This window comes from Mauremys mutica, chromosome 2 (genome assembly GCF_020497125.1).
Source record: "Mauremys mutica isolate MM-2020 ecotype Southern chromosome 2, ASM2049712v1, whole genome shotgun sequence".
In the NCBI taxonomy this organism is placed as follows: Eukaryota; Metazoa; Chordata; order Testudines; family Geoemydidae; genus Mauremys; species Mauremys mutica.
This window is the reverse complement of record NC_059073.1, coordinates 135,466,350-135,610,528: the sequence shown is the minus strand read 5'-3', so window position 1 is coordinate 135,610,528 and position 144,179 is coordinate 135,466,350. Positions and strand designations below refer to the sequence as shown.

Sequence of the window (144,179 nt, the reverse complement as noted above, 5' to 3'; positions counted from 1 at the left end):
ATTCCCAATAAATATGTTTCTTTCAATAACCAGCTGGTTTTAATTTAACAAACAAATAGCTGTCTGGTGAAATCTGAATTAACTGGGTGTTTGGAAATCTTAATGGAACATAGCAGTCTCACTCCAGCCCCCACACCCACACACCCTCCCGACAGCCTGAGGATCCTTCCGACACAGCATGGGGATGGGAAAGGCCAACGTGGCTCTACAATCTTTCCTTCTGGCCAATATATAAGCAGGGCTGAATGGCTCTTCAGGACCCATTCCAAGCCAACCCCCCCCCCCACACACACACCCCTTAATTACTTAGTACTGTGGTCTGCACAGCGCTTGCTGGTGGTGTGCAGAAAGCTGGCTGGCCACATAGTGCTGGTTCCCCCTCCTTTCCAGTGGTTAAATTACATTAAAGGAAGCGAATACATCCCTAATACGATTTTTGCACATGCAATTGCAGTAGTTGGCACAGAGACATTATTTGATTGCTCTGGGCAAAGGAATAGGGGCAGAGCAATGGTGAATGGGAGGGGCCAGGTGATGAGTGAATGTCTCCTGGATGCCTTCCCAGTGTATCAAGATGCGATGCCCAGTATGAAAAGTCTGACCAATGTTAAGCATCACTCCCCTGGCCATGGAAGCAGGAAGCACTGCTGCTGGGGATACAAACTGTGCTTTACTCCTTAGTCTTTGTTTTCCAATAATAATCATAAGGATCGTTACACTTTTCCCTTCTCTAACCCCTCCCTTGTGAGCCTCTCAAAGTGCTTTACAAACAATCAATTCCACCTCACGGCCATCCCCTTCCCCCTATAAAGTCAGTCAGTATCATTATCCTCCTTATACAAATGGGGGAAACTGAGGCACAATAAGGAGGCCATGTCTGTGGCCGATCTAGGGATTAAACTGAGGATCCTTGACTCCCTGGGCCCTTCCTCCCCTCTCCTTTTGTTTTTGGGGAGGAGAAAAAAAAACAGACTAGTCCCTTTCACGGAAGCAGCAGTAACTCCATAGACTGCCTCGGCTCTGTAGTCCCATTGTTTGCGGCTGTTCATTTATTTTTCTTTTCATTTAGCTCCCGGCTTTGCAGCACAGGCCTTATCACAGTGCGAGAGGCCGAAGAAATTTACTTCCAGTCATGAGGAGAGTGCAGCAATAAAGACAATAAAGTGTCTCCATCAGCTGAACAGCTCTCTGCAGGGAAGGGGGAAAGTGGTCCAAATTATGCCTGATAGGAAACTTAGCACTCCACAGTCTCCATCTAGAGTGCAATCACATTGCTACTGAATCAAGGCCTTTGTTTCCCATTAATGACCCTGTTGCATACAGTAGGTATTCTTGGCTGGTGCCGTTATGCCTCCAGGTTATTGTTTTAAATTTGAGTCATTACAACAAATTACTGTACTTAGCGCCCTTCACGACGTTCTATGGATGTGTGTTGTCACTCAGGCATCTCCATTAGAGTTTATATTTGGAGCTGGTGAAAAAACACAGGCTACACCCCCATACACATGTACACTCCACCACACAGACACATGCAATGCAGTCATGGTACATTCATCATGGTTTGCAAGAGTATGCTGGGGACATGATATTCCGCCCACCCAAAACACAAGCAACCAACCAACAGCTCCTGCCCTTGTGCTGTGTCTGTCTGACCTCGTTTGTCAGGTTGTGGCAAGGGCCGGAGCCAGCAGAAAGGGATGGGTAAATCATTAGTAATTTGCATTTCATTCAAGGATCTCAAAGCACTTTCCAAATTATACTTTATCCCTTCTTAGGATCTACCTGCCCACTTCTGTAACAGGAATATCAGGCTTTCATATTACAATTTTCATCCTTGTTATTTGTACAGCAGCAGCATGTAGGAGCCACAAGAGCCTATTATGCTAGGTGCTGTACAAACAGAACATTAGCCTCTCAAGGTGCTTCACAAAGGAGATCAGTATCCTTATCCCCATTTAACAGATGGGGACACTGAGGCAGAGCAACTTGCCGGACCTGCCACAACAGGGTCAGGAATAGAAACTAGGTCTCCTGAGTCTCAGTGCAGTGCTCTATCCATGAGGCAATGCTGCCTTGGAGATAATGGGGTGTCTGAGCATTAAAACATTAAACATTAAAACATTAAAAGACTTCACAGCACCCCCTTGCCAAAGGGCAGTGTTAATCCCTGTTTTAGAAAGGAGAATTTAGGCACAGAGAGATTAAATGACTTACCCAAGATCACAGGGGGAGTCAGTGGCAGAGCTTGGAAGAGAGCCCAGGCATCTTGACTCCCTGTCCCATGCGGAGTCTTCTAGACCAAAATTGCCAAAGCCAATTTCCATGTCTAATTCACTAGTTGATGGGCTGCTTGATTCTTTGAAGCTTAAGCAAAATAAACATGCATAAGGTTAGACCTGGAAGATACAGTTGCTGTCAAACTGGGCACAGCCAGGCTCCTGTAGCCTGCACCCTCTCTGCCTCCCCAGTCCACTTCTGCTCAGAGAATGTCAGCAGATTAAATGAATACACAAGACCTTGCCAAACATCATGCAAACCTGTTTAATCAGAAAATTGCCTCTTGACCAGTCTGGGCCTTCCCAGCTGTCAGGAGGATCCCTGCCTTTGTGAAAGGGTCACAGCAGCGCGTTGTTAAATATTTCTTTACTAAATCCGAGTGTCACAGATACAGTCTCAGCCTGTTTGCTTGTTGCAGAGCACAAGCCGTGACCTGCAAGGTCCTGGAGCTGTGACACCTAAGTGAGAATGAATTGCAGGCACTGCAAAGAGAAGTGATGATCAGATGCAAGGTTACACATCCTCCCGCAGACCCTCCTCCCCCGCTGGCGTAAACTCTCCACACTTTCCTCTCTCGCTAGGCCTCTGTGGGCAGGATTCCCTTGCGTGCAAATGAACCAAGTCAAAGTCAAGCAACCTCGCCACTGCTAAGCTGCCCAAATAACAGTACAGTCACGTGCATTTAGTAACAATTGTGAATATTGTGTTGTATGTCCCCATTAATGAAAATATATATGTTACCTAATAAGAGCAATGGGAGCTGCCCCGTTGAGAACAGGGTGGGAGCCCAGTGCATGAGAGCTACTATTGGGGCTAGAGTTTGCTGAGTAAGTTATGCTGGCCTCTAGCTAGGTACTGAGGAGATCTCTGCCTGCGAGAAGCTCCTAAAGCAGAGGGTTAGACTTTCCAGAATAAACAATGTTCTCTTTGGAAAACTGAGTCTTGTGATTAAGGGTGTAACACTAGCAACTAGAAACTGCACCAGGGCAGGTTGGCAGAATGGCCCAACTGGGGCCTTTACAGCTCTAGATTCTAACAGCCTCACTGGGACCTGATATTTGGCTGGTTTGTTCCTGGACACACATAACACCCTCCTCATTGGTGGAAGACCAAGTCCCCCTTCTCCTGGCTCTACAGGAGGCCAGAGTTCCCTTCCTGCTCCTCCACTAGGTAGAATCTGCCTGACACACTCTGCCAGCTCTGGGCAACCTTGCTGGGCAGGCTGGGGAGCAAGAAGAGCAACCTACATAATGCTGGGAGCCTGAGACTTCCAGAGTGATGGTGGGCGACACGGGCAGCGGCAGGAGGCTGTTTGGTGTGGATAACGTGCCTGGGGATGCCGTGTGAACTGAGGGCAGAGGGTGGCTGGATCTTGAGCAGAAGCTCAGAGCAGAGGGGCAGTTTGTAATATCTACAGTAAGATTAATGGAAACACAATGTGAAGTGTGAGAGATCCTTCAAACAGATAAGAGCCCTGGCAAACAAAGGATGTAGCAGCCCACCCTTAGAGTCAGCCTAATATATTGCGCACACGGAGAAGCCCTCATTATTATCATCATCATCTTCATCTCTGGGTACATGTGACTCAGGCTTGGTTTCTGTATGTAACCCATGCTAATACAATGTAGTGCTTTGTCCCCCTCCAGCCTACTTCTAAAGACAGACAGGTCTGCTGCTGCCTGGGAGAGAGGCTTTTCAGATGGTGGAAGCTTCTGCTTTTAGACCCAGAGATCCCAGGTTCAATCCCATCCAACAACCCCCACGGCCCCTGTCACCCAAGGGGCATTGCTAGCTGTGGGCAGCAGGATGCCTTTAGAACCCCTCAAGAGGAGTTACACATTACTGTTCACATTTGCTTACAGCAGTTTAGTCTAGCATCTAGCACATGGCACTCTGAACTCTTGGGTTCTTCTCTTGCTAGCTCTGGCACCGATTCAGTGTGTGAGCCCACCCCCATGACTGGACCCTCTGTGCACTTCATTTTACTCCTCTGGAAAAAACATGTAAAGGAGTTTTTACTCTACATCTCCTCAGACATTGAAGGAGATACATTATTGGCCAGATCCTCAGCTGGTGCAAATAAGAGTTGCTCCAATGCCTGGTCCTACATAAGTGCAAACCAATGTATACATCCCAGTGGTATGTGCACACCAACACCCTACGCAAAACACACCATTGGAAATGTTCCCAATTGACAGATTGTGCTGCCTGGCCACAATAATTCATGTATCTACAGCATAGCAAATTTTCAAAACCTGGTATCTGGTGGAGGGCCCCAGACTTTAATTATATCTTATTTCACAGCTGCAGTCAATTCCTGCTACAGCTTAATAACCAGGTTGCATGAGCCATGAACATTTTTTTGTTAATTTTCCTCAGGAAAATTGAGTTACTACCACCATTTTGGCAGAAATGCTTATCATAACAATTATGACAAAGTGGTGAGAAATTGAAAACATCTGCAACAACAAACTTTGGGACAGAGTGATCGTCAGTCAGTCTAGGAGAGGCTTGAAATGTGCTTTTCAGGGCAGGTAGGTGCCTTTGGATTTTCTTTTCTCATTGAACAATGGAAAATGTATTTCAGATGAAACATCATTTGAGATGAGTTTGACCTGCAGATAAATGAGGGCATTCTCTCCTCGATGCTTTTGCATAAATCTGACTTATGTTTATTGAAAGTCATGCAACACTGTGAGATAGTTTAGGACAGAAAGAGAAGCCAACCATAGGTAGGGATGGTGGATTTGTGGTTAAGGCAATTGACTGAGCCTCAGGAGATTTGAACTCAATTCCTGGCTCACTTCGGGCAAAATTTTCCAAAAGGGCTCAAGTGATATAGTACTCTAAGATACATTATTTTCCAAAGTGACTTAGAAACTTAATTTCCAATGAGATTTTGGCTCCTAATAGGACTTAAGCACCTAAATCAATTAGGCACTTTTGAAAGTTTTATCCTTCATCTCTGTGCTTCTGTTCCCTCACACTTTGCCTGTTATGTCTATTTAGATTGCAAAGTCTTTAGGGACAGGGGCTCTCTTATAGGTATATCCAGCACGGTATAATGAGGTGCCAATTTTGGTTGGGGCTTCTAAGCCCCTTATTTATAGCAATACAGCATGGAGGCATTGGAACACAGTAATGGCTTTATTGTAAAACAATAAATAAATAAGAAGCCATTTGAACCATGCTAGAGCACTGATTCTGCACTAAGTCAGAGGCAGAGTCCTACTGAATCCGACATTTTTTCAACTTCTTTCATCAAAATTCTGATGGGCCAAAAATTTCAACCAACTCTATTGGGCTGAAAAAAATAAGTAGGGAAAGTAAAATTCACAGAAATGTTGAAAACAGAAAATATTTTTATATTGACTTTTCATCCAAATTTGGAGCTTAAATGAATATTTGTAAAAATTTGAAGAATTTTCACCACCTCTAGATCCAACTGCCTGTGGAGGCTAGCCATTAACCCTAAAGTTAAAGTCTTGGGGGTGGAACTGGCTTTTATTGTTGTTGTTTCCTGTGTGTTTGCACAGTTCCTAGCACAATCAGGCTTTGATCCCTGTCTGGGTACTACTTTAAGGCATTCTTCAGAATATTTGGCAATGGCAGATCACATTTCCAAAAGGCTAGCTTTCCAAAGACTGGCTACAGTTTGGTAAGGAAGATAATGAGGTATCATTGACATATCATTTCTGCTACTACTTTCAGTATAAACTTCTCAGTTAGATACTTATTTAATGACTTCAGCACTCCCTTTCAGCTTTCTGAGCCAGACCCAGCAGGACTAACTTGCAGGAAAATCTTAAATCACAATAACTGCATCCTCACAAACTGCACATATATAAACCTGTCTGGGCCTCTTATCACTGCTGGTCTCTCATTGCGAGTCGGAGTGCTGTGAGGTGCAGGGCTGAACCGCACCTTCATACCACCATCTGAGTTCTGCAAGGTGCCAACAGTTGTAAAACTCATTAATAGATTGTTATTTTAATGAATTCACTGCAAATGGGATTCAAATGAACTTAAATAGCAAAGACTCCGATTGATCAAAACAAATCACCCAAGACAAAAAAGAAAACAGGATGAGGCAGAGGTGTGATTTTGAAGACGTGATTTTCATAATTTATTTCCCCCACTCTCGTTGTGAGATGATTCAGTGAAAAGTCACATTTTGATTTTGTTGGTTAAGAGACCTGAGGTGTTTAACCACCATGAGATGTTCTGCATCTAGCATCCTTAAGTTGCAGGCACCATGACATGAAGCCGCTTCACACACAGCCTCCCAGAAACAGCTACTAAATGCTCGTCAAACAAAAGAGGAGTGTGCTTTTGTCAGTTTCAAACTCAGGCTTTGGCTACACTTACACTTCAAAGCGCTGCCGTGGCAGCGCTTTGAAGCGCTAAGTGTAGTCAAAGCGCCAGCGCTGGGAGAAAACTCTCCCAGCGCTGTCCGTACTCCACCTCCCTGTGGGGAATAACGGACAACGCTGGGAGTGCGGCTCCCAGCGCTGGGGCTTTGACTACACTGGCGCTTTGTAGCGCCGCAATTTGCAGCGCTGCAGAGGGTGTGTTTTCACACCCTGCTGCAGCGCTGCAAATTTGTAAGTGTAGCCAAGCCCTCAGATATGAGAGAGACAAGGAGGGGGAAGTGATACTTTTTATTGGACCAACTTCTGTTGGTAAGAGACAAGCTTTCGAGCTAAAACACAGCTCATCTTCAGATCAGATGTGAGGCAGCCCACGGGGCAGAGATGGAGGGCTGAGAGTAAGGTCTTGTCTGCTTGGGAAAGTGAATTTAAACCCATATACTTATACCAGTATAACCACCCCCACTCCTTGTAGATGTTCTTGTTCTGGTTTAAGTGTAAACCCCTCCCCAGGCAGGCATGCTCAGTCCAAGCACAAGCACATACGATATACAGCTGTATCTACACCTGTATAACCAGATCAGTATAGCTACAGTGGTAGAACAGGTAAAATATTCCCATGTAGGAAAGGCCTAAGATGGTCCCTGTCCTGAAGAGTAGACAATCTCATATTCTATGTACAATAGGGCCCAGATCTCAGGATCATTAGGCATTACCATAATACAAATAGAAATGAATAGATAAATACATAGAACCCAGGTGTCCTGACTCATCTATTCTCACCTCTGTCACTGGCTCACTATGTAACCTTGGGAAAGTCACTGTACCTCTCTCTCTATTCCACTTGTAAAATGGAGTTAACAAGGATTTGATTATTATGCTTGGTCAATGGATTCTTTGAGATCCTTGGGTAAAAGATAACAGGTAAATTCAGAGCATTTTTAAAAGACTAAGTCAAGAAATTTTCAGCAACTAGCTTCCCATTCCCGCTCCCAAAAAAGCTTGTGAAAAATGCTTATTTTGTTTGATTTTTTTTCTATTAATTTTGTTAGCTTTCCTTTTGCATGAAAACTGGAAGTTTTCTGGGAAAAGAATCTTTTTTTAAAAAAATCATAAAAAAAATACTATTTCTTGACTGTCTCTAATAACTAACACTCCCTTCCTTGTGGGGAAGGGAGGTTTACTTCCTACTGAAGCCCCTACATATATCTTGCCTTTGATGCAGCATGTTTAGGGGGGGTGGGGGTTAAACCACTATTAAATTGGGACATTTGGTCATTGGGCCTGTGCTTTAGTTACACTGTGCCACACCTTGCAGTCTTTGTTCATGTGAACTTCCATGGATCTCAGAGGGGATAGATCTACTTCCCATATGGAGATGGGAGCCAGATGAGCCTCTAGCACCATTCCTCAGACCTATGGATCTTCTATGAACATAAGGGATCAAATTCTGACCTCTGCTCAGCCCCATGCCAGCAGTGGATCCAGCCCTCTGTGGGAATCCTTGGGTGGTGTGGTGCTACCATAGAGGCTTCTGTGCCACCCCATTGGTGCCAACAATGTAGGAACATGTTGGGAGAACAGGTGTGGAAGGCAGGATGTCCCATCAACTAAGTGATCACCCTGCCAGCGGAACCCTTGGCACTGGCAGAAGCTGACAAAGTTGAGTATCCCACAGGCTAGTCTACTTTATGCCAGGGCCCAGCCCCAGAATCAAGGGGGCATAATGCCCCCTCTCCCACCCCATTCCCAAGCTATGCCAAGTGCAGGTGGACAGAGTCCAGGATTGAGACCAGGAAGAGGAGTGACAGTGCAAGGGGATGCACATTTCCTTTTCATTCTGCCAAATATCTGTCCAGCCTCACCAAATCTCCCTGCAAGAGGACACAGTGGCAAGAGGTCACAGTGGGGACTCAGTGCATCATAACTAAGTAAACTGGTGGGTGTGACCAGTTCATGGGCTCTCTATTATAATGTTTTAAAGCTGCCTCTGAGGAAAAATTCAAAGCCAGACTTCCTGGGCAGAGAGGCAGAAATGAAGAAAAGCAAAACTGAAGAAGAGAGAAAGATTCTCTCTACGCTTTGCACCCAGTGGCCTAACAAGAGCTAGTCAAGGATGGGAACTCTCCAGGGTGCTGAAACACAGCAAAGGATTCTATAGTCTGGAGTATTTATTAGTCTCAGAAAAGAGCAATTCTATAACTTGGCCCAGGATCAGTGAAGCTGGTGATCACAGAGGGATTTCAAAGGGATTCACTGAGAACAGAAGAGCCTGTGTCCTCTCTGCTCCACTGACATTTGTATTAAAACTCAATGCCTAAAGTTATCTGCATTTCATTATTATGGGGCTTTATTTTGACAAGTGCTGAACACACTCTGATTTCCTGCTGTGATCAGTGCTCACAGCCTCCTGGCATTCGCTGATAGTAATAAAATGAATAAATAATTACCTTAAATGTAAACAAAGCCTTTTTCATCCCAAGATCCCCTAAGAACCACAGACCGGATCCAAAGCCCATTACAGTTAATGGGAGTCTTTCCACTCATTCCAGTGGGGTGTGGCTCAAGTGACCCTCAGCTGGTGTAAATTGACATCATTCCATTGAAGTCAATAGTGCTATAGCAATTTACACCAGTTGATTATCTGGCCCCATATGCATATAAGAATCATTTTGCCCCTGCTATGGAAGACCATTGCGCAGCACCTAGTACTAGAGTGTAGGAGTTGCAGGAAGGGATATTTTGTCCAAGCCCCTACCCTTTCAAAAAAATTCCATCAGGCCTATTCTATGAAGGTTGCTGTACTGAACCATCATCAATCATCATCATCATCATCATGAGATGACTTGCACTCACAATCCCTGGCCTAGGAGAGCAATGCCTGAGCCATCCAACCACCACCCACTTTTCTATTCATAGCAGACAGGCCTTACTTGAAAGACCAACATGGAACTTCATACAACAGCCTCTAACTAATATGGGGGCAAGCAAGAATTTTTTCTTGAAGACAGATTATTTCAGAATTGCCTTTGGCAGATTTTCCTATACCTTTTTTCTGAAGTGGCTGGTACTGGCCAATGTCAGACAGGATACTGCACTAGATGGATCTCTGCTCCAATCTAATGTGGCAATTCCTATTTAGCGACCTTGGGGAAACGGAGGCAGAACTGACCTTGCTTGGATTTGAATTCATGATTGCAAAGAAGCCTAAGTGTTTCATAACTTTTGCTTTGGACACTCAAGCCATATCCCCCAGCATCGTATAATTTCCAGACAGCCTTGAGGAAGAGGATAAAATTCACAAATCACATCCAGAACAACTACACAATGCAAGGGAGCCCTGACAAAAATAGCTGACAAAAGGCACAGCTAGAGTGGAATGTGCTTGACTACGTCACCTGTTTTTACCATACTTCCAGTCTGAGACCTAGGCATAGATTTTTGAAGGTATTTAGCTGCCTAATTTCCATTTACTTCAGGGGGAGTTAGGCACCTAAATACTTTAAAAATCTGGGCCCTAGTCTCCACTAGAAAAGGATTGGCTGGTATAACTATACTAATAGAGCTGTACTGGCAAATGCTCCTAGTGTAGACGCAGCTTTATACTACAAAGTGCTCTTGTCATTATAGCTTATACCAGCGCCAGGAATGAAAGAAAGAGCAAGAGCATTTTTTTGCTGCTATAACTGTGACTTCCCTAGGACACTTGCTTGTGTAAAAATATTGTTAGAAAAATAATCTCACACCTGACAAACATTGTTATACCAGCAAAAGTTTTAAGTATAAAACTGGCTGGATGTTCCTTAGGTCTTCTAGGAACCTGAGCAGAAGACACTGATATATCTTCTCCTCGTAGTTCAGGGGCTGAAAGGATCCCACTCAGCGGGTGCTAGCATCTAACAGCGGCAAGGATAAACTTTATAGCCCCATCATCTTCAAATGTAATTCAGTTTATTGCCACAATTGTCTCCACTGCTTTGTTCAAACTAATATTTTGCTACTTAACACGGCAGGAGTCAAATGAGTGTTTGAAATCTATGTCGGATCCAAGCTACTGCCTTGAAGTAGGCAGGAGGGCCATTGAAACTACGTATCTAGCACCTGTAATTTAACATAATTGGCCAATGGACTTCATTGTTCCACAACGCAAATGAAAGATCATTAATGTGGCAGTAAAAGAAAGGATAGGAAGGGGAAAAAGACTTAGCAGAAGATGGCTTAATGCTTTCAGGGGAGATTGGCATTTCAGCTTGTGCTCCAACATGCACTTGGCTCACTTCACTGAGATATTGAGAGAATGAAGGATAGTGGTAGTTATGAGCACCATGACAGCAATAATGAAGATTATACTTGCCAGTGTAAGACCTGTTCTCCTGCCTCCCATTCAGAGAAATCTCCTTGCCTGCCTTGTTCTTCTAATGACACTTCTCATGCTAACATGAGAGCCAGCACCAATGCAGAATGACATTGCACCTTTTGGCAGTAGTCTTTGGTTTGGGAAGTGCAGGGCTAGGAAATCAATATTTAAAGCCTGGTTCCTATGCCTTTTGAAACATCTCAAAGCTATTGACCTGCCACAAGGCAACAGTGTTTCATCAGAACAGAACAGAACTTCATCACATCTGGCTGGACAGCTGTTTGTGTTATTTAACTGATTGTCACCATTGGAGCACATCCATGCTGGAAGTCAGCCAGCACGGATGCCCACCTTGCCAGGATGTTGAACTCTAAAGCTTGGATGGATGGTGAGGTGAGTGGTTCCGTGCTAGGGGGCTATCATGGAAAGGAACTAGAGTTATCAGAGAGACAAGCAGCAGCCTGCATGGGGCTTAAGTTGTAAGGGGGCAGACTTGTAAAAACTGAGGCTAGCATCATGTGGTTATGCTGGAATAGCAGGGGCACTGCAGGGTAGCCCAAATAGCAGGAGATGCTGCATTTGAGGGCATTGGCAGAGCAGTGTAAGGGCCCAGAACTGAAATGGGAGAGGATGTGTAAAAGTTCACATTTGAGAGGCATCAGCAGATGGCTGCATGTAGTGCCAGGGCAGCCCAGGGAACCTAGAACTGGAGAAGCTGGGGAAGGTTCTGTTCAGGACAGGGGCCCAGGCCTTGGTATGAAGGAGCAGATGACAGGAGCAGCATGTTGAGGTGCCATTCAGGACTGAGGGGCATTGGCAGAGCAGTGAGAGGAAGATAAAGCTATAATAGCAGGGAAAGATGCCATTGCGAATTTAAAGGTATTGGCAGAATAGCACAGGAGAAGTTTGCTCAATGCCTGCCTTCCTTACGCCTGACTCTTTAGCAGTTCAGTACATCTTTCAAACGTGATTCAGGCTGTCCCTGATCAGGAATAAAAAACCTGAATGTCAAGACACTCTAGACAAAAAACAACAATAATGCATCTCAACCTTGTTACCTTGGCTCCGGTTCACTTTCTGTGCCTTTTGAAGAAGGCTCTATGACTCCATCTTTCAGTCCAATCTGGCATTAAAAATAAACTGTTATTCTGCTACAGGTTTCTCAGGTACAAAAGCAGCGAGGAAGTGCTTTGTAATTTATTTGAAAGAAAAGTTATTTTATTTTTAATCCTCTAAGAAACACATTTTTCCCCTCTGCATCGTGCCAATATCTCTGGGATTTTATTTAATTTAAAAAAATTAATGCACAGAACAGAACATTGCCATAGAACAAAGTAAAGGATTTGTTTTTCTCCCAGTGAACAAAGTAAGCTGACAGACAGACAGACATTCTTCCACCTGAAGTATGTACCAGATATTTTTTCCTCACTCCCTCTTTGAGGCTTTACTTAAAAAAGTGTTGTGAGGGTGCCATTAAAAAACCAAGACCCTGCATATGTCTTTGCATACCTCTGATGCCTCAGCCAACCTGAGCTCTGTTTGGAGATTAACCCTTCAAACACTGGAGTTTTTCAGGCCAAGTTAGCAATTCATGTCGGGGAGTACTCAGCCTTAGCAGAAGTGTTGGCAGAAACCACAGTATTGGGATTCAAAGGAGGGGGGGGGGAATATGGAGGAGCATTGTATCCAAGCCATTGTAGATGCATTGACATCAATAGAGCTATGCCAATTGTCCAAGGCCTTCGCACCTTAAAATCTCAAAACAGAGTTTAAGTGGGGTTAAGGGCCTATTTTGAGGGTGCACTAGCCCTCTGAACAGGGGAGAATTTCACCCTTAGACTGACAGTATCTTGGGTTAGAAATAGGGTTAGATATTTAGCTACAGTCATTCTTATCTGCAGGTGGAACTGAACACCAACCTTTGGGTCAACATGCCTGAAGTTTCCCCTCGAGGAAAGCACATTGGCCATATCCTAGATGTGGGGATACCATTCAATATAATGCAAGAGAACAGTCCCTGAGGAGTCTGTGGCCGGTTTTGTTCAACATCTTCATTAATGATCTGGAGGATGGGATGGATTGCACCCTCAGCAAGTTTGCAGATGACACTAAGCTGGGGGGAGAGGTAGATATGCTGGAGGGTAGGGATAGGGTCCAGAGTGACAGACAAATTGGAGGACTGAGCCAAAAGAAAGCTGATGAGGTTTAAAAAGGACAAGTGCAGAGTCCTGCCTTAGGACGGAAGAATCCCATGTACTGCTACAGGCTGGGGACCGACTGGCTAAGTAGCAGTTCTGTAGAAAAGGACCTGGGAATTACAGTGGGTGAGAAGCTGGATATGAGTCAATAGTGTGCCCTTGTTGCCAAGAAGGCTAGCGGCATATTGGGCTGCATTAGTAGGAGCATTGCCAGCAGATCGAAGGAAGTGATTATTCCCCTCTATTCAGCACTGGTGAGGCCACATCTGGAGTATTGCATTCAGTTTTGGGGCCCCCAATACAGAAGGGATGTGGACAAGTTGGAGAGAGTCCAGCGGAGGGCAACGAAAATGATTAGGGGCTGGAACACATGACTTATGAGGAGAGGCTGAGGGAACTGGGTTTGTTTAGTCTGCAGAAGAGAAGAGTGAGGAGGGATTTGATAGCTGCTTTCAACTACCTGAAAGGGGGGTTCCAAAGAGGATGGAGCTAGGCTGTTCTTAGTGGTGGAAGATGACAGAACAAGGAGCAATGGTCTTAAGTTGCAGTGGGGGAGATTTAGGTTGGATATTAGGAAAAACTATTTCATTAGGAGGGTGGTGAAGCACTGAAATGGGTTATATAGGGAAGTGGTGGAATCTCCATCCTTAGAGGTTTTTAAGGCCTGGCTTGACAAAGCCTTGGCTGAGATGATTTAGTTGGTGTTGGTCCTGCTTTAAGCAGGGGGTTGGACTAGATACCTCCTGAGGTCTCTTCCAACCCTAATCTTCTATGATTTTATGTCTACAGTGTTTGATTTCCATGTGATTGGAAAGGTAGACCAGGCAACCTTCATTAAACATTTCTGAGTGATATTTAATACTATGACACTATGCACATTTCAGACACTAACTGGTTGCTGAAAGTAAAGACTGCAAGCATCACATTGATCAGAAATAATATATCCCAGAAGCACAAAGAGGTCCTAGCTGAGACTGTACTAGGTTCTGTACAGAGACACAGAGAAAAGAATCCCTGTGAAGAGCTTACAATCTTAGTGGATAATGCAGAGACACAGTGAGGGGGGAAGTGATTTGCCCAACATTACCTGGCAGTATCAGAAATAGAAACCAGGAGCCATGTTTTCAGCTAAAGTAAGTTGTTATAGCTCTGTTGACTTCCCATTTTTGAGCAAACAGGATTAGTCCTTCTCCATCTAATGTATTTATATGGCCCTCATTACTAGAATATCTGAGCATCTCACAAGACCCCTGCGAGGTAGGGCAATGCTGCTACCTGCATTTTACAGCTGGAGAACTGAAGCACTGAGAGACTAAGCAGCTTCCCCCAGCTCACAGAGGAAGTCTGTGGAAAAATAAGACCTGAACCAAGGTCTCCCAAAGCTTAGGGTAGCACTCTAACCATTGGACCATCTTTCCTCTCTCAATCATGCCTGACTTGCTTGAGAGTGCTAGGCCATGCATAGAAGCCCTCTCATTTACCCAACAGTACATTTCCTATTCTCCTCATTTATTAAGTCCACAGATACTTTACCCTTCCCTCTGCCAGGGGAGGCACAGATCCTGGGAATGTGAGGCATTTCAGGGTTCTACTTGTGGCTCTAAAATGATGGAGTGACCCTGAGAAAACCCCTTCCTTTTACATACAAGGAAAATTCTGTTCTCATGTATGCTGCTGCAAATGCAAGCTCCGTCAGCCTGACTGGACTGACTCCAGGTTTATGCTGTTATAAAGGAGAGGAAAATGTGGCCCCCTTCCTCAGTTTCACCACTCAGTTAAGTGTGACATATATTGTTTTGAAACACTGAAAGTCATTGTGTGACTACAGGATGTTAATATTAGTGTAGTTACCATAATGGGAACAGTGATTAGGTGCTATTTGTGCCAGAGAACTCATGTGTGCAGAAATGATATGGTTACCATAATGAAGGGGAGGAGGGGACATTATCAGCAATACATTTGTAGAGAAGGATGGCGAAGTGCCCTCCCAAACTACCTCTTGCTTTACCCTTTTTTTAATCCATTACAGTAGCACTTAGAGGTACCAGTTGAGAACAGAGCCCCCTGGTGCTAGGTGCTGTCCATATATACACCCAGTCCCTGCTACAGAGAGCTTACTGCCTGAATAGACAAGGAAGAGGAAACGCAAGGAGAGGGGAAGTGACTTGCCTGAAGTCACATGGAAGGTCAGCAGCAGAGCAGAGACTAGGGGTACGTCTACACTACGGGACTATTCCGAATTTGCATAAACCGGTTTTGTAAAACAGATTTTATAAAATCGAGTGCGCGCGGCCACACTAAGCACATTAATTCGGTGGTGTGCGTCCGCGGTCCGAGGCTAGCGTCGGTTTCTGGAGCGTTGCACTGTGGGTAGCTATTCCCTAGCTATCCCATAGTTCCCGCAGCCTCCCCCGCCCCTTGGAACTTCCGGGTTCTGTCTGGAGAATTTTTAAAAATGATTCTGAATGTCATCTTCTATAACGGAGCGCTGATAGAACGGATTTGCCTGCCCTTACAGCGATCACGTCCGCATGGTCCATGCTGGAGCTCTTTTTTTATTTTGATTTCGGACTGCATCGCCACCCGTGCTGATCGGAGCTCCACGCTAGGCAAACAGGAAATATTCAAAAGTTCGCGGGGCTTTTCCTGTCTACCTGACCACTGCATCCGAGTTCAGATTGCAGTCCAGAGCGGTCAGTGGTGCACTGTGGGATAGCTCCCGGAGGCCAATACCGTCGATCAGCGGCCACACTAACCCTAATCCGATATGTTAATACCGATATTGGCGCTACTCCTCTCGTTAGGGAGGAGTACAGAAACTGGTTTAAAGAGCCCTTTATATCGATATTAAGGGCCTCTTGGTGTGGACGGGTTGGGCGTTAAATCGGTTTTACGCTCCTAAAACCGATTTAAACGCCTAGTGTAGACCAGGCTTAGGATGCAGCTTTCCTGATTCTCTCTCCAACTAGTTCAAGCTGTCTCCTGTGTGTGTCTCCCCTGATTCTGAAGGCAAGACATGTATTTTCCCCCATCCTATATCTCGCCCCCCCCAACAGATGTTTCAACACCATTCATTGCTAAATACACTCAGACAATTTACCTAGATCTGCAGCATGGATATGGCTGCAATCCTTTCCACTCCACCCATTCCCAGACACGGAAGTTTCACCAACTGCCCATCACCACCACCACACAAACAAACAAACAGGAATACTGAGCCCAACTCCCCCCTGTATTTTATATTAGTTTATATCATTGACTGCAGTGGAGTTCCACTGGTGTAATGGGGTGGAACACATGGCCCTCTGCTGAGGGCCTGAGACTTCTTGTGCTGGGTTAGAGCTCAGCATGCATTTGTATGGGTTACAGCATCAGAAAGCTTCAAAAAAGGCTTCTACAAACAGCAAGACTCTAATTAAGATACCTCGCAGCACACAGCTCATGAGAGCTTTTGGAAAAGCTTACTCCTCGCAGAAGAATCAACCCTGCTTGGAAAAGTAGTCTGCTCTGAGACCACAAAACCCTAACAGCTTGTTGAAATCACAGGCCATCCTGGATGAATTGGCTGGGGAGGGCTTGCCCATCAATAACAGATAGCAAAAGAAAATTAACCCAGCAGAGCCATCTCCTGTTAGCCAAATGTTTCAACCCCTGGCCTGGGGAATGTATAGCAATGAGAGGGAGGAAACACAAACACAAATCACATCACAGGGGAGCAGCATGCCATTACTTATCCAACCGGAGTGAACAAACACATTTGCATCCATGAATAGCTCCATGATCAATTACTGATAAGAATGAACTGCTCCATCCTTCTTGATCAACAAATGCACAGGGCTAATTTGGTGTATGGCATATTTCAGCTAACGAAGCCAAGTGAATATGAATCAGTCTACCAAGGGAAATAACAACGCCTTCTCCCCTAAACCTAAACAGGAAAAGAAATAACCCTCCTCTCTGGCTATGTTAAAACTGATGATCTGTCAGATTTGAGAATGCTTGCTGGAGGTAAGGGGACATGGCAGCATCTTCTGGTACCTAATGGTAGCTCGGAAACCACCTCTTTTTTAATTATCTCCCGTGGGAAAGCAGGAGAAAACAGTGCTGTAGTAAACACTTAAAAACTACACACATTAATTTATGCCGGCTGCTGCCTTTGTATTTTGGAACAAGTTGGGCTCTTTTTTTCTAATTGCTTGATGAAATGTCCCCATCAATCCTGTCAACACAAATAATGCCACTAAATAATGGATGCCCACCTGCCACCCAAATGAAAAGCCTGGCAATTAGTGCTTGCAAACAGATGCAAAAGTGCATTGGGGGGGGGGTGACGAAGCAGAAAAGGACAGGGAATGATCTCACCTCTCCACCCACTGCCTCCTCCTCAGCTCCGGCTGCCACGCTGGTTTGTCAGGAGAAGACAGGCTTGGCAGGCAGTGAGAAGTCATGCCAAGCTACATTGGTCATTGGAGCACCCCGTGCCAGACAAAAGCTGGCTGGGTGTTTTCAACCCCCCGCTCTCCATCCCCGTTTTAGGCTAAATATGGGGCTGGGTAACCTGCCAACTGGATGTCCTGGTGATGCTTTCTCCTCCTTTAGACATCAGAAGGAAGAACAGGCTTTCACTTTCTCTTGCCCATTGTGATGGCAGCCTCATGTGGGAGGAGCCATGTTTGCTCAGATGCTAATATGCATACCACAAATCGCATCTACATGGTAATATATGGAAAACTGGCCTGATTTCAGTCCAGGCAAGAGAGTCAGCATTCCAACAGCCCTGTGATGGGAATCATGGAGAAGCCTTCTAAAAAACGAAGATCTTCTAAGGATGACATCCCATTGGCCACTAACATAACACTGCTGTCGTCTTCTGCTCACAGTTCATTCATTCTGTGCACCAGAGTTCACCAGGAAGGCATAGTCAGGCCTCAAGGGTGGGGTGCAAACAGGATTGCTAAATAGGTGAGGGAAGGGTCCACCAGCTATATCCCAGCTAGCTATGGGGAGCTCCTAAGAGAGTCCTGACACAGGAAAGATCGAGAACTGTTGCTTTTTATCATACAGTCCACCTCTCCTATATAGGCGTCAGGTAAAGAAAGCACTGACTTCCTCGAACAGTTCAAGGCTCCTGGAGCATCTGAATGCCAGAAGAAAGAAGCTTGAGGTAGGAGAGGGTCTCATTGCTTTATGTCCATCACAACCTGGTCTAGTCCCGCTCTCTGAACAAAGACCAGTCTGTTGTGACAATGGTGCCTACGCGTCCCAATCATGGACCAGGACCCCACTGTGCCAGGTGCTGTACAAACACAGAACAAAGAAAATCCTGGCCCCAGTCAATATGATGGGATCCAAACATTGAATCCCACATGCTTCTGTTCTCCTTGGGTTTGATCACTACTTCTAGCTGTGAGTCATTCAGGTGCACTCTCTAGGTACAAACCCTGTATCTGACCCTACTCTTGACGGGGGTACTCCACAATAAGGCTACCTAGACCTTGGAACCAGTCCTGAGCCCCTCGGGTGCTTACACATTCCCCCCAGAGGCCTCCTGGCTAGCGGACTTGTGTTTCCTACTTACACCCTTCAAAGGGGCAACATGTCTATGCAAGGGAGCATACAACTAGCCAGGGAATTTTAGGACACTTTACTCTTAAAAAGAACAAGACAGTTGCAGACCTATGGAAAACTCTCGCCCCCCCCACACACACACCATTTGAATCTTTGGGTTTGGTCCCAAAGGAGGTCCCTCCTGCCTCCACATCTCCTTCTGGGCTGTCCATTTATCACTGTAGTTTGGAGAAGCATGATTTTTTAAAAACAGGCCCTGTCCCCCTTTGGTCAACTGAAGAAAACTGCAGCTGTCCCCTACCATGTGCACACACCAGGGGGAATTCCAGTCTCTCTTCTGATCCCCAAGCTGTGGAAGCAAAGGTCATACAGGTCTCAGCCCTGTTGTTTCACCCAGCAAGGGATATTATATGCTGATGGTCTTTGATTTCCTCAGCAGTTTTCCAAACATAGCTTCCCACTCCTTGTCAGATTCCTACCCAAAATGAATGATCTAATTCACAACTGTTCCAGGTACATCTGGTGTTCATAAAACCAAATGGAACTCATAACTGGACACAGACATTCCCACATGGTGTCAATATCCCTCAGAAGGAAGCTCGGGCCAGTGCAGGCCCTACACCTTGCAGGTCTAGAATCCCCAAATCCTGGACACTGGAGAGAGGAGAGAAGGGAGCTGAGCTGTTTGAAGTTACGGGCATCTGCCAGGGCCAGCTGCCTGAACTCAGCTCTTAGACACAGCCCATGTGGAAAAGAGATGCTTCCTACCTGCAGGCTGATGGTATGGGGAAGGCCATCTAGTGCTGAAGGCAGCTGAGACAGCAAGAGTGAGGAACATATATCTCCCTCCCTGCTTCTTCACAGGTTTTGGCTTCTCTATCAGAGGGCTTTTTGAACCTCAGCCTGGATAGCCTGTCCTGCCCCTAACCCCACCAATAATCCTTTCCCAGAATATTATTGTTATTATTAAACCTTTCCAGCGCTGCCTCTTCACAGAGTGGCAGTCTCAAGGATAGCTGCAGGAGGAACAAACTGTACTCACAAGCACCCCAGCAAGCTCACCCTGGAGATGAAGTCTGGTGTTAGCTGCTCTGTCGATTGCCTTCTACGGAAGGATTTTGTTCCATTCTCTCAGGTACTATGCCATAGAGGAACCTTGTTTTAGAATTGTACAGACACTGACTCTTTTCCTGATGAAACCAAACAGAAATACTAGGGTGAGTGGCAATCGGCAATTGCATGAGGAGAGACACACCTGACAAAAAGGAAGAGGGAAGGAATGACAAGTAACGCATAGTGAGCTATGGCGCATTTTCCATTTCAAAGTGCTTTATAAACATTAGCTAAGCCAGCCTCATAACCCCCACTGGGCGGGAGATATTATAATGACCCTTTCTGCAAAGGGGAGGAACAAGTCTCAAAGAGACTAAGATTTCAGTTGCAACAGCTCCCACATGTGAAAGGGTTTTCAAGATAAAGCCCTAAGTAATTTGTTCAAGACCATGGAAAAGAACTAGTTTCAGATCAGGATTCAAACTAGTGGCTCTTGCCTCCAAGGAGGCCATGAAAACTTTGCTGTGCAGCAAGACCTCAGTGTATTATTCTCAAGACTCCCCCTCCAGGCTATCTTAGTCTAAGCTTCAAAGCAGCTCTTACCTATTTCACTAGCTCATCCCCGCCTTTAGTACAGTAAGGAACAATGCTGGGAATCAGAAAACCTGGGTTCCATTCCCAGCTCTGCAGCTGTTATGTGATCTTGAGCAAGTCACTTCTGTTCTGTGCCTCAATTTCCCCATCTGTGAAATGGAGCAAATATGTATCCTCATTTGTAAAGCACTTTGAGATCTAGGATGAAAAATGCCATATAAGAGCTAAGTATTATTAACCCAGGGTAAATATTGTTACCCTCAATTGTTTCACAGGAACTTTTTTTTGGTGGGGGGGCGGGTGGGGAGGGACAAAAGAGGTAAAGGGAAGAGGACTAACTTTTTGTAATCCACTAAGATCTCTGTGGCCATTACATTTCTGCCCCAATTTCAAAAACCCAGTTACCCCCATAGAGGATAATTCTTTAACCTGCTAGTCGTGTGGCTAGACTGATTATTATTCTTTTGGCTTCATACCAGCAGCTAATTCTTATTCTTGGTAGCAGTAAAAGGATGCAGGTTTACTGTTTGTTTTAAAAGATAAACCACAGTATTCTCCTTGAAAGCAGCACTGGTAATTGATTTGTAGTTAAGGAGATAATTTACTTAAATTCAATAGCAGGCCCCTGCTGAGCACAGAACAAGCTAATTCCATTCGTCAGATTAACAAAACCTGATTAACAAGAAGGCTTTGTGAGTCCAAACTCATATGAGGTGAAAGGGCTGATCCTGATTCCAGATGCTCACTGGGAAGCTTGCTATAACTTCCATGGAATAAGGAACCAGCCTCAAACTAGAGATGGGGAAGAAGGAGAATTGTAAATACTATGCTAAAATACAGACTTTCCCTTAAATATGAAGAAAACTGGACTATAGAATGCGGCTGTTCATTTAGTCACGAGTAGGGCTTTGTGGGAACTGGAATTTGTTTTGTGGGAAATTCCTCACTTTCAAAATTTCCCATGAAATATTTTCAAAGCAAAAGTTTCAGGTCAAACAGCTCTTCATTTCAATTTCATACTTGTTAAAAAAGTATAATATACTATAAAAATAAGATTTCTAAGTGAAAAGTATCAAAACAAAATAAAAAAAATCAAAACATTCTGATGCTTGCAAACATTTTAAAGTGGATTTGGTTGAAACAGGAACATTCCTGCAGAATGTTTGTTTTGCTAAAGCAGCATTTCCCCAACAGAAAAACATGGTCAGAAAATTGTTGGCCAGCTCTGGCTATAAGACCCTACTGAATCCACCTCCTCTCCTCTGGGAGAGAGCCAGTGTGTCTTGAGATTGTAACAAGCAACTCCTGGGTTCCAGACTCAGCTCTGGGAGGGAGCACTGTCCAGGGGTAGAACAAGGGACTGGGCTTTAGGACACCTGGGCTCTATTTCCAGATTTGGAAAAGACTGCAGTGAGGTAGATAGAGCAGAAGCCAGGCCTCCTGGGTGCCATTCCCAGCTTTGCTTCTGAGTCTCTGTGATGAAGTCACTTCTCCTTCCTGTGCCTCATTTTCCCCTTTGTAAAGTAGGAGGTGGGGGAGAGCCATTAACCTGCTCCCCAGAACAAGCAAGCTTTAGTCACCCTTAATGCTGCTTTGAGATCCTCAGTGAAAAGCATGAGAGACAAGCAAAGCAACCAACCTAGAAGCATTTTACATCGTGTCACTGCTGTTGCTGTTGAATATCACTCCAAGCAGAGAGAAGTAATTCTGATGAATGAATTGATCTCAGCATCTAGGGCCAGAGTTACTGCAGTGCTGGTGTTTGACCCAAAATGGCTTCATACCCACATGGCCCTGGAGCACATATGCAAACTGTATGAGTTTATATTATATCTTCTCTGGAGTCCTTCTGAGATTTTGCATGCTTCTGGCTAGCACTCAATCAGCTCAAAATCTCTCCCACCTAAACACATCAGGGGCTGCCTGAGCTTCCTAAGCAGTTGTGATTATGAGCAAGGGACAGAGCAGTCATTGCACTGCCCACACTTTTACCATCCTCATTCTTTCAGCTCTCAGGGAAGAGCTCTGCACATCAGACAGCACATCCTACTGATCAGATTAAGAATTCCCTTCTGCCATGGGCTTCCTTTGCAGCCTTGTAAAACATATCTGTGGGTGTAAACAGGGTCAGCCCCATCCCAATCACACCCCCCCATTGCAAGGCAGGATTCTGGAGTTTACTTCAGTTTATCATCTTCAGGACTCTTTAAATAAAGACCACATTCCCCTCTGGGTCAAATTCATTTATAGATCAGTCACAACAGCTCTCAGTCCTAGGCCTTCTCCTCTTCGCCTGGAAAAAATCCAAGCCTGCCAGCTTCATTCTGGCCTGCTCTGTTTTTGGCAGGCTACTCCCAGCCCTACTTAGCTGGAGTCTTTTGGTACCTGAAACCTCAGACTCACCTACAGCCTTCTACTCACAGCAACTTCCTCTTCCTATTGTCCCTCTAGCTATTTGTACAGACCAGCTGCCCTCAGTCAGCCCTCCCTCATCAAAAGGCTTTTAATGAGGCATAGGTGGACCTGTTCCCTCTTAAAGGGCCCAGAGCATCCTGTGACATACATATACACACACACACATATATATTTTATATATATGTGAAAAACTGGCCCCACTGAAATCAATGGCAGAAATGGGGCCAGGATTTCACCTTCTATTGTTTGTCAGTCCTTCTTAGAAGCTTACGGATCACCTTCCCCCAAGTGACTCTTGTGCTTTTCTGTTTGACAAATCAGCCCGCAGCATAATGACTGGGATTGATTTGCAGACCCTAGTGTTGAGGCTCTGATCCCTAATTGGGACTCCAAGGTGCTTCAGCAATGCAATTATTATTCATTGTTTACATGAGAACTGCCATAGTGGGTCAGACCAATGGTCCATCTGGCCTAGTATCCTGTCATCCAACTGTAGCCAACGCCAAGGGCTTCAGAGGGAATGAACAGAACAGGGCAGTTATTGAGTGATCTGTCCATTGTCATCAGCTTCTGGCAATCAGAGGCTAAGGACACCCAGAGCATGAGGGTGCATCCCTGACCACCTTGGCTAATAGCCATTGATGGACCTATCCTCCATATGTTACAGTAGCACCTACACCCACACGAACATGGGTCCCATTGCCCTAGGTAGTGTGAACAGAGTAAAAAACAGGTCCCTGCTCTCTAGTTCCCCGTAAGCTGAACAAACAAGACAGGGAAGTTATTACCCTGATTTTACAGATGGGGCACTATAATACAGAGAGATCAAGGGCCAGATTTATAAAGGTACTTAGACATCCAGCTGCATTTTTAGGTGCCTAAGTGGGATTTTCAAAAGCACCTAGGTAGGTAGGTTCCTAGGTGTTTTTGAACATGCCATTAGGCATCTAGCTGCATCATTAGGTGCCTAAAATAACTTAAAAAATCTGGCCCTAAGTGACTTGCCTAAGGTCAAAAAGGAAGTCTATATCAGGAATTGACTGCAGGTCTTCTGAGTCCCATTCCAGGGCCTGAAACATAAGACAACTCTTCCTTAGCCACAAGGCCGCTTAATTATTAATTATTATTATTCTACATAGGCCCTGATCTTGTAACTGGATCTCCTAACCTTGCACTCCCACACACTAGCAGATCCAGCTATAAGACTAAGGCTATAGACTGGAATTTGAAACCAATATGGTTGTGTTTTGTTTACTTCTTCATTTGTAGCAGCTGCATTAATGTGGACACTGGCAAATGTGGGGACAGTGTTTGCCATTTGGTAGATCACCATTAAGACAAAGCAAAGCTTGGTCATGAAGGGATTGCAGACTTAGCAGTAGAAGAAGGTCTCATCTGAGATTTGTTTCTCCAAGTGCTCTTCTGCTTGCTTGATACTGCCCCCTAGAAGGTGCTTTTGTGCCAGATAAGGTTTGCCAACTTGTCATGATTTGTGTTTTTCTTTGGCACAATGCACCAGCATGATAGGACAGGAGATGCATTTATGAATTATTGGGATGCTAAGGATTTGCCTAACTGCTTGGCAAATCCATGATTCTAGAAAGAAAAAAAATTAGACTTGATTAAAACTAAAACCCAGAATCTGAATGCTGCTGAAATTTAAGAACTGCATGTTGTAACCCTAACCCAAATCTGGTTCTGAATGGTGTTTCTGGCTATCATGTGTATAATTCACTAAACTAAATTCAAATGTTCAGGGATGTTTGCAAACTGGATTCAGGTGCAAGCTTTGCGGCCCAAGAGCATATATATAGATACGTCTGTTCTATGCACCACTTGCAGCAGCATGTAGCGTTCATGTAGCCACGCACTACATATGTCAGTGAAAGCCTCTGGCAGAGGTCCAGATTTTCTCCACTGCCTTTCTCCCCTACCTCAGCCTTTACCCACTGCCTCTCCGGCCAAAGATTTTCCCTGCTGCTACAGACTTTTCTTGGAAAGACTCCAGCACTGGGGAGCCAGCAGAACACTACACTGCTACAAATAACATGTACACAAAGAGGCATGTATGCACGCACACATATTCAGAGTCTTTTTAGACAGTAAGATCTTCAGGGCATGGACTGACATTTACTACAGATTGTGTTGTACACTGCCACAAATAGGGCCCTAACCTACCATAAGCATTTAAGGGAGTTGTGGCACTAGAACTCAATGGAATTACACCTGCCTACTCTTGGGATGACTTTGGCCCCTTGGCCCTCATCCATAGGCCATTGAAGTCAGTGTGAAGATTTAAATGGGCTTTGGATCAGGCCTTGAAGGAATTAATCCAGGGTTTGCTGGTGGCCAGGGGTAAACTGGGCTTGTTAGGAATGGTGGGAATGCCTGCATGCCTTTCCTCTGCATCATATTGTCACCCTGACACAAGCCCACAGACTCTCTCTCTCTCTCTCTCTCTCTCTCTCTCTCACACACGCACACACACGCACGCCAAGGCGACAAAGATGTTGTCTAGCAGCTTGTCAGCACCTGTAAATTGGACGAGAAGCAGCACTGTTTGCATTCACAGCCTGGCCTTAAGCTAAAAATTAAAAGATGAAGGTTGTTGCTACTGCCTCCTGGAGCAAATCAATTCCCACCCTCACCCCTTCTCCAACTCAATCCCCTCCGCCATTCAACACCAGATCAGTTACAATGTTAGCCAGACAACATCCTATAAACCCAGCAGGAGCAAGGGAGCAAGCTGCCAGGACAATTAACCTTGAAGAGGCTCCAGAGATGGGAAAAAATTAGGGAGGTGGAGGGGAATTCAGGATCTGTGCCATCCATCTCTTTGTGGTCAGCTTTAATTGATCTTGGAGACTGTGCAGCAAGGAGAGACTTTTGCTCAACTAATCTGAAATAATCTGAAAGACAGCAAACCACAGGGCAAAGGGGCAGCTCTGGCTCCTCCAGCACCTTGGCTTCTCAGAGCTAGAGGGATAGGGCTGCAAAAGACTAATGATAATTCAGTCCAATGAGATGAGTGTAGGGGAAGGGGATGGAGGGAAGGAAGATATGGGGTAGGCAGACCAGGGTTGCAGGATGTCCCACTCTATCAGAGCCAGCTGCTTTTGGGCCATTTGGGCCAGATTTACAAAGGTATTTAAGCAGCTAAAAATGCAAATAGGTGCCAAGTGGGATTTCACAAACACCTAAGCAAGTTAAGTGCTAACTCCCACCTCTCCTTTGTTAGGGTAGGAATTATAGCTTCTCATGGCCTGCGGTCTCCCATGGCATAGTCTCTATCGTCCTGCCTGCCCTCTAGGATCATGCCCCTGCAGCTTGGGAGGGAGGGGGAGTGTTTTCTGGCTAGCTTGCTTTCTCTTGCCATGGGATCTGTTCCAGAATGGAGACACCTGTTGAAATGTGGTCCCTTCGATCTCAGCCTCCAGCTGCCTGAGTCCTCATTAGAGCATGCTCTGCTCTTGGACCGATGAGCAGTGCTCCCCATCCTCCTCGTGTCTCTCTTTTGTGTGTGCCAGCGTAAGGGGGAGTCAGGCTCCATGCAGCCTCTTGTATAGGGGAGCTCTCCCACCACGCTGCCACCACCAGCATTGACAGCTATTTCCCAGGTCGAAACATAATTAGAAGGAACTTTTTTTTTAAAAGCAGGGCCATCAATAATCCACCTTAAAACAGTGACATGTGTGAACCAGGCAGTCCATCAGATGCCAGTGATTGATCACATGGCCAGCAGACCACAGCAGCAAGGAATCCTGGGGCACATTAATCATCTCCAATCCTGGGATAACCCCTCAGACCTTACAGAGCATTAGCAACACTTTCCTTCATCTCTGCTAGTGCTTCTTCTCTTCCTCATCCTCCTCCCAGCATTTCCCCCCTTTTCTTTATTCTCTTCTTCCACCCATCAGAATCATCGTCTTCTCCTCTCTCTAGGTCTCCCTTTCTCTCCCTTGCCCCTTTACTTTCTCTTTGGTGGTCAAGAAGAATAGAGGATAGAAATGGCTTGACCTGCAGCCCTTGTCCTTGCTGTCCCAGTTCTGTGCTCATCACTCCCAGAGCTGATCTGAAGGCCCCCACCCCAGGCTATTCCAGTCTTGAGCTGGTCACACACAGCTCTGCCAATGCATCTCCATCCCGACCTGCAGCCTGTCCCTCACAATTGACCCCTCACAATACCAGGGAGATCACAGAGCCTTCAAAACCATTGCACATGTGAACAACAGTGGCTTTGAATGTCTTCTGCTGAGTGACACGTGTTGTACAAGACCGGATGAAAAGAGGAATTAAGTTGAAAGTTTCTTGATTTTAAAAACCAAAAACTTGCAGTGTCCTTTCGAAACCCCTCTGGCTTTCTGGCCTCTCCTCTGAAAGCAGCTCTCTGTTGTTCCAGCCAGCTGCAGGGAGGTGTTTTGTCCTTGTGAATGGCACACTGAGAAAGCATGCAGATAAAATGAAGAGCCCTTATGCACACAGAGATTCTCTGTCAATGCCCAGCCTGGGTGATTAACCCCAGACTTTGACTCCCCCATTCAATTCAAGATGCACTGCAGAGGCGGCTGCTTCTCTTTGCTTCAGGGAATGGAGAGAGAGAGAGAGAGATACATCCCCTCCCATTCCATTCTTCTCTTTAAAGAAAGGTCAGCTCCAGCATTGCAAGGCTGCCAGGAGACGGTTGAACCCAGCTTCTCTCCTCCAAGAAGACATGGGGTTGGAGGCATGAGCTAACAGGAGTCCTTTATAGAAGCAGGTCACAGTCATGCCACATACTTCTGTCTCATTATGCCAGAAAAAAAATAAATCTAGACAATTATCTGCAAAATATGTCTCTGAAGGATTGCACATTCCCACTGCTGTCACAGACTTCCTGTGTGACCCTGGGCAAGTCACTTCGGGCTTGTCTACATGATCTGAAAGCGGACGGCGAGCCGGGGTGTACTTCTACAGAACCCTCACCTGCCAGGCATTAACAGGCCCTGTGGTCCCTGCTACTAGGTGGTTTGAAACATGCACATCCCAGCTTGCCAGGCATTAACAGGCTATGTAGACAAGCCCTTCGCTTCTCTGTGTCTCCGCTCTTTGTCTGTACAATGGGGATAATGACACTTCCCCGCTTCAAACAGGTGTTGTGAGGGTAAATACATTAAAGACTGAGGTGCTCAGATACTATGGGAATGGATGCCATAAAAATACCATAGAGTGGTAGATACCACTTCAGCTGTGCCTGTCTAGTTAAAGCAGTACAACATCGGTGCATAGACAAGGCCTAAGTACATTCACTGCTAGCAAGAGGCATGAGCTAGGGCTGGTCAAGTGACTGCAAAAGGTGCAAGGTAGTGGAGAATCAGGCCCAGATGTCTGTGGCACAGAGCAGGGTCTTCCCAGGAAATGTGATGCAACTGAGCTGCACATCAGGGCTTCATATGCCATTCGTAAAAATGTTGAATATATTTTGTTCCATAAGTGCTTGGGCTCAATAGAGGAATTACTAGGTGCAATTTTCTGACCTGTGTTCTGCAGGAGGTCAGGCGAGATGATCACAATGGTCCCTTCTGGCCTTAGAATCTATGAATCTTTGAATACTAAGGGCCTGATGTATTCATTAGTTTTAATAGGGGAGCTCTCTCTCTTGTATAAAAATCATTGTTTTTACCAGAACAATCAGCAGAGCCTTTGACCCAGTGGGAAGTCAGGTTAAGGATCAAGAGATTGTGTTTGGACTAATTTCTTCTAGGAGGAAATTTGAGCCTTAGTAAAAATAAATATCCCCATCAGCACCAGATATAGGAGTGTAGGGAAGCTTGACTCACTGGTGCGGCACCTCCTGCTGGTCATCCTGGGAATTAGCTCTTCACCAGCTTCGGAGCATCCCTACTGGCCGGTGTCTCACCTGCCGCTGGCCCCCTATCCCTCCTGGACCCTAGTGCCCTTTACCTTGGGGTTCTGCCCCAGCAGTAACCCGCCGTATGGGCTGAGGGTGTGTAATTCCGCAATGGGGTAATAACCCATTGAGGTCAGTGCAGCAGGGGCACAAGTTAGGGCTTCTCTAACGAACCCCCTTGCAGGTCCAGAGTAGGGGAGGTGCAAATTCCTTTTCCTCTTACACCAGGCTCTGTACTGCTGCAGGGATGAATGTGTAAGGCAGACAATTCATGCAAGAAATTGGGCTTCTTTGTTGATACTATAACATTTGATGTCACTCATTTCCCTTTCAAGTGTTCCATCGATGATTGACTTAGCATCTTCTCTCTTTCTCTCTCTCGGGTTTCTTGTCCGATAACATCACAGCACAAACTACATGGAGGCTACAGCAGCCCTGACTCGTTATGAAAAGGAAACACCGCTAGTGAGTGGGATGTGAGATAGCTGCCACCTTCCGCAAGCTGGCAAGAGCATCTTCAAAAGCAAAACCTGGGGAGATAAAAGTGATAACAAGCCTGGGGAAAATATTGCTGACTTCTGAGTGCCTCTCACTGAAACAGTTGTCATTTCACTGAGCCAAATCTGCAATTATTGGCTACCAGCCCCATCTCCCAGAGCGACACGCTGGCAGGAACTAAATGGGAGAGGCGGAAATGTTCTTAAACACAGCACGGGGCGCTCTCTTTTTCACTGCCCCATCCCTGCCTTGAAAACCACACGGCTGAGCAGAACCAGGGAGGTGGCACCGCTCAGGAAGAAGACTGGAGCCCTGCCACCATAGGTCCTTATGGGTATGCCTACACTGCAGCTGGGAGCAAGTTTCCCAGCCCAGGGAGACAGACTCACACTGGCGGGGCTCGAGCTAGCAGGGTTGATGTTGCAGGTTGGGCTCCAAGCCCATCCGACCCCTTAGACTAGAGACCCGAGCTGCAATGTCCATCCTGCTAGCCCAAGCCCCACTTACACAAGTCTGTCTAGATGATCAGTCTACTTCCAGCTGCAGTTATGGCCCCCATCGCTGTAGTACCTTGCAATCTTTAATGTATTTATCCCCACAACACCCTCGTGACATAGGGCAGGGCTAGGATCCCCATTGTACAGGTGGGAATTTAGGCACAGAGAGACTGAGGCTATGTCTACATGGCGGAAAAAAACCCCAAACTCTGCATCAGCGAATCTCAGAGCCAGGCTCGTGGGCCTTGTGCTATGGAGCTAAAAATAGCCATGCAGACAGTCTGGCTGGCCTGGAGCTCAGGCTCTGAAACCCGGCAAGGGAGGCCAGCAGTTCCCTTGGCCCGCACCGCTTCACGCAGCCCCCACTGGCATGGAGCAGTGAACCGCAACCAGTGGGAGCTGCGATCAGCCGAACCTGTGGACGCTGCAGGTAAACAAACCGTCCCGGCCCACCAGCGGATTTCCCTGACAGGTTGCATGCCAAAGGTTGCCAATCCCTGGCCTACACTGCTATATTTGGCCGTGTAGCATGAGTCCTGCGATCTAGGCTTTGAGATGTGCTGTTACAGGGAGGGGTATGGGGTTTTTGCCATGTAGACATACCCTAAGCCTAGGGGTTTGGCTACACTTGCAGGTGTGCAGCGCTGGGAGTTAAAACTGTCTTCGTACAGCTGTGTAGGGAAAGCGCTGCAGTGTGGCCACATTTGCAGCATTTGCAGCGGTGTTGGGAGTGGTGCATTATGGGCAGCTATCCCAGCGTTCAAGTGGCTGCAATGTGCTTTTCAAAAGAGGGGGGTGGGGTGGAGTGTGACAGGGAGTGTGGGGGAGACAGAGAGAGTGGATTTTTGGAGCCGACACTGTGTGTCAGCTCCCTGCCTTGCAAATTCCGACTCCTTCCCCCACACCCTTAAATGCAAATAGTCTTCATACCAGATAAGCTGCTGCTCCAACGGACTCCCTTCCTCCCCCTCCGCCCCCCCCCCCGCTGTTTCTCTCCTCAAGCAAACACTAGCTGTGGACATTCATCCCCCTGCCTGCCTCATTCACAGCAAACAAGAGCTGTGTTTGTTTTTTAGATAAGCAGCTCCGGGAGCCCCGAGTTCACAACAAAACAAAGAGAGGCATCATAACAAAACAAAGAGAGTAATTTAGTTAAAAGCATTATGGGAAAATTCTGGAGGTCAGTTACAGCGTAGTAAGATTAATCACTGTTTACACTGGCACTCCAGCGCTGCAGCACCAGCGCTGCAGTCGTTATTCCCCAGGCAGAGCAGGAGTACAGCCAGTGGTGTAGCCAGGGAGATACAGCGCTGTATGTGCCTTGCAAGTGTGGACGGTGAGTGAGTTGCAGCACTGTAAAGCCACCACCAGCGCTGCAACTCTTCAGTGTAGCCAAGCCCTAAGTGACTTACCCAATGCATTATGCAGGAGAACAGAAAATTGAAGCCAGGGTCTCACAAGTCCCAGGTTAGCACCCTAATTCCTTTCCGTTCTTAGGGCCGGAATGAGGCGAAAATGTCATCCTCTAAATCAGGATTGGACTCCATGGATGGTAAAGCACAGAGGCTTTCAATGGCTCCGTAGCCAAATCCCTCCATTTCTCCCTGGCTGAAGGTGCTAAAGAACTGACCAAATCCAAGTCATCCCAGCACCAAAGTAGCAGGTGATCTTGAAACACCACTCAGTGAATGTCCCCTTTCGAGACAACACTCAACTGAAGCCACAGATCCAAACACCCCAAACTTTGAAGGTGTTCAAAATATAAGCCTGGATCCATTTTGCAAGTGGTCCCCATCTTTATAATGAGCTGGATCAAAACCTCCAGATCCACACACTCCTGACATATTGGGGGAGTCCAAACGTGGAGGCAGATCTTAACTTTGTGACTTAATCTCATCTCTAGTCACCCCACACCTTGAGCAAATTGGTGGAATTCCATCTCACCAGCTTTTGCATGACTGACTCCTACCATCTAGTGGCCTCTTGAAAGCATATCAGCTTCCCAGTCAATCCTGAAAACGGTGTGTTCTGTTTAGCATAAATTGTTCTTACTCTATAAAAGGGGCACCCAGAGAGATTCTAATGTAATTTAGGGTATATGCCAGGCATGAAATCTCTCTGGAGATCTTGGAGAAGATGATCTTCCCAGTAATATGTGATATGTTTCCTGATTCCTAAAAATGTCTGAGAATGCCCCTACTGCAATCAGAGGGTGCGACTACTGCTTGAGTAGCTAGCTTTAATCTAACTAACTCGGTACTGGAGCAGTGAAGCCGAGGCAATGCATACTTCAGCACAGGCTAACTACTTGAGTAATTATCCAGGTTTCCAGGCAGGCTTGTACAGCCTGCATTGAAGCACATTCTGCTGCAGCTTCACTTTTCTGAGACTTGAGCTAGATAGCTGAAAGTTAGCTCCAGTATGTCTGCATGAGCTCCAATCACACCCAAAGAGGAGTCCAAAGGGATAAACAGAAAGGTCGGAGGTTAGATTAGAGAGGTTATTACTCAAATCTGAGACTTTAGGATAAATTTCGGGGTAATTAACAAGGATCTTTCTCCAGCTGCCTGCTGCCTGGAAGGAGTTCATGTCTAACCATTCACTCAAAAGGGTGGATCATATGGCTGTGTGAAATCCAATCTAGAGCTCCGAGATGTCCCTGTGGTAGCCTTTGATGTAGTGACTGCAGCAACACCCTGAAAGCAGATGCTGTGAGTCAAACGCTGGAGAAGATCAGATACAACTTGCTGTCTGTCCTCTTCTTCAGCCATGAAGGTCTCCCAGACTGCCCCTGTGTAGACTCCCCAGGGGTGTGAAACCAAAGGTGCAGGGACCTTTATTATTCTTTTGTATTATTTGTCTTGTGTTTGCACCTAGGAGTCCCAGTCATGGACCAGAACCCCGCTGTGCTAGGTGCTGTACAGACACTGAACTGGCCTTTTTGCTTTTGGAAAATTGCTCATTGTTGCTCAAACACACAAGCATTTTGTCAGCCAGAGCAGGACTGGGACAGAACCTAGATTCGGAATCCAGCTGTTAGGAATGAGTTGCCCCAGGCAAATCGCTTCATGACGAGGCTCCTTCAGCCGACTGTGCAAGGAATTGGTAGAGACCTGCCATGTAATCCCAACACACTCACCTCCTATGCCACCTCCCCTGCTTCTATTGGAATACTACTCCCACGCTCCCATTCATGCCCTCTGTCACACACCTCTTGCACATATACACACCTGCACACACTCATGCCACTCAAACATTCACAAGTACACACCGATGCTCATTTGCACACACTCACATGCCTTTCACCCTCACACATACTCATGCTCACATGCACCGGCACTCAAATAACACACACACACATGCTCACACACACTCCCACAGCTCAAACACATGCACACACTCATGCACATCTCTCTCCCATATACACTCACACAGGTACACGCACATCTCACATGCCCCTGTGCACCTTGCACTATGTTTTGCCCCCACATACATGTGACCCCTCAAACACCTGCAGATTTCACACTCTCCTACACTTACCCGGCGCACTCTGATGTGGCTGCACACCAACAGATTTCCACACACATGCTCACAAAGCCACTAATTCACATTCACAAACAGAGATACGCATGTCTACATATCCTTCCATGCAAGCACCAACCCAGTTCTACATGGGACAGGGGTGTCAGGCTCTGGTTCCGGGCCGTCAGGCCTGGTGGGGGGAGTGGTGGTCTAAGCCAGATGTAGATCTGGAACTGTGCCAAGGGCGGTGCTGAAAGCAGCATCTGGGGACAGGCCATGGGTCTCCACAGGCAAGCCAAATCCGGATCAGTGTTGAAGTCCAGATGCAGGCCAAGGGAAGAAGCTGGGTTGGAGTCAGTCCAAGGGTCTGGGGGTCAGGAGGTGGATGCAGGGCTGGAGCAGGTCAGTAACAAGGTTGGAGCAAGATCAGAGTAGGTCATGGACAAGGCTGGAACAAGCCTGGGGCAGGAACCAGAACCAGATCAAGGGCAGGCTGGAGCCCTAGGGAGTCTTCTTATGCTGCAAGGCAGCAGGAGCATTCCTGGCTTCGTGGTGTGTTACATGAACTAACATGCAGCTCTGGTGGGCTCAGTGAAATACCTGTGCCTGGGGGTGCCCAAGGATAAGCTATGGCAGCATGCCCTAGGGCTGAGTCACTGCAGACTCTGTTGAAAAGGTGAGTCATGGCACCTGAGTGAGCAGTCCTGCTCTGGCTGCTGGTTTGCCACACACAGGGCTCCCTTTTAGCCGGCCGTGCTTTCTGCAGGCCTCATGGGTGCTGTGCATTCCCTCCTTGGCTTGCCACCCACCAACCTGCAGGCGGGTCCTTCCACTGAGTGCTTTTCCTGTGATAAGCAGAGCTATTAGGCAAATTCATTATTGACTGTTGCATATTAGATTCTATTTTTTTTCTTTGATGCCAACACAACTAATAAAAATGCACTTTATCTTTCTGGATTTATGGGTTCATAAAGCCACTTTCATGTACCTCGGGGAATCAGGGGATTAGAGGAGTATTAAACATCTCCAGTGAAAATGCCACTCAGGTGAAAAGGAGCAGGGGGGCGGGGGGAGTGATTCAAGGGCAAGGAACAAGCTGAAGCAAACCTGGCAAAAATATGGCTTTAATTTATTGTCAAAGAACAAAAACCTTGTAAAAAGTTATCACCAGATATGAGGAGTTTGTAAGGCAGCTGATTGTGAATTCTGCCCAGGGACTTCTCCCATAGCTGAGAGCCATTAAGTAAAACTCGGGCTTATCCAGATGCCAAGGTGTAACCTAACTGGGAGGAGAGGGGAGGATGTGGAGGGAGAATAATTTTATCAACACCTATGATGCCTCTTGCTGCAAACCGGTTCCCAACGTGGTGATGCTTCTTCTGCACATTGCAATAAGAACACTCGGCTTATAAAATAATGCGCTCTAAAAGGCATAAATCCTCAAGGAAACGGGAGAGACGGAAAAGGGGCAGGGAGCAAAGGAGAAGAGGGTATGAGAGAGGGAGGGCGAGTGCAATAGAGGGAGGCAAGGAGTGGGGAAGAGAAGGATATAGGAGGATTCCCAGATTCAGCCAACTGGATGTCCCATTAAAACTCTCTTTTAAAAAGTCCACTTCTAATGATGTCTCTCTTCTCTTCAGGCTGCGATTCTGCTCCCACTGGGATTTTTACCTGAGCCTTCAATGGGAGCAGGATGGGGTCCCCTGCTATCTAGCCTAGCCAACAATACAGCATTTCCTCTCTTCTCTCTGATCTCCTCTTTCATAACCAAGGCAGTAAACGATGAGGGCGGGGAGGGTGCTCAGCTTCCAGTGCACAGAGAGCTTGTGTGAAGCATTGAGAATTGCCATGAGGAACCCCCTGGGAAATGCAGGTGTGCTGTACATAACTGTTGTGAAGAAGGAGGCAGAAATTTGAAAGGCAAAATGACTGTGGCTGTTACTCAGAAGCTATTGGGATTGATGTCTCTGATTTCTTTTTATGTCTATATGGTTTCATATATTGGATGCTGTCTGTCCATTCCATCTATCTATCTATCCATTCACCTAGGGCCAGAATCTAATAGTACCTTACTATGCAAGCAGTTTAATTTATTTCAGTGGAATTACTTGAAGGGTAAGGTATTACTCGGTATAAGTACAGGCCCAGAAATAGCAGCCAAAAAATTCTCCAGGGAGCTGTACTTTCTTTTTCTTACCATGCCAAGCAACAGGGTTGGCTCTGGGCTTGGACAGAAGATCTTAGTATCATAGAATCATAGAATATCAGGGTTGGAAGGGACCTCAGGAGGTCATCTAGCCCAACCCCCTGCTCAAAGCAGGACCAATCCCCAACTAAATCATCCCAGCCAGGGCTTTGTCAAGCCTGACCTTCATTCAGTATGTAGAAGCTTCAAGTGGTGCTGGTAAATCAGAAAGTGTCCTTCCCTTTGAGTCAAAACTGGGTCCTATGCCCCAGTGGGGCACTGATAAAGACGATCAGTTACTATAGTAATGGCGGCGGCATGGACGCATAGACAAGATCAAATAAGCATTCTGCTACTGGCGGCAGTGTCTTTCAGATGAGTCACAAAACTGAGATCTTGACCACACATGGCCATTAATGAACTTGTGCCTCAAGAGCTCTGTGAGCCTCAGCCCCTGCTCGTCCACAAATGATTCAGTGTGTGGACTCAGGAAGATGGGCTGGTGAATGGTGGATAATAATTCTCTTAAATATTTCCTTCCCTTTGGCAAAGGGCCTTGCCAACCTGAAGGAAATTCCCTGCAATAAGCACATGCTTGATTTATGAGTTTACAGCTCTTTAAGGGATCTGAATGCTGGGGTATATATCTTGGCAATTAATCCTCTGAGCTCTGCAATGACAAAGGCAGCTCTGTTGGGCATAAGTCAGTTAATACCGAACAGCTTGTGTTATCTTACTAATGAACACTTTATACACCCAACAATAGAAATCACCTTTTATAAGTGCCACTAAACAAATTGTAAGTATTGCTCCCCATGCCATGCACAAGTGTGTATACACAGATACAAATACATGTCACCGCTGTAACACTCCTGCTTGCTTTGCAGGTCATACAACATCATCTAGCACTTATCTGCATGAATACTACCAATGTGGTTACTAGACCTGGAAGTTAAGGCCGCAGGCTAGGATTCAGGAAGCCTGGATTCTTTTCCCATTAGGACTGTGCAGGAACCGGAATTTCTATTCTGGGGGAAATCTTACAGGTTTGACATTTGTTTTTGTTCTGAATCGGAATGGAAACAAAGAATTCCAAAATTTCCTATAAAATGAAGTTTTTGAAAAATTGTTTCAGGGCAGTCAAAATGTTTCATTTTGCTAAAATCAAAACATTTTGTTTCCATTTATATTTTTTAAAAATATTTTATTTTGTTACCATATAAATTTTGAAACAAAAAGTCATTTCTCAATTAAAAACTGAAACGTTCTATCCCAGAATATGTTGAAACATACATCTCCACCTTAGCAAAACACCTTTTTTTCAATATTTTTTCAAAACAAAATGTCATTGAAATCAACATGTTCCCAAGGAAATTTTCAGAAAAATTGTCCGTTGAAAAAATTTCAGTCAGCTCTAGTTCCTTTGCTACAGACTTATCCTGTAACTTTAGACAAGTCTCTCAGTTCCCTGTTTATAAAATGGGGATAATAATTCTACCATGTCTATTTATACTGTAAACTCTTTGAGGCAAGAGCCTCAATATATATTTTACAAAAACCAGCACAGTGGGGCCACGAGCTTGTTAGCCAGGGTTTTCTGAACCCCCAACAGGGGTAACTTAACTATTTCTCTTCAGGTAGTGTCAGGAATAAATCAATAGGAACACAGCAATTCTGTCTGATCAAGGATTAAATGCAAGTCAGCGTGCTCTTGTCTAACACTGCAGTTTATTAGATTTAAGCACACACAGATATAAGCAATAGGTTTAGAACATCCCAGATATTTACCTAACATCTGGAATGGTATTGAATAATTAACAGCAGGTTCGCAGTGGCCAGTTGCTCACCCGCCGGGGACAAAAGGTGTCAGGAAAAATGTTTCTTAAGATGGTTTCAGAGGACTGCCCCAGAGTACACTCTATTAGCTAATCTTTTATAACTAACTTCTACAAAACACATAGGTCATAGAATCATAGAATATCAGGGTTGAAAGGGACCTCAGATCATCTAGTCCAACCCCCTGCTGAAAGCAGGACCAATCCCCAACTAAATCATCCCAGCCAGGGCTTTGTCAAGCCTGACCTTAAAAACCTCTAAGGAAGGAGATTCCACCACCTCCCTAGGTAACCCATTCCATAATGACCCCTACTGGATCATCACTTTTCCTACTGTCAATAAACTTTCTAATATCTGAGGCATCTACATTCAAGGTTTTCCAACCACTAAGGTTTTCAGTCTCAGTTGTTTAGTTGTCTGTCCCCTCCTCCCATTCTAGCAAAAACTGCCAGCTAGACATGAACTTGCTTCTAAAAGCCTGTTTCCAAATTAACCCTTAACTATGTGGTGTTCTATTTCATTAATTCATAGTGGCTGAGTGCACATAATATGGTTGCAATTAGCTCGATCACATTCTGGGGTATATACACCCCTCAAATCCAGGGCAGCAAGCTCAGTTAGGACCTCCAGTTACTGCAGCAAAACCAATAATTAACAATCATAATGTGGCTCCTCTGGCAATGGTGAGATTTTCCTACAGCTGCAGCAGTCTTGTTTGCCATGTGCAGCATATTTGCTCCCTGAATATGTGATATCTCTGTACTGGCACTAACAAAAACAAGCATCCCTTCCTTTCAGCATCTTCTGATCAGGACCCCTGAGGCTACAATTGCTGCTACTTTGTTGCTGGGATATTTTCACTACCAGTAAATGCCTTGATGGTGATTTGAAAGCAGATTCCAATTGAGCATCTCTCAACAACACTATTTTGAAATGCCTGCCTGCACAGATGGCTTTACACAGAGTGACTTCCAGCTGAGGTGAGCTCAGCAGGACACCATCAGTCTCAACCAGAGAGATCCTTATTTGGCTTTACCTGATAGAATTCCTGCCCATGGACCATGAGACTTTCCTGTCTCCACTAATGTATAGGATGTACCAGGGTTGCCAGCTCTTGTGATATTAGTTGCTAAAGCCCCAGCTCCTGGAGTCATGTGATTATATGAGAATTTCAGCTTTAATTTAAAAAGTTTTTTGCCCTCATTGTTGCAGAAAAAGCTTGGAAACGTGACTCCCTAAGGACTCAAAAAACAGACATCAGAGAAAAAAGTGCATATTTTTAAAAGTTTCATGATTTGGGAGAGTCTGACTGATGATTTTTGAACAGCAATGTGGATATAGATCAAGCCCAACATTTTCTCCCAGCCTAGTTAATATTTATTATTAATATTGTGGACCAAGGCCCTGTGTGTTAGGTGCTGTACAAACACAGAACAAAAACACTATCCCTGCCCCAAAGAGTTTACAAAGAAAATCACTAAGAATTTAATCCCAGGAGTATGAACGCACTCAAATCCGCCTGCTCTTGTATTTCGCAGACAGTTGCACTCAGTAAGATTGTAATGGATTCTTTATTCAAGCTAACTCAGCCAATTCATAAATTATAAGGCCACACCTCTCGGCACTTTTCTTCCTTCCTTCCACCCTATAGTGTCCCCAGCTGTGTATTGCATCTACTCACTCCTTCGCAATTTGATTAGCATTAGCTGATGTTTGAAAAAAAATACATATATATGCTTTGAGCCAATTAATCCTCACGACTCCCCCATGATGAGATAGGTAAATATTATCCCCATTTTACAGATGGAGAAAAATGAGGTTTAGTGGCTTGTCACAGGTAAAAGACAATGTCTGAGACAGGATAAGAGCTCAGGAGTTCCTAGATCCCACTTGTGTGCTCAGATCAGTGGCATGTTGGAGAGGAAAGACTGGGTTAGGGTCAAAGCACTGCATAAGACACAAGAAATGTGGGCTCTAGTCTTGGCTCTGTAATGCATTTCTTGTGTGACCTTTGGCAAGTCAATTCGTTTCTCTGTGCATCAGTTCCCTACCTGTACAACGGGAATTGAATGACTCCATCCTTTGTCTGTCTGGTCTATTAGACTGTAAGCTCTTTCTTACTATGTGTATGTACATTTGTGCCTCACCGGGTTAGTATGAGGATACATTCAAAAAGGGTGTGATGCTCTTAGATACCAAGGTTATGATAAACACCATAAGTATCTATATGAATAATGCCTGTTTCTGATGAGACAAATCACTGTGTGTGTTTCAAACATGCATGTGAAATGTATGGGACCAGGAATAGTGCATATGGACTGATGGCTTTTACATTAATGGGCAGATCCTCAACTGGTTTAAATTGGAATTACTCTATTGACTTCAATGGAGCTATGGTGATTTATAGCAGCTGAGGATCTGGCCAAAATCTATATAAGCTGCATCAAAAATCACAAGGGCTATTGATTTTCATGCTTCAGGTCACCATCTTGGATGGGGAATAATTTCTGCCCTTGCTATAGTACTGCAGTCAGGTGTGTTATGATGCTGAGAGTATGGGTGGGGCATACACCTTCTTTGGATACCCCCCCTCACTGGTTAGTGCTGGAGACACAATACTAGACATTAGGGATGACTGTTCCAAAAGTGGCAAAGTGATTCGAACATCTTCAAGTTAATTTGCAAAGTCCTCAGCACGTTTCAAGCTCATTTGCATGGGGTGATTTTGAGGCCGTCAAGGTTTATTCATTCTCTCTTTGCCTTGGTAGAGGACTGGGGCATTATTTTTTGGTCTGCCAGTCTCCCTCGGAGAGGAATAGCCTCATTATTGATGGGGATATTTTTTATCTTCTGCAGAAAGGAAGGCGTAACAAACTAGCTTTGCTTCCAGAATAACAACAAAGGCATTTGCTAGCACTCGGTTCAGGAAGGCGAGGGATTCATCGTGTAATTGACGCTTCAAAGAATTGCAAGGACAGCCTAAGCCATCAATGGTGTAAATTAGCTTCATCTTCAAGTTTATATATATTACTAGAGTTAGTCAGCCCCTTCCTTCCAAAGAAACTCAGGAGCCAGCCTGGCCTTTGAGAGAGGAAAGCTTGTCCAGTGATAAGGGTGCTAGCCTGAAGCACAGCTGGGTTCAGTTCTCTGCCTCAGCAACAGACCACTGTATGACTCTGGGCAAGTCCCTTACCCTCTCTGAGCCTCGGTTCCCACCTGTGCAATGGGGGTAACAGCACTTTCCTACCTCCCAGGAGCATTGTGTGGTGCTCAGATATTACACTAATAGGGGGTAAGTACCTGACATAGCTTGGTTTGTGGTTGGGGAATTTCTATAGCTACGTAAATAGATTGCATGAGCTGGGAGGAGAAAGGTCCCAGCAATCCCTGCCTGCCAATCACAGCAATTTAACTGCATATGTAGGGCAGTGGCCATCCCTCCACGGAAAGAGTTCGTAGGGCCTGACACTTAACCCATGGGAAGGACTTATGCAGTTGCCATTCTAGGTGAGGCATTTCACAGGAAGATGCTCAAATGCCTTTCACAAGTAGGGCTCAAATGCCTTAGACTTAAACAATGCAAGGAGCACTTGGCAAGGGCCTGGCCGTCTCCGTTGAGCTTAGCTCATGGGCTTGTTCAATTACCCCTTCAGCTCCCTCTGCCAGAGTAGGAGGAGACTCCTAGCCCCACCGCTCCAGATCCCTCTTCTCCAGAAATGGGGTGCCATGGGGGAGCAATTGCTGGGGCCTGATGCTCCCCCTGCAGGAAGCAAGGAACTCCTTTTGACTTCAACACATGGTGGAGAAAGGCGAGAACTTGACCTCTTCCCTGTCAGCCACATAAATCAGCCAGGCAGCCAATGTCCTGATGGTGCTCTTGGAAAACACACTGACATAGATTTTCTGCAGCCTCTTAGTTGCTGACAGGGAAGCTGCTTCCCTGGCAGCTCTTTGACTGCAGGGCAACATGCATTTGAACAGCTGTGGTGCAGGGCTGCAAGCCTCATTAGAACTTGGGAACCACCTGCCAGGAGCTGAACATATGAAGGGGCAGTATTATGATTTCTATTGCAGTAGCCCCTCAAGGCCACACCTGAGACCAGGGCCCCATTGTGCTAAGTGCTGTACATGCACATAATGGGAGCCAGTCCTTTCCCCAAAGAGATCACAGTCTAAATAGACGGAGGGTGGGAGAGGAAACAGACACAGAGAGAGGGGGTGACTTACCCAAGAGCACATAGCAGGTCAGTGTCAGAACTGGGGGATAGGTTGCTTGACTCCCAGTCCAATGCTCCAGGACCATACTGACTCCAGGAGAAGATATTACTTTTCTAGGAGGTTCCTCTGGAATCCGCACCCTCTTACCAGAGGTGGCTCCAGGCACCAGCGCAGCAAGCGGGAGGTGGTGTTCCAGTCGCCACGAGGGTGGCAGTCAGGCAGCCTTTGGCAGCATGCCTGCAGGAGGTCCACCGGTCCTGTGGCTTTGGCAGCAATTCGGTGGCAGGTGCGTCGAAGGCACGGGATCACCCACAGAGCCTCCGCCGAATCCGCGTGACCAGCGGACCGCCCGCAGGCATGCCGCCGAAGACCACCTGCCTGCCGTGCTTGGGGTGGCAAAAAACATAGAGCAGCCCCTGCCTCTTACACCCCCTCATACTTTCTCCCTATGACACACCCCACATTGCAGCCTGCCTCCCTCCCTCTCTACAGCTATGGAGGACTGGATGTGGTTCCCCTGACAATCCATCCATGTTGCTACAGTGCTGACAAGTGAGAATCTCTCTCTCCCAGGCCCTGGTAGCAAACATGCTGCCTTCACAACTTTCTCAGCCCCTGTCCACCTCAGGAACTTGGGATCTAGATAGTTCCTTTTATCCAATCTGTAAGGTTGTAGTGTGAGTGGTTCACCTAATTGGTCTCTCCAGGCAGGGACTGTAGCCCTGACCAGTGGCATGAAAAATTTTTAACACTGCCTGGGGCCATAAACTGTTGATGATGATGATGGAAAAGCCGACTCAACCCTAACCATAGATCAGTGGTCCCCAACCTTTTTGTGACCAGTAGCACATTCGTGTTTTCAGAAGAGCGTGGCAGGCGCCAACAATTTTTCAAGGCTTACTTTGTATTTGTACCTTAAATAATACAAAAAAACATATTTAATATTACATAATATATGAATCCAGAGAGAAGAGAGAAGCTGGAGAAAAGCCACACGGACAGAGAACACCGTTGCCCGCAGCCCTGGAGTACTCTGTCCCCAGCAGGCGCGGGGCCCCAGATTCTCTTCTCTGCTGGGCACTAGGTGGGCCCCGCACCTGCTGGGGACCGAGAACACCAGCGCCTGCAGCCCCAGAGTTCTCTGTCCCTGGCAGGCGCGGGGATGTGGCTTCTCTCCGGCTTAAGCCGCGGCCCTGCACCTGCCAGGGACCTAGAACACCGGTGCCCGCAGCCTGCAGCCCCAGAGTTCTCTGTCCCTGGCAGGCGCGGGGCCACAGCTTCTCTTCCCTGCTGGGAACTAGGCAGGCCCTGCGCCTGCCGGAAACAGAGAACATTGCGCCCGCAGCCTGAGTTCTCTGTCCCCGGCAGATCCCCTGCTGGGCACTAGGCGGGCGCACATAAATGCCCTGGCGGGCGCCATGGCACCCACAGGCACCACGTTGGAGACCACTGCCATAGATTCTATGGGCACTGCTGCCAGCAGCATGGGCGGCAGGTTATATATGTGTGCGGTGCCCGGGCTCCAGGAATATTCAGGGCTGGGGGCCCTGCTCCAGCAATATTTGGAGCTGGGTCTCTCCCCCGGCCCTGCCTGGATCGGGCCCTGGCCCCTGTGGGTCTCCCCCTGCCCCGCCGCGTCCCTGCCTGGAGCAGGTCCCAGCTCCCGCCTGCCACCCCCCCTCATGTATCCCCCCCCGCCTCGCCGCGTCCCTGCCTGACAAAAAGCAGCGCGCGCCTCTCCCCTGCCTGCTCTGTGCTGTCGGAGATCGGCTCCCGGCAGAACTGCTGTCTGCTGCCACAGGGTCCTAGCGCCTGCCATTCACTAATGGCAAGGCAGGCTCCCCTTACCCTGTGCTTCTGCCCTCGCCCTGAGCCTCCCCAATGCCCCAAACCCTCAGCCCCAGCTAGAGCCCTCATCCCCCCGCACCCTAATCCTCAGCCCCAGCCAGAGCCCTCATCCCCCCGCACCCTAATCCTCAGCCCCAGCCCTGAGTCCCCCCACATCATGAGCCCCACAGCCCTCACCCCACACCCCAAACCTCTGCCCTAGCCCTGAGCCCCCTCCTGCATCATGAACCCCTCATCCCCAGCCCCAACCCTCATCCCCCTGCACCCTGATCCTCTGCCCCAGCCCTGAGCCCCCCCACAGCATGAACCCCTCATCCTCAGCCCCACAGCCCTCACCCCACCCCTCTGCCCTAGCCCTGAGCCCCCCCACAGCATGAACCCCTCATCCTCAGCCCCACAGCCCTCACCCTGCACTCCCTCCTATTCCCAAACTCCCTCCCAGAGCGTGCACCACCTCCCCCTTCCCACGCCCCCACCCGCAGCCCAGAGCCTGCACCAAAACTCCATCCCAAAGCCTGCACCCCTCCTGCACCCTAATCCCCAGCCCAGGACCTGCACCCCATACCTGCCCCCAAAACCCCGCCCAGAGCCTTAGGCAGGTGAGGCAGAGTTTGGGGGGGGCAGAGTTGGGGGGGCAGGTTCTGGGCACCACCAAAATTTCTACAAACTTGCCACCCATGGCTAGCAGAGAAGTGCATTTGTGAACAACTCAGACACAGAAGAAACACCCGAGTGAAAATATTTATGGCCACTTGGGTCTGATGCAGTATCCTTTTCCCTCTCCTCTCCTTCTCCCAATGTTCATTTCTTCTCTCTCTTTCTCTCTCTCCTCAGAGCACATGGGACGTCCTCAACTTGTGAATGAGACACTGTTTATTTTTCTAAACCAGACCTGAATTGTGGCATGGGACAAGACCACCATGTGCTGGGACTGATTCAGGTTGTTGTTTTTCAGATGGGACACTTACACTCTGCCAGCCTAAATTTCCCCTGCAGCATCAGCTGGACACAGCATTCTTTTTTACTTCCTGTCCTTACCTATTGAATTGTATTGCGCTATGTCCAACAGCCATTCCAATCCAACATCTACAGTCTTTTAGCCAATGGTATTGTAACATACAGTAATTTAAGACAACCTTCTGCAAGTGGCTGTGTTTCATCTGATGTCACACTCCTGCCTTGCTTCCAAAATTGTCTTCTTTAATCTTTCATATATTTCTCCTCTTTATGCTTTCCTTCTAGCAATCAGGTTCTTACAAAGAATTCCTCTTCCTGAGGGCTCAGGCCCAGGGCACAGCTATGCTTTATGCAGGATTGGAATGGAAACCCCCCCTCAACACACACACACACACCATTTTCATATTAAAATATTTGTGACACCTTTGTATACAACACAACAGAGTAAATTGTGGATGCAGCAATTCAGACATTCCAGGATTATGGGGAATCAAATTTTGGTCTCTGGATTACCAGAGTATGATCAGAAAGAATTCCTTTAATGCTTTCACAACTTTACAGCCTAATTGCCTGTGTAATATTTTGTCTCTGGACATGTACATGTAACTGTTTCATATGCCTTAAAATTGTATACAGTTGCAGAAGAATGATCAGATAGACAGATAATTAGCCATCACTATAATTCTACTTAGGGATTCTGCCAGCAAGATGCATTCTGAGCACAGTTTTAAGTGTTCTCACCCCATGGGATTTCCTTGTGTTCTGGTTTCATGTGTGCTATTTTAACAAACATCAACTTTGAACATTTCTATTTGAAACACTGGGTTGGATCCTCAGCCGCTGTAAATCGGCATAGCTCCATTGATCCCCGACGTCATCATCATTTGCTTCAGTGCAGCTCTGCTGATATCCCCTAGATGGGAATCTGATCAACTGTCTGTTTACACGAAATCCCATATAATCCTAAAAGGTCTATTAGCATTGATGTGGTGTGGGGATAATATGATGGTGAGACAGCCACACCGGCAACTTGCAACCCAAAGCTAGAGACCCTGAGTCAGATCCTTAGCTGGATACAAACTAGCAGAGAACCATTAGAAGACTCAGCTTCCCTCCTTCCTTAGCAACCCAACCAAGGCATTTCTACGTTTGACACTTAAACACAAGATGTAATTGTTGGACATGGAAGTCCTTATTCTGTTTGTCAAGTCTCTGTGTGTGCTGATAAAACCATGGAGTGCAATGAAAACTGCCCTGGGGCTTGCTACGTAGAGAAAGAGGGAGGGAGGGCAAGGAAGGAACAAAGAACAAAGCACTGAAGAGAAGATAAAAAAAATGAAAACTGTGAAATATTTTTACCAACAGAGAGCTTGGCTGCTGTCCTCTGAAGGGAAGGGAGACAGAACTCCTTGTCTCCAGGGTTTCCTTTAGCAAACCCAAAGTCAAAAGTAGGAGCTCTGTTGGGATCTTCAGTATTAAAGAGGCTCTTGGAAACAGTCGTGCTTCTGTATCACATGGTTTTGGTATTTCTCTTCTACTAAAAAAAAAAATTGCTAATGATGCTTGCACTGAGACAGGAATATTTCTCTTCTTTCAGAGTCTGACTACCCCTGCTGCTCGTTCCCCACCGGATGCCGCAACGAATAATTCTGGCCTTCAGTTACACTTAATGAATTCTGGCAGGTATCGATGTTTGTTTCCAAACATGCTTGTATGTTTCTTAGAAGGATAATGCTTCTGCGCTTCTATGACAACTCCCGCCCTGAGATCTCAATGTGCTTTACAAATGTTGGATGAATGCCACCCCTGTGCAGAGGGCAGCGCAAGGGTTATACACCATTTGCAGCCACTAAGAGTGTTTCTCAAAGTATAGCTGGAATTAGAATAATGCCTACAAGAGATCAGGGCTCCATTGTGTATAAATGGCACTATATAGATACACAGTGAAAGACAGTTCCTGCACCACAGAACTTGCAGTCTAAACAGACAAGGGTAGGAGGGAAAAGAAAATCAGAGAGGTGATGTGACTTGCCAAAGGTCACACACCAGGTTAGTGGCTGTAATGGGATTATCACTCTCATCTTCTGACTCTTAGTCCAATGTCCTTGCCTCTTGACTATCCCTTGAACAAGTAATTAGTCCAATACAGATCTGTTCCTTTGGATCCTACATACTTTGATCAAGTGTAACCCTAGTCTAGGGTTTTTGCAACACCAAAACCGCAAAACCATGCGTTCATCAGACACTAACATTTACTGCCTTTCATTGAGAGAACTTGGAGCTACTCGACAAAATCAAAAGGCAGGGGTGAAATCCTGGCCCTGTTGATGTCAGTGGGAGTTTTGCCATTGGTTTCATCCAATAAATATCAATGACAGGCAAAAAGGGCTGGAAGAAGCTCATGGTTAAGGGTTTCTGTGTTGCAAAATTTAGACCACAGATGGCTGGGATCTGGGTTTCATTGGAGTAAAGCATGTCAGATCCATATAAATGGTTTTGGTTTTGAGTAATTCCTGGTAAACTATGAAGGAATACACTCAACTTTCAGTCAACTCTGGAATTCACTGCTGCAGGGAGACTGCTGAGATAAATAAATAATGTAGGGGGACTTTTTAAAGGACCGGATGATGATATGACCATTAAATATTTGGAGTTAAACAGCCTAAGTGGTGTTACAGGACTAACAAACCCAAATGCATTAGGGAGTAAACCGATTGCCTGTGGGAGAGTGGGTGGGGAATAGGAAAGAAATGGCCAGCCACTAAAGTTGGAGGGCCAGATCTTCAGCTGGTATAAATTGACATAGCAGATTCAAGTCACTGGAGCTGTGCTGAGTTACAGCTGCTGAGGATCTGGTCCTATACTAGGGTGACCAGATGTCCCTATTGTACAGGGACAGTCCCTATATATGGGGCTTTTTCTTATATAGGGTCCTATTACTGCCCCCCCTCCCTGATTTTTCTTGCTGTCTGGCCACCCTATCCTATACAGTGATGCACTCTGGGCATTGAGAGGGATTTTCACTTTGTTCTGGACCATCTGGCATTAAACTGCTACCCAAGATGGGGTTTCCAGACTCCATCTAGCAGCTCATTTGATATGGTGTGACAAATTTTATCATCCTATGAATTAGAGGACTCTGTATCCAGTGAAAATAGCAAGGGGATGGAGTGTGACCAGGACACACGAGCTAACAATATCCTCCACTCTTGCAAAGATGTGCCATGGGATTTTTCATTACTACAGGTAGTCAGAAGGACTTTGCTTTTAGATAGAGAAAGACAGAGCAGGTGATGTTCAGATTCAGATCCAGATCAGGAATGAATTTGAGGTTCAAGGCCAGGGTTTGAGAACCACAGAAATACTGTCATTGTAATGAACTGGCCTGTATGTTTATCCACCACTGCCTTCTCTTGGATGAAATCAGTACTGCTTAGCTATGTCATAGTCCCTATAGTGCTACTGGGAGATTCTCCTTTAGTTCTAGCGGGGGTGGCCTGTGCTTTTAGCTGAATTCTATCCCTGCTATTGCCATGAAGTTGTGTGTGTGCAGCATAGTGACTACACTACCCGATGTCCACAACATTGTGTTGTGCTATTTAACTATGCACCATACCCACGTGTTTATAGCATATCAGAACTGAGAGGGCTAGGAGCTCCTGGCTTACAACATTTAGATATTAATATGAAAAGGTCTTACTGATAACTTTTTCTCATTATTTCTGTGTTAATGTAATTTCATGCAAACTTCCCCTTTCCGACACCGCTCCTGACTGCCTCTACACTTGTTCTATGCTGGATCAGCCCCCCCAGCAATGCTAATAACAGCTTCTGGATCATTTTTATTCATTTTGTGCATTTCACTCACAGTACTTCATGTGACTTATGTATCCCCTGAAGCTCATATTTCTATTTGAATTGCAGGGCAAGTAGTGGGTTTTAACATTCCGACTGCACACACATTCTTCTTTCTCTCGAAATGAAAGATCATTTGAACTTTGAATTGCATTAGCATGACATTTTTCTACTAAATTACCCTGGCTGCACTCAACAGCCTGAAAAGAAACAAACCACTTTTAACTCTGTGTAGGTTAGGTAAATTTATAAATATCAGGAGTAATGCATGAGAGATGGAAGGGGAGGGGAAGGTCTGGAGAAGTATTTGGCGTTCTCCACAGTGGAGGCAAAGCCCATCTGTGATCCTTCCAGATCTAAGCCAGGATGTACACCGTCCTTTTCCAGGACACATTTGAACCATTGAGGTCTGAGCGTTAGTCACTGACTAATCAGGAGTCAGTTAAGCCAGCAGAGCTTGCAGCTGGAATGACTTCACGTTCATTGTCTATTTAGACACAAGCCAACAGTATTGATGTCCCTCTAACTTTCACAATCTATCTGCCTACCTACCTATTCAGATCACTATAGTGTACAAGAGCAGGGGGGAAAGAATTAAGGTTGTCAAGGACTGTACAATTTACTTTTTGGTTTAACTGCTGCTTTCTTTGCTCTCTCTTCCACTCTAAATAGGTAAAACAGGCATGAATAACTATCCTCATTTCAGAGATGTGTAACTGAGAGATTAAGTAACTTGCCCAAGTCCACACAAAGTCTGGGGTTTGATTCCTAGCTTTACCCATCTCTCCAGCAAGCCCCTTAGTCACAAATGACATCCCTCCCCTCTAAACCATAAGCCGCCTTCTTCCCATCACCATCCGTAGGCACTGCCAATTTAACTGTTTCAAAACCCTGTCTCAGAAAAACCTTGAACTTCAGGGGATTCAGAATCCTGATCTATATCTGAATTTTGTATCTTGAGCTCTACCTCTAGCTGAGACATTTTTAAGAGTAACAGCTTTCATTCGCAGTGATGCTATCTAGGATAAGAGTTCAAGGAGTATTGATCCTCATGCTCCAGGGGATGAACTGCTCTATGCTGGGGTCAGAAAGGAAATATTGGGAAATATTGGACAGCTTAAAGCATTATGGGTGTTTTGTGTCATTCTCTAAACCAACTAGGCTACTGGATTGGATGACCAATTGTCCTGTTCCAGTATGCCCAGCAGTTCCTGTGTGAGGTCTGTGCATTGCTATTGCACTGTTTTGAGAAATGACAGGCATCTTGTTTAAAATGGAGAAGAAGGATGCTCTCAGGGTTAAAGCACTGGACTCCACTCAGGACCACGTTTAACTCCAAGCTCTGCCATAGCCTCATAATGTGACCTTGGCAAAGTTATTTAATCTCTCATGCCTCAGTTCTCCATCTGTAAAATGGAGGGATAATAATACTCTGTCTATTTAGATTGCAAGGTCTTTGGGGCAGATACTGTCCTTTATATGTCTGTGCAGCACCCCGCCCAGCGGGGCCCCAATCTCCGTTGGCGTCTCTAAGTGCAGACGTATCATAGAATATCAGGGTTGGAAGGGACCTCAGGAGGTCATGTAGTCCAACCCCCTGCTCAAAGCAGGACCAACACCAACTAAATCATCCCAGCCAGGATTTTGTGAAGCCTGAACTTAAAAACCTCTAAGGAAGGAGATTCCATCACCTTCCTAGGTAACCCATTCCAGTGCTTCACCACCCTCCTAGTGAAAAAGTTTTTCCTAATATCCAGCCTAAACCTCCCACACTGCAACTTGAGACCATTACTCCTTGTTCTGTCATCTGCTACCACTGAGAACAGTCTAGATCCATCCTCTTTGGAACCCCCTTTCAGGTAGTTGAAAGCAGCTATCAAATCCCCCCTTATTCTTCTCTTCTGCAGACTAAACAATCCCAGTTCCCTCAGCCTTTCCTCATAAGTCATGTGCTCCAGCCCCCTAATCATTTTTGTTGCCCTCCGCTGGACTCTTTCCAATTTTTCCACATCCTTCTTCTAGTGTGGGGCCCAAAACTGGACACAGTACTCCAGATGAGGCCTCACCAATGGAGAATAGAGAGGAATGATCACGTCCCTCGATCTGCTGGCAATGTCCCTACTTATACAGCCCAAAATGCCGTTAGCCTTCTTGGCAACAAGGGCACACTGTTGACTCATATCCAGCTTCTCATCCACTGTAACCCCTAGGTCCTTTTCTGCAGAACTGCTGCCTAGCCATTTGGTCCCTAGTCTGTAACAGTGCATGGGATTCGTCGGTCCTAAGTGCAGAACTCTGCACTTGTCCTTGTTGAACCTCATCAGATTTCTTTTGGCCCAATCCTCTAATTTGTCTAGGTCCCTCTATATCCTATCTACCACTCTTCCCAGTTTAGTGTCATCTGCAAACTTGCTGAGGGTGCAATCCACGCCTCCTCCAAATCATTAATGAAGATATTGAACAAAACGAGCCCCAGGACCAACCCGCGGGGCACTCTGCTTGATACCGACTGCCAACTAGACATGGAGCCATTGATCACTACCCATTGAGCCTGATGATTTAGCCAGCTCTCTATCCATCCATACTTCTTTAACTTGCTGGCAAGAACAACAACATTTCTCTCTCTCCCCAGGCACTCAGAAAATGATCACACTTGAACAGAACATCTCCATTCCTCCATGTCTCCCCACTCCAGACAGTGCCCAACTATCTCCAAAGCAGTCATCATGTGATGTTAATGGGTGGCAAGGACTGGAAAAACCTGGCTGTGCCACTGTCTGCACTTTAACCCTGAGAGCAGTTCCACAGCAATTCATACAAACCAGAATTGTTTTCCTTCTCCCCCCATCTGAGCAGTGGTTTGTTCTAAGTGGCTCCTACCCTTTTCCATGCCCAGGCTGGCATCTTCCAGGATGAATCTACAGGTTTTTTAGACCTCTGCCTTCTGCATTTACAGACAATGCATTTCCATCTGAAAAGGGAACTTAAAAGCTATTAGTCAGGGAACACAGCAGATAGTAACTATAGCAATGCATCAATCACTGTGCGGTAATTACACACCGCTGGGCTGCCTGTAAAGGCCAGTCTACCTGGCAGAAAATGGCAGTAATCAGCCTATTGGCAGCAGACAATACGGCATCATTTGTAATTCTTATGGCTGCATGTTCCTCGTTTCACAGGGGCTGGATGCTAATCAATGAGTTGCCATAGTTACCTGGCATCGCACAGCTATCAATACATGATGAGATGCAAGAAAATTAGAGGGGGCTTTCAGCTGTGACTGCTGGGAGGAGCTCGGAGGAGCTGGGCAGGATTGCCCCCCCATATACCGCAACAGGCAGAAGCTCTTGGAGCTTGTACTCAACTCTCACTCTGTGATCCCAGTGCTGAGTTCAAAGAACCCCGCTCTCTGCTCAACACAGCAAGTCCCTTGCCCTTCTCAAGCACCATGTAAATGGAAAAGTCCTATCGAGTTCAATAGGAATTACATTATGAGTAGAATTACAGCATCACCAAGAGGACTCAGCCAAAATCAGGGGCCCCAATCATGCCGGTCCCTGTATAAACACATAACAAGAGACAGTCCCTGCCCCAAAGACCTTGCAATCTAAGTAGACAAGATAGGCAAACACTGGGAGGAGAAACAGAAGGTAAAGTGACTTGACCAAGGTCACACAAGAAGAATGTGGGGGATTGGGGAACTGAACCCACATCCAGAGGGACCTAGCTCAGGATCAACCCTTCTCTGAATGCAATAGGGTTTTGGAGGAATAGAATAGACTAGAATACCCTGGTGGTTTTAATGAGGAAGTTTAGCCCTACAAACTCAGTCAGCCACATCAAAAACAGAAGAACTTCAAAATCTGCCCCCAAAGTCAGGGACTTTCCTCTTAATCTTAGTCAAATGTGCTAAGGGGAGCAGGAAGATTTCTGCTAACGACCTAATTACTTTAATATGCAGCAGTATTAAAAAAGAAAGTGACACTTGATATTCAAGAAATTTAAGCCTAGTTACAAATCAATTAACTTCCTAAATTGTTCTTATTAAAGTAATTAAATTACCTACCTCAAGCTAGAATTTGAAGAGAAACCTTGAGTCTTTTTTATTTTTCCTCCACTGCTGCATGCAAACACTATTCTGTTTGGGGGGCTGTGGTTCTCTTGTGAGACTGAGTTGTGCTGATATATTAAACGTCACACCAGGGAGGCAGTTTTGTCTGTTGGGAAGAACAGGGAGACCGGGAGTCAGGACTCCTGGGTTCTAAACCCAGCACTAAGAAGGAGTGTGGTCAAGTGGTTAAAGCAAGTTGTAGGGACTCCTGGGTTCTAGACCCAACACTGGAAGGATGTATGGTCCAGTGTTTAGAGCAGGGGAGTTGGCGTGAGGATATCAGGTATTGTTCCTCCAGTAGGCACTCAATGACCCTGGTTCCCAATAGGTTATCTAATATCAGACTCATTACACCCATTCTCAGCTTATCTTCTCGGTTACATCAGCTGATACCAGGCTCTTTCCGCTTGTTCTCAGTCCCACTTTGGTGTGCAGCTAATGGGCCACTGTCCTGCAAGCTCCATGCAGATGGACCCCTGAATGGGTGCAGGGGTCTGCCAGCATGTATGAGTTTACAGGATCTTGGTGTCAGCTCAGGATGGCTTTTCTATCCATCACAGCCACTTGCCAGAAGCCGGTAGACTGTTCCCTTAATGCTCTTTGGATGTATCTGGGTATGGTTGATACATGAGGTCAGGTTTATCTGTGGGGCTGCCTTTTATGAAGATGATGATTGTCTGAGCTCACTGGCTTCTGCAACTACGTATGCGGAATGTTCAGACTCTACCAAGATGAATGAGATCTTGGGTCTTTTGATGGTCACTAAACCTTGCCACTTTTCAACTAGTCTGCAGCTGCTGTCCTCATAAAAACAGGCTTTATTTCCACAGATGTTCCCAGCCACCACTGCTGGGCATTTAGTGACACAACACCTTGACCTCCGATTCCCCACTGCCTGGTGCATTGTGTCCTCATATTTACCTGTGCAAAGGGAATGCAAAACTCTATCACTAGATTCTGATATGGGACAGGGTTTGCACTCGCTTGGCCCAGAGGTAAATGCCTACACAAGATGCAGGGCAGTGGAGAATCAAGCCTTTTGTGTGTGTTTGTCTGGAGGTTTAGGGAGGACAATTCATTTTTTTAAACACTGGAGATAAAAAAGGAATGCCAGATCTGATGATACTGGCTAAGCTGTTAAATAGTCATAGCAGCCTCTTGTGGCCATGGAGAGTGGTACAGGTATGAGCTGTTTGAATCTTAGGGCCTGACCCTGCAAGACTTTGTTTGTGTGAGTTTCAGAGTAGCAGCCGTGTTTAGGGTGACCAGATCACCCAGGTCAAATATCGGGACGCGGGGGGGGGGGGGCGGGGGCAGAGGGGGAAAAAATGGCGGCAGAGCAAAAAATAAATAAATCCCCCACCCCCGATTCCTCCTCCCTCCACAAGTGCTGGAGGGAGGCCCGGGAGACTCAGGGGAGCGCGGGGCCACGGTGAGTGTGAGTCCGGCCTGGCCCCGAGCAGGCAGGACTCGGGCGCGGTACCTGTAGGGAGAGTAGGGAGTGGCCTGCGGGGCCAGGCGGCGGCGGCTGTTCTCCCCACCTGTTCTCCCCACCTGAGAGCAGCCGCTGCTGCAGCTCCCACTGCCGCGGGGGGAGGAAGCGGCCGCTGGCCAAGCTTGGCAGCTGCGGCTCTTGTGCCCACGAACCCCCCGAGCCCGGGCCTGCTGCGGGGACCCAGCACGCACACAGTGCGCGCCCAGCCCCTGGCCACTCGTGTCTGGGCTGGCTGCCCAGCTGGTGCAATCCCGCGGGCGGCCCTGGAGTGGGGGCAGCAGGCCCCAGCCCCCCCATCCCGCTCGGGTCCCACAGGGGAACGAACGGGGCTGGGCTGCCGATGCCTCCGCCGCGGGATTGCACCCAGCTGGGCAGCCAGCCCAGACGCGACTGGCCAGCGGCTGGGCGCAGCGTGTGTGCTGCTGGGTCCCCGCAGCAGGCCCGGGCTCGGGGGGTTCGGGCCCGGGCACCACATGCTTGGGCGCTTCCTCCCCCCGCGGCAGTGGGAGCTGCAGCAGCAGTTGCTCCCATGTCCCGCTGCCCAGGTGGGGAGAACAGCCACCGCCTGGCCCCGCAGGCCACCCCCTAATCTCCCTCCAGGTACCGCGCCCGAGTCCTGCCTGCTCGGGGCCAGGCCGGACTCACACTCACCCCGGCCCCGCGTTCCCCTGTGTCTCCTGGGCATGGTTTGCTTGGCAAGAGGCGGGGATTTGGGGAGGGATCCAATTGGAGAAGGAGGGGGCGGAGTCGGGGCGGGGAAGGGCGCGAGCCCTTCCAGGCTCCGGAGCCTTTGCTTGTTTGTCCAGTGTCCCGACCTAACATTGGTCGGGACGCGGGACAAACAAGCAAATATCGGGACAGTCCCGATAAAATCGGGACGTCTGGTCACCCTAGCCGTGTTAGTCTGTATCCGCAAAAAGAACAGGAGTACTTGTGGCACCTTAAAGACTAACAAATTTATTTTAGCATGAGCTTTCGTGAGCTGCAGCTCACTTCTTCGGATGCATAGAATGGAACACATAGACAGGGGATATTTATACATACAGAGAACATGAAAAGGTGGAAGTATGCATACCAACAGGCAGAGTCTAATCAATTGAGATGAGCTATCGTCAGCAGGAGGAAAAAAAACTTTTTGAAGTGATAATTAAGATGGCCCATAGAAGGTGTGAGGAGAACTTAACATAGGGAAATAGATTCAATTGGTGTAATGACCCAACCATTCCCAGTCTTTGTTTAGGCCACAGTTAATAGTATCTAGTTTGCATATTAATTCAAGTTCAGCAGTTTCTCTTTGGAGTCTGTTTTTGAAGTTTTTTTGTTGCAAAATTGCCACCTTCAAGTCTGTCACTGAGTGGTTAGAGAGGTTGAAGTGTTCTCCCACTGGTTTTTGAATGTTATGATTCCTGATGTCAGATTTGTGTCCATTTATTCTTTTGCGTAGAGACTGTCCGGTTTGGCCAATGTACATGGCAGAGGGGCATTGCTGGCACATGATGGCATATATCACGTTGGTAGATGTGCAGGTGTACGAGCCCCTGATGGTGTGTCTGATGTGATTAGGTCCTATGATGGTGTCACTTGAATGGATATGTGGACAGAGCTGGCATCGGGCTTTGTTGCAAGGATAGGTTCCTGGGTTAGTGTTTATGTTGTATGGTGTGCGGTTGCTGGTGAGTATTTGCTTCAGGTTGGGAGGCTGTCTATAAGCGAGGACTGGCCTGTCTCCCAAGATCTGTGAGAGTGAGGGATCATCTTTAAGGATAGGTTGTAAATCTTTGATGATGTGCTGGAGAGGTTTTAGTTGGGGGCTGTAGGTGATGTCTCATTTCCTCACAGGAGTGAGGACCACTGCGGTGAGTAAGGGCTGGCAAGGTCAGGCCATCAGTCTGCATATTTTACTAAGAGAAGGAAAAACTTTCAGAATTAAAGTGAAAGTAACAAGAAATCACTGGCCAGATGCTGAAGTCCTGCCTGAGTAAAGACGTCAGGATTTAGACCCATCACAACATGATTTAATGATGTCTCCACTCGGTGAGCAGATTCAAAAATGAAACTGACCAGGAACTCAAACTAAGATACTCTTTGTGCTGGAGCTGGCTCTACCGAATAAAACAGCCTTGCAGCTTAGTGACTAGCTACTTTAAATCAGCTTCTATCCTAGTGGTTCAACTAGGCCAGAGGTTCTCAACCTTTTTCTTTTTGAGCTCTCCCCCACCCCCAACATGCTATAAAAACCCCATAGCCCGGTTGGGCCACAACAATGGTTTTTCTCCATCTAAAGCCATGGGCCAGCATTAAGGGGTAACAAGCAGGGTAACTGCTCCGGGGTCCTACAATGCTAAGTTGCTCAGGCTTCGATTTCACTCCCTGGTGTTGAGGCTTGAGGTTCCAGGCTGCAGTCCTGCGCGGCAGGCCTCTAACTTTATTCCCTGGGCCCTATGACTCTAACACCGGCCATACTTGGCAGACCCCTTGAAACCTGCGTGCAGCCACCCATGGGGCCCAGAACCCCTTGTTGAGAACCACTGGACTAGGCTATCTCAGAGGAGTGAATGTAGCTTTAAGCCATACTCTGCTGGAGTAACTCCCTCTCTCAGCTGACACCCTCTTTTCTCTCCCTGTTTTCTGGAGTTCTGCCACTAGGTTGCAGTCATGACCAGCGCTGTGAGAATAACTGGATTTGTTGGTTTGCTGGTAGTTCCAAAAAAAGTTGGGGGGGGGGAAATTGCTTCAAGCTGACCCAGGAGGAAAATTATCCAAAATTTTCAGCAAACTGAAAAGTTGAAAAAAAAATTAAACAAAAAGTCATTTCAAATAAAAACATTGAAACATTTCATTTCAAAAATGCCAAAACAAAATATTTAGGGTTTTTAAGAATTTGGGCTTTGAGGGGAGGGTGTTTGACCAAAACAGTTTGAAAAAAATGAAACACATTCGCAAAATGTTTCAATCAACCCAAATCTGCATTTTTCTCCCCCCCCCCCCCCCCCGCAAAAAAAAGTTTGAGTCAAACAATTGCCCCCAGCTCTAGTGATGACTACGTTACACCACAAGTCAAGGACAATTTAAACCTCATGTAGTTATGATGCATGTTCCTTCATGCACAATTATTTTCTATTCCAGAAGCAACTAGAAGCCCCTGCTGAGATCAGGGCCCCATTGTGTTAGATGCTGTATGGCCACATAGTGAGAGACAGTCCCTGGCCCAAGAGTTTACTCTCTGAGTAGACAAGATAGAGAGGTGGAGCAAAGACACAGAGAGGGGAAGTGATTTGCCTGAGGTCACATAGCAGAAGTAGGAACAGAACCCAAATCTCCTGCCTCTTCCTAGCCCAGTACCCCAATCCACTAGACCCCCTTGACTTTCTCACTCTCCAGAACAATTCTCCACATGTGTCCCCAAAAGGGAAGGCATTCTGTTGTTATACGTCCCCTTCTCTGGGAGAGGTCGATACCAGGCTGCACACATGCTTCTGCCATGCAAAGTGCCCTGGCTTTTTTCCAGTGTGCCTGTTTAGCAAGGATGTGGCCAGCAGAGAGCAGCACAAGCTAAGGACAAAGGCCCTTCCACCAGATGGCTGAACACATTGTAGTAAACCAGATGCGGCATGCCTCGGGTAGTCCCGTAATCAGGGCCGGCTTTAGGCTGATTCCCCCGAATTGGGCCCGGCGCCTAAGAGGGCCCCGCTCCCCCGGACGGAGCACGGCAAGTCCTGCAACCCCGGCCCAGAGCACGGGCCGTAATAGTCTGATCTTTGCAGTCCCAGATGAATGGGAGAGCCCCCTGCATCCATACCACCCTCCCCACATGGCCTTAGCCCCAAGAGCTATAGCCAATGTCTCTCAGGAATTAGCAATTCCTTACGCGTTCTCTCTTTCCTGATTTGGTCTCCTCACCTCAAAAAAGATATTCTAGCACTAGAAAAGGTTCAGAAAAGAGCAACTAAAATGATTAGGGGTTTAGAGAGGGTCCCATATGAGGAAAGATTAAAGAGGCTAGGACTCTTCAGTTTGGAAAAGAGAAGACTAAGGGGGGACATGATAGAGGTATGTAAAATCATGAGTGATGTTGAGAAAGTGGATAAGGAAAAGTTATTTACTTATTCCCATAATACAAGAACTAGGGGTCACCAAATGAAATTAATAGGCAGCAGGTTTAAAACAAATAAAAGGAAGTTCTTCTTCACGCAGCGCACAGTCAACTTGTGGAACTCCTTACCTGAGGAGGTTGTGAAGGCTAGGACTATAACAATGTTTAAAAGGGGACTGGATAAATTCATGGTGGCTAAGTCCATAAATGGCTATTAGCCAGGATGGGTAAGAATGGTGTCCCTAGCCTCTGTTCATCAGAGGATGGAGATGGATGGCAGGAGAGAGATCACTTGATCATTGCCTGTTAGGTTCACTCCCTCAGGGGCACCTGGCATTGGCCACTGTCGGTAGACAGATACTGGGCTAGATGGACCTTTGGTCTGACCCGTTACTGCCTTTCTTATGTTCTTATGTTATTTCATCTGCCCTCTTCTGGCATTTCCCTCTTAACACCATTAACCTCAGGGACCCTTCTGTTCACTTTTCCCCCAGGCATTAGTTGGCCAGTGGCCCTGGGTGCAAGATGTTCCCATTTCAGACAACATCTGAGGATCTGGCCCCAGCAGAAGAAGTGGATCGGAACATCCTCCTTACTTCCAAACTCTTAGGAATGGAATCTCCACTCAGGGGGAAAAAATGACTCTTGTGCATCCGTCTCCCCAGCTGCCTTGTTCTGCAGATGTGACGTCCGTGACCCTTGTTCTCTGTTCACCCCGTTTGGTCACTATTAGTGGCTGAACTCCCTGAGTGCACTGCTGACTGAAAGCTCCAGGATTTTTACTTGATTCCTTGCACTGTGGTCGAGTGACACTGATTGACAGCCCCCCAGTGACTGGTCTGTCACTGAACCCTTCCCCACAGTGACAGCTCTCCCATTCCAGGGAGAGGCGAGGTGCCCTGGGCAAGAGCCAGCTGTCAGTTTAGCATCTGCTCTGAGATAGGATTGCTTTGCCCTTTCACAGCTCCAGAGTGGCAGCTGACCAGTTCCCTGCTTCTGCTTCTCACCCGAGGGAGGCTGGGAGAATGCAGCAGAGATATATTAGCCAAAGTTCATCTCCTGTATGAGCCACCTGTGATGTGGCCAGGAGTGGGTCATACATCCCCTGCCCATTGCGTTTGTCAGATGCTTTCAAAAACAGCCAGGGAAAGTGTTTGCATCTATCTAATTTTTTATCTGGGTTGTGTATTCCCAAATTGCAGAACAACTTCGGGTCTGTGTTTATATCATCCCCTTGCTCGCTGGCACCTTGTTTATTGCACCTCTCTACGTGCATCATCATTTCTGCCTGAGCTACACAACGTGCCTGCATTGCACCCACAAAAATATTCATGGATAGGCAAACAGGTAACCACACCTATAACACAGGTCACTGCATGTACTACTACGTCTTATATACCCATGGCATCTTTCAGCCCAATGGATCCCAAGGCACTCTGCCAGCTGTTTACTTGCAAGGCTGATGAAATGCAGCTGCCTCTGGGGTGAAAGGAGGGTGATAGCCACTCACACAGCACACTGCACAAAAGTCATACTCTCTTGTGATTATGTTTCAAATACAAACCTTCCAGTTGCCTCTCCTAAAATATAAAATAAACCACAATCAACTGGACACAAAGAAATTGCATCTTGGAGGATCTCAGTGGCTCAGGGTTTATGGTGTCCCTAGCACCCCTGGATTTACATTTCAGCATTCCAGGACTGCTGAAACTTACTACAGACAGAGAGACTACAGTGGACATATATCCCAAGGCTCCAAACCTATTAACTGCAAGGCAGTTAGAGAATCGTTTTTTCTGAGTGTTTGATGGGTTTATTTATCCTCACCGAGTAATTGCACACCATGCGGTTAGGCAGCACGCTAATGACACGCAAGGAGATGCCGACTTAGAGCTAGAAGCTGGGAGGTTGGGTGTGTTCTGAATATGCACACGCCATCCCCATGGGATTCCAGGTACATGCCAAGATCAAGCAACAGATCTGCCTTTTCATTTTAAATAACAGCACTTGAGTTTGGCACCCGGAGGTCACACGTGCTCTTTCCTCTCCAGGGTGTGCATGTCCAGGACGCTGACTTAGGATCCCCCTGATGCCAGCTGGGCACTGTTTACTCTCTGTCAAGGACATTTCCAGCTTCTTGTGCCAGCTCAGCTCTTCCTACTCTCCTGGCCAAAAGGGGAAGTAGGCTTAACTGAAGGGAACAGAACGCTGGAGAGAAATGGGAGGCTCAACGGGCTAATGCAAAAACCTGTCCCTGTTGCAGTGAGAAGTTGTTACTGGGAGGAGGGAGAGGGCTAAACATAAGGGAGTGTGAGGAAGACAGAAAGAAAGAGGAGGGAGGAAGAGAAGAAAGAGGAATGAAAGCCTCTCAGGTGACTTTGGCCCAGGCCCAGGAGTGTGGGTGTTTTAAGACAGGAGGAAGGAAAAGATACTGGAGACAGGGAGAAGGAGAAATGGAGAGAGAGGAGGTGTCTCTTAACTGAATCACCACAATGAAATCTCTCTCTTTGCCCAGAAACCAGCTGAAGCAAAACAAAATTCCATTTTCCTAGAACCCTAGTGGGTTCGACCTTACCTTGGGCTGTTGCAAAAACAAAGGGAGCTCTTGATGCAAGCAAAACCATCCTTGCTCTGAAAACAAAGCCCCTCCAGCTCCCCACCTGAGCCAGCTCCTGCCTCAGCCCCAGCCATGATTCTTCCCCCTGGATTCTTCCCCCTTTAAATATAGGGCAGGCTGGGTCAGCACTTCCAGGGATTCAGAAAAGAGCCAACTAACTGATCACTTGGCTTTTTGCAGCAAAGGCAACCTATCCTAGCATACGTGCGCAGAGGGGTTTATGATATGGAGCAAACGAGGAATTACCCATGCAAGGCAGAACATTAAAGAATCCAGCAGACACGGCATCTGTATAACTGAGCCATGAACGCTCCCTCTGGGCTGCAAATGGTGCTAGCCCATGAGTCAGCTGGCGTTTGGATCCTTTCCCATGTTTCTCAGTACTCCTGCCTCCAGACTGCACTCTAACTCATAGACTAGGCTCCCACTACAAAACAAAAAGCCAGAGGCGTGCCGGGTTAAAGACGACGCTGTGTAGCTGCCATGACTCCATCGAGTGGCTCTGATGTGAGGGAACCCAGCCATTGATTGAGCTTTTCCCTTTAGAAAACTTACCACAAAAACGGTTCTAGGCAGTAGAGCTACATGCACCCTGGTGCAGAGCCCATGTAACCCACTGGTCAGGGTGTGTGTTACGGGTCCCTCTCTGTGCCCGACCCACAGATAATATGCATCTGTTACAGCCCCACATAAGGGAGTTCGGCTCTTTAGCTCAAGCTGCATCAGCATATGCCTTTAATTCTCCAGGTCCCTGGTTTAATCCCCTGTAGGATGGCAGCACAAGTTCTATGCACCACTTAGGCTCCATTTCTGAGGGTGAAGTTCTTTTAGGGCTATTAGAGTCAATGAGAGTCTTTAAACTGACTTCAAAGGGCTTTGGATCAAGCTGTTAGGGTTTAAATCAAAATTAAGTGATGCATAAACCCTATTCACTTCCAAAGTGGATTAAGAGAAATCAGAAAAAATGACCCTTACTCCAGAATAAGAGTGTCCACATGGGGAGCTATTCCGGACTCTCTGTTCTGGTCAATTTCCCCATGTATATATGCCCTAAGTGAAACAGGGAGGATTCCTTTCTTTGTTTCATTAACTGAGCTAAGCTGTACTTAGTCCCCGAAGCCATTCCAGCAGGGCCTTTTAACCCAGTTTAAACACCATGTATTTGTGTTGGGATAAGAGCTTGTTATATAAGCTGATCCTGAGTGGTTCTGAAAGGTGCAGCTCAGAAGTGGGTGAGTTTGCATTTTACTTGGGTTGTCTTTTTTTTTTTTTTTTTTTTGGTGCATGCACGTGTGGTGGTTTAGCTGAACGAACAATGAATGTTCCATTTTGCACCAGGGATTTTGGGAGGCTTTTTAATTGATGTCTGCAAAGTGCTTGGAAATCCTCACAGGAGCAGTGCTGGAGAACTGCAAAATATTAGACCATGTCTATGTTACAGCAGCTGCAGAGCTATGGGGCGGAAGCGGTACCACTGCTGCACTGCGGGGTAGACATTTCTTACATCCAGGAAGAGATTTTTCTATCGATGTAATTAATCCACCTCTCCGAGATGCAGTAGCGAGGTGGATGGAAAACCTAACCACATCCATACCAGCATTACGTCAGCCTAACTCCAGTGCTCAGGGCACACATTTTTTCACAGCCCTGAAGGATGTAGCTAGATGGATCTAACTTTTAAGTATAGAACAGGCCTTAGGGCTTGTCTACACTACCGTGCAGGGTCGATCCAAGATACACAACTTCAGCTACATGAATAACGTAGCTGAAGTCGATGTACTTAGATCTACTTACCACAATGTCTTCACTGCGGTAAGTCTATAGCTGACGCTCTCCTGTCAACTCCGCTTGTGCTCCTCGTTCTGGTGGAGTACTGGAGTCGACAGGAGAGCACTAAGCGGTCGATTTATCATGTCTAGTATAGGCACGATAAATCGACCCCTGCTGGACCGATCGCTGCCTGCCAATCCGGCGGGTAGTGTAGACAAGCCCTCAGTGTTACTAGGCCTTGTCCTCCTGGGGAGGAGCCCCAATTGCTGAATCTGGTGTAGCTGTGTTGTTGATGACCCCTGCGCGCAAACGAGGGTAAGCCACATCATGCATTTACCTCCTTTATTATCGCAGTTGGTGCAGATCCCCATTTGCCCGTGTTCGTACTGAAGGTCCAGCCAGGCAGCTGCATTGAATGCTGAATTCCTGTGTGTAGACAAGGCTTTCGCTGTCAATTCTGCCTTTAAAATGCTTCCTGGAGAACCCTCCTTTCTCTCCCCCAACCAAAGACCCACTAGTGTTCTTCACAGCATGAGCAAATGAGATGAAATAACCACATGCCCCAGACCTTCCCTCAGCACTCAACACAGGGGTCTCCTTCTGCTGTAAGGGGGAGAGGCTCCATGAGTAGGTTTGACAGACATACATCTGCTCAGGATTAGAAACAAAAACGGGAATTTCCATGGGGTGGAAAGAAGTTAGGTGCCCAACTTCTATGGAATTTTGATGACATTTGGATGTGTAAGGCCCAGATCTGGACCTAATTCCCTTAGACTCTTGAAATCCCAGGCAGCCGTTTATTTTTAAAAAACTTATAGACTGATTAACAAAACAAAGCACAGCAAGGCATTGATGGCCCAAGCTTTTCCCTGCCAATGGGTTGTGGAACATTTCTCTATAGAGAGAAAGACCTTATCATCAGGGCTCGAAGCAGACATATCAAAATACTGTGACGTGAGATACTTTGGTTGGGTACTTTGCACAGGGGCCTTGTGTTTTTAATTTGCTCTCAGTGACTAGCATGCTTTCAATTGCTGTGTGAATAAATAAGGAGAAAAAAAGTGAGAAACAGAGGCAGGGATGAAGCTGTCCAGAATCTCATTCCTCTGCTGCATGCCCAGCTGGCAATTTTATTTTAAGAATAGAAAATAGGCTTGAGATGGATTGAAATTTTACTGGTGTGACCCACTGTTCAGTGTGTGCTCCATGTCTCCTTCAAATGGCTGAGCCACAAAGGTTTCTTGAGTCAGCTGTCAGGTTTTCCCAGTGCTCAGTTCCCAGAATGGGGGCCACAATTTTGAAAGTGCAGAGTAACTGACATGCTGAGCACTTTTGAAAATCTGGTCACTGATTTTGGTGCCAAGTGGACAGATTTTCACAGGAGCTCAGCACATACATTTGGGGCCAGGTTTTCAAAACTACACAGCTCCCTTTTACTGCTGACAGGTCCCATGGCTGCCCAGAGTGGGCTCAACTGCACTTGCTTTTGGGCTGGAGATGCAGCACGTACTGACATCTCACTGGCTGGCCATTCCATTCAGCCAAAGGTGATCAAGCCTCAGCAGAATGCTCCTGCGGTGCTAATTGCATATCAGTGAGGTGGAACGTTCCTGTAACCACAGACCTGGAATGCTGTAAAAGTGCATAAAGAGATGTATGCATTCAATTATGCAAAAAAACTCATTCTTTATGGGCTTTGGCTTCTAGTTTATAATACATTAAGCTAAACTGCACAGCACGTTCAGTTTTCATGGATGTCCATAAATGAGAATGGCAGCACATTTGGGAAAGGGCTTGCAGAGCAGGCTGCCTAGTTGGAATGGATCATTTACCTCTCCCATTGCACTAGCTGTGCACTAGCAGCATTCCCCAGGAGTAGGGGTGTGGGTAGGGTGACCAGACGTCCCTATTTCATAGGGACAGTCCTGATTTGGGGGATTTGTCTTATATAGGTGCCTATTACCTCCCATCCCCTGTCCAGATATTTCACCCTAAGTGTGGGAGAAAAGCCAATCAGGTGTGTGAGCCCAAAAATGGACCAAAAAGGACTTGTGGGCTGGGAAGAAACGGATTCTGCAGAATGATGCCAGAAGTAGTGTGATAGGGGTATAAGGATGAGCTACTAAGCAAGATATGAATCCTTGGAGTCTGGAGTTACAAAGGGCTCGGCTCTGTGATGGGTAAGCCAGAGTCTCAAACAGTCATGGAGACACTCGCTTCCTGAAGAGCTCCAGTTTCAGTAAATGCACCAAACTCAGAGCTCGTTTCTGCCCACTCTGGCTCGTGGTGAACAGTGCCTTGCTCTGCGAGTACCTCCATTGAAACCAATGGGGCTACCTGTGGAACCAGGCACTGGTCAATGTAAGGGAGGCCAAATCAGACCCCAAGCATTGAAGCTAAATCTAATAGGATCATTATTCTATGCCTAATATAGACCAACTACATATTTAATGAGGGTTAACTACTATGCAATAGAAATACAACTAGAGCAGCCAGAGTGTATCTCTGTGGGGGAAGTAGCTACCTAGATAGCGTTGCAGATTGTCAGTCTGTGCATCTAATGCACACATTTATTATGTGCACAATGGGTTAGGGGGGTTACCTAACTGTACGATGTTTAGCTAGCTCTAGGGAGATACATCTTTCTGCAATTAAATGTGTTAATTAATTGATTCATATTACTGAGAGCAGATATGTAAAACAATGCATTCATGCAAAAATATGTTAAAAAAATGGCAATTGCGACTGAGGTGTTGATGATGTTTGGATGCCTGTCCCTCTGTGCCCTGGACTCAGGTGGTTCTTTTCACCCCTCCTATGCTAGCACCCCTGGATGCTGATTTCCTCCCAGCCCCATGTTAATTTCGTTCAATTGGCCCTGGTAGCTAGAGTCTTCCTGCCCTTCCCCTTATTCCTCGATTTGTTTTGTTCTTTTCTTTGCTTTCTAATTTTGAGAACAAAGGAGAAGCGAGGGGGAGGTGGAATTGAAGTGGCTTCCTTTTTAATTGGAAACACTTTCTTTCCCCCCTCCCACCACAGCCCCCTCCCCACATTCCCAAGAGGGGCACCACTTATCATTAATGTAATGCATGAGTTATGAAACAAGTCAACTGTGGTGTCAGTCCAGCAGCCCCCCCCCCCCCACTCTCAGTTTGGGCAATGGGAGCGGCTGCAAATCTCCTCTTTTATTACAGTAATTACCAATGCCTCTATCACCATAAAAATCAAATTAGTCTGCGGCAAGATAAGGCCCCAGCCCAAGGCTGCAGTGGGAGAACAGATGTGGGGGCTTGTTATCGCGGAGACACAGCTCAGGAGGAAATGAAGAACAAAAGGAGACCAATCAGGAATTTGGCTCCTCTCTGCTGAGATGACTGCATGGGGGACTGGAGATGAGGAGAACGAAGGGGAATGAGTAAAGGGACCTGAGTCTTAGTGTTTTCCCTGCCTCTGCCCGGTGCTGTTTTTTCAAACTGCTCTCCAGGAGAGGCCAGTCGCTTCAGCCTGCATCAGCTTGGGGCAGAGCTCCCGGCTGGATATCCTACCAGGGAGGTCTGGCTGGCAGATAGGTCTTGAAAGCAAAGGGTTGACTGAGGTGGCTTGGTTCACGGGGAATGTGCAATCTTCCCGTGAAAACAGCTATACTAGCGCACCTCAGCCCTGACCAGTCCTCAGGCCCTTTCGTTCTTCCTGCTCTGCTGATGCAGCCAGGACTGCAGCCTCCTGGCTATTCCATCCTGTTCGCCACACTGTGACCTACCAACGCTCCTCAGTCCTACTCTGGAGCCCCACTGCAGTCCCAGTCCCAGACTCCAGACATGCCCAGCTCTTAGGGTGACCAGACAGCAAGTGTGAAAAATCGGGACGGGAGTGGGGGGTAATTGGCACCTATATTAGAAAAAACCCCAAATATCAGGACTGTCCCTATAAAATCAGGACATCTGGTCACCCTAACAGCTCTACCACTGCCCTTCAGTTCCATTCTCAAGCCCACCCTGCTGTTCCACTCCCTAGCCCCACATGCAGCTTTTCTGGTTTTTAGTATTCTTCATCTGCATCCCATAAAGGAGAAAGGAGACGAGGTTGCAGATCCCGCAGCAGACAAATTCCATGAGGTGAAATTACAAGAATGAGGTAAATCATTAACTGCAGCTGGGTCCCCCTGCCATCTTAATGGACTGGTGTAATGAACACATCACACAGGATTTATGAGCACCGGATGCCAGGCATTGCAGTAACATGACAAATTCACTTTGACTGACTGACATCGACAAGATCACACTGCCTGGCTCCCCTTGAAGTCACTGGCTCCCTTCAGTCTCTCGTCTTTACATTTGCCTGCAAAGTGCTATGCTACTCTGTTGCTAACACCAGTAACCCTGGAAGTTCATTGCATGGCATCGCAGTTCAGTAGATACCCTGCCAAGGCCTTGGCTATGAGCATCCTGGCCATGTCGAGCAATAGATATATCAACCTACCGGTTATTGCGTTACCAATCTGAGTCACTGTGACTGCTAGTGCAGCAAGAAGAGAGGGAAAGGGGGTGGCGTCTAGGGGAGGTTCTGCACACACAAGGCAAAACAAGGGGGAACCCTGTCCTTTGTTGCGGGGGGGGGATGTCCTTTGTTGGTGGGTATCATCCTTGTAATTATTTATATTGCAGTAGCACCTCCATGCTCCCCATTGTGCTAGGTGCTGTACACACACATAGTGAGGGACAGTCCCTGCCCCAAAGAGCTCATTGTCTGAACAGACAAGAGAGCGGGTGGGGGAAAGGAAAGATTACTATTCCCGTATTAGAGATAGGAACCCTGAGGCCCAGACAGTTCCAGAGACTCGCCCAAGGTCATCTGTTAAGTAAGGAGAGGTGCTCTGACATTACAGTGCAAAGGGCCATAAGAAGCACTGGGACAGACAGTCACACAGGGAGTCTGTAGCAGAACTGGGAAATGAATGCAGTTCTCCTGACTCTTTCTCCAGACCCTTAACCACAAAACCATCCTTCCTTCATGTTACCCAATATTGTCTAATAATGTCATCCCAAACAGGGGGAGGGGAGGTATGCGGGAGTGGAATGGTTTGATTAGGATGGCAGTGGATTCACCTTATAGGAAGTACCAGCTCTATGGTTTTTTCTGTCCTGAGCTAACAGGAAATCTGTGTCTGCCCCTCTGCTAATGCCATGTCTACACTAGAAGCACTTTACGGGTATAGGAATACTGGTATACTGGCAAAACACTCCTGGCATGGACACAGATATACCATCAAAGCTGTGCTTTGTACTAGTATCATAAAACCAACCCTCAGACAGAAACTATCTACACCCATAAAGCAAAGCATAGCTACATCTACACCAGGACCTTCCACTGACACAGCTCTGTTGGTCGGGGATCACACCTCTTCACACCCCGACACACACAGTATGCTGGCTGAAGGCTGTAGCGTAGACCAGGACAGAGAAGGACTGGGTATTCCCCTGGTCTGGGAAGCAAAAATGAGCCTGTGCTGTCTTTAAAGTGATGATTTCTCTCCCTCTTTTTGTTTTTAAACAGCCCTGCCAGCACTCACACATTGAGCAGTTGCTAAGCATTTTGCTGCCCTAGGAGATGTTCTGCCTGGATGGTAGAACTGAGAGACAGCCCTCAGATCACCTTTTTTAAAGGGAATATGAGATGCAAAATTAGTCCAGGCCAATTGTGGAAATTAATGATCTCCTTGGAACTTTTCACAAGGATGGGGAGGGTTAGCCTATGTCCTGCCTCACTATACTTCCCGCCCCCAGCCGCCCCACCCCTGCAGTTCTAGGTGGATAGAGGATTCGCCTTGCCTTTTGGCACTAATTTATTTTATGATATCATTTTGCAGTTAAACACCTGCCACATTCCTCCCCAGAGCTGACTGCATTTCAGTGACGGGGTGAAGGAATTCTGATATACTTTATAAATACCTTGTGATGTACATTGGGGTCTTTCAGGATGAAAGGCACTATGTAAATGCAGGATACTCTGTTTTATTAGTTATAGAGAACTGAAATATGTGTATAAAGCGAGAGAGTCCATATATATATGGGCCCTGTTCTTAGGGTGACCAGATGTCCCGATTTTATAGGGACAGTCCTGATTTGGGGGGCTTTTTCTTATATAGGCACCTATTATCCCCCACCCCCAGTCCCGATTTTTTACACTTGCTGTCTGGTCACCCTACCTATTCTGCGGGGGCAGGGCCGCTGAGAGCAGGTTCGGGCCCCGGTGAAAAAAAATGTTCTCCCCCCCCCCAGCAAGGGCAGATCGGCTAAACAGGCCGACAAAGTCGGGGAAGCCGGGCCCTGGGCCCCCTTCTGGACCGCCGGTCCCCAGTAATTTGTACCCGCTTCCCCCTCCTCTCGTCAGCCCTGGGCAGGGGGCTGCAGGTAAGAAGTGTGGCAGGGACAGTAGGGTGGCCAGACAGCAAGTGTGAAAAATCAGGACTGCGGGTGAGGGGTAATAGGCACCTATACAAGACAAAGCCCCAAATATCGGGACTGTCCCTATAAAATCAGGATATCTGGTCACCTTAACTACCAGAGTGGTATGAGGGTCCCCACTGGAAGAATGGGCGAGGCTGCAGGTCAAGACTGAGGTGAGTTGGCAGAGCTGTTTGTGGGGAGCCTACGGCTGGAATAGCAGGGGTGGCTAATGAACAGAAAAAGAGACATCAGCAGAGCTGTCTCCAGAAACCTCCCCAACAGCCCCTATCCACAGTGTTGCTAGCCTTTATCCAGTCCTGCCAGAACCCTGTTTTTCAGTCCAGCAACACAGTATAATTTTTTAATTAAACAGCCCCTTGGAAAGGAAGGCACATATGTCTTTTAATCTTGAAAGCAGCCGGCTGCTGGCACTAGCCACTGAGCGATTCCCCGTGGGAGAGTCATCTCCGGCAAGAGGGATTTAGAAATGGGTTTCTCACATGCAGCAGAAGCAGGCGGCTTCCTCCGCTTCACAGCTACAATCTCACCACTGCTGCGTTCTGTTTTCCACTTGGAGGGAGAGGGGGGCAACATTTCCCTTTCTTTCCTCCCCCTCCTAAACAGAATCAGAAAGGATTTTCTCCAGCAGACCCCTGTAGGATTCTGTATTGAACAACAGCATCTAATTACGCCTTTGGTAAAGGAACAGCCACAGCTTGAATGAGCTGAGGAGCTCTCTGCACAGCCCACTGCTCCAATCTGGCTTTCCCCATCATCCCCCTGGAGTCCTGGGCCTGCCCAGCGTATGTCGGAAACACCATATGATCTATAAGGGGCTTTACATCTGGAGCTCTCTCACTGTTCTCCGAATCCAGGATTTATTAGCATCACATACATGAAGGATGTGAATAGCGAGGAGGTTTCCAACAATTCCCTCTACTGACAGATCCCCAGCCATCTGTGTTCCCTCGGCGGATTCTCGTCTCCCCCTACCCCCACACACTTTTAATACCCTGTGTTGTGTGCGTTGTTTTTAACACTTGAGCCAAGTAGAAATAATAACCCTGTTGGTTAAAGCAGGGAGTGATTGTTCTCAGCTCAAGATCCTGCTAACAGCTGCTTTTACAGGAGCGGATAGTGCAGCCTTTGTTCAGAATAAAATGGGCACAAAGAGCCAGGCAGCAGCTCTGCAGCTGTTAACAGCTGGAAGGGGACACAGGGCTATTTGGGACTGGGGCTCGCTGATGATTCCATTGATAAATGATTTCTTCTTCTTTTGCTCTTGAAAGGAAAACGCCGGGAGCTGTGGTATTTGTTCACCACCTTGTTACCTACCCCACTGGGTAATGAAAAGCACTTATGGGCTGATTGCTGAAGACTCCAGTAGTGCTTTTTCTTTAGCCATTGCTGAAACGCAGCCACCTCTGGGGTGGAATGTGACAGCCTTTATCAGGCACACAGCAACTGTGTGCTGTAACTTTAAGACAGTAAGTGAAACAAAATACTGGAAGAAACGTCTGTTAGTCTATAAGGTGCCACAGGACTCTGTCGCTAAAATACTGAAAGAGATTCTATGCTGCCCCTCGTGTAAGGAGCAACCCCGAAAGTGCAGCCCAAGCACAAGGGGAAATTTGGCCTTAAGCCCAAATTCTAGGTCAGATGCTGGTGGTGGTGTCAATGAAGAGCCTAGAGTAAATGAGAGCAGTCTCAGGATTTATTGCAGCCTTACTTGGGGTGCCCATGAGCTGCTCCACAAGCCAGAGTCCCTGTAGCCCCATGTGCCATAGAGTCACCCTGTCCCTCCTCTGATCCATCCCCTCCCATTCCTAGTAGACAATGAGTCCTACTATGTTGCTTTGGATTTGTACAGCACCAAGCATAACGAGGCCCTGCTCCTAGATGCTCTCACATTCCAAATAATAATAGCCAGAGGCAACTACAGGATGGTTCTGCTCATGAGCAGCCCGTCAAAAGGGAAGTCCCGGCGGTGGGGTTGTACTCAAAGGCCGTCCTCGAGTCCCCCTCACTACCCCACCCGTTAGTGCTAACGGCGCTCCTGCTGGAGGGAACTTGGAGGAACGGAACTTGCACTTTGCCCTCCCTGCCCAGCTACTTCAGGAGGGAGGGTCTCCATTGTGCAGCCTCTTCTCCCTCTGGCTCCAGCGGGTGTTACATGCACATCGCCATGGAAGGGTTGCATCTGGCAAAGTCTAGGGTTGAGACAAATCCTTGGTGGCTGCTGAACAGCCACTTCTCCTCATTGCTCCCTTCCATATGGAGGAACGGCCTTCTCTGGGTGCGTCAGCCATGCCTTTTCCTTTCCTCCTAAGTTACCTATTCCCATTACCTATCCCGCTGAGTGACGCTGCATTTCCCAGCTGCCGTGCAATGTCAGCTGCAATCACAGGCTCTCAGAATCAAACGTCAAACTCATTTAAGCCTCTGAGGTTTCATTTCAGGGCTCTGAGCCTCTGCTAGGAGGGTTGACTTATCCTCAGGGGGAAGGGACATCAGCTGGCAATTTCAGGTGGGCTGCAAATGTCACCCTGACTATTTGGCAAAGTAGAGAGCATGCACTTCTCTGACTGCTCAGTAGGAGGATAGAAGGGAAGCCCAGTGGAGTTTGGGAGCTTTGCGTTTCCTCCACCTATTAAGGACAGAAGTTCCACCCAAGAGCTCATCTGGCACAAGTGGATGCACTACATACTGGGCTGAATTCTCTCTTGGTGTCAATTAGCATCGCTCCATTGGCCCCAAATGTGCTGATCTCTCAGTTTATACGAGCAGAGAATAGGCCCTCTGTCAATATTTTATCCGATTTTTCCTTTTCCTCACTCTGTTTCCTATTCAGTCCATGCTCTCTGCTCCACTTCTCACCATTTTGTTTTCATTGGATTTTTATTTCCTGCTCCTCACTTTCACTCTGGTTAACAGAACATGTCAACAATACTGGCCTCCATCCAGGTAGAACTTCTGAACCTGCAGCATTTGAGTGGGCTTGAAATTAGGCCAAAGAAGTGAGCGCGTTCCTAGTTTCAAAGCTATTCTGGGTACAGAGGTGAAGATGGGCCATATTTTTTTCCCCTCTTTAACAGATCTCTTTGGCAAGCAGTGTTGCAGTGCATTAATCCGCTAGCCTGTCACCTCTGTGCAGCAAAAATTTAGATCACAAGTGACTCTCAGCAATGCCTTAGTGGAGGTTTATACCCCTGGAGAGAATGTTTTGTGGCCATCAGAACGAGACCAAAAAAATTTTTTTGAGCTGTTTTTGTGCCCTGGGTTCCCAAAAGGAATGAGTTTTAGTTTTACTCAAAATTTTTCAAACATTTGTATTGATTTTTTTTTTAAATATTCCCTCTTTTTGCAAGGAAGTTTCCTCCCACCACCTTTTTATTATGATTTTCATTATTATTTTCCTTTTTGCCACCGTAAAGAGGCAGATAGAGAATAAAATAAAGCCTATAAAACTGAAAGAAACAATTGTCCCCTCCCAAAAAGGGGGGGCACGCTTGATTTTTCATATACTCATTTCTTTAAAAAACTGGAAATTTGGGGAAGAGACGAATATTTTCATTAACATGCTCACTTTTTAAAAAAAAAATATATATATATTTGTTTGAAAAAGCTTGACCATGTGACAGAATTTAGACAGACACTATACGGTATGGGACATCCAAGGCTCCAACTTTCTAAGGGGATCTCAGGACCTGATCCAGCTCCAGATGAGTCAATAGGAAGTTTACCATTGATTTTAGTGGATCAGGCCCTTGCTACACAGCTTCCATTAGTTTCAGTGGGGATTGTGAATCAAAACCCCCTAGGCATCTTGGAAGAATTTCAGCTAGAGTATCTGCTCAGAAGTGATTCAGGACAAGAGTAGCAAGGTGCCCTGGCAAAGTAGGGGGAGGACAGGACTGGGGTGTGCAGGCAGAACAGCGTGTGGGCTAAGGACTCAGCTCGCAGGTGGGGCTGGAGGTCATGACTGGGGTGCATTGGCAGAGTTGGTGTGTAGGGCTGATTCAGCAGGGGCTGCTGCAGCTCAGGATTGAGATGCACAAGCAGACCTGGGTGAAGAGACCCAGGACTAGAGTAGCAGGAAGGGCAGGAGAGCTGAGTGGAGATCACAATTAAGGTGCATTAGCAGAATAGTGTGGTGAGAGCTCTGGCCTGCAACAGCAGGGATACTGGAGGTCAGGATTGAGGGGCATTGGCAGAGCTGTAGGGGGGGTCAGATCTAGAATAGCAGTGGGAACCGCATGTCAAGACTGAGGTGTGCTTATCACAGTTGTGTGTGGGAAGCTTGCAAGTCCCCTGCTAGAACAATCCTAGGATCAAGCTGCTGCAGTGATTCACATTCAGGAACAACAAGATCATATATTTAAAGAATGAAGGGGGGAAAAGAGAAGCAGGCAGAGAAGCCATTTCCTTTGCTTCCCCATTCAGTTTTCTGCCTCTCTTTAAATTCCCCCCAAATTATCATAATCTCAAAGTAGAATGGGTATTATTTACTAATAATCTACAGCCCCAGAGATCAGCCTTTTGTGCTGATCATAGTGTTTGCAGCTGGTTGGGGCTGTATGATGCCTTTCCCCTGTGGCTAAGGGACTGACACTAAGTCACTAACCAGCCCAGCTGCTCCAAGTCTGTGGTTTCGCTGTTCCCAGCAGGGGTACTGCAACTTCCTTCATGCAGGCTGATCAAAGGAAGATTCCTTGCACTGCCCATTTCAGCAGGCTGTCGTTGGGGACCTACCAACTGAGGTCAAGCCTTGCTGAGTCCCTGGCCTACAAAGATCACCGACTACCTGGCTGTTTTTTCTGGCCTTCTTATTTTTTATTCATTAAAAGAATTGATCCTCTGCTGCTTTGTCATCCTCAGGCCTCAGTTTGCCACAATCAAGCCAGCCAGCTCTCTGCCTGCTGCCCTCCCGGTATCGCAGAGGAGATTAGGGTGACTAGATGTCCCTATTTTATAGGGACAGTCCTAATTTTTGGATCTTTTTTTTATATAGGCTCCTATTATCCCCCACCCCCCGTCCCTATTTTTCACATTTGCTGTCTGGTCACCCTAGAGGGGATTAGGGAAGAGAGTTCTGGTTAGCGCTGCATGATGGAGTGGTTCTTAACAGACTTCTCTCCGGTGACAGCCTAGGCTTACACTGAATGGACACCCAGTTGCAGTGTCTTGAGACTTCCGACCAGACCCTCCTGCACTTCACCCAACGCCTTCCAGGAAGAGGTAAGTCAGGAGGCGAGGCACTTGGATACCATAGATAGGAGGTCATGTCTGAGGCTGCTCCCACTCCCAGCAAAGGGAGAGACTGGTGGATACCTGGTGCCAAGTAATCAGCTCTGTCCATGTCATCCATGAAAAAGGAAATGAAATGTGGCCCGTTTGGAGAGGGGTCCCAGGATTGTAACAGGAGGGGTGGCTCCAAGCCAGAATTAAGGTGCATTGGCAGAGCTAGGCTGGAAGCAGGGGCTGCTGCATATTTGAGTTGGGTGTACTGGTCAAGCTTGGTGGGGGGAGCCCCGGGGGGTCGGGAGGAGGCAGGAAAGAGGTGCATCAGCAGAGCTGTGAAGCAGGGGGTGTGGACTGGAACAGCAATCCGGGGAAGCGACTTGCCCAGAATTGCAGTGCTGGGAGTACAGCCCAGAAAGTGTCCTAACCTTCAGTCACCTTGTTGCACAACCACTAATAAAATACTGTGGGAGTGCTTTTGAGGTGAGCCTAAAACACTTGTTGACTCACCCCAGGTGCCAGCAATGTGCCTTTCCTTCTAGCATATTACAATGGCATTGCTGAAGGAAGAGGATCACAGCAGTTCATCCATGCATCATCCAAGATTGAGCAGACAGATGAGACCAGTGATTCCACTTGCCCAATTCCCAGGGTCACTGTTGCTGAGGCTGTTCTGAGAGTCTCCTGGAAGACTGTGTTCCCTTAATGAGCAGCTGGGTTTCCCCTGGCACATGCTGGATTTGAGAGCAGAGTCAGCTGCTCTTTCCAGATGGGACAGTTTCATGGCTTTAGCTGGAAGGACTTTGCCATGGCAATGAAAGGACAGGTTGGAAGAGGAAGGAGTCATCAGATTAATCTGGGGTGTTTGGAGGAGTGTATGGTGTCTTTCAGGATCTTGTTCATAGGAGGATTAGAGGGATATTTTAGCAGAGCATTTGGGAAAGGGCCAGAGATAGGAATGCCTAGCCCCAGAGTGCCCACCATACAATTGTCTGTGGTGTTCCTATTGGGTGAGGCTTTGCAAGTCATTTACTTATGAGGTTTCTGTGTGGGGTAAGACACACACACACACACACCCCTACCCCTCCAGCTGAGGTCTTGTCTACACACAAATTTGCATCTGTTTATAATTAACAGTGTTTTTAAACCAATTAGTTGCAAACCACTCTGTGGACATACTTAAATTGGTTTTAAGATGGCTTATATCGATTTAGGCTAATTCAGTAAGGACTTAAACAGAATTAACATACACCAGGTTTACATCGATTTAAACCTATGTAACTTTGTGTGAACAGGAATTTAGTTAAACCAGTGCAAATGTGTGTGTAGACAAGGCCTGGTGCCATACAAGCAGCCATGGCCATAAAGCAGAGCGGGTCCCCTTTGGAATTATGACATGAGCAGAGAGATGTTGCTGTTTGCATTGTTTCTTTCTAGCCCAGCACAGCCTCCTTTGTTCCTCAGGGGCATCTCCCTCCCCTAATCAGAAGGAAACTCCACCCTGAACTGGAGTTTAGGAGTCTGTCAACTTGGGAAAAGCCTGGCTCTGACAGGTGATGCAACTGCCTCTCCCTCCACCCCTTCTCCAAAGAGCTGGGATGAATTATTTAGACAAATAGTGCAGCGCCTCCACTGAATTATTCAGAGGGATTCAGGTTTGTTGACCAATGAAGCAGAAGGAAACAGAGCCAAGCAGTAAGTTGAATAGTCCCTGGAGAAAGCCAGGGCAATTTTTCCCCTAAGTGGTGGAAAAGCAGCCTGTGCAATAGTCATTGTGAGCTGTGGGATGAAGGCAGGCAGACAGAGTGAGACAAACTGCCCTCACAACCTTCTTTAACATCATATTTTTGCTGCCCAGCTGGTTATTCACATGCGTGTATGTGAGAGAGAGATTCCCAGATCAGTTATTACGTAACTCAGTGAATAATGCAGAAGAATTGTGGGGAGAAGGGTGAAAGCTAGAGCCCTGCAAATCCACAGATACCTGTTTTAAATCTGCATCCGCAGATGCGGATATCCATAGACCATTTTTGCAGATCGGATGTGGATACAAATTTTGTATCTGCTCAGGGCTGTACTGAAAGCAGAAGACCCTCTGGTACTGACTACATAGAGAAACCCCACCCAAGACCCTAGATCTGAACCAATTTGGAGTTTTAAATTGTACAGTTGGCCCCTGGTTCTATAACAAACCAGATTTTGAGTCTTCTCTAAGCCAATCTCATGATGTTTGGATGGTTGAAGACCAGGAGATTTTAACAGATAATGAGTTTAGGGGCTTTGTATTGGCCTCCTGGTTTAAGAGCCTTTTGGTTTCACCTTTTCAAGCTTTGCTCTGCAACTGTGAGCCCTAGAAACTTTCATTTAAAAAAAAAAAGTAAGCTGTGATTCTCCTGTAATACCATGACTCCAGGAGCTGGGCCTTTAAGAAAAGTTCCAAATATTGTGAGATTTGCAATGAAATCACATGACTTGGCAACACTAATCCCACTATGCCATTACCTGCCTCATTAACCACCACCCAAATTAGCATCACAGACCAGTAGAGAGAACCACAGAGGAACCCACAACTGCTTAGCAACTCCGCTGGGACTACAGAAAGCCACACATCATTTAGATCCAGATACAGACATTGCCCTCATTTGAGGCTGCTTGGTCCTGGGGTGTTGTTAGGGCCTTTTGGTGCTTTAACATTAGACAAAGGAGGAGTGTGAAGGAGGAGTTCACTCACCACAGAAGCACCTCCTCATTGCCAGGCATAGCATGGGTCTCCCTGTACCATGACCCCCGCCAACAGTCACTGCAGTGGTCTCTTCTCCTGCAGGTTGGCCCCCCAGTCAGGTCACACTTTAGTGCATCCTTTCCAGGGTAATCAAGAGTCCAACCCAGCTGTAGCCAAATGACCTTACATCAGGTCTGCCATCTTTTCTCTGGGCTCCATAGTCCTTACACTCCTTACTACTGGGGGTTTCACCCCAGCTTTCTCAGTGGCTGGTAAAGAAACCCAGGCCCTCCCTCTACTTGAGATTCCATCCCAGGTCTGCATCCCGTCCCGTCCCGTCCCGTCCCGTCCCACCCACTTACTACCTCTTCTATCCCACACAGAGGGATAGACCTTCCTGGCTTTATAATCACCTCCCCAGCTGGGCTTCATCATCTGTCAAGCCTGGGTCTCCTGCTCTCTCTGGCAGGTGCTGCCAGGTATGTTAACTTGCAGGCCCACATTAACCCCTTCAGGGCCTGTGTGGGATACATGCCCCATCACAAGGAGTTTGAAGAGCCACCAACTGACTGGCAACATGAAGAGTCATAGATGGCTGAGATTTTCAAAGCTCTCTCGGGGGTGGAGGATTTGGATGGGCAGCCACATCCCATCAGTGGGATAGAAAAATTCAGCCTGTATTCATAAACACATCTTTCTAAGATGATATATTCTGTTTCCATGACCCCAAGTCTTTTATGCTATAAGACAGGCCTGGACTGATATCCTGGATTCAAAATCTCTTCAACTCTGTGGGTGTTCAGGTCTGGAGCTAAATGAATGGCTTGAAACAACCACTAGAGTGAAGCAACAAACTCCTCTATCCTTGCCTTTGAGAGGCAAACCTTAGAAGTGTCAGAAGCATTCAAAAGTCTGACTGCTTCTTCTCCTGGGTCTGCAGAACCACACTGGAGTCTTGGGCTCTTCCTGGTCCTGTTCAGGCTGGAAATTCCCGCAAGAGCAGGTTTTTGCAGTAGTATTTCCACCTCCCCTCTCAGCAGGAACCCTGAAGTGCTGAGGCTGACGTGAAAATGGGAATGAATGAGGTAGAGGCAGCCAGGACCGGCCAGGGGGTAAGGTGCTTAAACATCCTCTAATTCCAAAGTCACATGGGGCTTGGTTCAAGTATTCAGTGATGCTTTGGGCTGGTTCTGTTTGGACTGAAATGTTTTGCCCATCCATGATACTTAAACACCTGTGTTTTGGTTGGTTCATCCCTGTGTCAAACAGGGTACAATAGGCAGAGAAATTTCTGAAGCATTCCCTCCTTTCCCAATCCCAAACCCCATTCGGATTCATCCTTGAGACCATCCTGAATCAACACCTCTGGCAACTGCAGAGCTGGAATGGGCTTTTTATTCTGCAGGAAAATCTGCAATCTTGATTTTTTTTCTATTCTGAAACAGCATAAAACCAGTAACATTTGAAACTTCCCACAAAACAAAATAAAAAACAAATTGTTTTGGATCAATCAGAACATTTTGCTTTGACAAAATCAAAACACTTCCTTCTGATGTACACTTTTTAAAAAAAATTAACTTTGTAAAATTTTATATCATTTAACAAGCAACCTTAAAAAATGAACTGAAAAGTTAGTTTGAAACAGCAAATAGAAACATTTATTTTTTTAACACACTTTTTTCAGGGTTTCATTGTGTTTTAGTTTGGGGTGTTTTATTTTTTCCTGAATGAAATTTTATCAAAACCCACATGTCTCTATGAAACATTTCACTTGAGATGAAGCAGCCTTTTCCATCCAGTTCTACCTCTGACAGTGGGATGGGACCATCTCAGCTCTGGGCCTTGTCCAGATCTCCTTGGGCATATGGCAAGATCGATGCCTCTCAGAGGGGTCAAGCTGAGCTGGTTCAGGAGCAGTAACAGCCTCCTATCTCAGAGCAGCACTCAGGCTGAAGTTCCTTTAGAAGGGGCTAGGAGAGAGGAGGCTACTTCAGTACAAGGGTAGGGGGAGAAACTTGGCTTTATTCAGTAGTGACTCATCTCCCCAGCTGTGACTCCAAGCGCTGCTGCCACAGTCAAACATAGATGTTGGGTTTTGTCACATTTTTGGTGGGGTGCAGGGGTCGGGGTGAAGCCCCCAGTGGGGCGTAAGGGGCAAAGCCCCCTATACATAGGACTCTGGAAGGAGGTGTGAAGCCTTCTAGGTAGGCATGGCATGATGCTGGGGCAGCCAGGCCAAATTTGAGAGGCACTGCAATCCTGCATGCCAAGTTGCAACATTATTCAGATTTGGCCTGGCCTCCGCTCCCTCTGGAGTTGTGACCCCATGCCCCAGGTCACAATGCCACTCATATCTGGGGCAGCTGGCCAGGTAATCTGGGCTCCCTCCTTAACAAAATTCTGCATGTGCCCCTGGCTCAAACATTAGTGGGGCTTTCCAGAATAGTGGTGGGGCCTGATCCCCCTGGACGAATATAACCCAATGCCTATGCAGCCAAACAAACCAGAGTCAGGAACATCCCAAACCCCTGTCACTTTCTTTCTTTTCCTAGGGTAGCTGCTCCTCCAGGAACCTGCCTGCAAAGACCCCATGCATGGCATCTTTAAGTGGGTCAGGGCCCTGAATCTAGCCAAGTCCCAGATCCTGTGTACATCCCTCACGTATCAGGGTAAGCCATGCGCGTGATTGAGGCCCTTCTGGCTGACTGCTCATTTCGGGATTGCCGGGCCGCTGGGCCGAGGTTAACAGCTCACACTCCATTTTCCTGCAGGATCCTTGGAATTAAACCTGACAGCTTTTAACTAACACAAGTTATTTTGTTCCCTAAAGCATGGATGGGGTAACAGAGGCTGCACTGAGAAACCCTCCTCCCTTCTTCCAGTCTCCTGTTCTTTCCTTCCTATTCTCGCTCTCTCCTCGCATCTTTCCCCATCCTCCCCTTCCTTCAGCATCCACTCTTCCTTTCACTATCTCCCTCTCTCTCTGTCCTCTAGGAGTGGTCATCTCCTCCACCTTCTCCCATCCTTTTTGTCCCTTCCTGTACAAGCCTTGTGTCTCAGGGGTGAAGAAAGAAGGAAATCCCTTGTGACAGAGTGCTGGGAATCAGCAACTGAACCAGCACTCTGGTCACTGTTTAACCAATTGGACCCCTGGGGAGGCAGAGGCTGATTAAGGAGAGGAGTTCCTGATTACCAGATCAGATTGGGGCTGGGTAGCTAATGAACTAATCAGACCATTAACAAGGAAACTGGCTAAAAGAACACAGGCAGGAAGGGGGTGGGGTTAGCAGAAGACAGAGAAAAGCTAGTAGGGCCTGAGAAAAGAGAGAGCTCTAGGAGGAGACACCTTTTCTTTCCCCACTTGGAAAAGGGGCAGTAAAAGTGAACAACATTGTAAATACTGGGACTACACTACAACCCTTAAATAAACTGCACAGTGGTATCTACATGAGAGAAGGACTCTGGGCACTCTGTGTGAAACAAAGGGGATGGACCAGTCCCGCCCTGCCCCTTGGGAGGGGAAGCAGTTGAAATGACAGCAGCAAGGTGCAACGAAGGACAATGAGTGTTGATCATCCCCCTCTTTTCATTTCATGTATCAGGTTTATCACTGTGGTGCCTCTGGATCAACCGAGAATGGGGCCCCTTTGTGCTAGGTGCTGTACAAACATAAAATAAGGGTGTGTCTACATAACCAGAGCTACCTGATCCAGCTTGAATCCAGTTAGCCTGGGCAACAATAGCAGTGAAGATAGAGCAGCATGGGCTTCAGTGCAGGTAGGACAAGCCCAGCGCTGATCTTGGGTCCATACCTGGCTCGCTAGCCTGCACTGTGCTGTCTTTGTTGCTACCATTACCCACGCTAACTGGGTACAAGCTAGGTCGGGTAATCGTTTAGCCTGTGCACAGCTTTTGCTGTGTAGACAGATGATAAGACAGAGTCTCTGCCCCGAAGAGCTTACAGTCTAGGCCAGACAAAGAGTGGGGAAAAGGGGTAGAACACACAAGCCGAGTGAATGATGTGAGTGTGGCAAGCGTCATGCAAGTGCTGCAACGTTTTGTTTTGTTTTGTTTTGCTTTGTTATGTCAACCCTATCTTGCAGGTCATGCCGTGGCGTACTCTGGTTTGCCAAGGCGGTAGCTGAGCAGGCTTTTTGACAGTAAGTGCATGGGAGTGCACACACGTCCCAGCAGAGTGCCAGGTAATCATGCTGAGCAGGTTTGCAGGCTAATTGCCATGTGTAATCTACCTGCCCAACCGGAAGAATCAGATATTAGCCCATTATTTCCCCCACTGTGTTTCTCCTGCAAATCCCCAGACACCGCCTTGCACTATGCTGCCCATATAGTGAAGGGTATGTATTTATTTCAGTGTATGGAGACTACAGTAGAGTCCACAGATTTCCTAGAAACGCCAGAGCTGGATTTCCAAGGGCTCAGCATCTTCTGTCAGGAACCCGTTTTCAGTGCAGTTCAGCTCCTATTTACACATAGCCAGACTTTAAGCAGTGCTCAGCACCCAGCAGCTCCCACTGCAAAATTTACCCCTAAGTGAGGGGAAAGGACTTGCACTGTATGGGTGACTGGAGGGCTAGTCATTAACACAGAGATGACTGGGATGAACCATCTTTTTCCCCCTTAACTGCTTTGTCAGGCTGTCTGAGAAGCTACCTTGCACTCTTCCATGCTCTATAGAAGATTTAACGCCCTGTCCAGTGTCACAACCAGCATGAGCTGGAGGGAACATCTATCAACTCTGCTCCTCAGTTGGCCAGGAGAGGTCACAATGGTGACCTCTCTCCCCCACTGTCCTGGGTTTCTTTTTGCAGACGGCCCTCCCAGAGACAAGAGACTCAAAAGCAGGGCATTCACATGGCATAGTACAGCCACTCAGATGCTGAGCTGTGGCCTTCTTTACCTGTTGCCTCTTCTTTCGCTGGAATAGAATTAACAGGCTAAGTTATGCAAGCAGAGTGTGTGCGAGCAAAGGATCCCCCGCCTGCCACAGCTGACAAACGCCCACCCACGCCATTATCGGAGGGAAGAAATCAGTCCGTCTTTGACAGCATCCCTCCTTCTCCTGCCAGCACAGAGCGTGAGGGCCAGGGCTCCTCTGGGCCCAGGCGGGAGCTAGAGCTCTTCATTAGAAGCGCTGAGCGCTGCAGGCGGCAATGACAGCACTGAGAGTGCCAGTTCCCTATTTAGATGCCTCTTGCAGGCGGGCAGGGATGTGTGTGGGCGGCAGTAATTAGGAGCTTTGATGAGCCCCTTTCACCAGAGAGCTTCACAAAGCAGACAAAATAATTCCAGGGTTTGCCGGGGAAAAAATGCAATTAAATAAAATTAGGAGATGGAGCCTTTTGCCTCTAAGACACGTTGGATTCTGGTCTGGGTCAGTTGGTACCCAAATCCATATCCATCCGATGGCCGTTGTGGTGTCCTTTGTGAAACAGGGTCATAGGAACTGCCAGGCTGCATCAGAGCAGGGGTCCGTCTAGCAGTCCTGTTCCTGTCTCAGACAGTGGCCAGCACCAGCTGCTTTAGAGAAAAGTGCAAGAATCCCCAGTGGGCATTTATGGAATAACCTGCCCACAGTGGAACTTTCTTCCTGAGCCCATCAATTACAGGTCAGCTTATGCCCTGAAAACTGGGGGTTTATATCCCTTCTGCTTTTCCTGTTCGATGGAACTGTGGGTATTCTCATTATCCATACACATACCTAAGGATGTGTCTACATCTGGAGCTTGAGGTGTGATTCCCAGCTTGAGGAGATGTACTCACACTAGCTTTCATTGAGCTAGCAGGCTAAAAATAGGCTGTCGCTGTGGCGTGCGAGCAGCGGGAGAGGCTAGTCACCCCAAATACATGCCCATCAGAGACCATAGGCACGGACTCGGAGCAGCTAGCCCGTCCCACAGCTCATGCTGCCATGGCTACATTCTGTTTTCTCATGTGCTAGCTCAATGAGAACTAGTGTGGGTATGTCGCCACAAGCTGGGAATCACATCCCCAGCTCCAAGGTAGATATCCCCTAAGCCAAGATTTTCACAGTGACTAGAGATTTTGGGAGCCCAACTTGAGACACATAAAAGGGGCCTGATTTCCAGAAGGTGGGTGCTCAGCACTGCCTAAAAGCCTTGATGATGTCTCTGTTGGGGGCATCCAAAATCACTAGTGGCTCTTGAAAGCCTTGGTCATAATTGGTAGTTGAATCTTGCTCAGCAGAGTCTGACTTTGGTCTCACCTTGCTGCCTGCTGGAGAAGTATCAACACCACAAAAAGTGCTCCTGCCACTGGCACCATTTCTGTTTGGCCTTCTTGTTGGCCATCTCAGCAGAGAGCCCCACAAAGAATGGGCAGACATTGGACACAATGGCGTTTCCTGCCTGCGTTATCCTTGCTCAGTCATTAACCTAATGGACTGCAAGTCACTCACTTATTCCTTGTCCACTACATTTCTGTACATGGCATTTGGTTTTCAGTCAAAGGGATCGAATAGACTTCTTAGTGAACTACCAAGGGTGAAATCCTGGCTCCCTTGAAGTCAATGCAAAGTTCCCTTTGACTTCAATGAGGCCAGGATTTTACCCCAGGAATCTGAACAGACATCTATCTGTTTCTGTTTACATTCCTCAAAAGAATACAAGGACATTTGGGCCATCCATACAAATCCAATTGCGGGATCAGCACCTTATATTTTACTCTTGGTTTATTCTGATTCCATATGAATCATGAGATAAGTTTATCAATTCATTGTTTCTAGGTAGCTGGTAGTGGAAGCAGTGCCATAAAATATTATTTTAGAAGGAAGTTTAGAAGGATGGGATTGATTCATGATTTTGTCACAGACGCCTCCTGTGATCTTGGCCAAGTCACTTAGACCCAGCTCCACAAAAATGTTTGGGCGCCTAGCTTTCCACTGAAAGCAAGGATGCCTTTGTGATCTGGGCCTTAGTCTCTGTGTCGCCATTCCTCATCTGTAAAATACATCATCATCTGTCTAGTCTATTTAGGCTGTAATCTCACTGGGGTAGGTGCTATCTGTCCCTATGTGTTTGCACAGCACCTAGTACCATGGCGCCTTGATTTCAGCTGGGTTTTCCAGGCACTAGTGTAATACAAATAACAGGAATTTTAAAACCTCATATTTTGGAGGGAGCCCGTAACAAATTGCCCTTCCTTCCTCTCCCCTTCAGCTTTGCTGTTCTTTTTAAGTGAGTTTGCATTTGCAAGATTGAATTTGCACACACTGCCTCTCAGTTCAGTGTTCTTGCCCTGGTGATGGTAAGGTCTCATTTTAATTTCCTTTATCCTCTGGGCTCTATCTAAGGTATTTATGTGCCCCCTGCTGTAGTATCTGAATGCCTCACAATCTTTTAATATATTCATTTTCTCAAACTCCCTAGGAGGTAGGGAAGTGCTACTATCTTCTTTTCACCCTTGAGAAACTGAGGCACAGTAAAGCTAAATGAGTTGCCCCAGGGCACACAGGAAGACTGTGGCAGAGTAGTGAATTGAACCAACATCTCTTTAGTCCTAGCTACTGGTCTATGCTAACGGAGCCAAGCAGGGGTCAGAGATTGAACGGCTTTAGCTGACTAATAGCATTTTTTCTCCTGTGCTGTGTCTATATGTGTGTGAGACCTCGCTACAGCCAGCCACTGTTGACTCAAACTGGGATCCTCTTCTCAGTTGTGCCCACCTTACAGCAAGGCATAGGGTGACCATATTTTCCCAAAGAGAAAACGGGACACTGCACAGGGCCGGTCCGAGGCCTCCCCCACCCCATCCGTGATCCCCCACCACTCGACCTCCCCGCTCGCAGGGCTGGCTCCCTTTCTCCTCCATGCATGAGGCCAGCCCGAGGACCCCCGCTACCCTCTGCATGTAGGGCCCAAGACCCTGCTGCCTCGAGCCCACTCAAGGCTGGTCAGCCTGAGCTGCTCTCCTGAGCCCTCCTTCCTGCGCAGGGCTGGTGATGATCAGTTGACAAGAGCAAATGGGACAAATGCCCAGATTTGCCAAAAAGGTCGGGAGGTCCAGGACAGGGCTTGAAAAAGGGGGCTGTCTCAGCCAAAACGGGACGTATGGTCACTGTAAAGCAAGGAGCTTTGGTTTAGAGCCAGGAGTTGCAAACCTGCAGTGAAAGTCTATGTTGACATAGGGTGCCTGTCTCTTTTAGAGCCTGACTTCTCTGTTACCTTTGCAGAAGCCCGGGCCCAGGAGGGGACATTCCAGTGTGGGTGTGAGACACAGGAGGGAGGAGCCATGGCTGGGGAAGATCTCTGCTCTGGCTATTTCCTGCTGCCTCCAACCCCAGAGGGACTATGGCAATGGGATGCACAAGTTAAGGCAGCTCCCTGGTATACGCCTTGGCCCCCTCGTCGCAGCAGAATAGGAGAAGCATAAACAGCCTCTCCTCTGGCCCTAGCACTGGTGCAGGGAGTTAGGTGATCCTCTGATATTACAGCTAAGTGATTTCTTTGACTTGGGAGTGGGGGTTAAATTCCTTTATTTCCCCTTATAAGAAGGTGCTTTTGCTGGTGGGAATTCCACCCTCACTCAGTCCACGCGGCTCCAGATTTAGTGATCTGTTTGTGCACAAATGCTTTGGGAGCAAAAGCAAATATTCGACGCTGCCTGACTCTGCTTGGCCAGAGGAGTCTCCTCAGGGACGTAGCCTCTGTCCTACAGGTCAATTCATTTGCCAAAATGAGGGGGATAAATGGGTGTTTACACTGAACTCTTTAAGCAAATTCCTTTGTGTTCCCCATTGCCAGAATTCTCCAAGGCTACCTTGGCCTGGGAAACCTGCCAGGTGATTTTAAGAGATGAGGTAATATGAGATAGTCAGACTGGCTTGAGGAGGCGAGGACAGCAGACGGGGCGAGCTCTGACTTGTGCGTGATGCATGAATCGGTGGCTTTGAGTTTTATCTCGGAATGGGATTCATTTCAAGGAAAGGGGTGTGATAAGAGGCAGGAGAGGCAGCAATGGAAGCATTCGGGTCATATAACAATACAAAGCAGGAGGCCAGTTGTTCTTGCCCTGTGGCCCCTTTACCTTTCTGCAGTGGAGTAAAGGGAAATGAAATTGTCTCCAGGAAATAACTCCTGTGTACAGCTGGGGTAGAACTGCCAGAATGGCTACGGATCATCTCCCCAGCCTAGTCCCCTGCACAAAGGACATAGTAGGGGTGTTCAGGGATGAAGGACAGGTGTGACCAAAGAGCCCGTGTGCTTCTGTTGTTCTTATCTGGTTGATGGCCCATAGGGGGCTGTTGCAGCCAGAGGATAAATTAGATTAGTCCTGACACTGCACTAACTTATGCCAAGAGCTAGGCCCCAAATAGGGGAGGGACAAAGGTGACTCAAAGCCAATTTTGCCCCCTCCCTCCATGTCTGCAGCAAGCACAGGAATGGCACAACAGAGAACTGGGGCCAACCACGACCCTATTCCCTTCAGAGCTTTGCCCATCACTATCTTCTGAGCAGCTCCAGCTGCGACCACAAGGATGGATGGAATTAGATCAGTGCAAGCCTGCCAAACCCAGGACAATATCCGATGGGCTAGTGACTTGACCACTAGCCCATCTGATACACACAATTTATTGGCTTTGGGTTCTAGTTTCCTTTCCCTAACTATGGAAATATTAAGTTCCAGTCAACTGAAAACTAATCCTAGCATTTGTCCTCCGTGTAAAATCCTGTTAAATTGCCCCTTTGTGCTCACATTAATATTTTTTTTTCTTCAGTTTTAGGTCCTAAAATAGCAAATTCCAGCTGACTGCTTTCAAGGCAACCAGGCAGCACATGGTGTTGTGGGAACATTGCACAAATCAGCAGAGAAGCTAGCTGAGCTGCCAGCAAGCAATACAAAAAAGGAAAAGAAAGAAAGGGGCGTGTGTCTTGTCTGGTTAGTAGAAGCTCCTTAAATCAAGGCACTGAGGCTCGACAGTGAGGGACATGAACTATGTTTGATTCTTTCTGTGTGTACTGCTGTTTATATCAGTGTAAAGCTGATGTGAAACGCAGCCACTGGTGTAAGTGGAGGGGTCTGATTTGGTGGCATTTTCACCCACTTTGCATTGATATAAGAGAGAGGAGAATCTAGCTTTACTGCTTAAGTTTGCACAGTCTGTATATTCACACAGCAAGCCATACTCTCAAAGTCAGATCCCAGGGTGCAGTGAGCTCAGTGTGAAACCTGGGATGGATTCCATGGAGCCTGCCAGTCTATTCCTTGTATGTGGTGTTGTTGTAGTCCTGTTGGTCCCAGGATATTAGAGAGACAAGGTGGGTGAGGTAATACCTTTTACTGGACCAACTTCTGCTGGTGAGAGAAACAAACTTTCAAGCTTACATAGAGCTCTTCTTCGTCTTCAGAGCTTGGTGTAAGCTTGAAAAATTGTCTTTCTCTCCAACAGAAACTGGTCCAATAAAAGATATTACCTACCCCACCTTGTCAGTCTATTCCTTGGTTGTTCCAAGGTCCTGGTTAGGACGGTAGAGTGGCTGGGACATAGGGCATTACACAGTTGGCTCTACGGGGACCAGAAATGAGGACAGACCATGGAGTGGATAGAGCATGTTCTGTCTCTGGTTTCCCATGCACAGCCCTGTGTGACGTTTGGTTAATTTCTGGCACTGATGAACTTTCCTACCTTTCCAGAACTGGTAGTGTGATGATGCAGCCCCACCTCTGCATTCCCACGCTTCGGTGCCATGTGTGTGCATTTGCATTGCCTGAGAAAGGGCCTCACTTTGTTGTGGGGATTGCAAGGGCCAACCCCCTCTCGGAGTAAGATTCCCACTGCCATGCAAAGGCTGTGCCATAGGTGCTGTGAGATGTGAGGCATGTGCTCCACTTGACAGTGGCATGGGCAAATCTCAGGTTGACACCAGACAGCTTTTAAAACATCTGCAGATGCCCAGATTTTGGACTGGTGCCAAAATGCACTGAAGTGTGCGGGGGGGGGCAGGGAGTGACTTTGGCCCATTCTCCCTGCTTGGGTGCAAGTGTGGGCTGGGCTCAAGACAGGGAGAGAGCGCTCCCACCTCCCACCTGGCTGAGAGGCAGACAGTCTTGCAGCACGTGGTGCAAGCCCAGATGTGCTGCGGGCTACCCAGCCAGCCAGTGCATACCAAAGGGCTAAGTCAGCTTACCAGTTGCAAACAGGTCTGCTCAACATGGGAGGGAGGGAAACCTCATCTTACTGTGAGAAGAAGGAATTAGAGAATGAGTGAGAAAGATGGAGGCAGAAACGCCTTCCCTGATGGAAAAGCCCCCATGCAGACCAATACAAAATGTCCACCCATTCTGCAGACTATAACAGGCAATTCTTTTCCTTCTATATCAGGGGTAGGCAACCTATGGCACGTGTGCCAAAGGCAGCACGCAAGCTGATTTTCAGTGGAACTCACACTGTCCAGGTCCTGGCCACCGGTCCCGGGGGCTCTGCATTTTAATTTAATTTTAAATGAAGCTTCTTAAACATTTTTAAAACCTTATTTACTTTACATACAACAATAGTTTAGTTATATGTTATAGACTTATAGAAAGAGACCTTCTAAAATATTAAAATGTATTACTGGCACGCGCAACCTTAAATCAGAGTGAATAAATGAAGACTCGGCACAGCACTTCTGAAAGGTTGCCGACCCCTGGTCTATAGGATGGTTCAAAAACACATAGGGAAGCTCTCATTCTCTGTTAAAAACTATAGGTTTCTAGTGTCAGTTCTGCAGGACCCTGTTCATTTTCTAGACAGTCTTATTAGTTTCCTCCCTGTTACATTCTAAAGGGCGTAAGCTTCCAGGCAGGGAGAAGTCCATGCGATAGAATGAGCAGAGGGAGTGGGTTGTGGAGAACACTTCCCATCACCCCCCAGGAAGCAGCTATTTGCAAGGTCTGTAAGTCACTCTAAGGAGGTGATATAGCAAAGCTGGCTAGGGTGTTGCTTCCCAGCACATCTAACCCTCTGCAATAATGTGCCATTCAGTAAAGAGGGAGAGGGCAGGAGGGGTCAGGAGGCTGAGCTTCCTTAGACAAAGAGAAAGGGGAGCTGTACTAGCTAAGCCCACAGGTGATCTGTTGAACACACCCACCCATTACACAGCAGCATTTCATCCCCCTCGTTACTTTTTGGTGCACTCACAGCTCTGGAAAGCAGATTCCAGAGGTGCTCATATCTACGTACACAGGCTATGTCTGCACTGTAACAAAGGTGTGCCCTTAACTCAGGTTGAAATAGCAGTGAAGACACAGCAACTCAGCTTTTAACTCGGGTTAGCAACTCATGCGAAATCCTAAAGGGCACCCTGTGGTTGAACTCAAGCTGGTAACCCAAGTTAAAAGCCAAGTTGCCACATCTTCACTGCTGTTTGAACCAAGGTTAGCTAACCTAGTTAAGAGCACACCTTTTTTCTGCAGTGTTGACACAGTCACACAGATACATGTCCATATGCAATGTGCATGGATAAATACACGTTACAGACACCCACAATTAGTGATGCTTGATATAGTACTTTGGGTGCATCTATTCCCGTTTTCTGACTTGACTGTAAGCCCTACAGGGCAGTGATTTGCTATTTGATTGTACAGTGCCTAGCACAATGGGGCTTGGTCTTTATTGAGACCTCTAGGTGTTCTTGTAATAGAAATAAATAACCGTGATAATCCTCACAACATCCCTATAAGGTGGGTAAGTATTATTCCACATTTTTCAGATGGAGAAACTGAGGCACATAACTTGGGTGACTTACTCAATGTAAGGTTGTCTCAGAGCCTGTTGAGCCACTGGACTACTCTGTCTCCCATACTTACCCACACCCCAACATCACTCACATGTCCATGCCAACTTTGGCTGGACATGCACATGTACATCCCAGTAGATGCATGAATCCTGATAAATATATTATCATGCCTCGCTATAGACAGATGGGCATTGCACCTGTCTGAGAAAAAACACGTTATCACTACCCAGTTTGAACAGGATCAGCTAGAATAAGGATTTCAGCCTCAATTGGAACCAGATCTTTCTTGAGGTTTGCAAAAATCTAGCTCATTCTTTTTAATTTAATTTTGTTTCTGTTTTCATAGTCCCACCTGATGGATGCTAGTTAAAAGCAGAAGCACCAAAATGCCATGAGAAAACCTAGTCTTATGCCACTTCCATCATCCTTGCTCAGTCTCAGAAGGTGCACAGAAGTATAGTAATATTCCCTTAAGGAAAAATCCTATAGAACCAAATAGGGATGAAATCAATAGGGTTCTGTAGAACTGCCCAAGTAGATTACAAGCTCCTCAGTGCAGGGGCTGCCTTTTATCATGACTGGACAATACTGTAGCAATAATTTTAACAAGTGGTAACAAATAGAGTGACTCTAAAATCCTATATAATTTAATAGAGAATAAGATCTTTCCTAAAGATGGTGGGGGGATGAAATCTGTCACCCAGATTACTGCAAACCATTTGCCCAGTTCTCCCTTATGGAAAAGCCCTACAGAATTTCACAGGCCATTATCGCCTTTCTAAAGGTTTTTTGATGTGTCCTTTAGAATTGAATAGAGCGTTCTTTAGGATGTTGTAGAGATCTTTAGGATGCTCCAACGATTCTGTAGGCAGGATCTCTGTCGGCTGGCTCAGACAGCTACTACCAAGCCATTATTGCCTTCATCCGTCTTAAGTGCTGTTGAGTTTTCCACAATGGATTAGGAGATGGAAGATAGTAATAGACGATTGGTGTCGGTGCTTACATGCCACCTTCACATATGAGAGAGACACAGAGAGAGTGACTATCTTGACATTTTTTAAATCGTTATGAAACATTGTGTAGGATTCAACAGGATGGGACCTGAGTCTCCCCCTGCTTTGCCCCTTGTGTTGTCATTTACACTTGGGCTCACGATCACCCGTGGGAGTGGGGCCTTCTGAGCGGGCACATGGTGCAGCCGTTCTGACCAGGGGTAGATGGAGACGCGTGGCCCTGCAGCCCCAGCAGGCTCTCTCCCATCTCTAAATCCCACCCGGCTTTCCCCGTAAATGCTGGAATCACAGAATCATGGACTCTCAGGGTTGGAAGGAACCTCAGGAGGTCATCTAGTCCCACCCTCTGCTCAAAGCAGGACCAAACTAGGGGGGCTGCTGCACCCCCTGGCTTGAAGTGGTTCCCATCATACACCAGGTGAACAATCTGGTTCAATGGCTCTCAGCACCCCCATTGTACACACGGTTCCCACTCCCCTGGCTTTACCCCCACTATTTCAGCTGCCCCCCCCCATAAAGGGGGCAGCAAACCAGGGCAATCAGGCAGGGGCCGGCTCTGCTTGCAAGGGGAAGCAGCGGTGGGGGGCGCTTTGGGCAGGGGGCTGTGAGTGCATGTTTGAGCTGGCGGGCGGGGGGAAGTCCCTGACAAATGCCCAGCTGTCATCCAGGACACAAAGCCCGGTGGCGGGGCTCCCGGCTTGCAGCCGGCCCGCCAATGAGCGCGGGGCGTGCAGAGCGCAGCTCCGCCTCCCCCCGCGCCCAGACCCGGCTGCTCCTGCCGGGGATGGAGCGGGGAGCAGCGGCCGGGCGAGGAGCCAACTTGCCTGCAGGAGCTCGGCGGCGCTGAGCGCGTCCATGGAGCGGGCGAGGGCGCAGGAGACCCGCGCGACACCAGGTAGCCCAAGTTTCTTTCCCCCCCTTCCCTAGCGGGGGTCGGGCACAGCGGGGCCCCCAGGCCAGCGCTGGGTGCAGGGGGAAGGGGCCGGGCTGCATGTTCAGGCAGGTACCTGGCCGCACTTTGTCTCTGGGTGCCGAGGGGCAGGCGCTGGTGGAGATGCACCGGGGGGGATAAGCCCTTTTGGACAGGGCGCTCCCAGCCCCAGAGGAGAGAGGACCAGGGGGACAGAAAGCAGAGCTCAGCTGCGGGCTGGGGACATTTCAGGGGTACCGTCTGCCGGAGTTTCGATCCAGTCACTGCAGCACAATGAGAGGGTTTCAGAGGGGTGTTAGTCTGTATCAGCAAAAAGAACGAGGAGTCCTTGTGGCACCTTAGAGACTAACACATTGATTTGGGCATAAGCTTTCGTGGGCTGGAACCCACTTCATCGGATGAGAGGGTTGTTAAGAGGTTGGGCTTGTCCCAGGAGAGACTGTAACTGGACTTGCATCAGTAGAGGCAGGGGCACTGGGACAGTTTGTATAGTGGGGGTGCCATTGAACCTAACTGGAAACCCTGTCTACGACGGGAACCACTTTGAGCCCGAGGGTGCAGCAGCTCCCCTCATTCCAGCACCTATGACTAGAGGGGGGGGGAAGGAGAACTGACCGGAGGACAGAGAACCAAAGAGGGTAGGGTTAAGATCCAGGCGCTTTTGGTTAGCTCATCGACTGGGGTTGTCTCACTCAATCCTATAGGCAACACACACGGTGCACATGCAGTATGCTCTGTGCATAGGCAGTACACAACATGCATAGTGCAGGCACAACATGCAGTGCTTGGTGCAACTGACATACACCTAAGTGCCCACAGGTCACACGCAACATACAATGCAAATTACACACATAACATGCCCAGGGCACACACATCATGCAACACAGTGGACGGACAATGCACAATGTATGCACAATATACAATGCGTACTGGCTGTACACCCAGCATACAGGACACACCACTTAACCCATATATTGCTCCGTGTGTGTTTTCTGTACAGCCCTGTGTCGAATCATAGTGCGCACACAGCCTAGCTCACAGTGCCTACAGATTACAACACACAGGGCTCAGACACAGAGACAGAGATCACCAAAAAAGCCAGGTATCGCTCTTGCCCAATATGAAACCAGTAACTCTGTGCTGCCCAGCACAGGAACTTCAAGAAATGTGCATTGCTTAAGACCAGTTAGTGAGTTCTGTCGGAGCAGCACAGCCGGTTATCTCGGGCTCAGCTCCTTCCTTGCACTTGCTCTTAAGTCTTGAAAAGTTCCTTATGGAAGAAAGTGCAGAACATTTTGCTTGTACAAGAGCCTCAAGGTCTAGTTTGGTTCAGTTAGAGTGCAGGGGAGTTATACATCTGGCTCTGCTACGATCGGAATCCACGTACTGTCTGGGAAGATAAGAGCTAGAATGGCAATAACTGTTCCCAGCTCTGTACAACACTCAAGAAAAGGGCTGATCTCTTGCATAAGAAATAAGTTGCTGTGGGAAAGCAGTGAGTGGGTGGGTCATGTTATTGGAGAGGGAGAAACAAACAGTGTGAGGGTGAAAGGGCTTGTTGTTTGTGTGGGTGTATGTCTCTGTAGACATGAGTGTCTCTGTGTGTGTGTGTGTGTGCACGTGTGTACGTATGTGTGTGTGCGTGTATGCGTGTTGGGGTATCCATGGTGGTATGTTTAGAATATGGATACTTGTGTGAGTGTACATGTGAGAAACTCTGATTGGTCTGTGAGGGTGTTATCTTTGGGTCTATTGGGGTTTCATATGCCAGCGATGGGAAGATCAGGGCTCCATTTCTGCAGCCAAAAGCAGCAGTTGAGGGTTTAGCAATGCCATAGCAGAGGAACACTCTGTGCTGTCACCCTCCACAGGCACTCTCGCCTTCTAGTGGCGTCCAGACATCTGGGCATCATGGAACGCAGCAGCCCAGCCTTTCACTGCCCCCTAGCAGATTAGAAGTTTGGACGATGCCCGGGGATGCTGGCAGGTTTCGTGTGTTGGGGTTTGCTCCCTTTTTAAGATGGCTCGCTAATTTGCAGCGTCGGTGGATTTTCTGTGCTCATTTAGAATTTGGAGTTTGGGGTCTATGGCGTGTGTGTCTCTTTTCTAAATGTGTAGGTAAATTTGGCAAATGCTTAAAGTTTGTAATGTTTGAGAGGCAGGCACAGTGTGGGCAAGTTCTGTACAAGCTTCCTGTGTACATAGCTTTGTCAATGCAACTTCCTCCTGACCTACAGGGTCTATATCATTAAATCAGTGGAGACTAACACCCTCGTCACATGACAGGGATTTGCCTTGAGATCCTTGCCCCCCAACTTGATACAACACTGTATTATTTTAGTCCTGAACCTCCTCACAGCTCTGCTAGTGCCCCTTAATCCTGCCCTGTGGTCCCCTCCTCCTGACTAGTCCTGGATCCCTTTCAACCGGAGAGTGCCAACTGAGACTAATTATATTTTTCTTTTCCATGTGAAAAAATAAATATCTAAGTACTAAACTGAGACCAGCAAACTCATTGCCTTTGTGACCTAAGGCCTATTGGAGCCCAACTCATTTGAGGTGAAAAAGCAGTGCCTAATCCCATCTCTCTGAGCAAGCATGTGTTTATTCCTATACTTAATGCTCATTGTTCAAATACAGCCAGCGAGGTTGTTTTCCTTGCTGAGTGATGTGGTGAGTTGGAGTGTGAGCAGACGTGATCTCAGTGGAGTGCACCACCTGGAACAAAAGTCCTAATGAGGCTGCACTATCTGAATTCCTGATTCTGTCACTCCAGACTCTGATTAATTACTTCACCAGAGGAGAGCCTGCCAGGTTCATTTTAACACATCCATAGCCTCATGCACCCCCTTGTAATCACACGCACTCTCAGTAGCACACCCAAATCCACACAGGCACACTTGGATGCACTTGGCGTTGCACAAAGCTTCACAGTCTTATACCCATATTCAGGACCTAATGTTAAAAGGGGCTATTTTGACAGCATGCAAACCCTGCCATTTGGACGTCTATCTGTGGATGCAAAATCACTGGTGCAATGAATTCTGAGTGCAAAAAAATCACTGGTGCAATGCACTGTGGCTGCCAAAAATGTTGGTGCCATTAATTGCACATGCAAAAGTGCACCCGCAAAACATGGGGCTGCCACACAAAATCTGGCCTTTTGTCTCACACACACAGTTGCACACGTACGTTCTCTGTCACAATCACAACCACAATCGCACGGTCTCTCACATCTCAGCTCCACACACACACACACACACACACACACACACACTGTATTGTACCCTTCACCCCTGTCAGTTCACTAGTGTTGGAGATACCCAGCTGTGTCTGTAACAGACCGAGTTCTCTACATGACACCCTCGCTCGCACTGCGGGCTACTAAATTGGTCTTAATTCACTCTATTTCCACCCACCACCTTAGTCATTCTTCGCTGGCAGGCAGGGCTGGAAGAGTGGTGGGAGGCAAAAAAACATTAGATTCTCGCAGGAAAGAGAGAACTCAAGAGCTACTTCCCTTAAAAACCCAGCTGAGTGGGTTTGGGGTGCATGAGGCTGGGCTTTCTGTTCTGGGAGTGCAGGAAACAAGGGTTCCCCGAGCCAGGTCTCCAGGAGAATGGGGACAAGGAGGGTGTCCCAATGCCTGACTCACTGGAGGAGAGAAAAGCAAAGGTACTCCAGGCTGGCACTCTGCTCCCGTGCTGGGGAGAATGGGCATATGCCTCAGTCGATACCCTCACTAATGACTGTACTAATAAAAGACCCAAAGTCCTCCCCTGAGGGCCGAGCCTTTTCTCTGTGCACTTGCCCTTGCAAGCTGGGATTGGCTGGATAAGCAAGCTGGATGTGAGGAAAGGGGGTCTTCCACTGAGCCCTCCCCAAAAGTGGCTGGCTGATAGCTCCTACCAATGGGGCTGTGGAGATGGAGCACAGGGAACACCTCAGGCACTTGTGGGGAGAGTGTGAGGGGGCAGCTGCCGGAGGGTTGGCATTCACGGGGTGGAACTGGACAGAACAGACTGACCTTGAACAGAGGCCATCTGACGTCAGGGATGAGACGTGTTTGGTCTCGTTAGAGGCAGTGAGAGGGGAGGGAGCAGGGAGTCTGATACAGGGTGGCCCAGGCAAGGAGAGAGGTTTCGTATTTGGTTAACAAGGCTGGAATCAGGGGTGCTGAGAACAGAAGTGACCTAGTGTGAGCTATCCCTCGAGGACCTGTCAGTGTGTCTTGGTTACTACTCCTGAGACCTCGCTGAAGCATTATTATATTAGTTAGAGACATGGGTCTGAACCACAGCCCTCTGACAAGCCCACACTTCAGTGTGGTTGCAGTCCAGACCAGGGTCCACCTCCAAAGGCCATGGCTTGCCCCTAGCAACACACACGGCGCTCAGCAAGGTCCAGGCCCTGCTTAAACCGAAATGATCCGCTCAAAGATAAAGCGATGAAGAGACATTGGGAAGTGGGTGGATGTGCCAAGGAAACGGGGTCGCCTGAGGGAATGAGAGCAGAAGTGGAGCCAGGACAAGGTGAGGAGAAAAGAGGAGAAAGAGCTTGGAGTGAGTCGAGGGGAAAGAGAGGTGCAGGATGGAGGCGGGTGATGGTGAGGTGACCAGGGCAGCAGGAAAGAGGGATGGTCCCAACAAAAGGGCTTTAGATGGACTGGAGGGATGGGAGAGGTGATGAGATGCCTGAAGGTCAGAGATCAAGTGTTTGTAGTCAAGGCGAGTGGTGACTGATGTCTACAATGGAGCTGGAGGTGTAATGACATGGGTAGACACACCCCTGCTAGCTCTGATTGAGTTAGCACACTAATCAGAGCAATGTAGCCACGGCAGACGAGCAGCGGGGACTAGCTCCCCACTCCACGTATGTGCTCAGGCAGCTAGCCCCTCCCACCACTCTTTGGCTACACTGCGAGTTTCAGCACGCTCGCTGGATGAGCAGGAGCACGGGTAAGTCTCCTCAGGCTGAAAATTGCCCCTTCCCACTCCAGAGCAGCCGCACTTTGAGGCATAGCCTGCGGTTCGAGCTATATGGACTGAGGGGGCAGAATATAACACAGACATCAAAGCGATGGAACTTCTCAAGAGCCTGCTAGATAACAAACCTTGAGGAGCAACAACGGCATGGCTAGGGGCACTGGCTGCCATGCAGAAGAGCCTGAAGCCACAGCATAGGCAGAGCAGCAGGGTCACTCAAATTGTGGAGTAGGAGGGCCGCTGGCTATGGCGGGGATGCAAAGCAGCAGAACCATTGGACAGCGGGATACCCTCCTGCTCATTAACCCACCACAGAGTTGCAGGATGAAGGTTGCAGGGTGTCTGTGCATTCAGATACTCTGGTGACCCATGTGGGAGAGATAGATAGGGAAGGGCACATGGGTGGGTGGGTGGATGGATAGGGAAGGGCCCCAGGACAGAGAGAACTGGGGGAGGCAATGGACTGGCCCTCTGAAAGAGGGGGAAAGCTTTGGGATGCCACCTAAGTGATAATCAGCCTGTAGCTGTAAAATGATTAAATCCTGCTGGGAGCATTCCTCTGCCCCATGCAAGACACCACCGGGAGCTCTATGCTGTGTCAGTAACCCTGCAGGTGCAGACTAGAGATTGTGCAAAGGGGTGGCTGAGTCTCAGGCAGCCCTCAGCCTGCGGTGTAACGCTAGCAGCCGGGATGCTTGCTGCTCTATTGTCTCAGACCTCCATTGGACACTGGGCTCAAGCAGATTGAGCTAATTAATTCCAGATTGTTAGCTTCCTTCCTTCCCTTCGGGAGTCTTTTCTTGTCCTGGGAGTGAGTGATATGGTTTGACACTGGGTTGTGCTCTCAAAGCAGGCATTCGGGGCATGCAGAGAGGTACTGTTCCCCAGGCACTAACCCCATGAGAACTCCATGCACCCCGTGTACATCTGTAGCTGTCAATGCAATGGAGGATAAGCCAAGTTGAGTGCTGGTGTGGATGCCACTCAAATAGACCTACTTATGGAAGACCAGATCCCCAGCAGCCTAGCTGGCAGGAAAACATGCAGGTTTTCCATGGAAACCTGCCTAGCAGGCTTTGATTCACCAAAAATTCATCAAACCAGAGACAAATTGGCACATTGGCACAAAACACATTTCCAATTAACTCTAGTTGGGGCTAAACAGAGGCCCTGCGGACTTCAGGGTAGCTGAGGATCTAGCATTGGTGGGAAACCTGAGCATTTCTTCTTACTGCCTGATTGTTTACTTTCCTGTGTGTCTCAGTATTCCTTTCTCCTCTGTCATGTGCTTCCCCCAGCTGGTTGGCCAGGAGGCCTTAAAAGTCACCAGCTGCCTAATGTATTTGACGTTGGGTGTTTACCTTGCTGGTCTTGAATTTGTCTTTGTGGTTTTCCCTGAGAGACTTTTTGTAGGTGCACAAACAGAAAGAAAAAAAAACATCTATAAAAGTGTGGGTTAAGCTGCAGCACAAGCCATGCCCTGGGAGGACATTCAAAGCATTGCTGTGTTGGCCTTTGAGGATCTCTTTTCAAGAGATACCGATTACAGAGAAAAAGTGAACATGATCTAAAATTAGGGGTGACGCTGGGGACTGGTTAATAAATGGCTGGGACCTCAGAAGGTTTGCAGAGTCTGTCTGGATGCTTTTCCTAACCAGTTCTGAACCTTTGCTATTATTATACTATTTGTATCGCTGTGGCACCTAGGGACCCTATCATGGTCCAGGACTGCAAGAGAGGACTACTGTGTTGTCACCATGCTGCTCACCACAGCCACATGGGCTGGAAACAACAGAGATAGAACTAGGATCCTCCTGCTTTAAAAGCACACTCATCTACCACTTGAGCTAAAAGAGAATCTCCATTAGCTTTGTTTGCAACATAAAGCCTGTGACAAACAGCCTGATTCCAAGCAGCAGAGGGCAGCAGTGCACATACACACAAGCTAGTTCCTTACAATAATTTTATTGCCAATTATTTATTACAAAGATTCATCTCCTGAGCCTATTGCTTTGGGGAGATGAGCATTTTTCTAGCTTAGGACACTGGCTCTCGACAGGTGTGTGAGAGATCCCACAGCTGGACTCTTGCCTACATCCTGCTTTAAGAGAAAAGGCATCTGACAAGCTCATTTTACCTTGCCATGTAATAATGCAAGACCATTTGCCATCAATGGAATTTTCTAAGGGGAGTTTATTGAGGTTTCACAGATGCAAGAGGGATGAATTTGGCGGGCTGCCATATTGCATAAGCAAAGAAAACTATGTCATAGGTTCTAATTCAGCATGCAAATTGCAAGGAACATTTACATCTTTAATTGACATTTAACAAGACATCAGCGGCAGCAGCAGCATAGACAGCTACTCTACCAGCAGATATGCCTCTGTGAAATGTAAGTGCCTGTATATTTTTTTTAAAATAACAATTAAATGATATCTCAGCAAACGGGTTACCGACAATCTTGTTTAAAAGTTAATTGAATATTCTTTGCAAGTTTGATGTGCATTTCTCTTTTGATATAACTGCCTCCTTTGGCAGCCAGGAATTAAAGGGGCGGACTTCACAGTGGGCCAAGCTTCAAAAAAGAGAAGGAGGAAAATGCAGGAAATGTCTGGAAAATCCAAATCCTTTCTTGTAACTGCTGCTGCATCTAAGGCTAGCCGAATAGAGCAGGAGTGAGGGAATGCAATACTCACTTGAGAACACTAGGAGAAGAGGGAGAGAAAGAGGAGATCTTCAAAATGGTGGAAGCCTTTATGTGTTAGCCTGAATCCAGCTCTGCTCTGCAGACTGCTCCCTTACTTCACTCAAAATGCAGCCGTTGCCTTTGCTGTTATTTCAACTATTGTAGAGTCATGTTTGTTCAATAACGTGGGACTTGAAAACCACCATGGATTTGGCTGAAGAGCCAGTATAATTGACAGCGCAAGCAAGAGAGGAATAGAAAGTATGGCCATTTGAAATAGAAAAGTTGCTTTTCTTAATTCTGCTTATGGTGTTTAGATGCTGAGGGCATGCTGGAAACTCCATAGGCAGACAGAGAAACCCTTTGTATGCACTAAATACAAGACTGCTAGTGAGCTATTGGTACTGTGAGACTATGGGGCACAAGTCTTTAGGCAGAGAAGTCTGATTTTAGCACATAAAGGCTTACACAGTGAGGTCTGTAGTTGCAGATATTAAATTGCACAGTGCATAGATTAAAATGAATACACTCAGGGGACATGTCTGTGTTTCAGAAAATGAAGTATGGGGTGCTACTTGGATAAGCAAGCTTTGCCTACTGGTTTTGGTTTTGAATGAATCTAAACTCTTCAGTAGAGGGGAGTTCAAACCCTTAGGAATTGGAACTGCCAGCTTGGCTGCACCCCACTTAGAAAACGGATCCTTTAGTGCCTGTATCACTAGAGTTAACAGCCTACTACTGTTGTCAGCTAATGGAGTTATTTCTTTAGCTCAGGTGGTGGTGGTCTGTGATGCAGTACTGTAGGTCTTTGATTCAAACCCAGATGATGACCTGCAGTGGGGGAGTTATGTGATGGCTGACAAATTGGGGATTGAACTGCTGACCTTTAGAACTAAAAGCATGAGCTGCTTGACTAAAGAGCTATAGCTACATACCTGGAGGCAGAAATAATTCATTTCCTTTCAAATTGGCACAGAGGCAGGCCTATAGCACCCATCAGTGGCTTGCAATTACATGTGTTTAGCCAGTGAAGACTCATGCAGCTCCAGTAGGTTACCACAAATGGGAGTAAAACCTGATTCCCTTCAATTGGGGGGTAAAACTTTGTTGAAAGGAACGGATGAAGGTTTGAGGTTCTACCTGGGGTGAGGGGCCTGGCCATGTTGTAGCTATATGACTATGGGGGCAGGAAGGAAATGCACCAGAGGAAGATGTTTGTGAGTCCCAGTTCTTCTTGCACAGGGGCGCTTGTGCAATGGAAATTGGTGATGATCCTGGTGCAAAGAGCTCAGCAGAGCCAGGAAGAGGCAATGCTTGGCCCAAGTTGACCCTGAGATGAGGGGCTTAAGGAATCAACCAGGAGGGCTTGCCTGCTTATTCTGCCAGGAAAGGTCACTTGCGGGAGGAATGTTGTGATAGCACAAATAGGGGTGCGGGCAGGGAGAAAAACCTGTCAGGGGTGAATGGGGGTGAAGAGAAGCAGAATGCGAGTGCCTCATGGAATGCTAATGTAGCAATCGAGCTAAGTGGGCTGTGCAGGAGAATGGAACAGCAGCAATGAAGGGAGGTGAAAGTTCAAGGAGATGGGAAGTCAGAGCGTAGGGTAGAAACCAGCTCCCATTTATGCTGCCAGCAGGAGAGATGCCTGAGCAGTGACACTGAAATGTTCAGCTTGGTGATGGCGGCAGCTCTCAGAGCGATTCTCCTTGTTACACTTTCTCAGCGAGGGAACACGGGAATTTCAGCTGGACTGTCAGGGTCAGAAACTTCCACTAACCCCATATCCTTTCTCTCCTGGGAGCTAGTTTCTTAGTCAGGCCGTCAATTTCCAAGCTAAGATTTGGGATACTCTCTCCTTTCTTCCTCCTTTCTCTCTCTCTCACCAATCATGATGGTATCTAATCGCAGAATCGCCTTAAATTTACTGAGGCAAATTCTTCCCTGGGGAGACGTGTTCCAGGACACATGTGGGGAGTGCCCATACTAGCTCATACATAACATTTGCTGCCTTGAGGCAATCAGTTAACTCGAGGTGAAAAAGCGCTCCTGCAGGCAAACCCAGTGATGCCTGTGCTGCGCCGGTGGGTATAAGGTAGGGGGAGTGGGAAGTGGCAGGTGGTTGCAGGTATCCTGTGTCCTGAAAGGCGGTCAAGTGCCCATGGCTGTGCATGTGTCAGAGACTCCAATCCAAACAAGACCGATGGAGCCCTGCTTCCCCATTGGTTACCAGCTGCCCTTTATTAGGTCGGAAGAGGAAGAAAAGAGAAGATGAGGATGCAAACAGAACCCCATCTCCATGGCAACCTGCAGCTCAACTTTTAACTTTTCACTATCCATGGAAAGATCAGTTCCCCTCTGTATATTTCCAGGGTTTATTCACAGCAATAACCACCGGGGCAAGCAGTTCCTGGCACTTGGGGAGTGACTGGCTTGAGGGGCCTGAGGTTGAAGCCCTTCACTACGCCAGCTGGTTATTAACTGTCAGGAAGTGGGTTTCCTATCCATCGTTGCAGCTTTAATCGTAAATAGCAGGGCTAGGGAGGACTGCTTTGTTTTCCTAGACCACACTGTGTAGTGGTTAGGTTGGAAATTTGGGAGCCAAGACACCTGGGTTTTGTTTCTGGCTCTGCCGCTGGCTGACTGTAGGCAAATCCCTTCCCCTCCCTACCTTGCCCACACTGTGGTTGTCTCCTAAAATTTCCCACTGATTGCAGCAATAGCAGGAGCCCTAGTATAGAGAAGGCTCTGGCATTTTAACACCTGCGGTATTACATCATCACAACAGTGATGTGACACCATCACCTGCTGACATGATGCCATCTTTACATTGCCCAATACATTCAGGCAGTTTTGATTGTTGTCTTACAAGCTGCTAGAGCTTATGCAGGAAATGGAGACAGTGTGGGAAAATCAAATCCATTCTTCTGGGCATTAAGTGATAGCACTTCAGAGGTCATGAAGGTATTCACAACCTCTCCTCCATAGGCAGCAGTTGCCCAGGTGGTGTACAGGGATAGGGTCACCCCTTTTTTGAATGTGTTAGGGCTTGGCCACTCCCAAAGACCAGTCTCGGAAGGGCCACAAGGAAGGGAGATTTTGTGGCATTTGTGGTGGGATCAGGAAGTGGAAAGTACCTAGAGTCCCACCTGGGAACCCTTTTCCATGTGACTTCCAGCTTTAGAGAGGTCTGGATAGTTCAGCTAAGAAACCAGGCCCCTGGCCGTGCAGCTGAACTCCAGCTCTGAGCCCTTCACTTTTTTCCTTGATTGCTATTAAGCACAAGACAAAGAGATAATCCCTTTCCTGCTTCCTAAGCATGGCTCAGCGCGGAGGTAGCACAGCAGAACACCCTGCAGTGACGTTCTGGGGGCTGATTAGCACCTGGGCCAAGGCAGACCCTTACAACCATCTTTTTGGGGGTTGTTTTTTTTCCGTCTTGGCAGATCATGTTTTATTGATTCAGAAATAGATGAGTGAAAAGGGCCTTTTGGATCTGAAGCGAAAGCCGCGCTCGGCATTCAGCTGTCACCCACCTCGGCATCAGCTGTCAGCCTCGCACTGTTCCAGGACCCAAAAATAACCAGCGCTGGGTATACGAGGTCCTGTTCACCCTCCTCCAGGAGCGAGAACAATCGCTTTGCATCTGTCAGCTAGGAGGGTGCACACCCAAGCTATGTCTACAACAGTCTGGGTGCTGCGGCAGCAGAGCTGCAGTGCCAGAATTATGCTGTTAGAGTGCTGTTGTGCAAATGCTTCCTGCATCACCGGAAAGGTTTTTTCCATCTATGTAGGTAATCCACCAAACTGGGTGGCGGTAGCTAGATTGAGAATTCTTCCATCAACCTAGCTGCTTCTGCACCAGGGGTTAGGTGGGCATAGCTACAGCGCTCAGGAGCGTGTGTATTTTTAACACCTCTGAGCACTGTGGCTAGGTCAGTCTAAATTGTAAGTGTAGACCAGGCTCCAGGAAAGGTGGTGGGTTTGACTGTCAGTCAACAAGCCATGTTCTCTCTCTCATTAATCCTGAACTGTTGCCTACCACCAACACCCCTAAGAGCTATTCATTGCTAGGGATTCTTTGTCACCATGTGGCTGGAAAACCTATTGGGGACTATGCAGAAATCTCTCCCAGGAACTTGTAATGGGAAGAGAGGGGACCTGGTACAGCTCACAACCAGGGGAGATAGTTATTCAAAGGTTAGAGTCCTGTGAATTTGGCGCTTGAAGGATCAGGGTCCTAGTCCCAGCTCCCTGTTTTTGCCTGTAGCTTATCTAAGAAATTGTGTCTGATATCAGCAGAGCATGAATTTCTTACAGACAGAGAGCCTGTGAACATCTTCTGACTTCAATAGAGATTGAGGGCACTCAATGCCTTGCAGGTTTGAACCCTGAATCTCCAAAGATTCAGCAAACTTGTGAGAGAAAAGAGGAGATTCACAGCTAAGTTTCCAATTAGCGACACTTTAATTGCAGTATTAGTCACTCATTAGTGGGAAAAGCCAGATGCTCTTAGGAATTAAATAAACTAAAAAGATCTCCCCACCATCACCACCCTGGGAATATTTAGCTATGGCTCATACACGTTTGCTTTGTGCCGGGAGCATGACTGATACGACACGTGCGTGCACTGTGCTCTGGCGTTAAATCACTGATGAGGTTCGGAAATGCATGTGACAAAAGGAGGCTGAGAGTAGATTGGATTCTTTGGGCCATTTGGTTTTCCGGGTCTGTCTCTCTTTTTGCTTTATTCCGACATTATTTCTTGGGGGATGCACAGTTTTTCATTATATGTCTGAACAGCGCCTAGTACAGCATGCTCCAATCCCTGACTGGGGCCTCTGGGTGTGACTGCAATACAGATACTCAAAAGAGTAAATAAATAATGTAGGAGAGAAATAATCAATGGACAGTATTTGGGCAGAATGTAGTAGTGTTGGCAGCATTGCCCTGCATAGGCTGCAGCTGCCGATTTTGGTTTCATGAGGCACAAAGGAACTGCCTGTTGGCTGGATCAGACCCAAGGCCCAGCTAGTTCAGCCTCCTGACTCTTGACGCGCCAGCTGCTTCAGAGGAAGGTGTAAGAACCCTACGGTAGTAGCTGTCTGCCCCCTGCATGGGTCTCGTCCTGATCTCTAATGGTCAGAGAATGGCTTAAACCCCAAAGCTCAAGATTTAATATCCTTTGATGATTCACAGGGATCTTTGAAAAGCACCTTGATGCATTTAGTGCAGCATTGTGGGCTGCCTCAGTCCAGGTGATGTCATTTTGTCTGGTGAGGATCCCAGAACTGGATTTTGGCACGGCTGTGAGGCAGGACCGAGGGGCATTGATAGAGTTGTACGGGGTCCCAGGATTGGAGATGCTGTGAGATAGGATGGTGGGACATTGGCAGAGCTATATAGGCGGCACAAGCGTGCTATGGGTCAGAACTGAGATGCACTGGGGCTGACTCCGAGGACTAGAATAGCAGGTGATGCTGAGGCTGAGGACTGAAATGCAGAGCGACGTAGGGGAAGCGTGCACAATGGCTGTCCATTAAACCTGTATCCACGAGTAGTCAGCCCATTCTTCAGAGCACTGACTATAAGTTTATTTCCCTCTGGAATGCAACATGACCCTGCTGTCACCCACATTATTTGATACTGAAGGCAAGGTATATTTCTAGTAGGAGGGAAGACTGGAACTTTTCAAGCACAGCTCCCAGTAACAATAACATCTTGATCCTTTGTGTGAAGCTATGTAACAATACTGCAGCTGTGTTGGGGGAGAGAGAGAGTCAGGAGCCTGTGCTCTGCTTTTCAAGGATGGAAATCATTTTATTTTATTTTTGCGAACGAAGGATGGCTTGGCTATGAAAACAGTGTTTTCTGGGCAATTGAGAGAAAGTCAAAGGGACCCTGGGTGCAGTTCAGAGCAGGCATAGCACGCTGGAAATGTTTGCTTTTCTGATGCACCCTCATGCAGGAAACGACCTGACTTTACTTACCCCATTTCTAACCACTGGCTGTGGAGAGATCGGACCCAGAGCTGAGCAAATTAGGCAATCGCTGTTTTGCCACCTATTCCCTGCATTGTTCAGCATCTCCTGCAGGGCAATCAAATCCTTCCCAGACTTCCTGTGTTCAGCTAAAAGCAAGCCTCTGGAATCCTGCTTGTTGCATGTGGATTTGTAGCTATTATAAGGCTCAGAGATGGTCTTAGCTGTGAGGAACTCAAACAGCTCTTGGGCCAAGGTTTACCCACTATCTCACATTTATTCAACAGTTCATGGCAGTACGCGATTCCCCAGCAGATGGGAAAGGTGGCAGGAAGGGTCCACTTTGTCCACTTTTAAGCAGGGGGAAGGAAACACACAGTCTAGTCCCCATCTCTGGCAGTTTAGCTGGGGCTGTGCTAATCCTAAGGTTTGGTTGGTGCAAGCCCAGCTGCTGCAGGGCAAAGAGAAGAGATCCGATGCGCAGTCTTTGAGGAACGGCAGCGATTGGGACTGGTAAAAATGTGAGGCTTGATGGAAATGAAGATGAACCTGAGCAAATGTCCCTGTACACACAGGGCGTGCTTCTCATCTCACGTACGCTGATGTAAATCGAGAGTGACTCCGTTAAAGTCAATGGATTTACACAGGGGGCTGGAACAATTTTTATAGTGGAGGGTCTGAGAGCCATTGAACCAAGCTGTAAACCCTGTATATAATGGAAACCACTTCAAGCCAGGAGGTGCGGCAGCACCCCCAGCACCTGTGGATTGACACCTGTATGACTGAGATCAAAGGTGCAGGGTACCAGGTGACCAGAGGTGGGGCTGAGTTGATAGACATTGGGGAGCAGGCTGGATTTCAGTAGAGCGCCTCAACCCCCCCCAGGAGTCTCTGAGTGAGAGAACAAACCCTTTCATCTCCCGCATGAAGCCAGGGAGAATGCAAAGTGTCAGCTACAGCAGCCAGCACAGGGACAATCTGTTTAACCCACGGGGTGCTGCAGCCGAGCTCATTAATCTTATCAGGAGCAGCTCAGCCACAGATTCCCCAAGAGGATCCCTCCTTGTCCGTTCCTATCCAACTAGGTCATTTCGTCCATCTTGTGACTTTCCTGGGGGCTTTACCTGCCCGGAGCCTGCCTGTGCTAAGCTCAGCTCTTTCTGGGGACAATGCCCTTTAGCTGCAGCTGGGGCATTTTAGCCACCAGCTCTAACTGTTCCTTGTTTATTTCCCTTCTAGGTCTCTCGCTGACTGGGGAGGGAAAAGAATAATAAATTGCATTTCAAAAACATATTTGCTCACGTTACTGATTGGTGACCCTGATAGGAAAGTCCTGTAAAATGTCACAGGGATTAAAGCATGAGGGGTCTATAGAAATGCAGTGGGGTTCTTTAGAAATTACTCTGAGCACCCATCGGGCTGATCCTCCACTGGCATAGGCTGGCGTTACTCTACTGACGTCAGCCAGACCACACTGATTTATAGCAGCTGAGGATCTGACCTATAGAAGTTTTACAGTGAATGAGAGCCTTGCTGTAGATTCGTTAGCTGTTCCATAGCAAGGACAGAATCCGCTATTACATTCTGTAGGGTTCTCTCATCATGGGAATTTTCATGCTTTTTTAAAAAAGGGGCGGGGAGGGGGGGCGGAAGAAACAACGTAAAACCAGGCACAGCAGAGGCAGGTGCTGAGTCAGTTTCCTCTCCAAGTGGCTCTGCCAGTGTGCCTCATTGCTGACTTGCAGCCATCCCTCTATTCTAGTCCGGGGCTCCCCAGAGAGAGCTCTACCAGTGCACCTCAGTCCCTGATCCACAGCACTCTCTGTTTTCCCCAGTCCTGGACTCCCCACATGCAGCGCTGCAATCCCTTATTAGCAGTGTCCTAGCTGTTCCCATTCTGGGATCCCCACACCGCTGTCCCACTGAAATCACCTATTCCAGTTATGTGCCCCTTCTGGGTGGATATTTCCTATCCATGTCCAATGCAGAAATCCCCACCATCACCCAAAATATCCCCATCCCTTTATTTCTGAGGTTAGACAGCACTGGCTCTCACATCTCCAAGGTGAAGGACTAGTGAGTTAGTTCATGACGCCTCCGCCAGGAACCAGAAGAAATTGCATATGAGAGTGGGGGTTTCTTCCAGTACTAACCAAGCAAGGCCCCAAGCCCAGAATTGGCTCTGCACAAGTGAACCCTTATGCCCACATGGAGCATAGATTCAAGGGCCCATCTGCCTGGATCCAATTGCAGGATCAGGACCCAAGCCAGGATCTGCATCCTGAGCACCTTGGCATAATGACTTAGGTGTCCGGCTCCCATAAGGAATCTGATTCTGAGTTCAGTACTGCCTGCTATCCCTTTCAATCAGAGGACTCTAGCTTGGGCAGGAGCTTCTTCATGCTAGCATGTGCCAGTCAGAGATCAGGCCAACGAGACAGTGCCCAAGGTCAGATTTTATAAAGATTCCTTGTCATCTTTCTCTTCTGTCCCATTTTTCCTATTTGGGCAAATACATCTTTAGCTACTGGGCAGGCGGAAGGATCGCCTGAGCAAGTGTTTGGCCTCAGCTGCCCGCGGTCGCTGCCGAGACATGGTACAACAGACTCGTGTTGCACTGGCATCAAGCCCACTGAACTCGGTGCCAAGCCTACTGCCAGCTTCGATAATAAGCAGCAGCCAGTGGGTGTGAATTCTCCCGGTGTTCATTGAAACAACATTAAGTGTGATGGACTCCCAGGCTATTAGAGTGGATGTAACATGTAATTCAGGCTGGTTATTCTTCATCTGAAGTGTCCCCCTTCACTAATGGCAAATCAGGACGGAACACATGTGCCTGCTTTGTGACTCCCCGACTCCATTCACTCACGGCCTGCGATCAAAATGATCCCAATGAATGTCGATGAATGAATTAGAGTGAATGAATGCCTTGTAATGGGGCCCTTCACCAGCGCGGAACAACTATTGAACGCCAAAAGGATGGCGCCTGCCAGGACGGTGTTTGAATTCATTCCCATTAGCACAATTAGGGTGAAGATTACAGGGGGCGGGCCAGGGTCGGCGCTGCTGATGGGACACTCAAAGTGCTATCGCTGCCACTTCTGTGGAGGGCTGAAATTAGCAGGCTTCTAAGAACCTGCCTCCATCTGGGGAAGAGGAAGATGACCTGTGCTCTCCCTGAATCTTCTCTGGAAACCAGCGGTGAAATTACAGGAGACTAATAGAAAACCCCCTCGCACACAGGAGGCCAAGGCTAGGTCCTCAGCTGGTATCAATCGGCCTAGCTCTGCGGGGGGTCAGTTCACGGCTTAGAGGTTTGCGGTTTGACCTGTGCCAAGTATGAAATCTTGATCCCACTCCTAGAAGAAATGTGTGGGGTTGGTCGGTTTCAGGGTTTCGGTTCAGTCCATCTCTTAATGGAAATGTAAGTCAGATGCCCCAGATAGAATATTTGTCCTTTTCGCTCTGACAATTGGCAACATTTGACTGGGGGGGTTAGATTCTTCAAGCAGCACTCAAAGCTCCACCTTTGTGCCGTTAGTGATCGCCAGCTGGAACATGGGGAGCATCACCTGGTGAGAGAGAGTGCGCGAGATCCTAGCCTGTGAGCTGCTGGGCCCAGGGACTCTCTGTCTTGTGTGCGCACAGCTCTGACCCTTACCTGCTTCTACAATAGGAATGATGGCTAATAATGAAGGAGAGAAAGTAGAGGGGAGCGGGAGAGACACACCAAGGTGATGAGTGGTATAAACACAGAGAGGGAAGGCTGGAAAGAGGCTCTTGACTTGGATCAGCTTGTAAACAGAAGGAGGAGGAGTGTGTGAAAATTAGCAAGGAAGAGGTGACAAGCTGTATAGGCAAATGGCTTCAAAGCAAGTACACTTCAAGGGGCAGTGACAAGATAAGACTGAATTCCTTCAATCCACCCAGAAAGACGCCTGGAGGGGAGAGGTTTGTCTCTCCCAGGGAAAGCCCTGGGAGGGAGGCAGGTTTGACATGACTCGATTTTGGAAAAGGAATGTGGGATGTGATTTATTTTTCTTTCTTTTCCTGCAAAGGCAGGAGTTGGTCTGTTCATGCCCCTCCTTCCTTCAGGTCCCATCGCACTCTTTCGTTAACAGGGAGACTACAGCAGTCTCTCTGCCTATGAAGAAACCTGTTCCATTCATGTTACTTAGTATAAAAATATATTTGTGCTTCCCTAGCACTTAGGATGTCAAAGCACTTTGCAAACATTAATTGAAGTCTCACAAGGACCTTCCTCATTGTCATTATCCCCATTTTATCCAGGGAAAATAGAAGTGCAGAAAGATGGCCCCAAGGCCACACAGTTAGTCAGTGTCAGAACTAGCGATAGGACCCAGCAGCCCGGTGTGAAATGCAGCAGTGTTTGTCCCAGGTGATCATGCTGCACTCCTCTTGTGATTTAGATCCATGCAGAGGTTGCACTTCTTGGTGCTTTGCTTTGAATTTTGCAGAGCATGTGGCCAAGCAATGGAGTTTCTCCTGCTTTGGAATGAGACCATCAGTCACCTCCAGATTCGCTCAACATCTTTGAAATCTCAGCAAACTTGGCCTGAGTTTTAAGCTTGTGGTGATACCCAAAACCAGAAGGTGTTTTTTCCTGGATTTGAGTGTCACAAGAGGCTCTCGAGGGCCTACTCCTGACTCCCAGACCTGTGCTCTGACCACTTTATCTTACTCCATTCCTCCTTTCCAACCCCCACAGGGAATTAGAGATTCTCTCTGTCTCTAGACAGTCATCTAGTCCGACTGCAATGGATGGCATTTTCTTTCCTACAAGCCCTAGCTATTGTCACCACCCACTCTGAAACTTTGTAGAGCGTGATAAATGGGGAGTCACGGTCTGATGGCCCTGTGGATTCCTCTCACCAGAAATTAGTTAGCATTCCACAAGCTGTGAATAAATGGGGCTGATCCTGGAAATATCCTCCCCATCAAAATAGCAGTGTCAGTAATGCTGCCAGTAGGAAGGAAGGGTGGCCTGAGACCCAGGCGATCTGGATTCACTTCCTGGCTCTGCTACAAACTCCCTAGACCAGGGGTTCTCAGACTTTTGTATTGGTGACCCCTTCCACACAGCAAGCCTCAGAGTGCGACCCCCCCTTATACACTAAAAACACTTTTTAATACATTTAACACCATTGTAAATGCTGGAGGCAAAGTGGGGTTTGGGGTGGAGGGTGACAGTCTGCGACCCCCCATGTAATAACCTTGTGACCCCCTGAGGTGAGGGGTCCCAACCCCCAGTTTCAGAACCCCTGCCATAGACTCTGTGTGATCTGGGGCAAGTTTTTGACACAGATTTTAAGTTGATTTTGAAATCAATGGGAGTTTGGTGCCTAAATACCTTTAAAAATCTGGGCCTTAGTCTCTTTGTTTCTCAATTTCCTATCTGTAAAATGGAGATAATAATCCTTCCTTCCTCCCACCTTTGGTTTGGCTTGTCCATATTGTAATTGCTTCAGGACAGGCAGTGTCTCTGAACCCTGGTGTGCTCCCCTGGACAGCTAACAGTATCTGGTAAGGCTGAGCTGTGCAGAAAACGGAGCAGGCCACCTGGAATGAAGGGTTCGACACTAGCCAAGTGTATGTAAACAACAGATAGCTTCAGGTGCATTGGAGGCGAGTGGGAAGTGAGTTCTGTGGGATGACATTGGAGGACTATGTAAACATGAGCTCAGCTACACATGCTTTAGCTGCATCCTCACCGCAAAATGGGAGGGTCGGCGCCTGCCTTAAAGCAAAGCACAGGCTGTAACCCGTAACCCTGCGAGCATGGGCTCAAAGCACATGTAACCAAGTACTTAATGGCTTTATATGTGGATGGTGGGGGTGGTCAGTGGGCTGAAAAACATGGGGTAAGTGTGGACGTACCCTATGTGTCCGTACAGCATCTAGAGCAATGGGACCCTGACCTCAACTGAGGTCTATACATGCTACCTTCATATAGGGTGACCAGAGGGCAAGTGTGAAAAATCGGAAAGGCGGTGGTTGGGGGTTAATAGGTGCCTATATAAGAAAAAGCCCCCAAAATCGGGACTGTTCCTATAAAATCGGGATATCTGGTCACCCTACCTTCATACATTAATAATAGCACATGCTACCTTCTATACATGCTACCTTCACAGATTAATAATAGCACATCTCTCTTTAGGGTTAGTGTTACAGTTCAGTAACACAGGGACATGAGCAGGGAGCGTGTCAGGGACCTTATAACAAACCCCCACATATGGCCCATTATCAATCTACCTCAATTGATTTAGTTAAACAGGCCCTTGAAATCCCGTGAAGGGTCATCTAGCCAGACACAACCAGAGCGACCTGCCTCTAAGCTCTGCCATTGAATCACCAGCTTACCCTGCTGTTCAGGCACACGTGCACACAAAGCCCTGGGGCCAGATGCATCCCTGGCGTAAGCAGGGCTCTCTCTACTGAAGTCAGTGAGGTTGCACCCCACTTATGCCAGCACGGAATCTGCCTCCTCCCCCGATCTCCATACCCTACGGCAAAGATATAATCTCTTTGTTCAGCCCAGCCCTGTTGTCTAGGCCCCCTTGCACACTGTGCCAGCCTCGGCCCCTATTTGCATCACAGTGTTCTGGCTCTCCTGATGGGTCCCTGCATTCTGTCCCCCAGAGCTGCTCTGACATGTAATGCATTGGTAATGAAGTCTGACCAATGCTGGGCCCGTGCACTGTGTACTTACCTCTCCCCACAGGGCACTCAACCCAACTAGCAGATACAAAAGAGCAAGCAGAAGCTGTGGGGCTAATTTACCAGGAGGTGGCAGGGCCGGGGGGAAGGCTCCCATCTTTTCTTTTATTTTGTCCCTGTCAATTGGCAAGTGACAGGGTGAATTGCATTTTAATGTCATGGTGTTTAACCCCTTTAATCAGGCGAGGCCAGGGGTTTGGAACAGAGATGATTGAAATATGCAGCACTCATAAAGTTAATGACGCAAAGGGAGTTTAACACAATAGTGGGGCTGTGATTATGGCTCCCATCCTGGCCTCTTTGCCCTTGCCATGTCTCCTTGGCTCTTGACAGACAGACATGAGCAGATACATCACACATGCACGGACACCGCACACTGACACAAACACACACACAGAGATGCCACACACTCATCAGAAACTGCTGCAGACACACACACACACACACACACACCCCTCACTCTTGCCTAGAACCAAATACACACATACACACACACACTGAAAAAGAAAAAACATATGCCAAATGAGACACCATGCACTCATATCACACACTTCTCCTCACCTGCTAATAGAGAACACACACAAAGACACAATAGACATCCAGGCAGCACATGGACATGCTCAAGACAGCTAGAGACCTCCCCACTTCCACACTACATGTTCTAGACAACACACACCACACTCTCAGCATCACAGACTCATCGCTCACCCTCGCAGAACATGCACCAAGACACTGACACTGCTACACACTCTCAAAAACACTCACTGCACATACGCACGTGGTTTCCATCACATACACATGTATAGACACACAGATCCATCACACGTTCACACACAGACACGTACACACTCATGCACGCACACACAATTGCCAGCACACATACAGACACCACACTTTCAGCATCTCTCTCTCTCTCTCTCTTTTTCCCAAGCCCTAGCCACAAAAGGATTAGTTTAGGAGACTGGCTTTCTTTTCCTGCTCTGAATTCTCTGCAGCCTGTCAGTTTGCAGGCCCTTCATTTTATGTTAATGAAGCGCAGGGAGTGCATACTCCTCCATATATTTCAAATGTTAGTTTTTAAATGAAAAGGAAAGAAAAAAAAAACTTTCAGAGGTGCGTAGGAGGGATGAGAATTATTTAAATGCTTCTTGCCGAGCTGTCGGAAAGTCCCAGCGGCTCCCACACGCTCCTTACCATCTCCCAGAGATGCACCAGAAATTGAGCAAGGAAAGGTGTTCCTCAGCTTAAATGTGCAGCCCTGGAATTGGGACCTGCTGGTTCTTTTCTTAGCTCTGCCACTGACTTCTGTCGCTTGGCACAAGCCCCTTAAGGTGAAAGTGGCCTTGTATTGTGGTTGTTTCCATTTACAGGTTCTCTGCTTGAAAGGTCTTTGGTCTGTTTTTCAAGTGGCCAGAGCTCACCTGGCACTGCAGGGGATTTAAAAATCAGGCCCATGGTGCTTCCAACTGGGCATTCAAAATCAGAGGCCATTTTTTTGGAGAATGTTGGCCTAAACATCTGCCTCAGTCTGCCTATCTGTAAAATAGGAATATGACGAGGCTTCTTTTACTGATCTGCATAAAGCACATTGAGAAACTTGGCTCAAGGGTACCACAGAAATTTTAGTGAGTAGCCAATCCTTTTAGAGGGGCATCTGTGTGTTTCAGCCAAAGCCTTCTCTCTTTCAAAGCCTGTGCTCCATGGGTTGGATAGGTTCCTACGAGATTTGGACGCTAAGTTCCCATCAAATTTAAGACATCAAAATCTGTTAGGCTGAGATTTTTCAAAGGTGCCTATGTCTGTAAGTATGATGGCTGCTTTTCCTCATTCCTTTGCTTGTGTTGCCTGATGTCTTGCCCTGCCAAGGTGATAGCTGTGTTGGGAGGTTTTCACTCTGTGATTGCTACCTGCCATGTACACACACACACACGCATAGGCCAGATATGTGTGCGTGCACACACACACACGCACAGAATTTCTGCACCAATTTTCCTGTGCCCTGTGGCAAATTATCCTCCTCCACACATTACCTCTCTTAATCAGTAAACTCTGAATGGTTCCAAAATTGATTGTCTTGATGTAGCACAGCCAGGAGAAAAAAACTCCAGTGTTTAGGCCTTGGCTCTTACTTATTTCCGTTAATCTCCCCAAATAGATACAGGCATTCGAGTGGATATTCTGAGTTCTTGGGGGTTTTCTTCCTCCCTTGGGTTTATAAGGACCAAGAGTTTGAAACTGGAATTTGAAACTTAGAAAAACCCAGGGCTGGATGTTGAATCCACTTCTCCTGGCTCATGACAATCCGTGTGTGTGTGTGATATTTAATAGTTAATTGGATTTTTCTCAACCTTTATATAATAATCCCTCTCCATAGCTCTGGTACAAGTTAACTATACCTGGAACACAGTGTCTAATTCTCAGCACTTGAGATGTGCTAGACAGTCTGGAAATCGCTCAAAGAACAATATGAGTGATTAAGGACTTGGGGAAAATGACAGACAAGGAAAGATATTAAAAGAGCTATATGTCTCGCCTGGGTAAACAGCGGCATGAAAAGGGCCTGCAGTGAACATTTAGGCTGGAGAGGAGTTATCTAGGGTGGTGCACAGAGGTCTACCTAGGAGTGAAAGGATGCAACTGAGTACAGGAAAATTTAGGAGAAACAAACAGGCTGTGGAACAATCTCCCCAAGGCCATGATGGACCTCGGCTTAGAACATTTAAAAGCAGACTGGACAAAGCCCTTGAGAAGAGGCTGACAGATTAGATGAACAGCCCTATGTGGCAATCTAAAAAGGGAGCCCCCTTCCTACATCAAAGAATCTAACCAGGGCTATTGTGCTCCAATATGGATGATCCAGAAGAGCACCTTCCCCAACTCAGTGGGTAGGGACTGGGCTGAGGTTACCTCTGCTAGAGCTGCACTTATGAAATGGACCCTAGGTACCACAGTGCTCTTCATTGCTCTCCTCACTGTGTGTCAGGAAAGCCATGTGCGCGATGTTATCCCAGGCAGAGAGGCCATGGTGTCTTTCATCCTTTTCAGGACAGGGATGTCCCAGGCAGTCCCTCACTGTGTTGTCACACTTGCCATGCAATCCTCCACCCTATCCTTGCATTTCCATGAGGGACATGCGTGCATCTGCTTTGCACACAAACTCTTCTTTTTTCTTTGTTGGGAGCAGCATATACTTTCATTCCTGTGTAAAGACGAGTTCATCCTGCAACACCCTGGAAGACGTTCAGTGATGGGACTCTGGCATTTATGTACAGCCAGAGGGGTAAAGGAGACCTTAACACCAGGGCATGGAGCATAAAAGCTTTTAGCAAGCAGTAGGAAGCAGAATGGCTCCCGATTGTTCGCCCTGCTAGAATGACTCAGCCACCAAACAATTTCCCCTTTCAGTTGTTTCTTCCCATGGAATCTGAATTTAGTTCATTTTGATTAATTTCTGCCCACCAGGAACCTGTACCCCACCCCCTTTCCCTCCACCCAACCCTTGAATTATCTAGAGGGTACATCTTCATTATACCCCTGCTGTGGGGAACCAAGTGCCACAGTGGCTTTGAAGAGCTGTTTTTCTAGCAAAGGGAATTAGTATACAGCTCTGCATACCTCCAAACCATAATAATAATAATAATAATACTTAGCACATATATAATTCCTCTCATCTTCCTAAGTGCTGCACAGACATTAAATGTAATTAAGCCTCACAACAGCCCTTTAGGTAGGTTAAAAGAAACATTGAAAACTGGAGAGAGCTCAGGGAGCAAGGGGCTGACTTAGGAGGAGAGATTTAAAGAGCTGAATGTGTCTAGCTTGGCTAAGCATGACTGTAAAGAAGGCACAATAACCATTAAGGCTGATCAGATACTGTACTTTCAGGGTTTATGGATACGCCAGTTCCAAAGGCAGCTTGTTCTTCCCTCTTCTTAAGCTTTGTCATCATGGGAAAGCTTCACCATTTATATTGCTATGATCCCTGTATGCTCCCCCCACTCCTGGTTTCTCTCACTAATACCTTCCTTTTGTAGGTACCTGCCTGAAGTTTATTTACAGTGCTCTGCTCCACCCCACCCCCATACAGTCCTAGTCCATCAATAGCATCATGCAGCTTCACAACACCTTCATCAAAGGGAGCTCTCCACCTGCAGATCTCCCTTACTCTAGGCCACCCTGTCTGCTCACTCCCATGTCCTCCCTCTTCCCCTAGCACTGCCTTCCTGTGGTTTTTTTCTACCCTCCCAGTTAATGGCTTAATTAGCTCGTTAGCTCTTCTCAGCCTGGGCTGAGCTGGTCATTAGCACTCCTTTCCTCTTATCAGTAACCCGAGTGCTGGTTCAGCTGCTGGTTCTCAGGACTCTGTTACAGTCCCAGTGAACACTCTTATTCCAAGACATGTGGCTGGGTGGTTTTTTTTTTTTGGTTCAGCTTAAATCCCTTCCCAAAGGGCAGAGCTTTGTCTGCTTCCTCCTAGTGTAGGTGCAGCTATGACACTGGCAGCAGTGCTTATTCCAGTTCAGTGAGCAAAATCAATGAGTGGCAAAAGAGCTCTTACTGTTGTTTGTATTACCGGGGCTCCTACGAGTCCAAGTCATGGACCCACAGCTCATTGTGTTAGGCACTGGACAAACCCAGAGCAAAGAGATGGTCCCTGCCCTTGCATCTATAGTAGGGCTTGACTTGCACAGCTGTGTCATAATAAAATCACACCCCTAACCATCATAACTATGCCAGCAAAACTTTTAAGTGTAGACCTGGCCATAAACCATTAAAAGCCACCCTTGTCTGAAAAACGTGTCCACACAGGGGACTAGCCTGGCATAATAAGATGGGCTCAAAGTCACACCATAGGTTATGCAATTTTTTCCTGCTTAGAGAAGGGCTTAGTTGCTGTTTGTGAAAAAGCCCAAAGGATGGGCGAAAGGAACAGTTCATGAGCGTCCTGTGTCATGTGCTGGGTAATAACATGAGACGGTAATGAGTTGAAAATTGTTCACCCGAATTCCCTGGCAAACAACAACATGGACCTTTCCATGAACAGAAGAAAGGGACAAATGCATATAGTGATTGATTTGCAGCTTCTTCCAACTCTATGCAGCTATGAGTATTCAAAGGCCCCAGGAGGGCAGAAGAATTATTTAGGTGCATGACGGGACTCCTGCAAACAATCTTCCTCCCAATCCCCTCTCTTGATTACTTGATCTTCACATCCCAACCTCCTGTAAACAGTCCTTGCGGCCCAGTTCCCTGCCCCCAGGTGTCCTGTGATCTGCCCCCTCCTGTGTCCTTTCTCTGGGCCCCAATAGACTTAGAGATGCTGGGCACGTACAGAATCCCTCTGGCTCCTTTTACTCAATCAAGCACAGATCCCTCCTAGAATTCTGCCTTAATCTGCCCCTCCAGTAGGAGCTTGTTCCTGCCTGGAGCATGGTGGGGAAGCCATTTACTCTGGGGGAGGAAATCACCATAGGGATTCAATGGTTCTTAATTCCACTACTGCTCAGCTGCCTCTTGAGAAGACAAACTTCTGCCGAGCTGCTGGCTTCAGGGTATCGATCACAGGGTTATTGCTGGGCTATTTTTGCTCCAGGCCCTTTCTTTTCATAAAGAGTTGGACACACGCTGAGTTCCCGCCACATCCTCCCTCCTTCCCCTTCTCTCCTACATAGGGGCAGGGAGGGTTAAGTGCAGGGGGCTCCGATGGGGCGCTTGCCTTGTAGGCAGCGGCTATGGGGCAGAGATTGAAGGCTGGGGGAGCAGCTTTTGTTTTTAAACACATTTATTACAGTGGGGGTTGAAGATGTGAGCTTGATACGTTTCTGGAGGAGATGGTATGAGGAGACTGCCTACAATGGCATGTAGCTGATGTGCAGTGGCTAGCAGCAAATATCTCCAGTGGCTGGTGAGGGGACACTACATGGGGAGGGCTCTGAATTGCTACAGAAAATTGTTTCCCAGGTGTCTGGCTGGTGGGTCATGGCCACATGCTCAGGGTCTAACTGATCGCCAGATTTGGGGTTGGGAAGGAATTTCCCCCCTGGGTTGGATTGGCAGAGACCCGGGGGAGGAGGTTGCCTTCCTCTGCAGCATGGGGCATGGGTCACTTGCAGGTTTAAACTAGTGTAAATGGTGGATTCTCTGTAACTCAATGTCTTTTAAATCATGAGTTGAGGACAGGGGTCTATTACAGGAGTGGGTGGGCGAGGTTCTGTGGCCTGCAATGTGCAGGAGGTCAGACTAGGTCATCGCAGTGGTCCCTTCTGACCTTAAAGTCTATGAGAAATGGCATTTCACTGGTCTTGTCGCTGCAGAGGGGTAACCCATTGTGCATTGCATTCAATAAGTTGTTGTAGGGGAATCAGCCTCACTTGAAAACAGTTTGATTTGGGTGTCTAAGGGGAGAGCTGAGAACACTCTGCAAATACCCAAAGGGGCCAGTTGGTCTCCATAGGGTCTATCTTCCATGCAGAGTGAACACACGTTCTCTACGCTCGCGTCGTTCCTCCGGAGCTAGGCTAACTCGAGTGAGCACAACCAGACTGCCACATAACACCGAGCTGCCGTGTCCGCACCGGCGCTGCACTCGCTTCTGTGTGGTGCTGCTAAGACTTCTGGGGACGCAGCCCACCATTCTTATCGCTATGCTAAGCTGGGCTACTCTGTGAATGCTTTCCCCAGGAATTGTGGGAGAATCGTTCTGTCCTCTCTGGGCACATGGGTCGAATTGTGGGGCGGCGCTGGAGGACTCCTGGCACCAGCCTGCATCCACGCAACACAGTGGTTGTGTTAAGAGCTGACTTGCTGTGCCGATAGCTCTGACCTCTTCTTAACGCCAGATTTGAATGAAGGCTTTTTAGATATGGATGGGACTCGCGTTCGTGTCTACGCACGTTATAACTCGACTTAACTTTGCAGAGCAGCCAAACCCTCAGGCAGTAGGAACAGGAGAAGTCAATGAGCTTAAGCTGCATCAGGGGAAGCGAAGGTTAAATGGTCAGGAAAGCATGCAAGCTGTGAGCACAGTTTGGTAAGGGAAAAGGCTGCCCAAGGAGAGGATGGAATATACCTTTTTTGGAGATATTCCAGCCTGAGGCTTATAGCATCCAGCTCTCTGGGAACCATGCCACAAAGCGAGGGAGCTTGGGATTCCATCGTTCCAGCTCCGGGGAATTCAGACAGCTTGTGGGAGGTTAGCAGAGCCTTCCTCACCACCAGGGAAAAGCCCTTCTATGGTATGTCTACACTGCAATAAAACAGCCACGGCTGGCCTCTGGCAGCTCAGGCTGCAGGGCTATTGAATTGCAGTCTAGATGTTCAGGCTCGGGCTGGAGCCTGGGCTCTCAACCCTCACCGGAGCCCGAACACCTACACTGCAATTGCAGCAAAGAGTCCTGTGGCACCTTATAGACTAACAGACGTTTTGCAGCATGAGCTTTCGTGGGTGAATACCCACTTCTTCAGATGCAAGTGTCCGCACCGGATGTTCACTTGCATCTGAAGAAGTGGGTATTCACCCACGAAAGCTCATGCTGCAAAACGTCTGTTAGTCTATAAGGTGCCACAGGACTCTTTGCTGCTTCTACAGAACCAGACTAACACGACTACCCCTCTGATACTGTACACTGCAATTGTATTGCCCCACGGCCCAAGCCCAAGCCAACTGACGCAGGTCAGCCGCGGGTGTTTTATTGCGGTGTGCACATACCCTGTACTTCTCTTCCTCCGCTACTGTCCTTTCAGTCACAGCCTGTTCTTTGTGACGGGGATGGCAGGAATGGCAGGAATGCCAGCAGGCTACAAGCTAACAATGCCCTGGCTACTAGGTAGCTTCTTCACCCTGCACACTTATATAAACTTGCTTTCCTGCACAGGCAGGCATTGACACACACACTCTTGCACTCAGTCTCTCACGTGCATACTCGTGAACACACGTGATCATGCCCATGCATTCTCACACACAGTTACACGCTCATGCACATACATCCCTTCACACAGATGAATGTGCATACACAGACACCCGCACTCACATTATCTCAGACCATAATGGAAAACCGGCAAAGAACTATAAGGCAGCATGACTTCAGTCTGGCTGCAGTAAGTGCCCTCAAGTGAACAAGATGAAAGGGCAGGCCTGCTGGGCTGTAAAGTTAATAGAGTGGCCCAGCAGGACTATGGCTGCTAAACAGTGGGTGATTCTGCCGACTCTGGAAGTGTCCTATTTGTTCTCATCAATACAGTGTTTGAGATCCTCCATGGAGGAGGAGGTGTGCGTGTGTGGAAGAAAAGGACAAGCGAGCACAGCGATTTGAGAGCCTTGACTAAAAGGTGCTAGATGAGTGCAGTGTGTTATTTTCACTAACCCTTTTGAGGCAGGGGATGAGTGAATATAATGGCATAATGAATATTTAAGGGACAGAGGCAGATGCGGTGCTAACTACAGGAAGGGAACTTCCTTGAATCAGAGAAGAATGATGATGGGAAGGTTGTTCGTTGCCGGTTCCAAGAGAAGAAAACCCACATCTGAGCCAGTAGCCTGTATTTTAATTTACACTGATTCTTGCTGCAGCATCCCTTCGGCCAGTTACCCGGCATCACACACCCAGCAGAGGGTGTAGCTCCACTGGGGCTCACACGCAGAGCTGTGCAAAAATCTGATTGTTCAGTTTGCTGGCAATGCTGAAGTTCTTGGGGGGGGGGGCGGGGATTTGTTGTTGTTTTTTTTAAATGGTCCCAGGGCAAACAAAAGATGTTTTCAATTTTGAGCTTTATAAAGGTTTTATTATTGGTGGTTTTAAAAAATAAAATGTAAAGAAATGTTGAAACAACAAGTTTGGCTAAACAAAAACATTTTCATTTGAAACAATGTCAGAACAGAACCTTTAGCCTCTCTCTGAATTATTTTGTGTAGGGTTTTTTTTCCCTTGACCAAAACAATTTGGCAAATTGGATGTGAGTTTACAAAATGGTTTGAGCTGACTCAAAACTGTGTTTGGGTCAGACATTTTGCATGTGACAAACATTTTGCTCAGCTCTGCTCACTCATACTGGTCTCCAAACAGATGTGCGGGAGCCCCAGGTGTAGCCGAACCATTTCATTTATGTCCTACCATACTTGGAGACAAAGCCCCAGCAGTCTTCTTGGAATCTGGTAATAACAGCCCTCCAGCACGGACCAATGAACGCACCAGGAGGTTGTCAGGATGACTAACAGAAAGCTGCCCAATGCCCCACCACAGGAAATCACATACTACTTTCTGTTACCTCCAACATACTATGGATGTGTTTTCTGCATTAAAGCAGTTTGTTTTTGCAGAGGGCTGGACTTTAGGAATATGATTTTGACTATGTACAGCACCTGGCACAACAGGGTCTTGGTCTGTGACTGGGGCTCTTCAGTGCTACCGCAGTACGATAACAATGAGAGTCAGTAGCTAAGAGCCACAGAGCTGGCTAGCACCTATTGTAGGTGACATCTTGTTTTCAGAATGCCCCAGTGCTGGGTTCGAGACTCCTTCCCTTGTCCATTCTGGCAAACAGAGGCTGCAAGTCATTAAGGAAAAGCCTTGTCCACATATGGGAATAGCCCCGAATCAGCCACCGGTGGTGGGCAGTCAGTGCAGCTGCAGAAGTGCTTGCCACTGGCGACCCCTGGAGCAAGCCAAGATTTTCCCCGGCTAAGTTAATTGGGTTGGCCCTAGCCGTCAGCACTGGTGCAGCTGCACCAGCTGCTGAATTAGGACACCATTAGGCTTTAGACAGCATTCTGAACACTCCAGAAGGGAGCTTGGCTACTTCTTCTTTCGTGTGTGTGTGTGCGCACCGCCCCTCCCTGTTCACCATGTTGGGTGCCTGTCGTGCTGTCTGTTTGCTCCGTGGGACACTGGGAGCACGTCCCCTCTGTGCTTCTGAGCCTGGACCTAGGGAAGTGGAGAGAGGGACCTGCAGTCTCTAGCCCAAACAATGCTTGGTCCCTCTGCCGAGCCTGGCAATGGGGTGGGGGCGGGGGCAGTTTTTGTGGTGTGGACACTTGTCCAGCCCGAACTGGCATTGGATCCAGCTGCTTAGATTCAGCGACTTTAAGGCCAGAAGGAACCATTATGATCATCTAGCCTGACCTCCTGCACAGCATAGACCAGAGAACTCCCCCTCTGGCCTCCCCCCGTGATCCCTGCAGCACCCAGCAGAGAGATCTGAAATGGATCCGTGCACTTGAATTGCCCTGCTCTATCCTCTTCCATTCACTTCTTGTCTCCCACAGGTTTGCAACTCCTGGGTACAGCGAGATTTTTGCTATGACTGCAGCCCAACCTGTCTCCACCCTTAGCCAGGACGCCGCCGTAGAAGACACTCCTGGGGTCTCCTCTCTCCTCTACATGCCATCAGCCCAGGAGCATCATGGGGAGTGTCAGTAGCCTCATCTCCGGCCACAGCTTCCACAGCAAGCACTGCCGGGCCTCCCAGTACAAGCTCCGCAAGTCGTCCCACCTGAAAAAGCTGAACAGGTATTCAGATGGGCTGCTGAGGTTTGGCTTCTCTCAAGACTCCAGCCACAAGTCCAGCTCCAAAGGCAACAAGAATGAGGACTTCTTTTACATCAAGGTCAGCCAGAAAGCCCATGGCTCCCACCGGACGGATTACACATCACTTTCCAGCGGGGACCTGGGCAGCCAGGCAGGGGCGACTGGCATGGACTTTGGCACACCCACTCCCCAGAAACTGATGCCATTTTCCAATCAGCTGGAACTGGTTAGTAACGTAGAGACCAGTCACACTGTGTCTAAGGCCTTGTCTGCACTGGGGGCTCCCGCCCTAATTTCAGCCAGTGGAGTAGCTAGTGGCATTAATGCAGCCTTTAGGGCAGACAGGCTGTCCTTCTATTTGCGCCAGTGGAGCTGCAGCTGTGCAAATACAGTAGCAGCATATAACCATTTGCCTTGTCTACATTAGGTGCAGCTACACCGACGGCTGAAATCAGGGCAAATCTCTACAGCAGAGAAGACCTAGGGATGGGTGGGATATGACCAGTTGCAGATTAACTAAGGGCTTGGCTACACTTACAAATTTGCAGCGCTGCAGCAGGGTGTGAAAACACACCCTCTCCAGCGCTGCAAATTGCGGCGCTGCAAAGCGCCAGTGTGGTCAAAGCCCCAGCGCTGGGAGCGCGGCTCCCAGCGCTGTCCGTTATTCCCCACAGGGAGGTGGAGTACGGACAGCGCTGGGAGAGCTCTCTCCCAGCGCTGGCGCTTTGACTACACTTAGCGCTTCAAAGCGCTGCCGCGGCAGCGCTTTGAAGCGCTAAGTGTAGCCACAGCCTAAGGGAGAGCCGTTGATTACGGCAGCACAAGGGGTTAGGACCGTCAGCGTGACCCAGTGGTTAGAACAGACTCAGAGTCAGGACTTAGGGCAACCAGACAGCAAGTGTGGAAAAATCAGGATGGAGGGTGGGGGGTAATAGGAGCCTATATAAGAAAAAGACCCAAAAATCAGGACTGTCCCTGTAAAATTGGGACATCTGGTCACCCTATTAGGACTCCTGGGTTCTATTTCCAACTCTGCCACTGGTTGACTTTGGGAGTGTCACTTCGCTGAAACAAAATTCCCAATTCCACCAGCCGATTGAAGACCACTAGAGAGGTGCAGAATTGTTAAACTACACCATTCTTGGGGTTTGACATTGAGATTTCATTACAAACTCCAAACCCAGACCAGTTTCCCGAGAAGCTTCGCTCAAGTTTATCTGGGAGCTATAAACCAGTCCCAGGCTGTCACTGTGCAGCCTCGGGGTTTCAGGTGGAAACCCTGGTGGCACTCAGCTGGTTGGGCTGAGTTTTGCACTGAGGTTTGCACTGAGTTGCTGCCTTCATTCAAATTCAGATTGAAACTCAGGAGGCAGGCAGGGAAACCTGTGTGGACTTAAACCAAATAAAAGATTTGCCAGACCCCACTGTGAACTGAAACTGCCAGGATTCCCCCAGCCCTAATAGCTACATGGCTGCTCAGTGTTCATGTGACTGAGGCCTGTGACATAGCAAGCCAGCCCTGGTAACAATGAAAGTGAGGGAAAAGAGAAATAAAAACACTGTGTAGAGCTAAGACACAAAAGAGGAAGGATTGTTGTGAAGTCACGGTGATAGCCTAGCACTTCTGAGATCTGGGTTCAGTTCTTTGCTCTGCCACAGAATTCCTGTGTGGCCTTGGGCACATCCCTTAGTCTCTCTCTGCCTCAGTTCCCCATCTGTACAGTGCAGATAATAGCAGCGTCCTACTTCACTGTGCATTGTGAGGATAAATGCATTAAAAGATTGTGAGATGCTCAGATACTATGGTAACAGGGGGTATGTATGTACAACAAAGGAGAAACACAAGTCTATAAAGAGGAGGCTAGAGGAAGATTTTCACAAGGCAGCTGCTACTCTTTAAACAAGAACTTGGTTACGAAGGAGCTGAGTGCTCCAGTCAAACTCTGATGGCCAGAGCCAGGAATTAGATTGATAGCAAGTTCCTGTCTGTGCCGCTGGAGAAGCTGCAGTTTACAAACAGCTTCCCTCTGCTCCTGCACTGAAACATTTCCATGAACAAGTGTGGCTTTAAGGGCCCTCACGGCAGAGCTCTTCCAGTGACAGGAATGAGCCAAACAATCCCTCCTAGGGACCCAGGCCAGCAAGAGAGCAAGGCCCTGTGTAAACAGTAGTACACATTTGCCTCAGGAATCCAAGCTTGTGATCCCCAGATGGTCAAAATAATTAAAAGACTGGCCCAGTGCTACAAGACACGGGCTATCTGCCCACTGCTGGTCGGCCCAAGAACATGGCTTGTCCACTATTGCCAAACAATCTCTGGACCATGATCGATCCCATGTTACAAGGCAAATAGTTTTGGGACTCCCCTCCCACCTAGCCCTAAAGAAAGGAAGAGTGGTCACAATACCCCAGTTATGAACCCAGGATCTAGTGATTAGATCAGGGCCCCTAGGCTCTGAACCCTGCCCCTTGGCTTGCCATTTGCACCAGTGCCAACTGAGTGTAACATGCCAGGCGATCAGAGGGGTGGAGTTTTCTCCCCGCTTTGCCCTGGTGCAAATGACTGCACAGGGTACTGGGGAACTGGGCACCAGGGCTGCATTCCCTGCTTTGGGAGAGGAGTGTTCTCTGTTGGGGAAAGCAGGAGCCTGGGTTCTGTTCCCAGCTCTGCCTTTCAGTCACTGTGTGGTCCTGAGTAAGTTCCTGAACCTCTGGACCTTAGTTCCCCATATTGTCTAAAATGGGGGGAACGTCCCCTCCCTCTTTTGGAAGGTACTTGAGATCCCTGAAAATATGACAATTATTTATTAACCAGCCAGCTACATTCTCCTTTTCAGTGACTGGGATTGCTGCGTGCCCCCTGCATGTTCCCATCCCACAGCTCCAACCCTCATTGGGGTAGGCAGCAGCTCCAGGGGTGAGCCAAGAGAGAGTGCTATCCCTTGGCTGAGCTGCCAGGAGCCGTGTCTGTCCCAGGGCACCGTCCAAGGAAGCAACGGGAGGAGAAGCCTGAGGTACCGCAACCATCCCTTCCCCTGCCGGCTGCACTGTTTAGACCCAGCGGATGCAGGGTATTTCAGTGCATCTAGGAACAAACAGCAGCTATGTCCTTGAGAGAGGAGAAGCAAAGGAAGCTCCCAAGGGAGGAGAGTGGCTAGAGGCTAAGCTGATTCTGGAATGCTGAACATCCCCCATCTGCCCCCCCCCCCAGTGGTCAGCTAGTTACTTGCAGTGTTGCCAATTTAGTCCTTTTCCAACACCTCCCTCTAATTTCAGTTCCTGGGGACGCACTGGAACGCAGGCCAGCACAATTTCCTGCCCGCCTCCTCAGTCCCTCCGCCCTCCTCCTAAGTGGGGCAGCCCCACAGTGAGTCAGCCAGCAGGGTTCTGCTATGCTCTGGGACCCCCTTGCAGCCTCAGCTGCCAGGGACCCTGCCCTTGTGAGGGTGGCATTAGAAAACCTACACGGGATTAAGCAGAAAGAAGTAAGATCTGAGGCCTTGGGTATGCACTGATCAGAATCTCTCTTCTCTCTAGGGCCCAGAGAAGGGCGTTATAAGGCCAACCGCCTTCAAGCCAGTGATCCCCCGCTCAGGCGCGATCCTCCACTCCTCTCCGGAAAATGGCAGCCACATCTCCCAGCAGCTGCACCCTCCAGACAAAGCTAAGGATCAAGAACTCAAGCCCATGTTGTGCTCTGGAGGTTTGTCGGACTCCGGCAGGAACTCTATGTCCAGCCTCCCAACCCACAGCACCACCAGCAGCTACCAGCTGGATCCCCTGGTCACCCCTATGGGGCCCATCAGCCGCTTTGGGGGCTCAGCCCACAACATCACCCAGTGCACTATCATACAAGACAGCAACATGATGAGCCTCAAGGCGCTGTCCTTCTCCGACAGCGGCAACAAGATCCTCAACCCTGGAAAAGCTGCCCACCACCACCACCACGAGAAAGCCTCCTGCATCCGGTCTCCCATCTCCACAGATGAGTCCACCATCCAGGAGCTGGAGCAGAAACTGCTGGAGAGGGAAGGGGAGCTGCAGGAACTGCAATGCAGCTTTGAGGAGAAGGAGGCCACCTCCTGCCAGGCCTATGAAGAAAAGCAGAGGCGCTGCAAGGAAGAGCTGGAGGGGCTGAAGCAGAAGTGCAACAACAAGCTCAAGCAAACCTCTCAGAAGATGCAGCGGACCCAGCAGGTGCTGCACCTCCAAGTGTTCCAGTTGCAAAAGGAGAAGAAGCAGCTTCGTGAGGAGCTGGAGAAGCTCATGAAGGAGCAAGACCTGCTGCAGACCAAGTTGAGGTCCTATGAGAAAGAGAAGACCAGCTTTGCCCCAGCGCTGGAAGAAACTCAGTGGGAGGTGAGGCAGTGCTCTGTTTTGAACACACTCAACCCACACAAGTGGGGGGTCCAAATTGCTGTGACTGCAAAAATAAAAAAAATGGGTATGAGATTGCACTCACAGATAGGCATGCAGAGACAGTAACTGCGCAAAGAGGTGATTGCACAGTTACCCTTTTTGGTGTCTACAAATGCTTTGTGGCTGAGCTCTTTCACACACTCTGTCGCATTTATGAAGCCTCCAGCATTCTAGTATTTAGGCACCAAAGGCCCAAACTAGCGCTTACTGAAATAAATGCCAGTTGCCTTTGGATTAAGGGGGCTCTCTGGCTGCCAGCCTGTTTTTCTGTGCTCCCATATACTGCACTGAACGTTGTCGTGTTGGAGCAATTTGTGAAGGTAGTTATCTGCTGTGTGCGTGGATGCATTATTTGTGGGCACAGAATACAGAGACTATGTCCTTTAAGATGTTTTTCTTGCTTGCCGGGCATGTGGAGGCTTTGTAACGTATTGATTTTGATTGATCCTGTGCCCCTTGTGACATCTTGGCATCTCACATCATTTAAAGACACAACAATGACATTTTTTAAAACCCTGTTATTAAAATAATTCAGTTAATGAAACAGCCAATCACACAATTCTTCCAGCTTTAGACTGTTTCCTGCTCATCCCCCAAGGAACTATAAAGCTGCTTTACTTACATGCTAAGTAACTACCTGGGCTTGACTTGGTCAATTTATCAGAGTATTAAAACCTTCCCACTGCATCCCTGTGTTTTATATAATCTCCTTATTGATCTGATAGCGTTTAAAAAACAAACAGGTAAGCTGCTGAAAACTCAAGCAGCATTCCCCTCCCTGCAGCATGAATGAAATATGTTAACGTGTCCATTACAAATGGATGTACAGAGCCATTGCTATTGATGGACTAATCTGTACATTAGAGGATGGCAGCTAATCAAAATTGATTTTAGCCCTTTCCCCCTCCCAGCCCCATGTGCTGATTTGTTTTCATATTTCTACTGATTTGCTCCTAAACTGAAAACCCCCAAAAATGAAAATCTCTGGGTGTGCCTACACCGAGCTGCGAGCCAGGCTCTGGGTCCAAGCTCAGACCGTTCCCCGGAGCCTCTGCCTGTGTTGCAACATCCACATAGCTGTTTGGAGCATGCTGGCGCAAGTCCCAGCAATACAAGCTTGTGTAGACATACTGTTAAGGGCCAGGTTTTCAAAGTAGCCCTGTGCTTTTGGGTGAACGGTGGATGCTGAGCCCTTGGAAATCTGGCTCTGAGGGAGGTAGGAGCTCAGTGCCTACTGAATTTCAGTAGTATTTGAGTGCCTAGCCCCCACAGGCTCCTTTGACAATCCCAGCCTTGATCCTGACATACACTGCAGAGACCCAGCACAAAGTTTAGGCACTACATAAGCCCCACTCTGGGGACTGAATTTCACCTCAGTGAAGCTATTTTGGGGTGTCATTGATCTATTTGCAATATTCAGGGGTGGTGCCTGGGTGTAAAAGTCCAACAAGTAGTGTAGAACTGTGCTAAGAGAAAGTTTCTCAGCCAGGACTCCAGGTTTTATTCCCAGCTCTGCCATGGACTGGAATCGGATGGAATATGGGTGAGCGACATGGTGGGTTTTGTACCACTTTGGTGTGTGGTTTTTAAGCAGTGGCCCTAACACTGGCTGGTTGGTGTCCACCCACAGGTGTGTCAGAAGTCTGGCGAAATCTCCCTCTTGAAGCAGCAGTTGAAGGACTCCCAGATGGAGCTCAATGCCAAGACAAGTGAGATCCTCAGCCTGAAAGCCCAGCTGAAGGACGTGAGGGGGAAGATGGAGGGACTGGAGATGAAAACCCAGGACCTGGAAGACTCCCTTCGCACCAAGGCCATGGAGCTGGAGGTATGCGAGAACGAGCTCCAGCGCAAGAGAAATGAGTCGGAGCTGCTGAGGGAGAAGGTGAACCTGCTGGAGCAGGAGATTATGGAGCTCCGGACGGAGCTGACCATCCTCAAGGAGCAGCGGAGCGATGGGAGGGATGGGATGGCCTCTGCCAGCCCAGCTGTGGGGATGATGGAGGATGTCCAAGCCCTGCAGGGGGAAGTGGATAAGCTGAAGATGGAGCTGAAGGAGGAGAGAGACAAGAATGAGCAGATGACTTCCGGCTTCCAGCATGAGCGACAGATCTGGAAGGAGGAGAAGGAGAAGGTGATCCACTACCAGAAGCAGCTGCAGCAGAGCTACCTGCACATGTACAAAAGGAACCAGAACATGGAGAAGATGCTCCAGCAACTGGCTGCGGGGGGAGACGGCAGAGAGCCCATCGACCTGGATATCCATGGTACCGATGTCCCCTACGAGGACATCATAGCCACCGAGATCTAACGAGACTTGCTGTCTCTCCCCCGCCCCACCTCACAGCAGCGGGGAGGAGTGTCTCTTTCAGGCAAGGACTGAGCGGCACAGCCCCATGGGTCTGTTCATGCCGGACAGCCCATATACAGTTCAGATGAGCCGTGTATGTGTTAGCCAAGCTGGTTGCCCAGCCAGCTCAAGAGCCCCTGGTGTGGCACCATGATGGTGTCCCAAGCTGCCTGTCATGTTGTAGAGGTGAAAAAAAGCAACTCCTGCTAATGGTGACGTGCTGGCATCTGCCCTTCGTGTCTGATGCATCCTCATCAGGATGCTGGTCACCCACTTGTAGGACTGAGAAACGGGGGGTGGGATGGTGGGGGGAGAGAGTTGGGGATTGGAACAGGAGTGGAGAGAGATGGGGATTGGAACAGGAGTTTAGCAAATTATTCTGCAATCAGGGAATAAAGTGACACGCTGGCCAAAATCTCCCAGGGGTGCAGAAGGGGCCACTGGGTCACAGTGACTAAGGAAACCGGGCCCCTCCAGTGTGTAACAAACACATTGGTTCAGCCTTGGAAGAAGGTGGCCAGGGACACACTCCTCCTCCTGAGCGCCACGGGAAATAATGCCTCATTTCAACCACTGAGCCCGGGCCCAAGGGCTAAGCAACACACTGAGCCAATCAAAAAATCTATTTATCTTCCTCCAGGGGATTCTGGTGTCTAGGATTTGCAGGTTTTTAATCCCTTTGCAGCTTGAGTCCAGTGGAACCCATCCAGACTCCAGTCCCTACAGGCCAAGGTGGTATTTTTGCCATGCCAGAGACTTGGATTAGTATCCCAGATCTGCTTCTTCGCTCCTTAGGTTAACATGACCTCAAGAATGACCACCCCAACTAGCTAGTTCAGGACCAGGGACCAAAGGAAGCTCCATCCATTTCTCCTTGGCTAGCAGGATGATGGTGGTTATGTTGGAGGAAGGGCTGGAAATTAGAAGATGCTGCCAAGTTCTTAGCACTGCCAGTAGAACCAATCTCCAGGGAGCCCTAGCTGACAGTGCTTATCAGTTCATCTTTGTGCCGCCCCAAACTTCTTCATGCCAACGAGGTCCATGACTTCAACAAGCCCGACTGTCTCGCCTCCAGAGCTGGTCAGAAAATGCTGAAAAAGAGTCTTCACAAAAAAAAGTTGAATATTTCATCATAATTTTCATCTGGCAGGTTTCCAAAAGGAACCTTTTTTCACCTACTCTAAAGCTTTTGCAAAACGTTTTTATTGCAAATGTTCAGTTTTGAAAATTATGAGTTTAGAAAATTTTCAGCATTTCAGTTTTAGAACCCAGCCCCTGCCCCCTCCCTCCTTTTGTCATTAAAAGGGGAAGGGGAGAAAAAGGTGGAAAAAAAACAAAAACTGAAAACACCAAATCCACAAATGTTTGGTTTACAGGTTTCATTTAAAAAAAAAAATTTTTTTTTTTTTTTACAAAATGTTGTTTTTTTGGCAAAGATTTCCATTTTAGGAAAAATAGCCACTTTCCAACTAAAATATTTTTTGTTTAACAGATTTTAACCAGTCCAGCTCAGCTCCTTGCTGCTTATTGTGTCTGGTTGCCTGAGGAGGATGAGGGTAGTCTGTGCTTTTGGGAATTACAGACTTCCCACTTTTTACTGGGTGCATAAAATTCAAAGCCAAAAGCACTCCTTGAAAAGCCTGCCCTGTGTTCTTCCCGTCGTCTCTCTCATCTCGGAGCTGGGAGCTACCAAAATATCAGTCCATCTCATTTTTTCCATCATTTTGGTCATTTTTGTGTTTATTTTGTTCCCTCCTCCCATTCCATGATCAAAGTTCAGGCTAGAAAGAAAGAAAGAAGCTTGGCCCTCAACAGCTGCTAAATATACTCTCATTACAGTTCAGATCTCCATATTTTATGTGCTAGCCAAGCACAGGTGGAGTCAAGGCCAACTTGGCTACTGTCAAGATCCACCAAGTGGCAGCTGCTGGAGTTTGGCCATCACTTGTTTTAGATTCACTGGCCCAAGGGTCAATTGTTCCTAAAAAACACCTTCTAAATCACTACCAAATAGTTACAGCTTTCTTTGGTTTCTTGGATTTTAGTGCTAATGTGGAAAAGAGAGAAAATCCTCACACATAGCTGAGCCAATGCACCTCGATCCTGACCTCTGACTCTCCACACCAAGGTGAGACTGCAGGTCTTGACCCAGAATAACCCCTGATATTGCAGTGCTGAACAGTCCCACCCTTCACTGCCATTGGGTCATATCCCTGCCCCAGAAGAGCCTTTGGTACTGTGGTTCCCTCTTTGCCCTGCAGGTGCACCTCCATCTTGACCTGCATCACTCCATTATTCCAGTCCTGGGCCTCAGCAGAGGATGAATGGCACCAAGTCTGACAGCTAGGGAGGGGGGTGGCTCTGTGAACCAATGCTAGTGAATGATTAAACTGAGCCCTGGGAAACTCCTCTCACATGTGACCTAATGAAGAGTTGGAGCTCAGGGAGTTGATTCTCCATTGTCCTGTACTGTCACATTCACCAGGACAAGTGGGTATGAAATGCTGCCATACCAGAATGGTAGTTCTCTACACTCACTTTGCACCAGCATAAATAACTGCAAAAGACGCAAGGCAATGGGGGATCAGGCCCCAGGTTTCCAAGGGGAAAAGGCTACTGCATTAGCATTGTCCCATCTTCTCCACATGCCAGCCAGGAAGCTGGTTTTAAGGATCTACCCTCCAGAGTAAAAACATGCATAAATTATCATTTCCAAACCACGCTCATCTCTAGAGAATCCCCTCTGAAGCCAGTGTTGCTACCCCAGGGAGAAACCTGGCTCAGTAGGTATCATATGTCAAGCTAGGAGGCAGCTTCCCTGCTCTCTCTCTGATTCCCCCACATGTTCCCACCTATTGAATGCTGACTGCCTTATTATTCTCCATGCCATTAGGTCAGTGGGTTCTAGGCACAGCTGGTGACAGGAGCTTGGAGGAGAAAAGGATTTCATTTTGTTTTCTAGCCCAGGGCTTAAATCTTTCTCCAGCCTTTCATGGGAGGATTACAAAACTCCAGCATGTAAACCAGCTCTGCTGAACTCAGCACCTGCCGAAAGCTGCTGCGAGCAAACTGGGCTTCATTGTCCTTACATTGGTGCCAGTTTGATCCCGTTGTGAGGGCAGGTCCTGCAATGGCCAGAAGGCACGAAACAGAATTCTCAGCCACAAGCCTCTGAACGCCTTTTCAGTGCATGGAGATTTTTAGTGCCCAGGAAAGCTGGCTCGGCAGAAGCTAGAAGCCTCTATCCACGGAACAGGTACGGGATTGACCGTAGCAGTGCAGGAGTCCCTGACACGCTGCCTTCCCACTGTGCCCCCGCTCCTCTAGGAATGAGAGGAGAGTTCAGTCTCCATGGTTCACTGGTTTCTCTCCTAGCCAAGCATACCAATCAGGAGACCAGTCTGTGCCTAGTGCAGTGGGAACATTAGTCCCCAAAGGAACTGGGCCGAGATCCATCAAACTCCCTTCACGTGGGCTGGTGCACAGCCTCCAGCATTCAGCCACGACCCTCTGGGCATGAATTCAAACTGATGAGGTAGAAGCAGTCACCCCTGAGCCATCCAATTCCTAAGCCAAAGCTGGAGTTCAGCCAGTGGTCTGGAGGTGAATGGACTTTACATTCTATTTCCAGCACCCCAGCCTACCAGCTTCTAAACTCTGAAACCAATCTGTGCCTTGTGTTTTTCCCCAAACAAAGCAAAACCAAGTGTCATTCTGGAAACTATTTACATTTGGATCAAACGCAACAGGTGGGCAGCACAAGCTAGTCTTTTCCTCTGATGGGTAGAGAAAAGTCTTTAGCCACCACCACCACTCCATCTACTGTGCAGTCCCCAAAATCAGAAACCAACACTCAAGGGTAGGAAAAGGCCCATCCCATCCACCATTCGTTGATTCTCCGTGACCCCTGCATGTTGTGTCGTCATTTCCACCAATGCAAAGCCACTGGGCTGGATTTGTATCCTGCAAGCCAGCCCGAGTAAGGGGCAGCACTGATTAGGAAGAATTCCACATTTTAATGTTGCGCTGATTCCTTCTTTTTTTAATCAAAGGAAACAAGCAGTAAGAAAGTGGCACCAAGTGTCGGTGTTCAGCTTGCTCTTCAATACCAAACCCTGGGCTGGAATTTCAGAGGTGTTGAGCACCCATGAATTGCACCCAAGTTAATGGAACAGCAGGTGCTCAGCACCTCTGAAAGATTGGGCCATGATTGTGATGTGAGAGATCCTCATGATGATAGGTAGGTAAGTAGTGCAATCCACAGATAAGGCATAGCATTACACAAAGCTTACCTCCCATTGGTGCACAGATAAGTTCAGGCATATTAAGGCTCTGAGCCTGCAACTGCACACATATGCTTTGTATCCAGTAACCCACACAGAGCCCCGTTGAAGTCTCCAGGGTACCACACAGGTGCAGATACAGGATTGGGAAGTAAATGATACATCTCTTCAGAGAGAGCCTCAAACTACAACATCTGCATCTGGATTCTGCACACCTAGAAGTTCAGGGTGGTTTTTGATAGACCCATTAGAAACATAACAGCTATTTATAAAATTTGGATCCAGTTTCAGATTTCAAACCCTAGGCTCTAGATGTTACCCATATCTTCTGAAAAGACAGGTTAGGATATAATTTGAACAAAAGAAAAACTATAATGGAGCAAGACTACTCCGAACCTAAAGGCCAAGTCTTGTGATTTATCCTGGTCCCTTCTGGTACTACAATCTAGAATAATCCAGATTTCAGTCTGACCTCCTGCAGAACACAGGCCAGAGAATTTCCCACCCAGCAATTCCTGCCTCTTGTGGCAGAGCTACAGCACACCTACTGGAGGCCAATGGGTAAGCGCCAGATGCAAATGGACCAAGAAATGCAAACGATACATCATGCAAGAAGAGCAGAATTGTTCCTGACTAAGATCCCTTGACTAGTTTTCCACAAGGCACCAGCTCATGTCTCATTAAGGCCCTGCTCCTTCCCCATTTAAGTCAACAGGCACAGTCCCATTGACGTCAATGGCACCCCATGGGAATTCCTTGTATCACCAGCCCTGTATCTTCCACAAGCGCTGTACAATGTGATTGACTGGAGACGCTGCCTTTGCACAATGCCGTGTTTGACTTTGACCGTATGCATTGCCAATGTGTCACTCTTACGCTGTCCCACCCGCCCAAGGGGAGAGGCCAGGTTTTAGTCTGTATAGATTAGATATTACCTTTTTTCTGCAGGTTTTTAGATGTTATTTCTGGTGACTGATGTAAACTATGGTAATTTTATGTTTTTATTTATATTATAAATAAATTTTGTAAAACCTATCCTCATTCTCTCTAAGTGGTATTTTTAATAGATGTTACGCCCAGAAGGGACCACTATGATCATCTAGTCTGATCTCCTGCATCTAGCCCAGCAACCTGTGGTTGAATAACCAGTCATGAAATTATAATCTAAATAGACAAGGCAGACAAAGGAAACATTATTATCCCCATTTTACAGATCGGGACCCGAGGCCCAGAGAGATTAAGGGACAGATTTGCAAAGGTATTTAAGCGCCTAAGGATGCAGATAGGTGCTTTGGAATATCCCAAGGCACCAAAGTGCTTTTAAAAATCCAGTTAGGTGCCTATTTGCCTATACTACCTTTGCAAGTGTGGCCATAAGTGACTTGCCCAAGATCAGACAGGGATTCTGTGGCAGAGGTGGGAATTGAAACCAGATCGCCTGAGTCCCTGGCCAGTACCGTAACAGTTCTTCCTCAACTTTAAATGAGTGCTACTTCAGCAGCCTCAAATTGTCCAGTCTGTCTTACATCACAGCAGCCGAGGTTGCTAGAGGAAAAAGCTAGGAAAAGATCATGCAGTGATGCAAAGAGAGATTTAAAACAATATGTGCAGTGACATTTTAAGTGGCATGCACATTGGCAGAATCAATCCATGAACCAAACATCCTCCTAAATATTAAACCTAATCCCCAGAGTCTCTTGCCTGTAGCCAGCATTGTATCCTCTCTAGCACACAGTGGCTTGTTTTGAAATGCCACAAGGTCCTGCTGGAATCCAGGTTCTGGTTGTGATGGACAAGAGCCTAGATCCTCAAAAGTATTTAGGCTCCTAACTTTCAGGATCTGGGACAAAGTGCCTGGAGAAACACCACCTCTAGGCAACAGGAGAGTTCAGTCTCCATTTAGTTTTTAGGCCACTTTTTATTTTCCCCTCTGCTGTGTTTGTAAGGTTGCTCCCGAGTGCTGCAGCTGCATGCAAATTCTGATGAGTCTGGGGGCTGCCGCTATCATGGATTGGTTTGGGGGGATGGGGAGGAAAGAGCAGAGATTAGCACCCCTTCTACCATTTCCCCCACAAAAATAAACACAAATTTCATTGACTTTGCAGACAGATGTGGGAGGGGAGGGAGTTGACAGCTCAGATGTTGTCCTGCAACAATCCAATACCCACTCACAGATTCATAGATTTTAAGGACAGAAGGAACCATCATGATCATCTAGTCTGGCCTCCTGCTCATCACAGGCCACAGAACCTCACCCACCCCTGCATTAGGCCCATAACCTCTGGCTGAATTACTGAAGTCCTCAAATTTTGATTTAAAGACTTCAAGTTACAGAGAAGCCACTATTTACTCTAGTTCAAACCAGCAAGTGACCCCTGCCCCATGCTGCAAAGGAAGGTGAAAAAAGCCCAGGGTATCTGCCAGGGGTATTTCTGTAGGGGGAAATTCCTTCCCGACCCCTAATCTGGCGGTCAGTTAGACCCTGAGCTTGAGGGCAAGACCCACCAGCCAAACACCTTGGAAAGAATTCTCTGTAGTAACTCAGAGCCTCCCGATCCAGTGTCCCATTTCTGGCGGTTGGAGACATTTGCTATTAGACCTCATTGATGGGCCATATACCGCTGTAGGACACCTTATTATACCATGCTCTCCATAGCTCACAAATTAGGGTTTTGGCCCCACTACTCCCCTTGGGATGCTTTTCCAGAACTTCACTCTGATGGTTGGAAACCTTTGTCTAATCTGAAGCCTAAACTTATTGATGGCCAGTTTACATCCATTTGTTCTTGTGCCAACATTGGCCCTTAACTTAAATAACTTCTCTCTCATTCTGGTATTTATCCCTCTGATGTATTTATAGAGGGCAATCATATCTCCCCAAAGCCTTCGTTTTTGTTAGGCTAAACAAGCCAAGCTCCTTAAGTTTCCTCTCCTAAGGTAGGTTTTCCCTTCCTCTGATCATTCTAGTAACCATTCTCTGCACCTGTTCCTGTTTGAATTCATTCTTATTAAACATGGAAGACCAGAATTGCACAGAATTCTAGATGAGGTCTCACCAGTGCTTTGTATAATGGTAATAACACTGCCATATCTCTACTGGAAATACCTCACCTGATGCCAGGGCCGCCCAGAGGATTCAGGGGGCCTGGGGTCTTCGGCGGCTGGGGGCCCCCGCCACTGAATTGCCGCCGAAGACCTGGCACTTCGGCGGTGGGTCCCGGGGCAGAAGGACCCCCCGCCGCGGGTCTTCGGGGCACTTCGGTGGCGGGTCCCGGAGCGGAAGGACTCCCCGCCGCTGAATTGCTGCCGAAGACCTGGAGCAGAAGCTCCGGGGGCCCGGGCCCCGCGAGAGTTTTCCGGGGGGCCCGGAGCGAGTAAAGGACCCTGCTCCAGGGGCCCCTAAAAACTCTCGTAGGGGCCCCTGTGGGGCCCGGGGCAAATTGCCCCACTTGCCCCCCCCCTCTGGGCAGCCCTGCCCGATGCATCCTAGGATTGCATTAGACTTTTTTCACAGCCTCATCACATTGCCAGTCACCCTGTAATTGACCAATACACCAGGGGTGAAAGTAACTTAAAGGACTTACCAGTACGCCAGAGTCCTGAGCAGGGGCATGGCCTCAACTGGAAGAGGCGTGGCCTGAACCAGAAGAAGCGGGAGTCTGGCTGCGCCTGGGAGCCCCAGGGCCTTTAAATCACCCCCAGAGCTACCAGCTGCAGAGGTGGCTGGGAGCCCCGGGGCTCAGGGGCAATTTAAAGGGCCCGGGCTCCAGCCACCGCTATTGCAGCAGAGCTCCGGGCCCTTTAAATCGCCAGTGGAGCCCTGCCGCCACTACCCCAGGGCTCCGGCAGCGGGGCTCAGACAGTGCTTTAATGGGTCCAGGGCTCCGGCAGCAGGGCTTGGGTGGCGATTTAAAGGGCCCGGGGCTCCGGCCACCGCTATTGCAGCAGAGCTCCGGGCCCTTTAAATCGCCAGCCTGGGGAAGCGGGTCTGGTCTGGCATGGCATACCGGCTCTTGCCAGTATGCCGTACTGGACCGTACCAGCTTACTTTCACCTCTGCAATGCACTCAGGTCTTTCTCCTCCTCTGTCACTTCCAACTGATAGCAGACCTTCTTGTCATTAGTCCCTAAAGGCACGACCTTGAACTTTGCACCATTACATTTCATCCCAGACATTTGGGATGTTCCCTCATTCCAGCATCACATTAAACCAGATAAACTCACACACCCCCTCCCTTCCCTCAGTGTCAGGGTATACACACTCCCCTCTCATTTGCATTGCAGGCTGCTGGGGTTAATGAAGCAAGATGCTGTTCAACCAGCTGCCTTCATTTTTCCCTTTCCTGTTTTGCTAGCAGGAGCCAGCAGCAGCTCCAGAGGGGAGGCGCTAACAGACCAGCATGACCTCCCTAAGAGGGCAGCGTGCAAGTTGACACTACAGGGCCTCCCCTGGCTTTGACTCATGAAACGACGAGGCTGTAATTCCAGCTTATAATGAGACGGGAAATGCCAAGCCCAAGGGAGAGCCAATCTATTGATTTTCTTTTAGATTCTTGGCATCGGAAACCAAACTGGAATCAGTGTTATTGGCAGATGCTGCTCCTAACACACACGCACATCCCTCCTTATTCACATCCCTTCTGCCTTTGCGGAAACTACCAGCGAGGGCCGTGATTCAGTTATTAGGCACATCCACTTCCCCATCTGCTACCTACAAATCCGAGTGAGATAAACACAGGGGGGCTGACTTCCTATTGCCCTCATGCAATTATTTACCCCAGCGCACAGTGAGTGTGAATGCTATGGGATCAGGATAGAGCTGATTCGGGTATATGACCACACGCAGCGCAGGGCAGTGGAGAATCAGGCCCAGTCTATTCTATTCTCCCTGCAGTCACAAAAGCTCACACTGGAAGACCCCAAAGTGCATTTCAGAATATGCCCCCAATCTTGCAGACGCACACATTCGTCATTGCGCTGAGTTCCAGGGTACTAATCACACAGCAAGTTACGCCTGCGATAAGTCAGTGTTTGCAGGATCTAGGCATCATGGCTGTCACTTCAACCACAACTGAAAGGCAGCCAACTCGGGGGCAGAAGGCACCACCCAGCCAGACAACAGGCATACAACTGGGGGTGGAACATTTCAAGGAGGGCCTCAGTCTTTTAAGATCTTGTCTAGAGGAGCGACACAAAGTTAATTGCTAGGAGTCTCTTCAGTGGCATTCTCAGGGTCAGCACATGGCCCTATATATAGACAGGCAGATTGCCATCTTCTGGGAACGCTGCTTTGGGAAACCCTGGTTTGCTACAGGGTCCCTCAGGACAATATATGTCCCCTGGCGTTTTCATCCAGAACCCTCAAAGCTCTTTACAAGGGAGGGGAGTATCATCATCCCTGTTTTACAGATTGGGAAAGCGAGGCACAGAGAAGGGAGGCAACTTGCCCTAGGTCAGGGTCAGCCCAGAAGAGAACCCAGCTCTCCAAAGAGTCCTAATGCAGTGCTTGCTCCACTAGCCTACCCAGCCTCTCGTGCACCTTATAGCCACAAGGGATGCTCCTTTAGTATAAATAGCGAAGCACTTGCTTGCACGTATGTGAGAGGCTGATAGCTCTGGTTAGAGCCAGGCATAGTCTAGATGGGAGCTGCATAAACTCCCCCCCTGCAGCACCCACACCCTGCTGCTCCAGTCCTAGGCTCCCCCACCCAGTTCTTCTGATGCAGCTCAGGGCTTGTCTACACCTGAAAAGCTACAGCGGCACAACCAACCACAACGCCGCAGTTGTCTACCCTGAAGCGCTGCGCTACCAACGCTGACAGGAGGGCCTCTCCTGTCATCTGCGTAGGCAATCCAACTCCCCAAGGGGCAGTAGCTAGGGCAACGGAAGAATTCTTCCAATCGACCAAGTGCCGTCAACACCAGGGGCTAGGTCAGCTTAACTATGGTGCTCAGGAGTGTGGATTTTTCACACCCCTGTGCAATGTAGCTGGTTTGACCTAACTTTTAGTGTAGACCAAGCCTAGGTTTTGAACTGCAGCTTGCCTTCCTATTCCAATGCTAGAGCTCTCCAGGACAGGCAGATTTTCCTCTACAATAGAATGAAAGAAAACAAAACAAACACAAACACACACACACAAAACTGAGGACGTATTTCAACTGTTCTAACAGGCTATTCTCCCTTAAACCGATTTTCTCTCTTTGCTGTGTGGATCTGACATCTTCACAGTTTGTGCGTCAGCTGCATCTCAGTGACACTAATAATGAAAAAAACCAGCTCCCCAGTGGGGATACAATGGCTGACAGGATCCGCAAAGCATCCTAACTGTGCAACCGCAGCAGCCCTACGTAGTATAGCCCGGCCCCAGCCCCACATCCTACCCCCCTCACCGCCTCAATTATGGGTAATTGAGCCTTTAGCAGCTTTCATAATATGTGACAGGTGAGGCAAGTCATAGTCCCAGCACTAAAAATAACAGGACAATTTTCTTGCCATGATCCATCCCCCAGTTATCACACAGCGCTTGGAGCGATGGCTCCTGGGCCATGCCCTATTAAAGGCAGGAGATGGCAGCTGGGGAAGAGGATGGAGGGAATATGCAAATGAGGTAAATTGCATATCATGAGCAACTTGGTCACTCACTCCACTGATTACTTTCCTGGGAGGGGCATGCAGGATCTGAGGGGGTCTCATCACTGCTTCCCACTGAGAGCTGTGCACTAGATTAATTCAGTGTGGCGGTGCCAGTCTCTATGCCAAGAGGCATCATTTACAGGTATCCTTCAGGGGGAAGGTGGCAAAAGGAATAGGAGGCAGGTATTTATGTTGGACACTTGCCTGCTGTTGCTGATGCCTTCCAGGGAAACCTTGGCTTTGCTCACAGGGCCTGGGGAGTTTTTAGAATCTTTGAAAATAGCCAGGGTGGGAGGAGATGCCCCCCATGCTTTCTCTGCTGTTACTGTGTCTTCAAATGACCTCTCCCTGCAGCTGCCAACCCTGAAAGGAATCAGGCCCTGTCAGGTAGGTGCTATGAAGGTGGGCCTTATCCTGATCTGGATCCAAGCTTTTCCTAAGTCGGGGGTATTTGGGTCAGAAGGGCCATTACAGATCTCACTACATTTGTATTATGGCAGCTCACAGAGACCAAGACCGGATCCTGCTGGCTGTGGTACAGGCATGTAGTAAGAGCAATCCCTGCCCCAAAGAGGCTACAGTCTAATTAGATAGAGGGTGGTTAGGGAAACAGAGGCAAAGTAACTTACCCAAGGTCACAGCTGGGAATAGAACCCAGCTCCGTGTCCCAAGTCCTGGTCTAACACCCAATCTGCAAGGCGCTGCCTCTCCAGAGAGCTCCAGGCTACACTGTAAATTGCTCCCCTGAAACTTCAGGGGTGCTTAGGGCCAACCCATTTCTAGCTGCTTAAGGAACTTTAGCCTATTAAACTCTCCTGTTCTCTAGTGGCTGTGGCCCTTTCCCAGCTCACAGGTCCAGTGAAGTGGGGGCAGGTGGGGACCATCACATCCCAGGATAGAATTCAGCTGTCAGAACTGGTTCCATCCTGGGAGGTATCCAGGATCCTTAGAACTCTGGGCTGTTTCTCTCACACATACATATGTAAAACTCCTTGCAGCCACCTTTGCACCAAAAACACAGGCCACTTAAAAAAAAAAAAAAAGCCTTTTCACATCCTGTTCTCTTTTCACCAGGGAAAATGTGCCATTTTCCCAGCAGATTAGCCACACATAGGTGCCCAGAGGGACAAGACAACAGAGCTAGGCTGGAGAGGAGCCCATCAAAGAGAACTCAAGAGCCCTTGGGAACTTCACTCTAATGAGCTAACTAGGTCATTAGTGAAGGTGTGTAATAGCAGCAAGAGGCAGGGCCATGTTGGAAGGGTGGGCTAGAGAAAGAGGCAGGGAGGAGACTGGATGCGGGACAGATTCATGATAATAAGGGTGAGTTAGCCTGGTTCCCCCTCCCCCCTTTCAAAAAAGGGATTTGAAAAACAAAGTTAGATACCTCTTTCCACACACCTGGAGTTTGCATCATTCTGTCCTGGGCAGTGAGAGGAATTGAAACACTCTCTTTTATAGAGGCAGCTGGCAGGATCATTGCCGGTTACAGGTAAAACAGCTACTGAACCTGCAGAGAACTGAGATTACTTAGACTGTAAACTCTTTGGGGCAGCGGCTGTCTTTCTGGTCTATGTTTGTACCGTGCCTAGTACCATGGGCTCCTTAGAGGCTACAGTTATACAAATAACGTCAGCTCTGCTGTAGCCAGAGTGTAGCTATTTCTGTCACAAGGCAGAGGCCATGTCTTGTGACAGAAATAGCTGGACTGTAGCTCAGTGATAGCAAAAACGATTGCCTGTTTCTCACGTTATTTGAATTTGACTTGCTGTTACACCCCACATCCACATAAGCCCTGCCCTCAGTCATGTTAACCACAATTCTTTCTGGGCATGCATCCCAGAGTTCCCAGTGCCGCTTCAAACTGTGGGCTATTATAACTGCAATAGACCCTTTGTAAGGACGAGGGGAGGAGGCAAAGGCTAACAGAGGTCCTCTCCTTTAACAGCACTACGTGGCTTCATTGCTAGCAAGTCTCACTGCCAGCTACCTTGTATGAGTGAGCCACCTCTGGGGCTGGTCGTCCTCCATTTGGATTCAGCACCAGCTGGAGAGCTGGTATTGGGAGGGTGGCTTTCCATGGTGTTGATGATTTGGTGCTAGAGACTCCCCAGGCAGCATTCTTAGTAGGAAGAGATGGTACGGGTGTGCTAATTCACCAGCTGGGCCCATGGTTTCTTGACCACTGCCACACTCAGTGGTATACAGCCAATATGGCCCAGCACTGCAAGCACAGGATGGTGGAACTATAGATCACAGGAGCAGCAGTAGCCACAGACCTTAGGCACCAGGAAAGGCACGTTTCTTCCCTTATCCATGCTTGGGATTAGCGCTGAATCAGCCAGCATAGCAGCAAGCAGTAGTACTAACCCTGAAGGTACAGAAGGAAAGCTACAATTTGCACCACTTGAGCTAACCCAGGCTTCAAGCTGGGGTAAATTCAACTAGTGCAAGCTGGTGCTTTTTCTTGTTGTCTAACTAGAGAGGTTTTTGCATTGGTGCAGCTACACCCATTGCTGCCCACTGAGGGCTGAATCATGGCTAATCCAAACATAGAGAAGGCCAGAATCATTTTTGAAAGTATTACTAATTAAGCAGAGCCACCTTGATCACACAGGGCAAGAGAGGGTAGGAGGTAAAGCCTCTTTTGATTTGCAAATCACCTGCAGTCACTTTCCTAAGTATATCAACTCCCTGCCATACATCTGCCAGCACAAACCAAGAGCCCTAGGGAGAATGTTTGTTCTTGCCCCTTCCCTAAATGAGGCGACAGCTGTTCCAAGGGACAGACTGGCTGAAATCAGGTGGTTGAGGGGATAAGACCCACAGGCAGCCTTCATTAATCATTACTTTTAAAAAAAAAATTAAGTGTGTAAATGTACTTGGGCAGCAGCTGTGGGATCAGCACGTCCCGTTTAGCACAGTACCTGCTGTCTCCTTGCAATGAAATATGGGGCTGTTTGTTTAGCATCCTGCTAAGTACCCTCCCTGTAATGCACTTGTTCTCTGAGGCAATAGAAATACTATTAAAGAGGTTCAGGCTTCTGTGCTGAGCTGGGAAAAGAAGAGGAACAGCATTCCCCCAGCTCCAGCATGCACAGGCTGAAATATTTTTTCACAGCATAGCACAGAGCTGTCTCTCACCTGGAGAGAGAGCCTCACATTGAATGTTCCCTCGATGGGATTTCTAAGACAGACACCTACATATTGATCTGACTTCCACTTCCCCTTCTTTCTACCAAAGGCAAAGTGCAGCATTTGTCTAGCAGCCAGTGTGGATTTTCCATATACGGCCTAGTTCCTACCGTCTCATACAGGAATCACCAGGGGCAGAGTTTTCTCATCCCATCCACTGATAACACAGTTGAAGTGTAAGCAGTCAGAGATCCAATTAGTCCACATGACCCTAAATGACAGAACTGGCAGAGCTAGCATTAATCAGCTCAGCAAGAACTACAGGGGAAGGAGAATTCTACTGCCTTTGGGCTCATTTGCACGGGAAAGTGACATTAACTAATGCTCTGAGTAGATGTTTTTAACCAGGGGTTAGTTGTCTGGGAATAACCCTCAGGTCAGGTCAGCCATGGGCAGCTGGCAAAGCTAAACCCAACCATCCCTCTCTACATAAACACAGTTTAGCACTCTATCAGGTTAGTTAATGTGGTTTCTAACATGATTAATTTTCTAGTGTAGACAAGCCCTGGCTGGCTGGGCCAGCTCCACCTCAAATCACCTCTAGGGTTGTTCTTTGCCTCCCCTGTTCCATTGGCACTACATGTTAGGCCTCATCTACATTCTAGAATCGCCCTCCTGTCAGCTGCCTGCACCTAGGGATCAGTACAGCCTTGTAAAGGCCACTCAGGGTTTGCACTGGGGTAAAATTTTAATGAGCTTGGTTAGTGTTATCCCCAATTTGCCCTTGCCAGCAATTGTGCAGCTATGCCTAATGCTATCATAGGGCTACTCCTCACTATACAACAAGGACAGTGTATTAGACTCTGAGAAGAGACCTCTTATCTCAGTGGCAAGGCAGGAGCGTTCATGATAGCATTTGTTGCGGTGCCAGTTTTAAATATCAAATATTCAAGCTCCAATTAGCACAGACTGCACTCTGGCCCAGTGTTCCGGGCTCTCTGCCTCCTTTGTTGCATTTCAGTCCATTACTCCTCCTTCATGTTTATATTCCTTTCACTGTTTCTGTGCAGTTTGTAACATTGCTAATGCCCTGTTGCAAGAGAAGATTGACTGAGTTTCATT

The 144,179-nt window shown here is 47.8% G+C and overlaps 1 protein-coding gene and 2 long non-coding RNA genes across 5 annotated transcripts; 2 read left to right on the top strand and 1 right to left on the bottom strand.

Moving 5' to 3' along the window:
* Positions 1-45,060: 45,060 nt before the first annotated feature.
* Positions 45,061-76,936, bottom strand: LOC123365169. The gene is made up of 3 exons (XR_006577458.1): positions 76,640-76,936; positions 62,559-62,647; positions 45,061-45,817 (listed from the first exon to the last, which is right to left on the bottom strand). It is a non-coding gene; the product is annotated as an uncharacterized LOC123365169 (long non-coding RNA).
* Positions 72,507-86,626, top strand: LOC123365168. 2 transcript variants are annotated; one of them, XR_006577456.1, is made up of 6 exons: positions 72,507-72,630; positions 73,814-73,905; positions 77,668-77,742; positions 79,183-79,299; positions 80,734-80,832; positions 86,385-86,626. It is a non-coding gene; the product is annotated as an uncharacterized LOC123365168 (long non-coding RNA). The 2 variants fall into 2 exon arrangements; XR_006577457.1 differs by lacking the exon at positions 80,734-80,832.
* A 4,543-nt stretch (positions 86,627-91,169) lies between these two features.
* LZTS1 (leucine zipper tumor suppressor 1) lies at positions 91,170-134,252 on the top strand. 2 transcript variants are annotated; one of them, XM_045007463.1, is made up of 4 exons: positions 91,170-91,293; positions 121,978-122,465; positions 125,777-126,598; positions 128,289-134,252. In XM_045007463.1, exons 2-4 carry the CDS (start codon positions 122,115-122,117, stop codon positions 128,964-128,966), a joined length of 1,851 nt encoding a protein of 616 aa, XP_044863398.1. In that variant the 5' UTR covers positions 91,170-91,293; positions 121,978-122,114; the 3' UTR covers positions 128,967-134,252. The 2 variants fall into 2 exon arrangements, with proteins under 2 accessions (XP_044863398.1, XP_044863399.1); XM_045007464.1 differs by lacking the exon at positions 91,170-91,293 and adding an exon at positions 98,386-98,706.
* Positions 134,253-144,179: the final 9,927 nt, after the last annotated feature.

Excerpts from the sequence above, each read along its gene's own strand:
- LZTS1 (XM_045007463.1), top strand. The coding sequence starts at position 122,115 with ATGGGGAGTGTCAGTAGCCTCATCTCCGGCCACAGCTTCCACAGCAAG. Across the intron at positions 122,466-125,776 it reads TTTCCAATCAGCTGGAACTG|GGCCCAGAGAAGGGCGTTAT; the intron begins GTTAGTAACGTA and ends TCTTCTCTCTAG. Across the intron at positions 126,599-128,288 it reads TGGAAGAAACTCAGTGGGAG|GTGTGTCAGAAGTCTGGCGA; the intron begins GTGAGGCAGTGC and ends GTCCACCCACAG.